We start from the raw sequence: 144,179 nt of genomic DNA, 5'->3' as shown, positions 1-144,179 counted from the left end.
TCACCCCCTTGGTAGCTTGGCACGAGCAGTCAGGCTTATCCCGGAGGCAATGTGTAAAGCGTTTGCGCGCGCACCCAGCAACAACAACCAAGGCCCACCACAAAGGAAACTCCACACAAGGTATTATATAAAAATAGCCTTTGTATTATACCAAAACACATTAGATACTATTCACACAATTTACACTGTGCCAACTGGCACTGGGCAGAATTTTACAAGGGATATGTACAAGACAGGGCCACCTGGACCACTGTCAGGAATAAGCACTTTTGGAACTAGAACGTTGTAAAAATATCACTTTAGAACATAGCACATATAATCACTGTAGCACCAATTAGAAGATGCAGCGCACAACCAGTAACCACTGGTAACAGGTAAGTACCACCTACGCAATCCTGACCACCTTAGGCCAATCTCGTGTCAGCACCTTTACAGCACACGCACAGCCATGTCTAGAAGTGGCACTTCCACACTAGACACATACATGCTGCATACATCATTGCGCAGCATTCAATCACACGAGTCCGCACATACCAGACTCGATCCTGCACACCCCACGCATCAGGAACTACCAGGGGCACATACATTCCCCATGCATTCCTATGGGAGGGCAGGCCTATCTCACCACATGCACTCAGAGTGCGCACGCACTTTACTCTGGGACACAGGGAAAGAGCGCAGAAACCAAAAATCACTGCCACCAGGTCACCAGTAAAAGCAAAAAGTTTAGGGGTGAACCTGCCAGAAGGGCCAAGTCCAACACAACCCCCTTCCAGCCAAAAACGCAGGGCAGACCAATCACCACCGTGATGGACTTCCTTGCTTTGGGCGATAGAACACGGACGCGGGCCCGCAACTTCAGGGACACCCTCCTGTTCTACGCCACGGTGAACCCATGGGATTCCTTCTAAAACCACTGTCCGGACCAACTGGGCTACCCCACTGGTACTCCCAAGTTGTCCGAGGCCAAGACCAGGCCCTAGGCCACCCAGGTGCCACCGGTCCTTGCCTAATCACAGAGTGGGGGGTAGTAACCCTTGGCACATAGCGGCCATTCTCCACTCTTCCTGTCTGCAAGACAGGACTAGACTGCCACTGGTTCTCCAGCCTAGGGTCTACAACCTCAGGCGTACCAGGAGTCTCAGGGAAGGCTCTCCTCCCCCTACCTCTTCTCCTAGGGTTCCTCCTCCTCTGGCAAGGGGTACACCTAGAACGCCATTCCAACCCAGGGTTTAACCCCTCAGGTTGCACTGGGGTCAGAGGTGGGCTCTCCCACCCTCTGAATCCCCTTCAAGAGCCCTGCTCCCTACCAACTGGGGCGGTACCTCTTGAAGAAGAACCGGTCGGGACGCTGGTTACAGATGTCCCACCATTCAGGTCAGGCTGATCCCGAACCTGGCCTTCCAACCTCCGGCCTAGAACCTTTGGTGGAATAATCGCCTGGCACTCCAGGACTTCTGTGGATTTACACACCATCCCCCCCGAGAGTAACATATGCCTCATATGTTGCATGACAGTCTGCCTGGCGCAGATCTCCCATCCCCTGTCCACCTGACAGTGCGCGAAGATCCCCCAGGACAGACGTGTGGTCACCAGGGTCACCTCTAGGAGACTCAGCCCTCCTGGCTGGTCCCTGACCCACTGGCTCCTCCACCGGGGAACACAGCCCCATGCCACCCCTCTCGCCGGACTTCTGCACCCTCCCTACTGGAGCGGTACTGCCTGACACCAGAACCACTGGAGCTCTACTTACAGACGCTCCAGGTCCTCCATACACTAGGTGATCCTCCTCAAATGGACTAACAGGACAGCTTATGTCCCCAACCTGGTGTTCCCTCAAGAAACCATCCAAGTCCTGAGGCAGGGCTTTTTGTGTCTGGGGACCCTCGGTCACCCACTTACTCCCGCTCCACTGAGCCAGGCAGTAAGCCCCTACACCCTCCTCGCTATCCTGGGATCTAGCTGGGCTACACTGAGCCTCTTCCACCACGCTGGGCTGGAAGATACCTGAACCACTACTTTTGGAAGTACTCTCCCTTGCCTCATCAGGACCTTGGGCCCTTTCCCATTGGTCTGCTTTTTCTGCAAGCTCCCAAGGATCACAGGCCTCCCACCCCAACAGGTGTTGGCGCAACTCCGGCCCACAACCACTACTGAACACTTGCTCTTTGAGAATCATATTGAGCAGTTCACCAAAGTCAGTTTCCGGATCAAGCTGTACCCAATCGTCCAGTGCATCATTACATTCCTCCACAAACTCCTCCCAAGACTGGTGAGACAGTTTCCTACTGCCCCTGAACTTCAACCTAGACTCCTCCTCTCGGGAACAAGGTACCATACTCGGGGAACTGGGAATGGGACATCCTGCACTGGACTCCGTATCGCTGCCACCACTGGACTCTACCCTCCCCGGGGAATCCAGACAACTACAACTGCGATCAGGGGACAATTTACCCTCCAGAGCTAATTTCTCCCTGGCGAAGGCCCTCTCAGCCTCAGCCACCTGCTTCTGAGCTAAGACCCTCTTGGTCTCCAGCTTGGCATGCTCTATCCTGAGCTTCTCCGTGGCCAGCTGATGCTCCCTCTCTTCCCTCCTATCTACCCACTCCTCTGGGGACAGGGAAAGGGATGGTGTGCTGCTCCTGACACTGGACCCAGCAAGGGACTCCCTATCTATGGGGTCTCCACTAGCTACTGGCGTCCCTGTCAGGTGACTTTCTTCCTCCTCTTCTGAATCTTCAGGGCTCCCCACAGACCCACCACCCTCCTGGTGTGAGGCCCGGGCCCTTATCCTACTGCGCTCAAGATCCCATTGACCCTTTTGCCATAGGATCAGGCTGCTTCTAAGTTCGGACTGAGTGTCTGACTCATCCACCCCTATGTCTCTCTCTTCACAGAACCTTACCAACTCCAACATACTGTACCCAAACAAATCACAGAAACCCAAAGCAGGCTCCATTTTGGCGGACGTTCTTTAGAAAAGATCACACAGGGAACCTAGGGGTCTGAGCTTAACACAGGAGTACACAATTCACAAAGGATTCAGCAAGCTCTCTATCCCAGAGAACTCACACTCACTTGTCTAGCGCCACACACCATTCATCCACACACAACCCTCCCCTTGGACTGGTAAGGCAGTTTCTACCACCCCTGATTCCTCAACCTGACCACAAGTGACACAGGTACCAAACTCTGGGCGCAGGGCGGGGGAACAAATGTACTGGACACTATTATGCTGCCACCACTGGATCCCACCCTTACTGGTGAATCCAGAAACACATTTCCACAGAAATGACACTTAAGAACAAACTTAGAACAATAATCCCTATACCATGTGACTATCTAAATGCAGAGTTTTGTGGTGCAGCCAGTTGCTGCTGCGGTACAGCGCAAACGCAAGTCCAAATTCCACCGCTGATCACCAATGTTAGAAATGGGATTTCTGGTTGGCTAGGGCTTGCGCCAAAGCCAGGCAGAAACCACCACTCTAGTCAGGGCTGGGGAGTTACACGCCAAAGATAACCCCTGCTCACCCCCTTGGTAGCTTGGCACGAGCAGTCAGGCTTATCCCGGAGGCAATGTGTAAAGCGTTTGCGCGCGCACCCAGCAACAACAACCAAGGCCCACCACAAAGGAAACTCCACACAAGGTATTATATAAAAATAGCCTTTGTATTATACCAAAACACATTAGATACTATTCACACAATTTACACTGTGCCAACTGGCACTGGGCAGAATTTTACAAGGGATATGTACAAGACAGGGCCACCTGGACCACTGTCAGGAATAAGCACTTTTGGAACTAGAACGTTGTAAAAATATCACTTTAGAACATAGCACATATAATCACTGTAGCACCAATTAGAAGATGCAGCGCACAACCAGTAACCACTGGTAACAGGTAAGTACCACCTACGCAATCCTGACCACCTTAGGCCAATCTCGTGTCAGCACCTTTACAGCACACGCACAGCCATGTCTAGAAGTGGCACTTCCACACTAGACACATACATGCTGCATACATCATTGCGCAGCATTCAATCACACGAGTCCGCACATACCAGACTCGATCCTGCACACCCCACGCATCAGGAACTACCAGGGGCACATACATTCCCCATGCATTCCTATGGGAGGGCAGGCCTATCTCACCACATGCACTCAGAGTGCGCACGCACTTTACTCTGGGACACAGGGAAAGAGCGCAGAAACCAAAAATCACTGCCACCAGGTCACCAGTAAAAGCAAAAAGTTTAGGGGTGAACCTGCCAGAAGGGCCAAGTCCAACACAACCCCCTTCCAGCCAAAAACGCAGGGCAGACCAATCACCACCGTGATGGACTTCCTTGCTTTGGGCGATAGAACACGGACGCGGGCCCGCAACTTCAGGGACACCCTCCTGTTCTACGCCACGGTGAACCCATGGGATTCCTTCTAAAACCACTGTCCGGACCAACTGGGCTACCCCACTGGTACTCCCAAGTTGTCCGAGGCCAAGACCAGGCCCTAGGCCACCCAGGTGCCACCGGTCCTTGCCTTATCACAGAGTGGGGGGTAGTAACCCTTGGCACATAGCGGCCATTCTCCACTCTTCCTGTCTGCAAGACAGGACTAGACTGCCACTGGTTCTCCAGCCTAGGGTCTACAACCTCAGGCGTACCAGGAGTCTCAGGGAAGGCTCTCCTCCCCCTACCTCTTCTCCTAGGGTTCCTCCTCCTCTGGCAAGGGGTACACCTAGAACGCCATTCCAACCCAGGGTTTAACCCCTCAGGTTGCACTGGGGTCAGAGGTGGGCTCTCCCACCCTCTGAATCCCCATCAAGAGCCCTGCTCCCTACCAACTGGGGCGGTACCTCTTGAAGAAGAACCGGTCGGGACGCTGGTTACAGATGTCCCACCATTCAGGTCAGGCTGATCCCGAACCTGGCCTTCCAACCTCCGGCCTAGAACCTTTGGTGGAATAATCGCCTGGCACTCCAGGACTTCTGTGGATTTACACACCATCCCCCCCGAGAGTAACATATGCCTCATATGTTGCATGACAGTCTGCCTGGCGCAGATCTCCCGTCCCCTGTCCACCTGACAGTGCGCGAAGATCCCCCAGGACAGACGTGTGGTCACCAGGGTCACCTCTAGGAGACTCAGCCCTCCTGGCTGGTCCCTGACCCACTGGCTCCTCCACCGGGGAACACAGCCCCATGCCACCCCTCTCGCCGGACTTCTGCACCCTCCCTACTGGAGCGGTACTGCCTGACACCAGAACCACTGGAGCTCTACTTACAGACGCTCCAGGTCCTCCATACACTAGGTGATCCTCCTCAAATGGACTAACAGGACAGCTTATGTCCCCAACCTGGTGTTCCCTCAAGAAACCATCCAAGTCCTGAGGCAGGGCTTTTTGTGTCTGGGGACCCTCGGTCACCCACTTACTCCCGCTCCACTGAGCCAGGCAGTAAGCCCCTACACCCTCCTCGCTATCCTGGGATCTAGCTGGGCTACACTGAGCCTCTTCCACCACGCTGGGCTGGAAGATACCTGAACCACTACTTTTGGAAGTACTCTCCCTTGCCTCATCAGGACCTTGGGCCCTTTCCCATTGGTCTGCTTTTTCTGCAAGCTCCCAAGGATCACAGGCCTCCCACCCCAACAGGTGTTGGCGCAACTCCGGCCCACAACCACTACTGAACACTTGCTCTTTGAGAATCATATTGAGCAGTTCACCAAAGTCAGTTTCCGGATCAAGCTGTACCCAATCGTCCAGTGCATCATTACATTCCTCCACAAACTCCTCCCAAGACTGGTGAGACAGTTTCCTACTGCCCCTGAACTTCAACCTAGACTCCTCCTCTCGGGAACAAGGTACCATACTCGGGGAACTGGGAATGGGACATCCTGCACTGGACTCCGTATCGCTGCCACCACTGGACTCTACCCTCCCCGGGGAATCCAGACAACTACAACTGCGATCAGGGGACAATTTACCCTCCAGAGCTAATTTCTCCCTGGCGAAGGCCCTCTCAGCCTCAGCCACCTGCTTCTGAGCTAAGACCCTCTTGGTCTCCAGCTTGGCATGCTCTATCCTGAGCTTCTCCGTGGCCAGCTGATGCTCCCTCTCTTCCCTCCTATCTACCCACTCCTCTGGGGACAGGGAAAGGGATGGTGTGCTGCTCCTGACACTGGACCCAGCAAGGGACTCCCTATCTATGGGGTCTCCACTAGCTACTGGCGTCCCTGTCAGGTGACTTTCTTCCTCCTCTTCTGAATCTTCAGGGCTCCCCACAGACCCACCACCCTCCTGGTGTGAGGCCCGGGCCCTTATCCTACTGCGCTCAAGATCCCATTGACCCTTTTGCCATAGGATCAGGCTGCTTCTAAGTTCGGACTGAGTGTCTGACTCATCCACCCCTATGTCTCTCTCTTCACAGAACCTTACCAACTCCAACATACTGTACCCAAACAAATCACAGAAACCCAAAGCAGGCTCCATTTTGGCGGACGTTCTTTAGAAAAGATCACACAGGGAACCTAGGGGTCTGAGCTTAACACAGGAGTACACAATTCACAAAGGATTCAGCAAGCTCTCTATCCCAGAGAACTCACACTCACTTGTCTAGCGCCACACACCATTCATCCACACACAACCCTCCCCTTGGACTGGTAAGGCAGTTTCTACCACCCCTGATTCCTCAACCTGACCACAAGTGACACAGGTACCAAACTCTGGGCGCAGGGCGGGGGAACAAATGTACTGGACACTATTATGCTGCCACCACTGGATCCCACCCTTACTGGTGAATCCAGAAACACATTTCCACAGAAATGACACTTAAGAACAAACTTAGAACAATAATCCCTATACCATGTGACTATCTAAATGCAGAGTTTTGTGGTGCAGCCAGTTGCTGCTGCGGTACAGCGCAAACGCAAGTCCAAATTCCACCGCTGATCACCAATGTTAGAAATGGGATTTCTGGTTGGCTAGGGCTTGCGCCAAAGCCAGGCAGAAACCACCACTCTAGTCAGGGCTGGGGAGTTACACGCCAAAGATAACCCCTGCTCACCCCCTTGGTAGCTTGGCACGAGCAGTCAGGCTTATCCCGGAGGCAATGTGTAAAGCGTTTGCGCGCGCACCCAGCAACAACAACCAAGGCCCACCACAAAGGAAACTCCACACAAGGTATTATATAAAAATAGCCTTTGTATTATACCAAAACACATTAGATACTATTCACACAATTTACACTGTGCCAACTGGCACTGGGCAGAATTTTACAAGGGATATGTACAAGACAGGGCCACCTGCACCACTGTCAGGAATAAGCACTTTTGGAACTAGAACGTTGTAAAAATATCACTTTAGAACATAGCACATATAATCACTGTAGCACCAATTAGAAGATGCAGCGCACAACCAGTAACCACTGGTAACAGGTAAGTACCACCTACGCAACCCTAACCACCTTAGGCCAATCACGTGTCAGCACCTTTACAGCACACGCACAGCCATGTCTAGAAGTGGCACTTCCACACTAGACACATACATGCTGCATACATCATTGCGCAGCATTTAATCACACGAGTCCGCATATACCAGACTCGACCCTGCACATCCCACGCATCAGGAACTACCAGGGGCACATACATTCCCCATGCATTCCTATGGGAGGGCAGGCCTATCTCACCACATGCACTCAGAGTGCGCACGCACTTTACTCTGGGACACAGGGAAAGTGCGCAGAAACCAAAAATCACTACCACCAGGTCACCAGTAAAAGCAATATGTTTAGGGGTGAACCGGCCAGAAGGGCCAAGTCCAACACCGCATGATTGCCCTAATCGATAATGAAGCAAAGTATTTCGCAGGCGTGCTACTGAACTCTTTAGGATCATGGGCTGAGACAAATCAAATCATACCACCAAACCAGACTGGATTCACAAGTCACACTAGGACAACAGTGAATCTCATCCAATATCAGTCCTGTATATATGGGGTTGATAGATTATAAATCTGCATTTGACAGGGTCGATAGAGGGAAGCTTTGGCAGAAACTTGCTCTGCTCAACATTCCCAACACCTTGCTCAGGGCCTTGCAGCTTTTGCACCATGACACATGGGTCATGATTAAAATCGGGGACGGATCGCGCCTGTCACGGCTTATAACTACCACACAAGGCGTCAAGCAAGGCTGCGTTCTTGCACACACGCTTATTGACTTAATGCTGTCCGACTTGTCTCCAGTCCTCAACTCAGTAAACTCGCACCCAGCTAAACTGGGCGACATCCGCATCTCTATCTTACTCAACGCAGACGATCTGGCTCGTCTCAGCCACACAAAGATTGGTCTACAATACCTTCTGGATGAGATCGCCACATATTCCAATAGGAACAGTCTGCAGATTAACAAAAAGAAAACCAAGATTCTTGCGGTTATAATAACCGGGACCAAAAAGCCAACATGGTCACTACACCAGGAAAAAATAGATGTCACCAGCTGCCACAAGTATCTAGCGTCCTCTTCAACAATAACAGCAGATATGCAAGCCAGTTGGCGGAACTAAAAAAGAAAGGTACCTGTTGGCAGCCGGAGTCCCAGTCATACACCACTGTCACAAATACGCAACCCGGGACTCCATACTCAATGATAGGTCAAGTAAGGACACTGTTTGAGATAGCCCTGCTCACCTCCTTAGTAGCTTGCCTCGAGCAGCCAGGCCTATCTCCAGGGCACGAGTATACAGTATGTGCAACCACGCCCACAGCAACCCACTGGTGACACCACAAATGGACTCCGCACGAGTTTGATAAAAAGGAGTATAAACTTTATATAAAAAGATATATGATCAGACCACACGATATAAAAGCCAACAAACAATAAAGGGTAATATTTGTTCCAGCTTGCTGGTAGGTTCAAATCCCAACCACCGCTTTCAAAACGCTATGCTGGTCGTAAAGCTAGAATCACACACGTTGCAATGGACAAACAATAATGCACTGCATAACAATACAATCCGGTGCTGAGCAAAGGAGAAATAATACAATGCGTAACGATACACACTGGTACCTGGCAATGTGAGAAATAAGGCAATGGGTACCGCTACAATCACGTACTGCGCAATGAAGGAATAATGCAATGCGTCACACCCCAACCACGTACTTTGCAATGAAGAAATAATGCAATGTGCCGCTACAATCATGTACTTTGCAATCAAGGAATAATGCAATGCATAGCGCTACAATCGTGTACTTCATTATGCAGAAATAATGTCAGGCGTCATAAGACAGTCCAGCCGTTCGTTAGCAGCAATATTGGCAATGTGTATTACGACAGTCAGCCTCTTCGATAACAGTTGCCCCCCACACGTATCAACGATGACATAAAGTACAGCTTCTCACTCGGGCCCCCAGTACTGCCACTCCTTTGGTCAGTACGGGCCCCATTCTGAGCCGAAGAAAAGGGTCACGTCGCCAGAGGGAATGAGAGGCCAAGAGAGTGTCCCTCCGAGCCCACGGCAGTGATCCACGTTACCTGGGGGCGTGACCCCACTCTCCTCTCCTCCCCTCCTTCAACGAACTGGGCCTTCCGTGCAGAACTTTCTCAATGGGCCTCAGCGGCTCGGCCTGGCAGCTCAGCTCCTCCGGGCTGCCGGTCCGGGCCGCGACTTTTAGGAAAGTCTCAGGCGGCCGCAGGGCACACGTACCCCACGCCTCTGAGATTACGTTACTCCAGGAGCACTTTCACCACAGCACCCTCCGGGTCTCCTCTGGCACGAAGCCACACACACAACGCTGATGGGACTTCATGTCGACTCCGAGTGCACGTTCACCAGGCACTCCTTCCTGTGGTCTCAGTTGGCACCAAGACACGCACATCGCGCTGCAGAGACTCACTTTCTTCCGGTGCACACGATGATCAGCCGGTCACCTCCACAGTCCCAGGTTGCACCAAAGCACACACACTGCTTCACTGAGACTTACTCCAACTCCGGTGCCCCGATATCCAGGCGCTCTTCACCAACGCCTTTGGCCGCACCCCGGCACGCTCACCGTGTCCGAGCCTCACTTCTCCTCCAGTGCACTCGATGACCCGGTGCTCTTCACCAGCGCCTCAGGTGCACCCCCACACGCACCCAGCGCGTCCGAGACTCACTTCACCTTCGATGCACGCGTGGACCAGGCGCTCCTCGCCAACGCCTCCTGTGCACCACGACACGCTCCCTGTGCGTCCGAGTCTCACTTGTCCAAGATCACAGGGCACACCTTCCGAGGGTCTCAAGCTGCCACAACACACGCCCACCGCGTCTCTCGAAACTTCTCCGGAAACTTTTGTGTTCCTGTGTTTCCAAACAGTGAGCCAGCTCACCTCGAGTCCTTGGGGTTACAAGACACAGCACAAAGCACAGTCTTCTTCAAGCAGGGGGACCCAGCGCACACAGCACAGTCCCAACAGCCTCTTCCTTGGTTAAAACAGCAAACTGCAGCCCAGCCCCAGATCACGAAGCAAGGGTTGGTCCTTCCCAGAAGTCTCTTCAGTTTTTCCTTCCTTAGCAGAGGTTCCTTTTGACCACGAAATGGGTCTAAGCCTTTTCAGTCTCAATCCATTTCTATTCCAACGTTCAGGGGTCTCAGCTCTCATAGTTATACCCCTATATGTCTTTGAAGTTCATTGTGCTCAGGGGTCCCTGAACCCTGCCTAAATTAGTTCTGGGTGTCTCCCTCCCAGTGTCACCTTTCTCCCTTTGATACTGGAGTTCAGGATCCTTAATCAGCAGGAGACGGGTCAATTGTTTTATAGCGGCAGCCCAGGTCTTTTCACCTCTCGGGCTTCTCTTCCCCCTACTCTCCAGATGCAGGGCAGCCTGGTGCCATCTCAACCCCTCCCTGGGTCAAGACCTCGCCCAGCTCCTCTCACCTCGCAGATCCAGACAGTCAATCCACATTCAGCAGAGACACACAGAAATGCTTAAAGCACAAAACTCAGCCACTTTCTAAAAGAGTGGTTTCTGAACACACAGTGTCCAAACCACCTTCATAGAAAGATGTGTTATGACACTGTGAGTTTAAACATACTAAACTTCACCTCTCCATTGTAAACATATAGGAAACTAGGCTAATAAACACAATACCCAGCCTCCCCCATTCTGTCCTATGGGCAGGATGGCCTTTCACCAGTGCAAAACGAAATGGAGTGTTTTTCACTGTCAGGACATAGCACACACCTCGGTATATGTCCTGCCTTTTACTTACACTGCACCCTGCCCAGGGGTTACCCGGGACCTACTACAGGGGTGCCCACTGTATACGCAAAAGGGAAAGTAAGGCCTGACAAGTGGTTGCACTTGTCAGGACAACATGCTAACTTAGCAAACTGCGCGCAGGCCCTACACTGCAGGCCTGAGTTCCCTTCTCCGCGTGCCTTTGCATTACTAGCCCTGGCACATACAGTGCACATCACTAGGGACTTTACTAGTAAGGCAAACATACCAATCATGGCTAACCAATTACCATTACATTTTACACAGGGAACACTTGTACTTTGACACTGATCAGCAGTGGCAAAGTACCCAAAGCATCTAAATTGGCAACTCTATGTCAGGAAAACGGTCTAGGGGGAAAGCAAAAAGTTTAGGGAACTTTAGCCAAAAAGGCCAAGTCCTACAGTACCGCACTGTTGGTCGCTCTTAGATCCGTATACACAAAAATTAAATGGACCCTCTTTGGCACCAATTCTCCAGGTGGCTCAGGCAAAGGCTTTCCCAACCCTAACATACGGGTGTGAGGCTTTCAAAGGGCGCGACATCGGGTCATGGGATAAAATACTTGTAAAATTCTCGAGAACGGTCTTCCAGCTCCCATCCCACACATCTCCAGCACAAATAAAACTGGAATTTGGAATCTGCAGACAGGCGCTGGGTCGCATGTCGGCCTTTGAGATAAGCTGCAACAAGTTTAGGGCCTCGAAAGAAGGCACTCTGGCCCATAACATGGATCAATTTGAAAACAAATCACATGTCGGCGGGACACCACTATCTGACCAGAGCACTCAGTATACTTGGCTTGACACCCTCTTAGGAGCTACATATCAACCAACAGGAATTCAAAAGGTTAGCAAAAATGTGTACGAAATAACTCACTTCAATAGAAGACAGGGCTAGCCTCTCCGCACGGATCCATGGTTGGATGAACCTATGCACTTACAAACAATTGAAACCCCAGTGCTATCTAAACAACACATACAACGAAAGAACTAAGCTACAGTTCATAAAGCTGAGAATGGGGGTCATCCCCATTTTCTGTCACCTCCCAATATGGAAAAGAAACAATGCTCAGGAAATGTGTTGGCTCTGCAATCAACACAAGGAGGACATAATACACATACTGTGCCTGTGCCCCACCCTCTTATAGGACAGAAGGGCTCTGCTATGAAGGGGTTGGATTGCAAAAGACATAAGATCTTGTAGAGGAGCGGTACTGGCCTGATTTCATTCCTTGAACACCAATCTGAACTGTGCTTTGGTCAGATTTAGGGACTGCTTCTCTAAGAAGATTGAAGAGGTGACACGTGTATGGGACAGACAGACTAATAACTTGACCGCTATTGGGCCCTCGCCATCTACCCCTCCCCCTCACTGATACTGCAGCTAACGGCTTCCCGATCAACAGACATGCATCTGGCCTCCAAATCGAGCCAAGCAATATAGGAGATTATTTGTTCAAATTATATTTTCCGCATTTCTATATCCTCTTTTCTTCAGGAAAGATGTCAAACCGTCTTTTGCTTTATAACTGAACCCTGTCAATTCAGCACTATGGTGCTAGAAGCATGTAATAGAGTATTTTACGATACAATGATTTTTTTTAATCTTAATGTTTTAAGCTTGTATTTGAATGAATTTATGAAATATGTATGATGTGATTTTTTGGCACTGCCACAGTTGCAAAAGTTTTTAACAAATCATGTAATGAAGGCTTAATTACTAATTACTGCTGGCAATGCTGTGGAAAACAAAGAGCTCCATGGGAGCTTGGGCGTCTGCCTCCGGCGTGCAGCGGTGCATAACGACCTCCCCGCTCTGGGTGTCACACCCCGGGTAATTCAACCCACCATCCCAAACCGACACATCACATCAGGCAGCAAGAGCAGAATTTGGGCTCAAAATGCTCCTTCTGCCTGCCAAAAAGCAGGAAACATATTGCTTATACTGACCCACAATAATACCATAACACTCAGCAGTGCGCAGTCAATTATCAATCATGCTGTCTGGTCATTAACTCTCTTTTCCTGCTTAATGCTCTTATCCTCTGTGAGATGTTGGCCTGGTATATGCTGTCCACTAATTAAAGTTGGGCACCTTGTATCAGTCCAAACAACCCTTATGGTGATTTAAGAGGTCAAAGATAACCTTAGAAAGCTATCCAAGTGGTAGCTGTGGAGAGCAGCCTTCAGGCTTAGTCTTGAAGGCATGTTAAGCCGCTTGTTTTACCAGAATGCAACCTTATTGTATTGGTTAAATGAAAGAAAAACCACACAGTAGTTATAAAAATATGTATTTATTATTATAACACACTCTAAATACTTCGAAAACACAAAGCATACAAAACTATAGCACATAAACAATCGTAAGTAGCACTAACACACAGTGGGCTCCAGGGGGAGACCAAACCATATTGTAAAATAGTGGTATAAGAACCAGGACTCGAGTCAAGACAGTGTCTAGAGGATGTAGAATCGCTGGGACCCAAAGGAACCACCCAAGGTGAGTCAGTAGGGACCCCATGGAGGAAGGGTGCAGTGTGGGAACACGACCGCGTGTTCCGTACAATTCTATGGGAGAGTTGCAGTTGCAGTTTTAAAGTTTAAGGACCCTTCTGAGTGGACTTCGAAGAAACCCGGGGGAACTTAGAAGGTTGGAGAGCCACCCCACTCGTGGATACTGTAGTACTAGAGTTACCTATCCCAGGGAAGCCGGGTGCATGGAGTCGAAGTGGTGTTGGAAACCGCTGTTGAACTCAATGGAGGACTCGAAGAAGAGCCACTGCAGGGAAGAAGGAAAGTGTCCGTTGGAATCCAAAGGTGGATTCTTGATGAAGAGTACCTGAAAGCAGCGGGGACAGAGCCTGGCTCACTCAGGAGTGACCAGGGGCTTGGTAGACGAATGCCCACTGATGTCAGGTGCTTCAGGTGCAAAGAGGGGGGTTCTTGACTCTGCAGCCACAGGGACCGGGAGACGTCGAGGACGACCAAGAGCCGGATATGAGCTGTCCCACAAAGTATGTCCAGTGCTGAGGGGTCGGTGTCTGGCTGGAACACCAATAAGCCTTGGCAGCGGCAACCCACGAAGAAGAGCAAGAAATGTTACGGTTCGAACCAGCAAGGTCGCGAGGGGACCTCGAGTAGTTTCACAATGCAGCAGTCCACGGAGTACTCGGTGCGAGGAAGCCGGAGTTCTTTGGTGGAAATGGTGCAAGAGGTCGGGGCTACTCAGAGCCCAGTGCTCTTGTTTAGGAAATGCCAACAAGCATATGTACTTGCAAAAGTACACAGTGCACAGGGGTACGGGTGTTGCAGCCCCCATGGGGGATTCTGACCTCAAACTTGGTGAGAGGGCAGCTTGGACCTCGAAGGACTTGAAAGCCCACCTCCTGTGTTGCTGGAACCTTTGGAGTCTGTAGGAGTTCAGGATCAGCAGACTGGTCAATTGCGATGTGGTGCCTGAAGTTGCAGGGGAGTGACTCCTTCTCTCCAAGGGAGATATCTTCAGTTCTCCTTGATGCTCCACAGGGCCTGCATGGAGCCTGTATGGTGCACGGGCACAGACGATGCTTCAGACTGAGAGGAAGACTAAGTCGGGCCCAAACGAAGTCCAGAGAGTTCAGACGGTCGAAGTTCAGTGGTTTCTGGTTCAGAATCTTGTCCACGTTGAATCTAGGGTCCTGCAGCAAGGTAAGCCATTTTGTACCCACGGGAGAGGGTTGGACAGATTCAGGGGACCCCCCCAGGGGAGGGTCAGGACAGTGGGGAGGTTTCTCCCATGTCCTTTGTACATTTACGCGCCAGAGCAGGAGCCAACAGCTCCCAGGACTGGTTTGAACTGGACTATGCACAGGGACACAAAATGTGCCCCTCATGCAGACTTTCGGTTGCTGGCAAGCGCAGCCACCCAGGCCTAATACACTAAATCCTGTCTGGGAGGTGGTCACACCTCCCTGTGACAGGATGCCTATTGTTCTGCCTTCCCCTGCTCGAGCTTGGCTCAGCAGCAGAAGGGCAGAAATGTGTCTCTGGTCGGCAGCAACCCTTTTGGGCTGCCTGGGACTAGAAGGCTGGTCCGGGAACATTAGAGACTTCACAAAGCTCGTTTCTGAGGGGTGGAATCATACTGATTCCACAATGTTTGATACCAAACATGATAGGGTTACTTGCAGCTGTTTTAGCGTTGGTCATTATGCGGTCGCATAATGCCACTCTATATGTCGTAAATGGCTGATACAGTGACAACCCGGGAGAATGGACTCCGTAGGCTGCAGGGATATCCTGCTCATGAAGGGGCACCCTCTCACTTAGAATGAAGCACCCTCCTTCAGGATTGATAAGGTCTTCTATAGGAGTGACTTATAGATTTTACGTGCAGTGCCCCTTAGATATAGAAAAACTATAACTAAAGTAAGAGGTGCATGCACCATCTTACACAGGCTGCAATTGCAGGCCTGTAGTTCCATTTTTGCATGACCCCTCATGGGTGGCATAATACATGCTTCTGCCCATGGGAGGCCTCTGTGGTACCTATGCCCTGGGCACATGGGTACCATATACTAGGGACTGACATGGGTACCCCAGTATCCAATCTGGAGTGTACCTAAGTACATGACATAACAGTTTAGGGAGAAAGCAGATAGACTGGGGTCCTGATTAGCAGGATCCTAGTTAGACTAGTCAAAAACAGTATCACATGAAGCAAAAAGTAGGGGTAACCATAAGAAGCAGATCATACTTCCTACACCCTCACACAAGACCTGTCTGCTGTGGGTCTTGTCCATCACTCAGTACTGTACCTGCCCCTAAACCAGTCATCACCAGCTGAACTGAAATGGAATGCTTGAAACGATCTGACATAGAAAGCTGGCCACTCATAGGACTGCACTCTAGTCCAGCACTGCAGGTCCCAATTAGCTACATCCTATGCGTGCTGCTTTACATCTCACAATGGCACTCAGATATGAGATGCTAGTAACAAAGTCTAGCTGAGCAGATCTTCCCAATCACTTCGCTCACCAAACATGCCTGTTCAGGACCATGAATTGTAAACAATATTTCAGACTGGACAACTCAGTGCAGTAACCATATAAATATATTATGATCATATGAAATGCCGCAAAAATACTTGCACAGTTTCTCAAAGCTGTACCCATACCGATAAACCGTGAAGTGAATGATTGTCTCAACTTAGTATAAACTTATTTTGACTTGTACTTGTGTGCAGGGCACAAGACAGGGCTACACACAGGTACACGGCGCCCACCCACTATTTTCACAGGGTGGACGCCGTTCCCCACTGCCAAGAAGTTGGGCCACACAGAAATATGCTGAACTGTTTCCCGTGTAAGACACCGGGACACGTTCAGCAGCACCTGTACCTTGTCTGCTTTCAATTCCCAGGAGCAACGTGCAAGCAGCGAGAAAGCTTTTTTTCCAACTCCAGCTGGGCTGAAGTTAAGGGGTCATCAGGCCTCCTTTTGTTTAAATATCCTGACTGGAGGTGGCCTGGAACCTCAAACTTAAATGTAATTGCCACAGAGGGGAAACAAAGGCACACAGCTTGTTATCTCTTCACAGGTACTTAAGAGAGGCATGCTTTTGCCTTTGTTTAGTCCCTGTATATAAGAGATGCATGCACTGTAAGAATGTCAGATGTGTTGGTCTGTCCCAGTATTTACACAAATAACTTCAGTAGCACTATTTTATTTCTTTTATAGCGCTACGCAACCCAGTGCAGGGTGTCAGAGCTCTTTACGTAACATTCACATTATACAATGACAATAAATCATGTACATGGGTAAATCAATGTACAAGATTTGTTACATAAGACAGGGTTACAAGGTGTAGGAGTCACATGTCCTTCATAGCTCATTGGGCTATATTACAAGGATTACAATTTATGAACTGCAGGAAACAAAAAGATCTCTTTGTTGAAAGCAGTTATCCACCTATATAAAATAAAAAATCTGTTATCTGCATGTTACGTGATGTGCTTTGCAGGAGACACATTAACCTTAGTCTACTTTGATTCAAATCTGGAACTTCACAAAACACAGATGGCTCCAACAAATGCGTTAAACTCCAAAGTTATCCCTGAGATTTACTGGGCGCCTTTACAGCAGATGCCTTAACCCAATCAAATATTTTAAAATGTAGACTTTGCAACCAATTAAGCATAACAAATCGACTGCCATGCTTCTTCTTGTTGCTAATTGCTTTGTGGAAGGGCTTAAACAAATAAATGTATTAGTTGAGGCCCAGATTTTGCGTCAGGATTGCGCCACTGTTTTTGACACAATCCCGATGCCATATCTCATTTGTTAAATCTCATAACGCGCTTAAATGTACTCATGATATACCTGACAATCACATGTGAGGTCTTAATATCTGATGTCACTTTTTGAGATTTCACTTACAGTGAGGTCACTTCTGGTGATGTCACATGCAATGTCACGCGTCGTGACATTTGCGCAGTGATGGCACGCGACATGATTTCACTTGAATACTGCCTAACCTGGATAGTCCCCCCAGTTCTTTTTTTTTAGGACTTGTGCCCTGCTTATGTGGTTATTTACCTACTTATATGCGATTGTGGGACCTCCTCTGTTGTGTTTGCAAAACTTACCTTTTGTCCCGAAGTTTTGTCCTGAATTTTGACCCTTCTGTCCTGAATTTTTGTACTGTATTTTGACCGTTTGTCCTGAATTTTTACACTCGCCATCCTGAATTTGCACCCATGCAGTTGGTCACGCTAGGCCAGGCTGGGCTCGACCTAAAATGAAAAACGGGTATTTTCATTTAGTCCCAGTAAATGAGAATAAACCAGGTTTATGCCTCTTTAGAGGCTGAGAGAAAAACATTCTCCCGTTTATTTCTTAAAAAATATCCCACTTTCCTCTTCTAAAATGATGGCATGTATGTATAGGTGCTGCCCTGCGAGGCTCACCCAGGTATGCGGAGACAACGACGCCAGGTCCCTCAATACCACGACTTCCCATTCACCTGGCCGAACCAAATTTGGCTGTCAAACTGAGCACAATTACTGAATAAAAAATTTCCCCTCTCGCGTGTTTGCTACCTTAAATACCTATTTTATTCTCAAACAAAATGGTAAAAATAACCAACATTTGTGAGGTAAATAGCACCATGTGGCAATACGTGCTGTCCCGAAGTACAGTCACGCATCATCGTGTCACGTGACGAACGTGATCCTACGTCATTGCAGCCGTGTTTTCTTCGGATTCCGGAAACTAATTGCAGTCGTCTAACGGAGTTTAAGTCTAATTGATTGTCTTACTTTGACATCCCTTTCAAATAACGTTAATTCATTATATGCTTTTGGCTTGGGTGTGGCAGGTGATATGAGCTGCGTCACTGCGTGCTCCTTAGCGCAGCCGCGGTGAAAGGTGTGCTTGCGGCTGACAGAGCTCAAGCCGTTCACGCGGCCTATTGATGAAGCATTTACACGAGGTACTTTTGTTGTATATGTAACAATCATTAGTCATCTTTGTTCTGCATTTCTAGGTATGTGCATTTTAACTTTGAGATTTTTGCAATTAGCAGTGCGTAATTTGGCTTGTATTTAAATGTGCCTCCCATGTGCGTTATGCTCCTGCTACAAATACTCTAAATTGCGATGGGTGTGCAAAATAGTAGATAAGCAGAAGAGCAACCTGTAAAATTAGATTGATGTAAAAGCTAAAACGGTCCACTTTGTGCCTCAAATTATGTTGTCACACTTCTGCTGGTCGAAAGCTACTTCCCAGTCTTAAGTTTTAAATTAAATGATGTGCCCCTAACTGCGGCCTATCAAAATAGTGAGGTTGTTCAATGCAATCCAACGAAAAATTGAAGCTTCCTTTTTATTTAGATGAAAACGAATGTTTGCTCATAACTCTTAACCTTTTGGGGGAGTTTGGAGGGGACAGGCAACCCTCGGTTTACTCGGTGACCTCACATTACAATTAAATTCATTAACAGCACAAAAAGTACCGTAAGTCTTCACATTTATATAGCATATAATGAATCAAGGTGCTGAAGCATATTCATAAATTCTCTAAGAAGTGTAAAAAAAAAAAAAGATTTTCACCATATTTGCAATGGTTTTGCGTTGATGTGCCCTGCTACGTGAAGCACCAGAAAAGACTTTCTTTAAAACCTGAAAGTGTCACAGGCCGTTGCAGTGGAAGGAAAATGACAACCTACATTATGCATCTAAAGTTAAATAAGAATAACATTACTTCATGCATACCATCAGGGCACCATATTCCAGCCAGAGCTTCCAATTTACCAATCTTTGTGTGAAGGTGTGTTTGTTAAATTGTTTCACATGTAATTAACCAATCTACAACCCACAGAATGCTTTAGGTTGTTGAAGGAGAGCCCAAAATGAAAAAAAAAACAGCGTGCCATTGGTTAATCTTCCAAAAATCAACTCCCAACCCAAAATAGAACATAGATGTCAGACCCCATTTGTTTGGGTGGGTGGGGAGGGAGGTGCTGGGCAGACGGGCTACTGGCACTCAACCGTGGTGATTGAGGTCATTTGCCAGCGGTTTATGGAGGGAAAATCTATTGAACAAATACCAAGAAAACAAGTTGACAAAGCAATATGGGTTAATTACAATACTGCAGTGAAGATCAGTCACTATAGGAGATCAGTTCACCTCAGAGGAGATGCAACTTGATGTCTGAAGTTTTAGCTCAGAAACAGCCGCATTTATTCCCGCAAACCACAAAAAAGAAGGTTAAAAGTTCATCACTAACGTAGCAATGTTCACACAGGACGGTCAAGATAGCATCAGTAGATGTAGTAATTTCTCAGAAACAGAAGTGCAGGTAGGTGGGCCTAGCCTCACATGATGAGCTTGGAAACCCCCAATGTGGTTTTAGGTACTCGGAATTTAAGCGGAGTAAAGATATATTTATCTAACTGCGCAGTGTGTAAGTATATCCTGCTCATCACCGATTGGTCAAGCTTATCTGACCTTTTGTATGTGGTATCTTCCATCAAGCCATCTAGCCTGTTAGGTGCGAAGCTGTAGTTTCTGCAGAAGCGAGTGACCAGCTCTCTGACTTTTAGGTGTGATCTCGGCAGAAGCGTGCAAATTTGCGTCAGTATATACTAAGACTGGATGTGCACCTGGTATTTCTTCCTATGTACACGTTCAAGCTACAGGTGTAAGAAACCGCAGCACTTCAGAGGAAGCAGGCTCTTATGTGATTGGTGCATCTTGGCTCGTTCGTCTACCAGATGGAGATTGTGGTAACCTATTTTAGTAGCCTCTGTGCTAAAGCACTCCTGGTTTCCTGAGTCTGGAGGGAGATATGATCGAAGTTTCCTGCAGTAGCTCAACTTACTAAGATGTTTCTTGACCTTCTAACGAACAGTGTGACCTATTTATCTCTGCTAGACATATTATTCTCTTAAGTTGCTACTTCTGTGCAGAGGCCTGTAATGTTACAGGGGCCTTAAAATTTCACTAACCTAAAAAGTTTGCATGGAAGCCTCAGATCTGTGTGGGTCTGTGTATAATGTATCCCATTTGTCCCTATATTACGGTGTCCTGGTGCTGCTTTACCATGGCTCTTTCAACTGGGCTAAGTATTCTCCTCTCCGCACTTGATTCTCAGGGTAGCAGGGTGAGCTGACACAGGTTTTCAGGAAGGTAGCATGGTGTCTCTGAGCCTAGAACTCAACAACCAACTAACAGACCCAATACCTTCAATGAATCAGCCCAGTGCTTGCCATTTATTTGTTTTTATAAAAGAAAGTATTTTTTAATCACATGGTTGTGGTAAATACTACACAATTCAACTTAGTATACAAGCCAGTGATCATGGTGACAATTCTCCTTTGTGGCCAACGCTTGCGCGAAATTCCCTTGTGCTGATCCCACCCCAGGTGACCATTGGATGATTGATGTTCCTTAGTATTTTAAGTGAAGGCAAGAATCGGGCTCAGGTGCAATCTCAATTATCCCGACAAGTCAAATGCACACTCGGGGGCTGTGTTGTAGGCCGGGTGTGGCCTGTATCTCCATATGCGTGACTGCCTGGCTTGCCTATTCAGTGCAGTGGCCCAGGTGCTTAAAGTGCAGATGCGGGCCTGGCTGTAGCATCTCTGACAGTGCAGCAGGATGTTATGTGAAGGCCGGTGATGAGGAACATGGCGGCAGGCTGAACGCCGGTCGTACTGGCTCCGGGAGACTGTCTGATGGTTGGAAAATGCCAATGAACGAACGAAGCGGGACAACAAGCGGCTGGAGTAGGCACTTTGAAGCGGTAAGATTCGGATGGAGACGGCGCAGTGACAGAGAAGGTTTTATTTATTAATTACCGCCTTCTATTTCCTTTTCCCCCTCGAGGTATATCTATGAACTACGCGACCTAGCTACTGCAGAGGTGGTGGTACTAGGACCTGCCATTTCTACAACAAAGTCTTTAAGCATAGGTCTAGCACAGTGCTGACCTTGCCGAGTTATAACATGACAAAAGCCATTTACCACTCCAGGCACAGTATTACAGCTTTGAATTGGTAAAAAAACAACCAAGCCAACCTGAAATGAGTAAAAACAACCCCTGACACAGTGTTTCACTCTAATTAGAGCTCTTCAGAGAGGTATAGCTTTGTCCAGACACAAGGGAGCACCCGGTATAAGTAAAAAAATATACTCTTTCAGGCATAGAATGACGAATAAATTATGCAAAAAAGAAGCAGAGAACTCTGGGTAGTTCTCAACTTTAGGTGGAAAGGAGCTCCTGTATAGGGCATTCTCAATACCAGCGACACTCTAGATCTGCTCACCTCAAATGACTGCTTTTCTATCAAAGTCTTTAAGCATTGGATTAGCACAATGCTATTCACGCTGAGATAGAAATGGACAAAATCTTTTGCCATTTCTACAGCAAAGTCTTTAAGCGTAGGATTAGCACAGTGCTGTTCTAGCTGAGCTATAGTGCGCAAAAACCATTTACTATTCCAGGCATGGTATTATAGCTTTGAATTGATAATATACCAACCAAGTCAACCTTAAATGAGCAAAAGCAACCCCTGATACAGAATTTTGTTCTAATTGGAGCTCTTCAGAGAGATATAGCTTTGTCCAAACACAAGGGAGCACCCAGTAGAAGTCAAAAAAATACCCTTTCAGGCATAGAGTGATGAATAAATTATGCAAAAAAGAATCAGAGAACTCTGGGGATTTATCAAGTTTAGGTGGAAAGCGGCTCCTGTATAAAGCACTCTCAACACCAGCTACGCTTTAGATCTGCTCACCTCAAATGTCTGCTTTTCTATCAAAGTGTTTAAGCATAGGATTAGCACAGTGCTATCCACGCCGAGATAAAATATGAACAAAAATGTTTGCCATTTCTACAACAAAGTCGTTAAGCATAGGTCTAGCACAGTGCTGTCCTTGCCGAGTTATAACATAACAAAAGCCATTTACCACTCCAGGCACAGTATTACAGCTTTGAATTGGTAAAAAACCAACCAAGCCAACCTGAAATGAGTAAGAACAACCCCTGACACAGTGTTTCGCTCTATTTAGAGCTCTTCAGAGAGATATAGCTTTGTCCAGTCACAAGGGAGCACACAGTAGAAGTAAAAGAAATACTCTTTCTGGCATAGAGTGATGAATAAATTATGCAAAAAAGAAGCAGAGAACTCTGGGTAGTTCTCAAGTTTAGGTGGAAAGCAGCTCCTGTATAGAGCACTCTCAACACCAGCAACACTCTAGATCTGCTCACCTCAAATGACTGCTTTTCTATCAAAGTCTTTAAGCATAGGATTAGCACAGTGCTATTCACGCTGAGATAGAAATGGACACAATCTTTTGCCATTTCTACAGCAAAGTCTTTAAGCGTAGGATTTGCACAGTGTTGTCCTTGCAGAGCTATTGCACGCAAAAGCCATTTACCACTCCAGGCACGGTATTACAGCTTTGAATTGGTAATACACCAACCAAGCCAACCTGAAATGAGTAAAAGCAACCCCTGACACAGTGTTTTGCACTAATTGGAGCTTTTCAGAGAAATATAGTTCTGTCCAGACACAAGGGAGCACCCAGTATAAGTAAACAAAAATACCCTTTCAGGCATAGAGTGATGAATAAATTATGTAAAAAAGAATCAGAGAACTCTGGGGAGTTATCAAGTTTAGGTGGAAAGCAGCTCCTGTATAAAGCACTCTCAACACCAGCTGCACTCTAGTTCTGCTCTCTTCAAATGTCTGCTTTTCTATCAAAGTCTTTAAGCATAGGATTAGCACAGTGCTATCCACGCCGAAATAGAAATGGACAAAATCTTTCGCCATTTCTACAGCAAAGTCTTTAGGCATAGGACTAGCACAGTGCTGTTCTTGCCGAGCTGGAACATGGTAAAATCCATTTACCACTCCAGGCAAAGTATTACACCTTTGAATTGGTAAAATACCAACCAAGCCAACCTGAAATGAGTAAAAGAACCCTCTGACACAAAGTTTTAGTCTAATTAGAGCTCTTCAGAGAGGTATAGCTTTGTCCATACACAAGGGAGCACCCAGTATAAGTCAAAAAATACCCTTTCAGGCATAGAATGATGAATAAATTATGCAAAAAAAGCAGAAAACTCTGGGTAGTTCTCAAGTTTAGGTGGAAAGCAGCTCCTGTATAGAGCACTCTCAACACTAGCGACACTAGATCTGCTCACCTCAAATGTCTGCTTTTCTATCAAAGTCTTTAAGCATAGGATTAGCTCAGTGCTATCCACGCCGAGATAGAAATGGACAAAATCTTTTGCCATTTCTACAGCAAAGGCTTTAAGCATAGGACTAGCACAGTGCTGTTCTTGCCGAGCTGGAACATGACAAAATCCATGTACCACTCCAGTCACAGTATTACAGCTTTGAATTGATAAAATATCAACCAAGCCAACCTAAAACGAATAAAGGCACCCCCTGACACAGTGTTTCACTCTAATTAAAGCTCTTCAGAGAGGTATAGCTTTGTCCAGACACAAGAGAGCACCCGGTATAAGTAAAAAAAATACCCTTTCAGGCACAAAATGATGAATAAATTATGCAAAAAAGAAGCAGAGAACTCTGGGTAGTTTTCATCTTTAGGTGGAAAGGAGCTCCTGTATAGAGCATTCTCAACACCAGCAACACTAGATCTGCTCACCTCAAATGACAGTTTTTCTATCAAAGTCTTTAAGCATAGGATTAGCACAATGCTATTCACGCTGAGATAGAAATGGACACAATCTTTTGCCATTTCTACAGCAAAGGCTTTAAGCGTAGGATTAGCACAGTGCTGTCCTTGCAGAGCTATAGCATGCAAAAGCCATTTATCACTCCAGGCACGGTATTACAGCTTTAAATTGGTAATATACCAACCAAGTCAACCTGACATGAGTAAAAGCAACCCCTAACACAGTGTTTTGCACTGATTGGAGCGTTTCAGAGAAATGTAGCTTTGTCCAGACACAAGGGAGCACCCAGTATAAGTAAAAAAAAAAAACCCTTTCAGGCATAGAGTGATGAATAAATTATGTAAAAAAGAATCAGAGAACTCTGGGGAGTTCTCAAGTTTAGGTGGAAAGCAGCTCCTGTATAAAGCACTCTCAACACCAGCTACACTCTAGATCTGCTTACCTCAAATGACAGCTTTTCTATCAAAGTCTTTAAGTATAGGATTAGCACAATGCTATTCACGCTGAGATAGAAATGGACACAATCTTTTGCCATTTCTACAGCAAAGTCTTTAGGCATAGGACTAGCACAGTGCTGTTCTTGCCGAGCTGGAACATGGTAAAATCCATTTACCACTCCAGGCAAAGTATTACACCGTTGAATTGGTAAAATACCAACCAAGCCAACCTGAAATGAGTAAAAGAACCCTCTGACACAAAGTTTTAGTCTAATTAGAGCTCTTCAGAGAGGTATAGCTTTGTCCAGACACAAGGGAGTACCCAGTATAAGTCAAAAAATACCCTTTCAGGCATAGAATGATGAATACATTATGCAAAAAAAAAGCAGAGAACTCTGGGTATTTCTCAAGCTTAGGTGGAAAGCAGCTCCTGTATAGAGCATTCTCAACACCAGCAACACTAGATCTGCTCACCTCAAATGACAGTTTTTCTATCAAAGTCTTTAAGCATAGGATTAGCACAGTGCTATTCACGCTGAGATAGAAATGGACACAATCTTTTGCCATTTCTACAGCAAAGTCTTTAAGTGTAGGATTTGCACAGTGTTGTCCTTGCAGAGCTATAGCACGCAAAAGCCATTTACCACTCCAGGCACGGTATTACAGCTTTGAATTGGTAATACACCAACCAAGCCAACCTGAAATGAGTAAAAGCAACCCCTGACACAGTGTTTTGCACTAATTGGAGCTTTTCAGAGAAATATAGTTCTGTCCAGACACAAGGGAGCACCCAGTATAAGTAAACAAAAATACCCTTTCAGGCATAGAGTGATGAATAAATTATGTAAAAAAGAATCAGAGAACTCTGGGGAGTTATCAAGTTTAGGTGGAAAGCAGCTCCTGTATAAAGCACTCTCAACACCAGCTGCACTCTAGTTCTGCTCTCTTCAAATGTCTGCTTTTCTATCAAAGTCTTTAAGCATAGGATTAGCACAGTGCTATCCACGCCGAAATAGAAAGGGACAAAATCTTTCGCCATTTCTACAGCAAAGTCTTTAGGCATAGGACTAGCACAGTGCTGTTCTTGCCGAGCTGGAACATGGTAAAATCCATTTACCACTCCAGGCAAAGTATTACACCTTTGAATTGGTAAAATACCAACCAAGCCAATCTGAAATGAGTAAAAGAACCCTCTGACACAAAGTTTTAGTCTAATTAGAGTTCTTCAGAGAGGTATAGCTTTGTCCAGACACAAGGGAGCACCCAGTATAAATCAAAAAATACCCTTTCAGGCATAGAATGATGAATAAATTATGCAAAAAAAGCAGAAAACTCTGGGTAGTTCTCAAGTTTAGGTGGAAAGCAGCACCTGTATAGAGCACTCTCAACACCAGCAACACTCTAGATCTGCTCACCTCAAATGTCTGCTTTTCTATCAAAGTCTTTAAGCATAGGATTAGCTCAGTGCTATCCACGCCGAGATAGAAATGGACAAAATTTTTTGCCATTTCTACAGCAAAGACTTTAAGCATAGGACTAGCACAGTGCTGTTCTTGCCGAGCTGGAACATGACAAAATCCATGTACCACTCCAGCCACAGTATTACAGCTTTGAATTGATAAAATATCAACCAAGCCAACCTAAAACGAATAAAGGCACCCCCTGACACAGTGTTTCACTCTAATTAAAGCTCTTCAGAGAGCTATAGCTTTGTCCAGACACAAGAGAGCACCCGGTATAAGTAAAAAAAATACCCTTTCAGGCACAAAATGATGAATAAATTATGCAAAAAAGAAGCAGAGAACTCTGGGTAGTTTTCATCTTTAGGTGGAAAGGAGCTCCTGTATAGAGCATTCTCAACACCAGCAACACTAGATCTGCTCACCTCAAATGACAGTTTTTCTATCAAAGTCTTTAAGCATAGGATTAGCACAATGCTATTCACGCTGAGATAGAAATGGACACAATCTTTTGCCATTTCTACAGCAAAGGCTTTAAGCGTAGGATTAGCACAGTGCTGTCCTTGGAGAGCTATAGCATGCAAAAGCCATTTATCACTCCAGGCACGGTATTACAGCTTTAAATTGGTAATATACCAACCAAGTCAACCTGACATGAGTAAAAGCAACCCCTAACACAGTGTTTTGCACTGATTGGAGCTTTTCAGAGAGATGTAGCTGTGTCCAGACACAAGGGAGCACCAAGTATAAGTAAAAAAAAATACCCTTTCAGGCATAGAGTGATGAATAAATTATGTAAAAAAGAATCAGAGAACTCTGGGGAGTTATCAAGTTTAGGTGGAAAGCAGCTCCTGTATAAAGCACTCTCAACACCAGCTACACTCTAGATCTGCTTACCTCAAATGACAGCTTTTCTATCAAAGTCTTTAAGCATAGGATTAGCACAATGCTATTCACGCTGAGATAGAAATGGACACAATCTTTTGCCATTTCTACAGCAAAGTCTTTAAGCGTAGGATTTGCACAGTGCTGTCCTTGCAGAGCTATAGCACGCAAAAGCCATTTACCACTCCAGGCACGGTATTACAGCTTTGAATTGGTAATACACCAACCAAGCCAACCTGAAATGAGTAAAAGCAACCCCTGACACAGTGTTTTGCACTAATTGGAGCTTTTCAGAGAAATATAGTTTTGTCCAGACACAAGGGAGCACCCAGTATAAGTAAACAAAAATACCCTTTCAGGCATAGAGTGATGAATAAATTATGTAAAAAAGAATCAGAGAACTCTGGGGAGTTATCAAGTTTAGGTGGAAAGCAGCTCCTGTATAAAGCACTCTCAACACCAGCTGCACTCTAGTTCTGCTCTCTTCAAATGTCTGCTTTTCTATCAAAGTCTTTAAGCATAGGATTAGCACAGTGCTATCCACGCCGAAATAGAAATGGACAAAATCTTTCGCCATTTCTACAGCAAAGTCTTTAGGCATAGGACTAGCACAGTGCTGTTCTTGCCGAGCTGGAACATGGTAAAATCCATTTACCACTCCAGGCAAAGTATTACACCGTTGAATTGGTAAAATACCAACCAACCAAGCCAACCTGAAATGAGTAAAAGAACCCTCTGACACAAAGTTTTAGTCTAATTAGAGCTCTTCAGAGAGGTATAGCTTTGTCCAGACACAAGGGAGTACCCAGTATAAGTCAAAAAATACCCTTTCAGGCATAGAATGATGAATAAATTATGCACAAAAAAAAGCAGAGAACTCTGGGTATTTCTCAAGTTTAGGTGGAAAGCAGCTCCTGTATAGAGCATTCTCAACACCAGCAACACTAGATCTGCTCACCTCAAATGACAGTTTTTCTATCAAAGTCTTTAAGCATAGGATTAGCACAATGCTATTCACGCTGAGATAGAAATGGACACAATCTTTTGCCATTTCTACAGCAAAGTCTTTAAGCGTAGGATTTGCACAGTGCTGTCCTTGCAGAGCTATAGCATGCAAAAGCCATTTACCACTCCAGGCACGGTATTACAGCTTTAAATTGGTAATATATCAACCAAGTCAACCTGAAATGAGTAAAAGCAACCCCTGATACAGTGTTTTGCACTAATTGGAGCTTTTCAGAGAGATATAGCTTTGTCCAGACACAAGGGAGCAACCAGTATAAGTAAAAAAAAATACCCTTTCAGACATAGAGTGATGAATAAATTATGCAAAGAAGAATCAGAGAACTCTGGGGAGTTATCAAGTTTAGGTGGAAAGCAGCTCCTGTATAAAGCACTCTCAACACCAGCTACGCTCTAGATCTGCTTACCTCAAATGTCTGCTTTTCTATCAAAGTCTTTAAGCATAGGATTAGCACAGTGCCATCCACGCCGAGATAAAATATGAACAAAAATGTTTGCCATTTCTACAACAAAGTCTTTAAGCATAGGACTAGCACAGTGCTGTCCTTGTCGAGTTATAACATGACAAAAGCCATTTACCACTCCAGGCACAGTATTACAGCTTTGAATTGGTAAAAAACCAACCAAGCCAACCTGAAATGAGTGAAAACAACCCCTGACACAGTGTTTCGCTCTATTGAGAGCTCTTCAGAGAGGTATAGCTTTGTCGAGACACAAGGGAGCACCCAGTATACGTCAAAAAAATACCCTTTAAGTCATAGAATGACGAATAAATTATGCAAAAAAGAAGCAGAGAACTCTGGGTAGTTCTCAAGTTTAGGTGGAAAGCAGCTCCTGTATAGAGCACTCTCAACACCAGCGACACTAGATCTGCTCACCTCAAATGTCTGCTTTTCTATCAAAGTCTTTAAGCATAGGATTAGCATAGTGCTATCCACGCCGAGATAGAAATGGACAAAATCTTTTGCCATTTCTACAGCAAAGTCTTTAAGTATAGGACTAGCACTGTGCTGTTCTTGCTAAACTGCAAGATGATAAAAGCCATTTATTATTTCAGGTACAATATTACAGATTTGAATTAGGAAAATACCAACCAAGCCAACCTGAAATGAATAAAAACACCTCTTGACACAATGTTTCAGTCTAGTTAGAGTTCTTCAGAGAGATATAGCTTTGTCCAGCCACAAGGGAGCACACAGTAGAAGTAAAAGAAATACTCTTTCTGGCATAGAGTGATGAATAAATTATGCAAAAAAGAAGCAGAGAACTCTGGGTAGTTCTCAAGTTTAGGTGGAAAGCAGCTCCTGTATAGAACACTCTGAACACCAGCAACACTCTAGATCTGCTCACCTCAAATGACTGCTTTTCTATCAAAGTCTTTAAGCATAGGATTAGCACAGTGCTATTCACGCTGAGATAGAAATGGACAAAATCTTTTGCCATTTCTACAGCAAAGTCTTTAAGTATAGGACTAGCACAGTGCTGTTCTTGCTGAACTGCAAGATGATAAAAGCCATCTATTATTACAGGTACAATATTACAGATTTGAGTTGGTAAAATACCAACCAAGCCAACCTGAAATGAATAAAAACACCCCCTGACACAATGTTTCAGTCTAATTAGAGCTCTTCAGAGAGGTATAGCTTTGTCCAGACACAAGGGAGCGCCCAGTATAAGTCAAAAAAATACCCTTTCAGGCATAGAATGATGAATAAATTATGCAAAAAAGAAGCAGAGAACTCTGGGTAGTTCTCAACTTTAGGTGGAAAGGAGCTCCTGTATAGAGCATTCTCAACACCAGCGACACTCTAGCTCTGCTCACCTCAAATGACTGCTTTTCTATCAAAGTCTTTAAGCATAGGATTAGCACAATGCTATTCACACTGAGATAGAAATGGACACAATCTTTTGCCATTTCTATAGCAAAGTCTTTAAGTGTAGGATTAGCACAGTGCTGTCCTTGCAGAGTTAGAGCACGCACAAGCCATTTACCACGCCAGGCACGGTATTACAGCTTTGAATTGGTAATATACCAACCAAGCCAACCTGAAATCAGTAAAAGCAACCCCTGACACAATGTTTTGCACTAATTGGAGATTTTCAGAGAAATATAGCTTTGTCCAGACACAAGGGAGCACCCAGTATGAGTCAAAAAAATACCCTTTCAGGCATAGAGGGATGAATAAATTATGCAAAGAAGAATCAGAGAACTCTGGGTAGTTCTCAAGTTTAGGTGGAAAGCAGCTCCTGTATAGAGCAGTCTCAACACCAGCTACACTCTAGATCTGCTCACCTCAAATGTCTGCTTTTCTATCAAAGTCTTTAAGCATAGGATTAGCACAGTGCCATCCACGCCGAGATAGAAATGGACAAAATCTTTTGCCATTTTTACAGCAAACTCTTTAAGCATAGGATTAGCACAGTGCTGCTCTTGCTGAGCTGGAACATGACAAAATCCATTTACCACTCCAGGCACAGTATTACAGCTTTGAATTGGTAAAAAACCAACCACGCCAACCTGAAATGAGTAAAAACAACCCCTGACACAGTGTTTCGCTCTATTTAGAGCTCTTCAGAGTGGTATTGCTTTGTTCAGACACAAGGGAGCACCCAGTATAAGTCAAAAAAATACCCTTTCAGGCATAGAATGACGAATAAATTATGCAAAAAAGAAGCAGAGAACTCTGGGTAGTTCTCAAATGTAGGTAGAAAGCAGCTCCTGTATAGAGCACTCTCAACAGCAGCAACACTCTAGACCTGCTCACCTCAAATGTCTGCTTTTCTATTAAAGTCTTTAAGCATAGGATTAGCACAGTGCTATGCACGCTGAGATGGAAATGGACAAAATCTTTTGCCATTTCTACAACAAAGTCTTTAAGCCTAGGAGTAGCACAGTGCTGTCTTTGCTGAGCTGTAACGTGACAAAAGCCAATTATCTTTCCAGGAGCATTATTACAATTTTGAACTGGTAAAATACCAACCAAGCCATACTGAAATGAGGAAAAACAATCCCTAACAGAGTGGTTCACTCTAATTAGAGTTCTTCAAAGAGTTCTAGTTTTGTCCAGACACAAGGGAGCACCCAGTATAAGTCAAGAAAATACTCTTTCAGGCATAGAGCGACGAATAAATTATGCAAAAAAGAAGCAGAGAACTCTGGGTAGTTCTCAAGTTTTGGTGGAAAGCAGCTCCTGTATAGAACACTCTCAACACCAGCGACACTCTGATCTGCTCACGTCAAAGGTCTGCTTTTCTATCAAAGTCTTTAAGCATAGGATTAGCACAGTGCTATCCATGCTGAGATAGAAATGAACAAAATATTTTGCCATTTCTACAGCAACTTTTTTAAGCATAGGACTAGCACAGTGCTGTCCTTGTTGAGCTGTAACATGACAAAAGCCATTTACCACTCCAGGCACAGTATTACAGCTTTCAATTGGTAAAATACCAACCAAGCCAACCTAACATGAATAAAAACAATCCCTAACACAGTGTTTTTCTCTAATTAGAGCTCTTCAGAGAGATATAGCTTTGTCCAGACACAAGGGAGCACCCAGTATAAGTAAAAGAAATACCGTTTCAGGCATAGAGTGATGAATAAATTATGTATATATATGCGTTTTAAAGGTTTCATTGGTCCAGTGAGTCATGTGATCAAGACCGTGGAAACGCAGTCGAAACGCGTCAGGCTGGACACTAGTCTGTGAATTTTGATGATGCTGAACTGATTTTATCACGCAAATAAAACACTGCAACTGATTTCAGAGCACGCTGTGGTCCGTACCTGTTTGTCCTGCGGTACGCGAGAAACCGGGAGTGTGGTTGTTATATATATATATATATATATATATATATATATATATATATATATATATATCCACGAACTCCTCGTAAGCTTTTTCAATCCTTCCAACAAAAAGGAGCGTAGACCACATCAAATAAGCGATAAAGTGCGTTTATTTTCCCCTCAGTACAGCGATGTAGAAGCCAATACGCGTTTCAGCCCCGGAGGGCCTTGATCACATGATGCGCTCGTCATCAGTCACATGATTTTTAAACCATTTTTTCTTATTGCTTTTTTGTAATTTAAAGTGCAAGTGTGTTTCAAAAGTGACAGTGCTTTAAACCACGTTATTACATTATCAACAATGCGCTAGCTTTCTGACACTCCCCCAGAAATCAGTATTTATAAGACTCACATGATGATATCAAGGGTTTAAATGTCTTTTCAGGGACAAAAAATGCCAATTAAGTGCAAAGATTGCAAATCAGTGTAAACAGAATGAAAACATAGTGCAAATAACATTCGGTTGAACTGTGCAAAACAATGCAAATTAAAAACAAATTGCCAAAAAATAGTTTCTTCACTTACAGTCATATATATATATATGTATGCATTGTAAAGGTTTCACTTACCTTGTGCTATAAATGCATGTGTGGTAAAGGTATATTCATGGTAAAGACAAGAGTGATAAAGGCATTGCATGGTAAAAGCATGCATTGTAAACACATACGTTGTAATGCCATACAACCGGATGAGAACAAGAGATCTTAAAGATACATAATTTCACACTCCCATCTGTAAAACTCAGAGGTAAAAATTGAGGTTTGTTGTGGTAAATGACATTTGCAGTTTTCAATGGTGCCTTTTGATCTAAAATAATCTCCTTGTACCTTTTTAAGATGCATGGCAGTCATCGCATCCCTTTTACATCATCAAGGATTATTTGTCGATCTAAATGACTAATTAAAGCACACTTCCCCAACAAAATAAAGCGATATTTCAACAGCACAAATGCTCTGCTTCTTCATCTAAGTTTACAGATGAATCTGTATAAGTTTACAACAACACTGGTTCAAGAAATATCGCATCTGGGGGCAACATTAGACAGAACTCCAGGAGAAAATGGCACCATCTTCTGATGACTCCCAATCCAACAGCATGCCATATGTCCTCTTCATTGGGTTCCACGACTTCCTACATTTCCATTGTCCAGAATTTAACATTTCATATGAGGCTGCTTCAATAGTGCCAGGAGGACGCATGGTTCCAGTGACTATGCGTCTCACGACATTGACAAGACAAATGATCACTCTTCTAGTATTCTTTCCAGACCATCAATGCCAGTAGAGTATACACTGCATTCTGTAGATGTTTGAAAGGTTCTTTGTTTTTATTCAGAATGAACTGAGACACTATACAAATTCAACCAACTTTTCATCATTTAAGGTCACAACCATGAAGGTCCAGCTACGCCAAAGCAATCCATCTCCTGCTTGAAAACAGCCTGCATAGCCCCAGGCTACCAACTAGGAAATAAGCCTCTACCAGGCAAAACAAAAGCAAACTCTACCCACTGAAAAGCAGCCACCACAGCTTGGTTGAAAAATATTCCTTTATCAGACATTTGGAAAGCAACTACTTGGAAAACACTGCATACCTTCACAAGTTATCACTGTCTTGAAATGGATACAACAGTTGTTTCTATACTTTAACAAGTTGCTCTGAAGAACCCTTTTTGGCCTATATATTAATACATTTGGTCATAATTGGATCTATGGTTTTTCATTTAGATATCACTCTATTTGCTCAGGTGTTGCTGACCTATATATCATGAACTTGCTACTCCAGTCTAACATTAATGACTATCAAAGAAGACAATACAGAAGAAATGGTTACTTACAGGTAGTCTTGTTCTGCATCTTCACATAAGTAATAAAGGACCCTGCCTCCTTCCTGGCTTTATATGCTTGGATATCAGAAACAACTTAAAATTAATTTATCATAAATATCACCAAAAATAAGAGACACGGGGGAGGAGCCTAGCGCTTGACCAAGATGGCCGCGTGAGCTTAGAGCTCCCGAGACCCTCGCGCCCTCCGTCGACTATCCTGTCTCTAATCCTGATGGTATGCATGGCACCGTGTTGCTGAGTTGTCAGGGAGGCGATTGATGCTACCCACGGTCGGATCGCCCTTCGGGAACCGGACTTACGACTGGCGGAAGATTGCGGCCTAACTCCCGGGGATGCCAGGGGCTAGAGTTGGCAGGATGCCCGACTCCTAGTTGATCAACAACGGCCTGGCGAGGTGTGAACTGTCGGACGGAGGTCCTCGCTCTTTCACTTTCGGTTTCGTTCCCTTTGTCTGCCCGGACACTGTAGAGCTCTGGGTGGCTTTATTACCCCAAGGACGCTCGGCGGGCTACTCTGGCAGCACAAGGCAGACCTGCTCACTCCTTATTCCTCTCTCTGAGAGGCAACAGTCTTAACTGCATTGGACTGCCTGGAGTCCATTATGTCGGGCAAAGCAGAAGGGGATCGGCTGAAGACTAAGTCCACCAGGCGGGGAACGTATTCCCAAGTCAACAGTATGGACCGCTACGCCCTCCTGAAAACATCGCCGAGTGGATCGAGCCAGGCGCCGGATGCCCAGAAGGAGGACTCGCCTGGGACACCGGAGCTCTCCCTACAGGATGTCATGGGCGCGCTCGACGGGATGCAGTCCTCGATGGGGAGACAGTTCGAGGCCCTGGCGCATAAGGTGGATGCCATCCTGGTAGATGTCAATCTGATCCGCTCGGACCTGGGCAAGACGAACGAACGCGTTAAGAACCTGGACCACAAGACCACGGGCCTCACTGATGATGTAGCGGATCTGCAGACCGAGGTTCGGAAGTTGAGGGCCGAGAGTGACCTCGCCGCCCGCCGGCTGGAGGACTTCGAGAGCCGGGCCAGGCGCAACAACGTGCGCGTCATCGGGGTCCCGGAGTCCTCGGATGAGGCTTCGGCGGACCTGCTGGTGGAGGATTTGGTCCTCAATCATCTGAAGCCTAGGGGCCTTGGAAAGTTTTTTGCGGTGGAAAGGGCCCATATGGTGCCGGGCGGGCGGCCCAAGGCGGGTGCCCCGCCGCGGCCGATTGTCGCCCGGCTCTTTCATTTTCGAGATCGGGACGCTATCCTGCAAGCTTCGAGGGTGACGGGCCCAGTCCCCTTCCAGAATGCGTCGGTGAATTTTTATCCGGATTTCACCCAGCAGGTGCAGAGACAGAGACAGAGACAGAGCTTCCTGGGGGTGAAGCGGAGACTTCGGGAACTGGATCTGAAGTATGCCATGCTTTTCCCTGCCAGACTACGGGTGGTGCATGAAGATCGGACATTCTTTTTTGACTCTCCTGTTATGGCCGACGAATGGCTGGACGCTTTGCCCCGGCGACGGATGGGGGACGACACAGCCGAGCATGGAGACAGTGGCCGGGATGGACAGGGCTGATATCCCAGAGCCGGCCTGACTTGATTTGACCATCCTTGAAGATTTGAACAGAGTGCAGTAACTGTGGAGGGTTGCGGGAGGGCGAGGGGTGCTCTTTTCCTCCCTTAGGGTACTTTTTGTAAATTTTTTGTTTTTGTAGGGCGACAGGCACACTGCAAGTTGGGGGGGCTTTGTAAGCTGCAGCAGGGGTGCAGGGTGGGGGGAGTTTTTGGGATTTTGAGTTTGTTGTTGGGGGGTTTATTTTTGCAAGGCATGATGATTATCCTCAGGGCTGTTCCATGGTGGCTCCTCGGGTGTGGGGTGGGCCTCTTTCCGTTTGAGGATGGGGGGTAGAGGCTTAAGTGTAATAAGCTGGAATGTTAATGGTTTGGGGGATCGCATCAAGAGGGGGATTGTTTTGCAATTTTTGAAACGCTCAATGCCAGATGTGGTCCTGCTGCAGGAAACGCATCTCATAGGTAATACGTGCTATGCCCTGAATAGGAAGGGGTATAAATTCATTGCACACTCGGGATTCTCTTCTGGGTCCAGGGGTGTGGGCATCCTCGTTAGAGCATCGTTGCCCTTTGAGGTGGACTCCACCATTGTTGACGATAGGGGGAGGTTTGTGGCGGTGGCGGGGCGGTGGGAAGGAAGGACTTTGGTTTTGGTCTCGGTTTATGTCCCGCCGGCCCTGCAGGCCTCCACATTTGCTGAATTGGGCAGGGCTTTGCTGACTCTCCCGGGGGGAATGCTGGTAGTGGGAGGGGATTTCAACGCTGTGGGCTCCGGACTGTTGGATAGATACCCGCCCAGGGACACAGGGGGGGCTCAGAAATGGCTTCCAGACTTCCTGGATACGTTTGGTCTGATAGACTGCTGGAGGCTCCGGCACCCCACACAGAGTCAATACACGTTTCACTCCGGGGCGCATGGTAGCCTCTCCAGGATTGATTACCTGCTCACTCTGGCCGCACATGCCTCGTTGATATCCGAGGCGAGGCACATGGCACGCGGTATCTCTGACCATTCGCCAGTGTGGATCCGGCTGGATCTAGGTCGGGAGGGAGGAGGGAGGGTGGCCCCCATCAACCCATGGTATTTCCGAGACCCCAAGATGCGCAGCGCCCTGGTAAAGAAGGTAGATAATTACTTTAAGGACAATCTGGGAACTGTGGACTCGGCGGTGTCGCTGTGGGAAGCCTTTAAGACCGTCCTTCGGGGGGAAGCCCTCTCCCTGGTGGTGGCTGCCAAGAATCGGAGGGATGGCGAGGTGCGGCAAGTGGAGGAGGAGATCGCGGCCCTTGAGGGGGCTATGGAGGTGGAGGTTACAGAGTCCTCACTGCATGAGCTTTGCTTGAAGCAGGCGGAGTATAGGGACCTGGTGACGAACGCCGCTAAGACCCTCAGTGGGGAACAACAGGGCCGCCTGTATGACGTTGGTGATAAGGCAGGGAAACTCCTGGCGTGGTTGGACAGGAAAGAACGGGTCAATAGAGTGGTGCCAGAGTTGACGGGAGAGTGGGGAGAGGCGATTGTGGAACCTGAGGGGATTGTGAAGTGTTTCGCGGAGTATTTTCGTAGGGTTTATTCCTCGGTGTCGGACAGGCCGCCCGAGGACTCGTCTGATCTCCTCCGTGATATCGAGTTCCCCTGCCTCTCTGACATAGATAGGGACGATTTGGATGGTGACATAACGGTTGACGAGGTGGCGGGGGCGATTCGCGCTTTAAACTCGGGTAAGGCCTCTGGACCGAATGGACTGCCGATCGACCTGTACAAACTGTTCCCGGATAGGGTCGCCCCTCACCTGCGCGCCATGTTTTTGGAGGCGCGGGGGGATGGGATCCTTCCGTTGGATCAGCGGCTGGCGTCGATCGTGGTCATACATAAAGAGGGTAAACCCCGAGATAGGTGCGCCTCCTATCGGCCCATTTCACTCCTCAACGCTGAGCCGAAAATTCTGGCCAAACTCCTGGCTACCCGTTTGATTAGGGTACTTGGCGATTTGGTCCACCCGGATCAATCTGGCTTCATCCCGCACCGAAACACAGCATTAAACCTTAGGCGTCTTCATGGCGTCATCGCCAGGGCGGGCACGCTGCGTGAACCGGCTATTGTGGCATCTCTTGATGCCACGATGGCCTTTGACACGGTGGAGTGGGCATACTTATGGGCCGTGCTGGCCAAGTTTGGTTTCGGTCGCGGTTTTGTGAGTTGGGTTCGGTTGCTGTACGAGGGGCCACTAGCGAATGTTGTGGTGAATGGTCGGGCATCTACTCCGTTTCAGCTTGGTAGGGGTACTCGGCAGGGTTGCCCCCTGTCGCCTCTGTTGTTCGCCCTCGCCCTTGAACCGTTGGCTGCGTGGATACGTTGGCACCCGGATATACGGGGCCTTCGGTGGTCGCCTGATCACGAGGACCGTATTTCGCTTTATGCCGATGATATCCTGCTGTATCTTGCCTCACCTAAGAAGTCACTTATAGTGGTCTGTGACGTACTCGCATCGTTCGGTAGGAACTCGGGGCTTGTGATTAATTGGGGCAAATCGTACTTGTACGTTCTTAGTGGCGAGGTCCCACCGATCCCTAGAACATGTTCGATACAGGTTGCCCAGCAGGGCTTCGTGTATTTGGGGATTTTTATATCCATGGATCCTGCTGTGCGCTATGAGAGGAATCTGCTCCCCCCCTTGGCACGCTTGAGGCGAGATGTGGAAGGTTGGCGGAGGCTGCCGCTCTCCCTTGTTGGGCGTGCGGCCCTGTTCAAAATGATGTCTCTTCCCCGCTTCCTCTACGCCCTCCAGAACACCTTGGACTGGGTACCGGCCAAATACTTTCGGGAGGTCGAAGGCCTCCAACGGACGTTGCTGTGGGATGGGCGGCCGCGAATAGCTATTTCAAAGTTGACGCTCCCATGGTACGATGGGGGCATTGCGCTCCCAGACATCCGACGGTACTATTGGGCCACGCAGCTGAGCGCGATCAACCATGGGTTTTATGGCCCTGCCCTCAGCCCTGGGTATGCCATGGATAGGTGGCTGCTGCGTGGCGGCAACTACTACAGGGCGTTGTATTCGCGGTCCTTAGACTCGTCCCTCACGGGGCCCACAGGTGTGGCGGTGCGTGTATGGAAGATGGCGACTGACTCGTTGGGCTGGAAGGATAGGCTCACCCTCGCTACCCCATTGTTTGAATCGGAAAGATTGGGAAGACTCTGGCATACGAAGGGCTTTGATAAGTGGGACCTGATAGGTATATCCAAGGTGGGAGATGTGCTGCATAAGGGGAGGGTGAAGTCCTTCGAGGAGTTGCAGACTGAGTATGAGCTAGGGCCCTCAGAGTACTTCAGGTATATCCAGCTGCGTCACGCCCTCCGATCAGTCCTCGTGGAGGGTGAGAAGGTGCCGGAGTCCTCTCCCCTTGAGGACCGAGTCCTTGATGGTCATATGCCCGAGAGCACGATCTCGCTCATATATAAGAAGTTGATTAATGTCCGGGCAGACATGCTTTTGGGGCTGAGAGAACAGTGGACTAGGGATGGCCTTGAGTTGGATAATGAGGACTGGCAGTCAGCGGTTTCTTCTCCTAAGGAGGTTGCGATCCCGTCGCGTCTGAGGCTGGTGCAGCTTAAAATACTGCACCGGGTGTATGTGACGGGGCCACGGCTGGTCCACATGGGATTCTCGGAGGACGGCCTGTGCAGAAGGGGATGTGGTATGGTGGGTACTTTCCTGCACATCATTTGGGAATGTGGTGTCATTGTGGAGTTCTGGAGGAGAGTCCATGCAGTTATGGGGGAGATGACGGGCACTGTGGTACAGCCGGAGGCGCGGTGTTGCCTCCTGAACGTCTGGGGGCCCACTGACCTCGATGAGGCGCAGACCCAATGGGTGACTCTGGGTAACATGGTTGCTAAAAGGGACATCGCGCGATTGTGGGGCTCCTCGGGACCCCCTACCCTGACCGCGTGGAAGGAGAACATGGACTGGAGCATGTTTAGGGAGAAGACGGTCTACTGCTCTAGAGGTCGCCCCCGGAAGTGGCATGCCATCTGGGGGCGGTGGAACCAATACAGGGGGGGAATATGTCTTGCCCCGGATCTGGAACCTCCCGAGGAACAGCTTTCCCCCTGACCTACTTTCCAGCACAGTTGGGTTCTAGGAACCGTTTTGGGCCTCTGCTGTCCCCCTTCTTCCTCCGTACACAGTCTTGTAACTAGTAGATGAGTGGGGTCCGGCCTCCCCTGGGGGCTTTCGCCATGGGCTTTCAATGTCCTTGCCTTGCTGGGGTTTGTTGTGAGTTTTTTCTGTATTTACTTAAAATTGGACCTTTGCATTACTCTTTGAACTGTATTGGGGACACATCACTGTATCCAACTCTCAATGCTGCCGAACCTCCGGGCTGTCGGCTGAATAGCTGTGTCCTGAATTTTGAAATAAAGGTATTCAAAAAAAAAAAAAAAAAAAATAAGAGACACTGTAAGGCAACTTCCAGTACAAGGCATAATGAATGGGTAGTAGAAGCTCGTCAAGACTTTGAGGAGCAGGAAACAAATTTGACTTTTTAAAACTAAACCTCACAGGCTGAGCTCTTTTCTTCATTTCCTATATATCAAACAGCAGCCTTGCGCTGCAATATTGGTCTGCGAAAACAGGCTTTTCTCATGTTTTAAAAGTCTGAAATTCAGAAGCCCCTGCCTATGATCAGCAGCGGCTCCTTCGATATGGCGGAGAAGCGTCGCGCCACCTGCCAGCACCCTCAAAAACGTGAAAAATAAGACGATAATAAAACTGGTTTAAAACTCGATGTATTATTGTTTTATCTTTTTTTCTACGTAACTGTGTGCCAGGTCTGGGGGGGCGGGGCCAGGGGGGTGACAATACTGGAGAGGGAGTGGTGGGCACTGTTATCAGTGCACATGACTGTTTGGCCGGCCGTCTCAGGATGGCCAAACCGTAATGTGCACTGAAACTCTCTCCAACCCGAGCTGCGTTGCCGGGTTGGAAAGAGCAGGCACAGGCTCCCTGTCTGTCTGGGAGTGCAAATTCATTTTGCCCAGGCCAATCCTAAAGCTGCTATCATGCTAGAGGGCAGCTTCAGGATTGTCCGCAGGGCAGTCTGGGAGACTGTGCCTGCCTGCAGTGAAGGAGCAGAAGAGCACGATGCTGGAGGGCATCAGGTATGTTCTTTTTTATTTTTCTCCGTCGTCCCCCATCCACCCCTCCAACCCCGGTCTCTTTTCACTGGCACGAACCACACCTCCCTATGATAGGTATCAGAACGTGCTCAGCAACATACGGTTATTTTGGATGCTTTAGCCTTTCTGCTGAGTTATGGACAAATATAAGCCATATTATTGAAGAAGTATTCTGAGGTCACCAAACGCAAAGGGTAATTATTCTATTTTTGACCACAATGAACATTCCCATGAAGCAGAACTAGAACTACAAGCCAGTAACATTTTTTCTGTGGTAAAGATCAGGAATAACCAACAGTAACTTGATTGCGTCTGGTATATTTAACCTCTTCAATGGTGTGTTCAGCAGCAGCCTTTGCCTGTCAGATTTCATTGCCAATAATTATCACAAGTTCTCAGTCAATAAAAATGACTGGTATCCACATTACTGAACATGTATGCCATTCTATTACATTCTAAATGACTGTCAAAGAAGTCACTCATATTACATACACACATTTGGGTTGCAAGAGTGCAACATAATAAAGACAAGAATGGAAAGGACATCATAATTACCATTACTCTCTGCTAAAGCCCCTAAAGTGAAGAGCGCGGCTTCTTTCACTATGCTGTGTGCACTTGACTTAGCAAGGTTACTGATCAACATCAAACCACCAATTTCTCTAAAATAATCACTGGCATCACCTGTTCCAAAGGAGAACAAAAATCACAAAATTTAGTTTTGTATCTGTTAGTATGGCAGTACATCGGTAGTACAATAAAACTACAAAAAAAACCACAATTAATGATCATTGGAAAAAAAAGTTACTTACTTGTACCAAATCTCCTTCTTTAAATGAAATAACAGAAAGAAAAATGTTCTCATCATCATGCAGTCTATCACAAAAGTACTCAGATGCGGTTTAAGGCTGCCCTGGAGTCTCCGCAATTCTAGCATCCAGCATACCAATAAATAGTCGTTTAGTTCTTTCTGATGGTATTAGTTCATCCTGATGGACTGAAGGATATATATTCTTTCATCTAGATGTCAGCTTCCATTCATGTGGTGCTCCTGGCAGGGAAGAGGCTTATTCACTCCCTTCTCCCTAAACCCGCCAAAGTCCTGGAAAAAGCCGTGCAGCTGCAACTCACGGAATATTTGGAAAACCACTCTCTACTGCACGAATCACGACCTGTCCGCAGCTTTCGATACGGTCTCCCACCCCATCCTCCTTGACCGACTTAAACAGATAGGCATTGGCGGCACTGCCTTCAGCTGGATCGAGTCCTTCCTCTCGACAAGAAGTCAGAGGGTTTTGCTGCGGCCCTTCAAGTCAGAGAAAAAACCCCTGTCATGCGGGGTGCCACAAGGTTCCGCCCTCAGCCCCCTGTTCTTCAACGTCTATCTTGCCCCACTGGCCGACGTTGTGGAGTCCTACGGAGTCAGGGTGGTCTCTTATGCTGACGACATTCAGCTGATGTTTTCTTTCAGGGACCACTCGGACTCCGCATTCGCCAACTTCCGCCAGTGCCTCAACAACATCAGTGTCTGGATGACCGCTAACCACCTCAGACTGAATGCAGACAAAACGGAGGTTCTGTTTTTCAATCAGAAAGCTTCCATCCCCTCTTCTTGGTGGTGGCCCACGGCGCTTGATCCCGCCCCCTCTCCCGTTCACTCGGCTCGGAATCTGAGTTTCCAGTTTGATGACTCCCTTTCATGCAAAACTCAGGTTAATAAAGTGACCTCTGCCTGTTTCATGAAGTTGCGCATGATCAGAAAAATTCTTCCCTATCTCCCCCTGGATTCCCGCCGTACAGTTACCCAAGCCCTCATCACGTCCCACCTGGACTATGCTAACAGCCTCTATGCTGGTGCCCCCCAGTATCTGGTAGGCCGGCTGCAGATTGTCCAGAATGCTGCGGCCAGACTGATTGGTAATATCCCCTACCGCCAATCTGTTTCTGCGTATCGTAAGGAACTCCACTGGCTCCCAGTGGCTAGACGCATCCAGTTCAAGGTCCTTACCCTCACCTATCGAGCCGTCAACGACCGCGGACCCAACTACCTGAAAAAACGTGTCTCGATATCCCGCTCCACCAGATCCTTGAGATCCAATGACCTCCGCCTCCTGATCTCGCCCCGTTTTAGATTATCTAGAATGGGTGGCAGAGGGTTCAGTGTCATTGCTGCTAAACTGTGGAACTCTTTACCAATCGAGTTGAGATTCTGTCCCTCCGAACCCATCTTCCGAGCCAAACTCAAAACCTGGCTCTTCTCCGAACTCTGAGTCACCCTACTGTTTCTCCTTGCTCTATGCTCCCTCTTCTCCCTTGGAGGCTCAGGTTTTTAGCGCCGGGACACCCCTTCGGGGGTAGCTGTGCGCTCTATAAACTACATAAAATAAAATAAAATAAAATAATTCATGAATGTACGACCTTGATGCAAAATTGGTCTTACAGATAAGCAACTTTGTCTTCTCTATCAAAGGATCTTCATTAAATTGTTGAGACGCAGAACAGAATGACAAGCTCATCCTTTCCCAGAGGCATAGGGACAGCTTTTAGTCATTGAAGTAAGGGAATTTAAGACAATAAGGACATCTGCGATGTACATAAACTCAGACAGCTGAAGACTACCTTTAATCAAAGAAAATCTACATTTCCAATGTGTTCCTATCACATTAATGGAAACGGAAAAAACTTTTTAAGGGATTTTTCTGAAAATATTGGCTTTTAACATTTGAGAACTTATTTATAATGTGCAACAATGCCAGAAAAACTTTGTTTCAGAGCACCAAAAAATACAAAACAAAATAACAACAAATCATACAAACATAATTTAAAACAGCCTTTAAATGGAACATATCTCGGAAGCAAAGATAAGTAAGTCAATCACATCACAATCTCTTATTAGGGATCATGCAGGCAAAAAAAGTTTAAGCTCTATTCTGAGGTTGAATTGCCCCTGAATGCATTCAAATTAATTAAACTACTTGATCTTTAAACACCCCCTAAAAATAAAGAACTAAGGAAAAGGCTTTTGTTACTGTCAGGGTCAGATATTTTTACAAAAATGCTAATTCTAATCAACAGCAGAACAACTAAATGTCCAACATAAGCCTTTTATTGTGGCTACTGGCAGCCTTTTATTGGGGTTTTAACCACCAGTCCCGTCATCCTTACACCACTTAATGCTGACTAGGCTGGTGGGCCCTCTTCTATAAAAAATAAATTGAAACTGGATTCCCACATTTCAATCACAGGTTATCTTACATTTGCGGATTCCTTGTTTGAAGTGACTGGGTCATTTAATTTGTTTAACAACTGCAGGACAAGTGCACATTGCAAGCTAATTTAATATTGTCACAGGACTCCCCACTCAGAGCTACCAGTATTTAGATATCCCCGCATATAGTTCACACATCAGCACAATCATATGATTGCTTCACATCAAGATTGGGGGAGAATTGTAATAGAAAATCCAATTAGAGCTTTTTATGAATAGGTAGGCATGATGGTGGGAGTAGCACCGAGAAACTGACCACACCCTCTGGAGGTGTTTCTCCCACATCTGCAATTCAGCATAACAATTTGCATTTTCTCCATAACTCTTACATTTTCTCCATGTTTCAGGGTAATAGCTTTGATAGGTGCTGCAATGTTGCTACAATATGCTCAGTATAAGTAACTTTTCAGTTTGCCTCTCCACAATGTCTTTAATCCACTTAAATGCCTTCCGCTGTTCATCCAACCACTTTGCTGTACCATTCAGCGTTGCAGTTCCAATTTGCTCCTTAACACGACCTAAGCATGCTTCTAAATATAGGAGTTGGTTTGAATTGAACATCTCAGCTTTAAATGAACAATTTCTGAGCACTAGGCCTGTTTTAAAACAAGTGACTGATGTGGATCAGGATTTGATTCACAATTGGCTCGTGGAGGCTGTGGAGAAAATTCTACCTGCCAAAGTAAATCGTCCTGGGCGGTCCTATCCACTGGCTCCCTCGCTTATTGAAACACTAAGAAATGAGAAAAGGCATTATAAGATCTTAGAAAGACTCTGGAGAATGTCCTACACAGAGGAGGCTAAATCCAACTACAGAGTAGCGCTAAAAGAAGTATCATGGACTTTGTAAAGCTTCTTGATCAAAGTTTTATTCTGAAAAAAGCTCAAGCGCTCAAAATTGCCCTAAAACACTTTTCAAAGAGGTTAAGGAACTTTCGGACTCCAGTAACTTGCCTCCTACGCCTCCTATGTCTCAGATTCAATGTGAGGAGTTAGCTCTCTTTTTTCCCTCAAAAAGTGGAAAACATTAATTCCCTATTAGCAAAAGACTGCATGAATGGAAACCCTTTTAGTGCCCTGCTGTAGATACTGATACTTGAAATCTCATTCAAGCAGGTGACACTGGTACATCGACCAATTGCGCTTCTACATCTAAAATAAGGACATGGTCCCTTTTAGATATTGTAACTTAAGACCATGCTATAATCAATTAAATCCGGATCCCCACTGGATCCCCTACCGCTTAGCATGCTCGGGTGATTGGAGCCAAGCCTGTTATTAACGGTAATGGATGTTCTCAATTCCTCTCTATGTGAGGGGTTTGTACCTTAAGAGGTGGAAGCATGCGATGGTTATCCTATTTGAAAAAAATTAATCTGGATCCGTCCGATTTGGCGAACGTTCGTCCAATTTCTCTGATATCCACTTTCTCCAAAATTCTAGAGAAACATATCAATCCTCAGCTTACCTTGTTTTTGGAATCTAAACGTTCTCTTCACTCCTAGCAAACAGGCTTCAGAACTGGACACTACTCTGAGTTATCCCTTTTGGGGGTAACTGAGCAATTGAAGCAGCCCTTTGATGAGGGCCGTGTGGCTGCACTTATTTTGTTAGACCTTAGTGTGGCCTTTGATACTGTGTCTCATTCAATCCTGGTGGAAAGATTGATGTCACTCTGCCTTGAAGTCTCAGCTCTGGCTTGGATTATATATTTTTTTAAAGATCGCTCATTTCAAGTCTTTAATTCCAGCACTAGTTCCAGACAACATGTGCTAACTTAAGGAGTCCTTGGGGGCGTGGCTTAACAACATGGCAGGTTAGACGTGCTTTCACGCTGCTCCGGCCCCAACGGACAAAATCCTAGGACTATCCTGGCGGGATGGTGACCCCCGCTAGCCTGAAATGAAATCGCAACCCCCCTGAGTTTATAGATCCCGACGGGGGCGAAAATAGCAGCCTGTGACGACGTGACGGGCGGCTGGAGACTTGCTGCAATCCGGGCTCCCAGCGCGCAGCGGCCGCCAGGTTGTGATCTCGGCGGAGGACGGCCCCCGAACCTGCTAGCGGGTGCTGGAGATGCCCGTGACCCCAGACGAGGCCCATAAACTGTGAGTGAGTGGTCGGAGGGGCAGCCTCGCGAGGAAGAGCCGGTGCTGAGGGACGGGCGCTGCACCGAGAGCGGGCTGCCGTGGCCAGACAGGGGGCGTGACGGGAGCGGTGAGGCCTGCTTGCCTCTGCCCACAAGGTGCCGGTACTTCTGAAATACTGGTGCGGCGGCCCCAGGCGACAGAGGGGTACCGCCGCGAACTGCCTCGGGCATCCTGGTGAGCTGGGAGGAGGCCCGTGATCCTGAGGGCGCCCTGCTGCCTGGTGTGAGGTGACTGCTGCCTCCGTGACAGAAGTGCCTAAAGGAAACCGAATGGGGCCCGGGGCCTGCAAGACGGGTCTGGGCATAGAGCTGCTGGCCTGTGACGGAGGCCCCAGCACTGAAGGTGCGGTGCCCCCCTTCCTCCCCCCTCCCGGGGTAAGGCCTGAAACGCCCGCTCCTCTGGCCCACGTTGAAGACTTGAGCAGGGGTGGTGAGGAGACACCCACCCCCATAGTGCAAGAGATCTCTTAGTGCCTGAAGGACCACAAGGCGCACAGACAGGGCCTGGGTTATCCGCCCCGGCCGGTTTGGGACAGAAGCTCCTAGAAGACGTCATAAGCAGGCTCCCCCAGTGCCGGAGGGGCTGGGGAGCCCAAGAAAAGGCCCTACGCACTTGCCTCGCGCATTGGTGGACCCTGGAGTTGCACGGAGTGGCGGTCCACGTGGAGAGGCCCGGTGGGGGCATACAACAATCCTAGCTGGAACAGAGCGCCACCGGGGACATAGCGTCACCACTGGAGACCAGGGCTCTGGTTTGACGGCGGTGACCTGCGCCTGAGGGGGGATCCCGTGGAAATCCACACGAAGTAACTGACCTACCAGGAGCCCAAGAAACGGCATACCGAGGTCGCGCTGGATATGGGCAAGGACAGGCCCCTTCGAGGCGCCCAAACAAATAAAATAATGCAATACACGGTTCCGGGCCCGGCGGTGGCGGATCGTCACAGAACAGTCCCAGACCACGAAACTCCGCAGGATGCAGCGGCCCGAGACAAGGCCGACATACTGGAAGCAATTCGTGACTCCAGAACGGCGCTGGAATCCAAAATGGACGGAATGACCGTGGACATTAACCACCTGCGCCTAGATCTCAGGAAGGTGGCGGATAGGGTTACCACAACCGAGGGTGACCTGAATGCTTTGCAAACGGAGGTCCGTCAGCTACGGGAAATGGTGACGGTCCTTCGGGACCACACGGTTCGGCTGGAATATAGGGCAGACGATGCAGAAGGCCGGTCGCGGAGAAATAACCTCAGTTTTTTGGGATTTCCGGAAAAAGTGGAAGGGCCGGCGGCGGACCTATTCCTTGAAGACTGGATCTGCACAACATTTCCAAACCTCCGCCTCTCCAAAATGTTTGCTGTCAAGAGGGCCCATAGGTAGCTTGGGCCGCCACCACAACCTGGAGCCCCACCCAGAGCTATGATTGCTCGATTGTTCAACTTTCGAGACAGGGACGTGATCCTGCAACATATCCGCACTACTGGGCCACCCAGATTTGAAAACCAGGATATCCATATCTTTCCGGAACACACGAAAAAAGGTACAGGACATGCGTAATGGCTTCCTGGGTGTCAAACGTCGGATGCAAAATCTCAACGTGAAATATAGCTTACTGTTCCCGGCTCGGCTTCGAGTTCAGTATGACGGCAAGGTGCATTTCTTTGACAACCCCGCGGAGGTAACGGACTGGATGGACTCACTGGGCATGGCCGGCCAAGACCAAAACCACGGTTGGCAGGAACGAAGGAAGCGAAGTGGGCGACAGCGGAACCGACACCGACGCGAGGTCGAACAACGGTCGGGAACCCAGGAGCGGACGGATGGAGGACGTATCATGGTGGGACCAGATGGCACACTCCTCACGGAACGGGAGACGATTCCCACGCAGAACCAGTTCTCTCCGCTATGCCTGGTACAAGAAACACAATCGGACCTGGGGGGCGCCACTGGCCAGGTGGGGGAGGACTCTGACGCTGGCTGATTGGCAGACTGGGAGCTGTGATCGAAGGGGTCTGGGTCACGGACACTGTGAGTACATGCTCTGCACCAAAGGGCACTGGACTTAATTGAGGTACTTGAGTGGGGGGGCCAAGGGCCCGGGGACTCGATGGGGGGGAACGGGAGAAAAGTTTTTGAGGGGGGTCACGCTATCCCGCTACTGTACTTGTTTGGAAGGGCCGGCTGTAGTGTGCTGCGGTGACCCGGCTAGACCATTGGTCGGGCGGGGTCACGCGGTGCCAGGCAGCCGGTTACATGTTGGTGGTTGGGAACGGGGTTTCTTCTCTCGTGAAAGTAGGTACTTTGAGAATAGTTACTTCAAGTTGAGTGGGGTGAATTAGGGGGTGGGTGGTGTTTTTGGGGCGGGGTTCTGAGTCCTCAGACCAGGAGTGGGTTATGAGAATGAAGTGCTACTGCCTGTGGGTCTACATTTTGGTTCTGTTGGGCATGTTGTTGGGGATGTTGCCGGGTCTGGGCATTGTTGTACAGGTAGATGTCCGAGACGATCATACTATGGGCGGTTATGCTACAAAGCGATAGGGGGTGCCCTACAATATTATGGGGCGCGACGCCACGCACATCTGCGGACCCATGCCAAGTGACATACAGGGATATAAACTACTGACGTCGAATGTTCGGGGGCTCAATAACAGGGTCAAGCGGATCCGGCTGGCCACCTATCTGAGGCGCTATGGGATAAGTATAGCGCTGCTTCAGGAGACGCGCTTATGGGGAGACTGTCTTAAATACGTTCAGTTTTTTGCTACCTCCTACTCGGGGTTTGCCAGGGGTGCGCTTATATGGGTGGCACCGGGGGTTCCCTTTAAGGCCTTGCATACCAAACAGGACCCTGAGGGGAGGTTTGTGATAGTGGAAGGGACGCTGGATGGGCGCAGAGTAAGTGTAGTAAATATCTATGCCCCGAATAGTGATGATGGGGGTTTTTTAAGTCGAGTCTTGGGGCAGTTAGATCTGGATCCAGACACCAAATTGATTATGGCGGGAGATTTTAATTGTGCCCTTGATGGGGAATTAGACAGACACCCTCCAAACTTAGGTGCCAAACCCAAAACCAGAGAAGCGATGGGCCAGATGCTTCATAACTATGGCTTATTGGATATATGGCGACACCGCAATCCCAATAGTCGGGTGTACTCGTACCACACACCTGCTGTCAACACCTATAGTAGACTAGATTACTTCTTTGTCCAGAGGACGGCAGCGCACCGGATAGCAGAAACGCACTATCTGGCCCGCTACTTGTCTGACCACTCCCCACTACTAATAACGTATTCGCTAGGCCGACCGCGTTCCAAGATACTGCTGTGGAGGCTCAACACTGAAGCTTTCGCGGACCCGACCTATAAGGACGCTATATCGACCGGGTTGGACACCTATTTTGAGACTAACTGGGGCTCAGCAGGTACCAGGGTGATCGAATGGGATGCAATGAAGGTGGTGGTATGCCTGTCTACTGAGGTGGGGGTTAAGAAAGTGCTTGAACAAGACCTACGCCGGCATGAGGAGCACTTGGTGGTTCTGGAGAAGGAGCTTCCCATGAATAAGGAGAGGTCGGCTCAATGGGACGATACGCGACGGAAAATTGGGGACATTTGGGACTCACTGGGCAAATACAATAAAAATCTGAGCAGGCGTCGTTGGTATACAGAGGGGGATAAGGCGGGGCGGTTGCTGGCGCGCCTGATTCGGGCGGAGACGCAACCCCTCCCGATTTTGGCACTAATAAAAGACCGTGGCTGAGTGGTCAAAACGCAGCACGAAATTAACAATGCATTCTGGACCCACTTATGTAGAATATACTCTGAGCCTGACGGCCCTGTGGCCCCCGGGTTGCTGGAGACTTTTCTGGCAGGGCTGGAACTGCCCTGTGTGGACCCGGAGAGTCAAGAGGCTCTAGGAGCCCCCTTTAGGGGGGAGGAGATACGGGCGGCGATCGCCCATCTGAAGACTGCTAAGTCCCCTGGGATGGATGGTATGGCGGCGAAACTGTATAAGGAATACGGGGGGATCCTGATTCCTAAATTATTGGAAATCACGGAAGAGGCCGGTGAGTGCGGACAGCTCCCAAATTCCATGAGGGAGGCATTGGTAGTAATGATCCCCAAACCAGGGAAGGATCCCCTGCTACCCAGTTCCTATAGGCCAATTTCAATGTTGAATGTAGACCTTAAAATTATAAGCCAGGTATTGGCCAATAGGCTCCTTCCATATCTGCGGCGACTGGTTCATGAGGACCAGTCCGGTTTCTTAGCGAGCAGGAACACGCTACGGAACATTTGTCGCCTCGCCCATGTTATGCAAACATTGGAGGGACGGGCCCATCAGAGCACCTTAGTGTTCCTAGATATCGAACAAGCGTTCGACTCGATCAGATGGGACTATCTCTGGCAGGTACTTCTAAAAATGGGCCTGGGCGAGGGTTTCGTCAGCTGGGTAAAATTGCTTTATACTTATCCGGTGGCGAGGGTTCGCACGGGACGGTATGTGTCGGACATAATACCCATAGCATGGGGGACGCGGCAAGGGTGCCCGCTCTCCCCCTTGCTGTTCGCCCTGGCCATGGAGCCATTGGCCTGCCACCTCCGCGGGGTACTTGAGGGACAGGGCATACGGATTGGGGGTTCGGAGCACGTTGTGTCCCTGTATGCCGATGATGCGCTCATCTACCTGACTCGACCGACCTAGTCCTTACCGACCATGATCGCTGCACTAGCGCGGTTTGATGCCACCTCTGGGCTTTCCGTCAACAAGATGAAGTCGCGACTCTATGCGATTGGATCAGAGAGTGACTGGGAGGTGACCCAGCATCCGGTGATGGAACTCCCTTGGGCGACGGACACGCTCCGATATTTGGGGATATGGATCGGCAGGACTGAGGCAGTATTTTATCAACACAATATGGGAAGAATTATTAATGGGCTGCGGGGTAGTATTGCCTTTTGGAACACGCTTAATCTCTCCTTAATGGGGAAGATCGCCTTGATCAAGATGGTGGTCCTGCCTCGCTGCCTCTATACGATGCAGGGGTCCTTTTATGAGCTCCCGCACAGAGTATTCAAGGAATTGGATGCACTCCTGGTCCTCTTATTGTGGAATGGGAGGAGATGCCGGGTCAGCCTTGAGATCATGAAGCGCAGGTGGGGAAAAGGGGGTCTAGAGGTCCCGGATTTAGAGCTTTACTACTTCGCAGCACAATTACAACATGCTATAGCCTGGCTAGACACGGATCACTCCTGGGAGCGGTCGCTACTAGAGGGTACTTATGGGAATCGACAGCTAGGAGCGCTCCTCTGGGGACCGGGGGGACAGCTGGATCAGGGTCCTCCATTGGTGAGACTCGTAGCAGCACTGTGGCATCGAGTGACACGACGCCTGATTAAGGGTCGGCCGTTTGCCCCGGAGGCGGACTTCTGGCTCATGCCACCCTTTGCTCACATAGATCAGGTGATGTCCACGGATAAATGGAAAGACGGGGGTTGTCTGACCTTTACCCGGATAATAAATTCATTACTTACCAGGAGGCGGTGAGTAACTTTGAGCTGGGTTCTGGGCAGTTTCTGCAGTATGCTAAGATAGCGGCAACGGCGCGGCACCTGTGGCCCTCATTCCCGGAAGCCCCAGAGCACACTCACACCCTGGTCACTCTGCTCGCCATGGCTGGGGAGCGAGAATTTGTCACTCACCTCTATAGGGCATTACGAGAGGTTAAGAAAAATAGGCCCCTAAAAATAGAGGATTCTTGGCAGCGGGTGTGTCCGCAAGAGATTACGACTCGAGACTGGGAAAAGATACACAAAGGGGTCCAGAAGGTGTCAGTATGCAATCGCTTTAAACAAATTCAATATAATATAATACATATGACTTATCTCTCACCCAAACGGCTCCAGGCCATTGATAATTCCAGAGACCCACATTGCCCCAGGTGTCGTGGTGCTCCGGCGGATTTCCCGCACATGGTGTGGTCATGCCCAACGATCCAGACATATTGGCGAATGGTCCTAGAGGATGACCAGGATAACGGGTTCGGTACTTGATCTGGACACACGCGCTTGCCTATTGGGCCTGAGTCCACGAGATCCGAAGGGCAAGACGAGTAGGCGGTTCCTGGTTCTGGGCCTCGTGATCGCCAAAAGGCGTATCGCGATCCATTGGCTAACCCAGCAGGGGCCACTAGTGGTGAAGTGGAGGACTGATTTAAGGGAGTGGGCACTAGCAGAGGAAGTGCATATGCGTAACACCAGGAGAGATAACAAACTACCAGAAGTGCTGCTGGCGTGGGGAGTTATGATTCACGAGATAGCCACACACACCGCACAATCCACACAGGCAGGTTCAGAGCTGCCGCATTGTGCGGGGGGGACGGCCCAAGATTCTAGGGAACAGACGCAAGGGGACCCAGTATAGGCGATACGACACATGGACCTCGAGTTACCCAGACCCGGCAGGATGGGGGGGGGGGGGGGAGAGGGGAGGGGGGAGGGAAGGGATGGGAAGCGACAGGAAGGGGTTCAGGGAGGGTTAGTTGGGGACGGGGAGATAAGTTGCAGTTAAGTTTTGATGATGTTTACAACACTGAATAAGAACAATGACGAAAAGTGACTGGGAGGACTCCTCCACTAATAAGACTGGTGGTCTAATTCCTGATTTGTATTATCACAAAAACGGCAGCGGCGGAAACGATTGCTGTTGATTGATGTACACTGTTTGCTGTGCTGGAGGAACACCTAATAAAGACATTTAAAAAAACAAAAAAAACAAAAAAACTTATGGAGTCCCTCAGGACTCAGTGTTAAGCCCCATGCTGTTCAACATTTACGTCCGCCCTTTGGCTGAAGTAGTAGAGAGTTGCAGCCTGACTCTCATCTTTTATGCATATGATACACAGATCATCTTTACCTTGTCATCTGCACACACTCATGGACCTTCGGATCTTAACTTGGGCTTGAGCTGTATCTCCTCAATGGTGGTAAAATTGAATTCATTGTTCTTGGCAACAACTCTTTCCTCTTGGGCCCACAACAGTGGCCTGATTCCCTAGAGACTCTACCTACTCGATCTCAGAAGATTAAAAATCTGGCCTTTCTTCTGGATGATAAGTTATCTATGAAGCCTCAGGTGGCCAAGGTAACGGCTACCTGTTTTGCAGTGCTCAAGTGGCTGAAAAAGATCATCTGGATGATCCCTGTTTCAGTCAGAAAATGGTGATTCAGGTCCTTATTTTATCTAGGTTGTATTATGGCAATGAGCTGTATTTGGGAACCAATAAGACAACTATCCGCCAGCTGCAAATGTTGTGGAACGCGGGCGCTAGGCTTTTATACCGGCTGCCAAAATCTGCCTCAACCTCTCATCTCCTTCATAAGTTGCATTGGCTTGCGATTTCCAAACGTATTAAATTCAAAGCTTTATGTTACATGTTCAAGGCTAAAGCTGGTCTAGGACCGCGTTACATTCAGGATTTGGTGGTGACTGAAAAACCCACTGGACCTCTGCGATCCTTGCACCAAGCTTTGTTTACTGTGCCTAGGTTCCGTTTGGCTCTTACTAAGGCGCTTTCCTTTGCCTACTTAGTCCCAAAATTACAGAACTCCCTTCCAGAGACATTAAGAAACTGTGCGTCACTACTTGCTTTCTGCAAGGGCTTGAAGACCTGACTTTATTAGAGGTGATGCTTCCACCTACCATTCCCACCTGTACAGCGCCAGGACACCCCTGGGGGTAGCTGTGCACATTATACATTTTTATAATAATAATATACTGTGTCTTTTGTCATACCGGTAATAATAATGTTTCTCTCGTCTTCAAAAACTGTAGAAATCCTTCTTTTTTTATTTCAGTCAGTTGCATTCTGCACTCCACGTACTATTGAGATATGATTCGTCAATTTCCCCTTCTCTTACCACTGGACCTGAGAGTAATTCCTTTCATGTAAACTGATTAAAATATTAATAAGATCACTAGAGGCGCCCATGTTCGTTAATACTCTCTTTAGATTACCGCGGGGGATCAGGTTGAATGCTGCTCAAAGATCAACAAAAGCTATGTATAGTTTCTGTTTATTTAATAAGACAAGCTTCCAATAAAGGAAGGAGAACTCAAACACCCGATCTAGAGTACTATATTTTGCCCAGAACCCCGCCTGCAGGGCCAACAGGATCTGCTCTCTGTCGATCCAAGCTTGTAACTTAACAAGCATTTGCCTGGAAAAAACATTTTGAAGATTATCTATTAGGCTAATAGGCCTATAGTTAACAGGGCAGCCTGCATCCCCCTTTTTAAAGACAAGAATTATTTCTGCCCCTCTCCAGGTGTCAGGAATTCCTCCCCCAGCTACAATTGCTTTCGACAAAATATTCACATAAGCTCAGAGCTGGGGTTCAAACTTGTATAGATCCCCAGGGATTCGGTCAGGAACTGGTGCCTTTAGGGACTTTAAGCTGTTGACAGCAGAAAGGGTCGCCTCCAAACTAAAGAAGCCCTCTCTACATGTCCTGGAGGCTTGTTTTGCGTCAGCATCAATAAGGTCCCCCTGTCCCTCAGATACGAAATACTCATTAGAACTATCTTTAGCATATAACATAGAAAAGTGATCCTCCCACTTAGTAGGTGAGATATGATAGCGCCTAGGGCTAAGTTACTCACTGCACCCATGCGTAATTATTGACCAGAAGGTACGACTATCATTTACTTTGAGAGCCTGCAGCAAATCTTGCCAATTGCTGTCCTTCCATTTGCGCTTGGATATGTTAAGTGCTGTCTTATCACTAAGGCGCGCAGCCCCAATTTCCTCCCAATTGCACTCCCTAACTGATCTTCTCAACAATTGTTCGACCTGCTCACATTCTTGAGAGAACCAAATGGGATCTTTCCTATAAGTTCTTGGTTTACACTGAGACGCCTTATAGAAAATGACCTTCATTTTGCTAAAAAACACATTTGCGGATACCTAAGATGGAAAGGGTATTCATGGAAGTGTTTTCAAATCCAGACATGAATTATGCAAACTGTTGATAAATCTCTGCATTTAATTTTTGATTTGCCATAACACTAGGCCATGTAACTCATCGACATTTGTTAGTAGCAACAGGTTCAGGAGCCTTTGCAAAAAAAGTTGAAGATGATCTATGAGCTCCTCCCTCATTATAGTGATAATCAAAGGGTTACGCTCGCTATCAGAACGATATACAACCTTCATATACCTGAGCTGTGACCATAGCTTAACGTCAAGTAGAACATAATCAATTACGCTGCTCTGACAGTCTCTTTTCAATGTAGTTGCCATGTTTGGATCAGAGGTGGTCCTCCGGTTACATGCTCTCAAACTCTGACCCGCCTGTATGGAAGCAACTTGCAAAGCAGTATTAGTAGAAAAGTGATGTGGGTTGCCCCAAAAAAATAGAAATTCCCCACTACTCATCCTCTTTCTCTGTTACCATGCTCATAGATGGCAAGGGCTCAAATGATGTATTAAAATCGCCTGCTAAAATAACTTTTGCTTTCTGCTGGTGTATTCAACTAGGCAATCTAACATAGTTAAAACAGGTGGATCATTATTGGAAGGCATTGATCGTGCATTAGCATTCAATGTTACCAAATGCATACCCCTTGGGAACCTAAGTTGGATACCCATTAGGGCCAAAGAGTCTACAATTAGGGGCTTATGTAAGCAAGCAATATCATTATTTAACAAAATCATCACCCCGCCCATTGCCCGCAAGAGGGGTTGCTTTCACACTGTAGGTGGCAAACCGTTTTAAGAAAACCTTACTTTCAGCCCAGGTTTCCTGTAAGAGCCAGACATCATGATTCCCTTTAAAGGATAGTCAATCATGGCCCTCCAATTTAGCTTTAATCCCTGCCAGATTCCAAGATATCATGGAAAGACAAGTCTAGTGCACAATTATCAGCAGAGATGGTGAATAGATTATTTGTTCGTCACAGGAGCGATTAAGAAGCCTAGGTGTTAGCAAATTTGTGTTTGCCGGGTTAGCCACTCATACAGGTACAAAAATGACAATGGAGCCATCACAGATGTAGCTGATAAAGGTGATAGTTCCAGATCTTCCCTGCTATGTTGTTCTTGAGCCAGTCAGTCTATCAGGTCGAGATTAGAGGCCTCATCATTGCCTCTGTAAATTTGAGGATTCAAGTTTGATGCACTATGAGCATTAGCAGAATTATGCAGAAAATTTGGGTTGGAGTTAGTAGATATTTGTTGAGGGGAGGGATAGCTTGATTTTAACTCCATGAGTGTTAACAGCTGCTGTTTGACAGGTATGGAGTTCAAAATTAATGAGTTCCTCAGCCAGAGTTTAGTCAGAAAGTTTCACCCTGATATAGTCTAAGGAAGTTGATGGATCCCCAATATTCCTCTCTGCATGCTAAATGTACCACCTGATAATGGATAGGCAACCCCTCTTGTTCCTAAGCCAGGGTATGATCGTATTAATGAATCAGTATCCTCAAAGGCTTCGCCTTCTAGCTTTAGAACCAAAGTCAAAAATACAATCCTTCTTTGACTAGATGATACTTTGTGCTGTCGGTGCCAATCCTGATGATCAATTAAGTTAAAATCCTTAGGTGCAGGAAAACAAGAATCCGATAGTCCTCTCATAGCATGTAATTGAGTTGGTGCGGGTCTCAAGGGTTTAGAGCGCCCAACTGTACTCGCGTTGGCAGGGACCTATGTAGAGCTCTCTCTAGGCAATCTTAGCGGTCTGCCATACATCCCTAAATGTAAATCCGGCGCAGATATTACATCCCCTCTGTACCAGGAGGTCGAATCGGGCCCTTGTGGTTGGGAGTTAGAGGGCTGGGGTTTACTAACGCCGCGGGTTCCTTGCTGCTGTGTTTAGCCTCAGCGAGACTTGCCTACTGCAATTAACCCATTCTAGAGTGACATTTACAGCAACAGTCTTTCCCCTGTACGTTCTCCTCTATTAGTTGGTTAGTAAGACCTGTTACTATCTCTGTAAGATCATTTAGTTTGTGATGGATCATAGAGAGTTCCTAAATTAGCATAGTCCCCGGCGGTAAAGTGTCAGTGGATGTACTCTGGTCAATACATTCACGACCATCAAGGCCTCCTGCTTCTAAGTCCGGGGTTTGATCAATAACAGCAGTAGATCGATTAAGTGGCACTTCATCTACTAATGCAGAGTATGTGTTTGAGCAAAAAATGTCTGGAAGTATAATTACATTTGGGGGGACAATAGTAGTTTGCGTTCTAGCGGCTGTGTCTCACTCACAGTCAAAGAGCTTTTATTCGTGGAGCTTGTCGGCTCCAGGCATGGTTTTCCGGGCACTCCTCCAAAAAACAGCAGGCGCACTGGGTCTGAACTCAACAGTTTTAGATGAAGCTGTATAGTATAGTCTCCACCTCTTTGATAAGATGATCAATATAATCCAGGGTGCAGGTATTTCCAGCTGTGGGAATGGGGGTGGGGGGTAACCTCATTAACTGGCTTTGTTTTTTTGTTGTTGACCTTAGGCAATTCAGAGCTCTTACGCTTTCCCATTGTCCACCCCTCCAGCAAGAAAGGAGACACACAATGGGAGACTGGGAATAGTACTGTGTATATCCAGTAACAGTATTCCCCCAAATAACGGAGCTGTCACTTCTTTTTACTTACCATTTGTGGCAGTGATGAATAGCTCTATTCCAGATAAACGAATTGTGGCCTAGCCCAGCCTCTTCCGGGCAAAGACGGGCCCGTCTTGGCCCATCTTGTCCCAGGTGCGATCTGCGCTGCAGGATAGGAGCGAGCCTTATGCAGCGCCAAACTGACACTTTCCGCCTCCTCCAGCAGCACCCTGGGACTTGTAGTGCTGTGAGCCCACACAGGCTCCACAAGCAAGGTCCAACATGTCCTGAGTTGCGGGAGAGGGGCGGGCCTTATGTAGTGCCCGACTGACGCTCCCCACCTCATTCAGCAGCACCATGAGGCTTGTCATGCTGTTTGCCCTATGCAGGCTCCATAAGCAAGGTCCAACACATGCCACACTGCGGGATAGGAGCGGGCCTTATGTAGCACCCGACTGATGTCACAAAATCACAATTCTGAAGTGAACAAAAAGTACTTCAACGCCAATGGCTTCGACTATCAATGTCTCAACAATGAGTGTTTCAACGTCTAATGCTTCAACACCACAATGCTTAAGTGGTTCTTAACGTTAACTTTATTAAAGGTGGAGGATCTCTTCTACAAAGACTGATTTAGCAAAAGGCATATGATGATAATATCCTAAAATATTAATGGATTTAAGTATTTCATTCATTTTTTATTAGTGGGAGGATCACAATCTATCTTCTCGCCCTTGTCTGTGCCAATACGTGTTTTATGAATTTAATTTGCCTAATCAAGGAAATAAGCCATTCTACACAACACGTTCACTGATATCCTGTCTCTGGTCTCCAGTGTAAGCGGCATACAATTATTGGATATGGAGATTAATTCCAGGACACAGTTACTCAATAAAGTCCGGCAGTAACCATATTTAGATACATCCACTATTTGAGTATTTTGCATTAAAAAGATAGCTACCACATGTGAATGTCTCCCATAGACTGATTCTATGGTCATACTTTGTAAACATTTAAAAAAACAGGTGTGGAGATTTGCAACTCCTCATGTCACAATATGAGAATAATTGACAGGCTCATAGGTCTCAACTAATGGGCTTCATTTTTTATGTCATTCCAGCAGTCTTCTCAGTCTTGGACAGTGAGCACGTTGCCATCATACCTCTCCTCCACCAGGATCAGCAGTAATTGTTTAGTTTAGAACATCTACTTGAACAGTTAAAGAAATCAGCGTCCTCTTGTGCTGCGCATGGTGCCGTACACGCTGAGCAAGTGCCTGTCCTAAAACTGTTATGTTCGACTTGTTAATCCCAAATTGGCAAAAGCTTTATCCCCTTCTAAGTCCCTTGTATATGGTACCAGGGGTACCCAGGGCATTAGTGGTAAAGGGGTCCCTAGGGCTGCAGCACGAGTTTGTGCCAACCTTGGCAACCCGTGTAACCTAATAACTGCAGGAGCAATGCAAACTGCTCAAACTGAACTGTGCCGTCACCATATGTGGCACAGTCACCTACACTACCTTTAGTGTAAGACACCCGTAGGGAAGGCCTCTTCAGCCCAGAAGGCAGGGTGCACTATATTAGAGGTTTGAACATATAAGTGCAAGCCTATATGTCCCTATAGTGACATTCCCTATTAGAAACCACTATATGTGCTAGTGGTCCATAGGATAACATGCGCTGCCAACCGGGCACCCTCAAGACTGGCAGCTCTACTATGGTACCACTAAAATAAGTCATGTTTGGAATCAAACAACATGCCTTCTCACCCCTGACACAATTCCCGTGCCCTAGGTGAAACGGCTTGCACCCAGAGGGTACCTTAGAGGTTATCCCCCCAGCTTTACTGTGCTCTGGCTGACCAGCCTGCGCTTTCCTGCACCTGCTGCGCCAAGACAGGATTCTGACCAGGCAGTGTGAGCACTCCTAGGAGTCAGAGACAAATGCTGGGCAGGAAGATGGTCACATCTATCTCCTCCCTAGATGGCTGGTAAATTGGCACATCAAAGTGGTGAGCTTCAAAGGCTACCTCGCCTCTGATATGCAAGTAGGAGCGCAAAGCCTGGAACGAACTCCCAGTCAACATCAGATGCTCCCCCACTCTGCATACCTTCAGGAAGAGCGTCAAAACCTGGCTCTTCGGCTGAACCGGAGCTGCACCCACCCCGTCCCCCGCCCCTCGCGCCTTGAGACCGTCACAGGTGAGTAGCGCGCATTTAGCCCCCTGATTGATTGATTGATTAAAATGGGCTGTCTTCCTTAGGAGGAAACAGCCCTCTCCTTGTCCCAGGCACGCTTGCACCCAGGCAAGGTGGGAAATTATCTATGCATGAGGTGTACAGCCACAGGAAGGTTGGCCACACCTCTAGGGTGGGCAGCCTGGTCTGTACACCTAAAATTGAGTTCTGCCATCTTTAGGAGGGCAGAAATAGAAGGTTCTGGGTAGGAAAGGTGACCTATACCACCGGATGTGATCACCTCCGGGACAGACTAGCTGCCATTGGCTAATAGCTCCCATACCCCTACCTCCCTTAAATCTAGGATGTAAGTGACCCTTACACCAGAACCTCAGATCTGAACAATTTACTTCAAAGAAGAACTGAGAGGAGACCTGTGTTGCAAACAACAGGACTTTGCCCACCAGAACAAAGTAAAAGAAAGATACTTTATCCCTGAGGCAACAGACTAGGAACTGAGTGAATGATCCTCGTCCTTGGCCAAAACTTGTCACTCCCTAAGCGAGGGACCCTTCACAAGCACCCTCAGTCTCCCCTGGGGTAGAGGCACTAAGCCCCTGCAAACTGTAGGTAAAAGCACTCAATGGATCTAAAGAATTGCTGGCCATCTGGAACTTTCGAGGGATCGCCCAAATCCAGGTGTTCCAGTGCATTCTGGGAGTTGTAGTCTCTCTTGTCCCAAAGTTTCAGGCCGCTACCTTACTCCCCAGGACCCAGTGAAGTTCCAGAAGCTTTTCTTGTGCTTACCACTGCCAAGGCTTGTTGGTCACCAATCTGATAACCGACCCCCACACTCGAAGCTTCAAATACAGAGAACACATGCAATCATCATCCAATGCCAGCAGCTGTGTACCTGTTGTGCTTTTGCTTCTTGCAGCAACGTGTAAGCTGTAAAAACAGCACCACCTGAGGCTCCCGTTCATCACCAAGGGGAGCCAGAACAACTCTGCACCTGGACTCCACAGGCTAGGTAAAATTGATCTTACTGTTGTGTCCTGGTCCTGGGGCCCGCATCACCTTAACCCTAGAAGGCTTCCAAGTAACACAACCTGCAAGTGATAGATTGCCACTAGTGGATTTTGCTACCGACCACAATGTTATTTTGTCTATGTATTTTATTGCACTGATTTAATATTGCTTCAAAAATCTATAACTCCGGTTATATGTATGCTATTCTATTCATTTTGGTGTCTAAATTAAGATAAAAATACACAATTTTTATAAATTGGTGTCGGATTTCTCTTGAGTTGTGTTAATTAGTTATCATACTTGTTGGTACCCTGAAATTCTGATCATGTTCCTCTAGTAAAGCCTGATTGCTCTTTGCCACTCTATCAGGACTGAGCTAAAGATTTATTAGTGTGAATCCAAGGACCATCTATGTGGTATTGCCATAATATTACATGGCAAGGCTGCTCAGCCATACCACATAATATTCCACTTTCCTATATCCACATCAACTGATCCCCCCCAAAACCCTCACAAAGATCCCCATCCACCACCCTCAACCACTTACAGTAATAAACTTCGGCATGACTCATTCTCCCTGGTTTATCGGTTTACTAAATTGGGGTACAACATTTTAATCAACAAGGCCCAGATCTCTCAGGAACTGTGGGCAGGTAAGGCTTCTATAGTATTTATGCAAATATGACACAACTGGGTTCAAGGCTCTGTTAACTTTCTGAAACTTGTCTGCCTGGTCATGCCTAACTTTTTCATGCCCCAGTAGACCCCAGAGCATGTATGGCCAGTTTGTATGTGAGCGTGGCGGTCTTCCCTCAAAGTTATAAAATGGTAAGCTACGCCGAGAACAGGAGATGGGATATCTGCCTGCCTGTTGTGGAGGGAAGTGGGTATGTTCCCTCCGCAGGTCTGCATAGCAGCATCAACTTGGGTAGTTTGTCTATGGTCTGGCCATGGATTTGCAAGATGACTAGTAAGAACCTGTCCCAGAAGTCTACCAGTCTGGGGTAGATCCACAGGATGTGTAATAAGGAGCCTACATCACCACAGGCCTCCAGCGAGCCTTAGGATGAGCAAAGTTAATAGAATGGAGATGTGCAGGTGTAACAGGCCATCAAAATAAATTGTTTTAAAGGATCCTTCAACTCCAGGCATGTGTTGCGGGGTACAGAAAATATAAGACCGAGTATTGTCTTTGCTTTTACTGCATGATTTTTATTGGTGGTCATACAAGAAAATAAACGTAAATGTCCTTCCTCTGTTCTTCAAGGGATATGTACTCTTCCTGGAACCTCCTCTCAGCCAGACGCCTGATGTCCAGGGCATTGAACAAAAAAAGAAAAGAGACAGGGGTATCAAAGTCAAGCGTGACTATACCTGTCTGTATAGGGAAGGGTGTGGGGGAATCACAGCCGACATGCAGGCAATCAGAGTGGCGGTAACAGAAAAAACCTTCCCCCACGTGTGCATAGATCAAAATTTTGGGAGTCCTTAACGGTGCACAGAGGAAAGCGGCGGTGTGTTCCCCGCTTTTAAAGATCGGGTCTGCTCCTCCACCTCCCTCCCACTCCCTAGGAACCGAGCACACACCTTTGCGAGCCACGCTCCTCCTGGAACGCGGCGGGGCGGCTCATGGGATCGTTGGCTTTCTGGCGTCGGGGTCGTTATCTCGGGGCAGGACTCCGGCTTCCCTGGAACATGTTCGATGTTCCTTCATGCTTGAGGCTGCCCGCACCACTTTCTCCACGAAGGGCACCGTACGCCGTCTTCCACGCCGACGTGGGGCTCCTTGTCAGTTCCCTGTGAACGCTGTCTTCCTCTTCCAGATCCGGTCTTGAATGGGCCAAGGGGAGTGGTTTATCCACACGTCAGCGTCAGACATCGGCAAGTTAAAGGGCCCATAGCCTGTAATAACGGGGTCATCGTCTGCCGCAAAAAACACTTCTTTGCTCAGGCATGAGGGCTGGAAATAAAGCAGAGGTTTGGGCATATAAGGAATTATTTATTCCTCTTCCTTCTTGTCAGGGTCAGCCGGGCGCAGAGCCTGACAGCATGTCTAGCAAATTATTGGTATGAAGGAATATTTCATGCCACTGCTTGGTGTCAAGAACTATGTTGAGGTGGGGCGTGGCTAAGCTGGCTACCATGGCGGACGCGATCTGCTGAGGCTCCGTGAACGGGCTTCTACCTCAGCTATCCACGCTGAATCCAGCTGGTCCTTATGCACACCCAACGGCACCGGAATGTAAGGGGCACCCAGAGCTGCCCTCCAAAACGGGATCGACGGCTCACAGCGGAAGAAAACAGACTTTTATTCCGGAGGAGCGGCACCGAGAGTAAGATGGCGCCTATCCCTCCTGCGGACCCCCGCCTAACAAATTGATCCCGTCGAAAACCCTGAGGACCCCTGAAGCATACCCTCGAGACACCCCGTAGACCCTCCAGGCGGGGTGTAGTGGAGGGAGACAATGGGAGCAGGGTCACAGACCCAGAAGTGAAGCGCCACGACGCCAGGGACCGAGGGTGCGAACTTATGTGATCGATCCCCACCGCCTGCAACATAAGATACCGGCAACGCACCGACAGCTGAAGCTCCCTACCTGTATCCTGCAGGAGCCAAAGGCGGGCCCGGAGACGCTGGTGGCGGCCCGGCAGGCGGGGGTCACCGAGGCGCACCAGCGGAGTTGGCCTCGTGGGTCGCCCCGGAGGCCAGATCTGGCAGGGCGCTTCTGCGTACCGCGTGCTGCGACATCTCAAACGAAGCACATGGGCAGGTGAGGCCTAGTGGGTTCCTCGCTTCAGTTAAAGGGGCGGAGGGGGCCTTGCCCATGCCTGGGTTCCCTCCGAAAGCAACGCCCAGCCTGACCCTAAGATGGCGCCTCTACACTGCTGCTGATCCCGTGCAGCGAAGCGATATACTGTTCCCCGGCGTTAGTGGAATGGACTATTCCCACATACTTGCCGCCTGGAAGAACCGGTTACATACTTGTGGCAGGGGGCCAGAGGGGCCCACATCACCGTACAGATTCCACCAGATGCTGCTGAAGGAACCTGCCTGACCCCAACATGGCGTCCACCGGCTTGTGCGATCTCTGAACACGGCCGATGCACACACCAAGTGATGCTCCATAAAGAGACAACCTGAGCGCAGCGGCGCCCCCGCAAGACTACGCTGGGCCAGATTGAGGCCCCCCCCTACTTCAACATAAGGTGCTCACCGGCAGCGTGGGGCAGCGATAGCACAGCGGCATAGCAAGTGCAGGGAGCATGGCTGCTGCTGGGGGTGGGCGCCTAGAGTGAGCGCGACGGACCTGCAGGGGCGGCCCAGCTGGGCTGGATGCGACTTGACCAACGTGCCTCTCAGGCCCTACGGATCCTGCGGAACTGAGAATCCCCCCTTCCGGGACTCCGATACTGGGTCCCATTCACCTCATTCCACCTATATGGGACACAAGAGACATTGACCGTACCAGAGCATACTTGGCCAAGCCGTGTGGAGACGCGTCACCCACAGAGAGAGCAGCACTAGCCTAGCACCACCACCTGCAACACGTGCAGCACTGCGGCTGACATCATGGGGAAGACCAAGGCATCTGCGGCGACGCAGGGGCCACCTCGGACGCTTCCACCAGCAGTCAGCCTGCCTCCTCCAAAGACACTACAGCAGCGATCCGCAGAGGAGGCACACGACTGGGCAAACCAGAACTGTAACACAGGCCACAACGCAGTGGGCACCCGAGATAAACACATGAGGACATCAGGCACCAGAAGACGCCGCTCGCAATGCCGCAACCGGCAAGAAGGCACCAATACGCTCTTGCGTTCTCTGGGATCGCCAGATTTGGAACAAATTGTTCAGGAGCGACACAGAGCTTTGAAAGCGGCAGCGAGCCTCCGGCCTCCCTCCCCCGCAACGGACATTGAGCGATCTGCACACCTCTTTTCTTTTGAGGGGAGTAGACACAATCCGGAGTGGGCTTGGTGGCCCTTCCATTGGTCACCACGCAGACTGCTGATGATCTTATTTAACTGAGCCTATGGCATACTTAGAGGTAAGGGGGGGGCTGCTTCCTCCGGCTAGTGGAACACAAAGCTGCTATCAGACGAGAGACCGCACAAATTACTGATACCATTTAACCCTCACAGATCAACATAAGCCAGCTGGCGACAATCGGTAGCATAATTAGCCCACACGATGAGTTACCTTGCGGGCATGCAATGCCACCCTCACAGAATGTTCATGCTCTCAAACCACGTAAGAGCTAGTTTGGACGTATCGCCGTTGACGATAGGTCCTCAGAGTTGGGGCTGTTTCACCACCCTAGTTATCCCCTTCCACCGCACCCACCTACACTACACTGTGTTGCTACCTCCGCGCTGCCGAAAGGTAGCACTGACGTCCAGGAAGCGCAGCCACCCGGGGGAGCGCAGAGACTCGAGGCTTACTGGATAGTCCGTACACCATTTCCTTCCCCTTTGCCCCACACGCATAACAATGGCACATAAATGCACCACCACTATCCTCACACTGAACATGTGAGGCATGCACACTGCCAGCAAGCGATACTCAGTGTACGCTTACATCAAGCGCCACCACGCACAGATCGCGTTCCTTCAGGAGACGCACCTCACCACAGGGCAAGTAACTAAACTGCGCAAGCAATGGCGGGGAATCTTCAGTGCCACTACATATTCAGCCTATGCCCGTGGTGCCCTTATATGGGTGCGGCCTGGCGTCCCATTTCAAGAGCAGTCCAGAACCATAGACCCAGATGGATGCTATGCCCTACTGCAGGGTCTACTAGACGGCCAACCCGTGCTGTTGGGAGTATATATGCGCCCAACGAGGACCAAAGCAAATTCAGGGACATGCTCTCCCTGCCATTGAGCTCACATACACAAATCCCCTGGATACTGAAAGGGGATTCCAACTGCGTACAAAACACAACACTGGATAGATCCTATCCCCCCCACCTAGCATCCCCCATTATAGCGCAGGCAAAACGATTTGCAGCATGGGCAGCACACTGGTCCCTAATGGATGCTTGGTGCTCAAGAAACACCACCACTAGGCTCTACTCATTTCACTCGGTGCCACATGATCTAAGGGTACGCTTGGACAGTTTTCTCTGCTCTCCTTCTGTCTTGCCTACCATTTCTGACTCTGACTACCTAGGCAGGGTCCTATCGGACCACGACGCCCACACAATCACACTTCAGTGGCGCCCACCCCGACCCCCTGTCCCCACGTGGCGCCTCCCCAGGGACTGTCTGGACGACCCAGTTTTCAAGCAGGCTCAGACGGAGCACATACAAAACTACTTCCACGCTGGTATGCCCACCACACACGCAGGGGAATGGAATGACTTTAATGTTGTCATACGGGGCACATTAATTCAACACATCACAGGGGTCCGTCAAGTCCTTGAACGCGACATCCAAACTACAAAGCAAACACTGGCCGTACTCACGCGGGAAACAAACCCAGACAAGGCCACGCCGGCTCAAATCGCTGACGCCAAGACCGCATATGTGGAGGCGCTAGCGAGCCTACGCCAATATCATTTTGTGGCATACGCTGCCCAGGTGCACAAAGATGGAGACAGAGCGGGCGCACTGCTGGCTTGGCTAGTAAAACAAGACTCGACCCTCCCGCCAATCACGACCATCCGCAGTGGCCCAGACACTTTCCTCCACTCGCAGGTCTCCATTCTGGAAGCCTTCCGGAAGCATTATACACAATTATACACAAGCCCCGCTCCAGTACATGCGGAAGTCCTTACCCAATTCCTGGGTCAACACCGGCTGCCTAGTATAGATCGCAGCCACAGTCCATGTGTGAGTCAGTTATAGTATTTCTCCTCAAACCGGATAGGGATCCCCACCAACTGGGCTCATATCGGCCCATAGCCCTATTGCCCGCGGACTATAAAATCTACGGGAAGATTCTGGTATATAGATATGCCACGGTCCTCCCAAAATTGATCCACCCGGATCAGAATGGGTTCGTGCCAGGCAGGAACATCTCCTATAATATACGGCGACTGTTCCATGTCCAGGATCAGATACGAGATCATTTTCCCCGAGCGGCATGTTTGGTCTTGGACCTGGAGAAACCATTTGACACCCTCTCATGGCCGTATTTATTTCAGGTCCTGCGGTGCATGGAAGTGGGGTCTCGCCTTCGGGCATACACCAAGCATACTCCACGCCCACCTCCAGAGCGCGGTTGGAGCCCCTCATATCAGCCCCATTTCCGGTACGTCAAGGCAATCCGCGGGGATACCCACTCTCCCCACTACTCTTCGCCATGGCGATGGAACCTTTGGCGATCCACCTTCGCAATGCGGGCGAGAGCTGGGGCATCCCAATTGCTGACTACACTCATGTGGTATCGATGTACGCGGATGACATGCTCATCTATGTCCGGGATATTGCGGCGGACCTCTCCCCTATATTACGCATACTGCATGACTTTGAGGAGGTAGCGGGGCTCAAAGTAAATTGGTCCAAATCAACTATATATCCCCTAGTGCAAGCCGTACCCCAATGCCCAATAAGACTGGGTAACGTCAACATCTCCTGGACATCTACGAGGGCAATTACCGCAGAGCAATGGCTGGCATCAGACCCTCCATACACTTTTGGAAAGATCTCCCATTGGCTGTCACGGGAAAAATAGCAGTTGCTAAGATGATCCTTGTTCCGCGGCTATTATATTACTTCTCCAATCTTCCGGTGGTCCCCCCACGTTCCTTTTTTAGAGAGCTTGACACCCATCTCAGGACCCTTATATGGGGATCCGGACGCAGGCGTATTGCCCTTGCCAAGCTGAAGCTGCCCCTCGATCAGGGGGAACTAGCTGCACCATCCTTTGAGGCATACTTTCTAGCCGCACAGCTGCAATGGGTGTCGCGTTGGACGGCGGGCCGGGCACAGGGGGAACTGGTCACAACAGCCGGGCATATCCAGACCCCAATCATCAACCCACTGCTACTGCCAGGGTCAACACCACCCAGACCAAGCCACTCCAAGTGATGACTTCACACGCCTGTCTGAGGCACGTCCACAGAATGGACCGCGCGGCACCCATGTACTCCCCTCTCCTGCCGCTGGTGGGGTTTCCCAAGGGTCGGGCGCACTACACGGAGCGGATACTCCACACATGGACAGAACATTCACTGACGGACGCTGGGCACACTCTACCTCAATGGACAACTACAGATCTTCGAGACGCTCATGGAAGAATTCGTCCTCCCTAGAGGACAATTCCTTTTATATAGACAGCTAATGGAAGACTGCCGTAAAATGTGGCAAACAATAGATACCCAACCTCCCACGCACCCGGTAATTCATGTGTTACTGCAGATTGGCCCAGGGCGCCATTTAGTCACTTAGAAATATAATGCCATACAGACCCTTAAACAGCCCATCCTTGCACCCCTCCGGGAGAAATGGGAAACGGACTTCCGCAGGCCGCTTCACAATAAGGAATAGGCTCGTGCCTAGGAATTTCCCCAAAAAGTGTCCCGTAACTATCGTTTTAAAAACATACAGCTGCACATTCTGCACCGGGCATACCTTACTCCCGAAAAGCTACAGAAGTACTTCCCCGATAGCTCCTTCACCTGTCCCAGATGCCCAGAGCCCAATGCCTCATTCCAGCACATGCTTTGGGATTGTCCAACGCTTCACAGCTACTGGGACACAGTTCATACCACTCTCAGGACAGTCACAGGAATCCCAGACCTACACACATGGGAGGCTAGTGCTCCTGGAATCTGCAAACGCCGCAAAAACATGAAAGTGGAAACGTGCTTTGCGTCCTTGGTGCTCCTACTAGCTAAGCGATGCATAACTATGCATTGGAAAGCACCGGGGGGTACCCCCCTAGCGGGATGGGTGGGAGCAGTCAAGAAATGGTACACAGCAGAGGAGGGAGTGCTCCGTACAGAGGAGGTTAAGGGAACCCGTAAGCATCCAATTTCTATGCCATGGGCCATGATAATCCATTCCTTTATACAGGAAACACTGACGACGCCGGGGTCTCAAACTACCAGTTCTCCTATGGCACACACGACCCCTGCGGCAACTCAAGGTGACTCAAAGAGGGGCCAGATGCCCAACGGGTCACAACTGGCAACCACGAGTGGGTCATAGATACACTACCGTGTGTGCGACCCCGAAACTCCCCCCCCTCACCTGCGCATGCCTAAATAGCCACCATACCATACTGCAACACTCAGGCGGCTACCACCGTATGGAGCAATATACGACACAGTGTATCTTAGTTCTACTTCCCGGGTTCGTTTAAGTTCATATTACTAATGGCACGAAACAACCCCTATGATATAGTGCTAATAGCGAAAGTACGCCTCACATCCCAACACACAACAAAGACTGCCCAACATGAATGCTGTTACTGCCTCACTACTCGCTCCTTAGATATACCACCAATTCTGGGACTGTACGGGTGTGTTACATTGCCATATGTATACATATATTTTCATGTATCTGGACCTTTTAATTTCATGTATATGTTGATTGTTGCACATGCCACGCTGCCTGTACATTCTTTTAGAACTGTTAATAGTGACTGTTACCAGGGCATTCTACCTGGAGATCTGGATGTGGAAGTACTGTGTCTCTGTGCATTAAACATCACTTCAGCATTTCACCCTGCGTGGACTTCATCTGTATATGGAATCTTACACTGGCGACGAGGATGGGATGGTTTTGCCATTGATTTTATTGGATACGTTACGTCTCAAATTGAGTTTAAAGGAAGATCAGCACTCATCAAACTGTATGTTGCAAAAAAGGGAGTTAATGTCCTTGGGTGGAGAGACCAGTGGAAATTAGGTATCATTCTGAATCCTCGTAGTAAGGAACCGGTAATGGTGATTGAAGAAAACACAGTGATGTATGATATGGAAAAGGAATTTCCAGATGTTTTTTCAGAGAAGTTAGGGATACTCAAAGGTTTCACTCATGTCATAAAGCTCAAACAAGGTGCGTCTCCAGTTAAGCAAAAGTTGAGAATTGTACCTATCAATGTCAGACAAGAATTGGGAGATACTTTGAAGGAAATGTTGGATGGTGGTGTAATTGAAGAGATAGAATCTTCAGAATGGATTTCTCCGGTAGTTTTAGCACGGAAACCGGATAAATCTTTGAGGATGTGCATTGACCTTAGAGCTCTTAATGCGAATATCATTATTGATTGTCATCCGTTACCTAACATTAATGAAGTAGTGAGTATGTTAGGAGGAGCCACTGTGTTCTCTACTCTGGATCTAAGGTCAGCGTATCATCAAATAGAGTTAGCAAAGGAATCAAGGCATTTGGCTGCATTCATTACACCTCAAGGTCTTTTCCAATTTAAGAGGATGCCTTTTGGGCTAGCCTCAGCTGCCTCCATTTTTCAGAGGTCTATGTGCCATTTGTTTAAAAACATGGAGCATTATGTTAAATGCTTCCAGGATGATATTTTGATTTTCTCCCCAAGCAAAGTAGTTCATACACAGCACCTTAAGAGTGTGTGCAAGATCCTTAGTGATTATGGTCCTACTTTAAAAAGTAAAAAATGTAAGTTATACCAAGATTCTGTTGAGTATTTGGGACATACAGGGCCATATGTAGGTAAATTACATTTACCGATTCTTAAATACCGAATTTTACCGATTCGGTATTTATGAATCGGTAAATGTAATGTAGGTAAAAAAATACCGATTCGGTAAGTGTCGGTATTTTAGAATCGGTATTTACCGATTCGGTAATGGTAACCTGTATCATATTGATTCCTATGGGCCAGGAGGCCCATAGGAATCAATGGGAAGCCAGTTACCATTACCGAATCGGTAAATACCGAATCGGTAATGGGGGGAGCTCAATCAAGGGTGGCAGGGTGTCACATTGACACCCTGTTGCACCCCTGATTCCTGCATGTGTGCACATGTGGCACACATACATGCCCTGAGGGCATGTGTGTCTGCCACATTGCACACATCTAAGGGCCAAATAATGCATTAACTGAGACATTCGTCATTTACCACCAACTTTCAGTTGGTGGTAAATAACGAATCCCCACACCCACCACACACTCCCCCTACATCTCATTTCTGTATTCGGTATTTACCGAATCTGTAAAATTACCGATTCGGTAATTTTACCGATTCGGTAAATTACCGAATACATAAATGATCCCCCTACATATCAAAAGCCTAAATACCGGTCGGTAACGGTATATTTACCGAAAATCGGCCGTTACCGACCGGTATTGGGCTACCTACATATGGCCCACAGTGTCTAAAGATGGCGTTTTTCCTAAGAGATCTCTGGTTGACGCTATTTTAAAAGCACCTGCCCCAGATTGTAAAGACAAACTCCTTTCATTTTCTGGATTGTGTGAATACTACAGCAAGTTCATCTAGGACTTCGCTACAAAAATGGAACCGATAAGAGAACTGTCTAGAAAGAATGTGGAATTCATTAGGAGTAAAAGACAACAAGATTCTTTCGACAACATAAAAGCAGAGATGATTGCTGCTCCAACGCTTAGACCGTTCTGCATGAACAAATTGTTTGTACTCACAGTTGATGCAAGTCTTTATGGGTTGGGGTGAGTTTTGTCACAATGTTCTGGAAAAGAGGAGTGGAATGTTGCTTTCGCCTCCTGCACTCTTAGTACTACTGAGAGGAGGTATGCAGTCATTGAAAGGGAATTGTTGGCGTGTGTCTGGGGAATAGAGCATTTTCGTAATTACATTTGGGGTGCTAGATTTGTTTTGAGAACGGATCACAAACCTTTGGTCTCTATTTTATCTCCTGGTGGTGGTTTAAGAGCTACTGCTCGTATTGCCAGGCTCATGTCACGTTTACAGGAGTACAGTTTTAATGTTGAATATGTCCCAGGAAAGATCAACGTGACTGCGGATTGCCTGTCAAGACTTCCATGTGTAGCGGAGGATGAGTGTGAGGATGATGAAGTGGTTGCTGATATCACTGAAATAACTTCGAGTAAGTTTGGTTTTATTTCTGAAGATGTGTGGAAAAAGAGTATGGATGAGGATGCTCTTTTGGGTAAGATTATCGACTACATTAGGATTGAATGGCCCTCAAAAAAGGAAATTCTAGCAGAAATGGTTCCCTTCTGGAAAGTTTCTGGAGAGCTGGTTGTGGAGGGTGGCATGATCTTCAGACAAGGAAAGTGCATTCCCCCTTCGTCACTTCGTGATCACATTTTATCTGTGAGCCATGAAAGCCATTTGGGGATGTCTTCCATGAAGAGGTTGATCAGATCTGTGTTCTGGTGGCCTGGTCTGGATAGGTTCGTAGATAAAGTTGTAAGAGAATGCCCGGAGTGTGTCAGTAGTGATAAGATGTGTAAATGTGATCCTGCTCCCTTGATTCCATCCTTGGCAAAAACTGGGATTGGATGTCTCAGGCCCTTTCAACTTCCTACCTCAGGATTGTAGGTTTGCCTTGGTTTTGGTTGATTATCATTCAAAATGGCCAGAGATCAAGCTTGTGTCACATCCCACTACTGCTAGTGTAATTTTGTTTCTCAAAGAAATTTTCGCTTGAGAAGGCTATCCAGAAGTTCTCATTTCTGACAATGGAGTACAATTTAAATCCCACGAAATGTTAGAGTTTCTTAAGTTTTACAATATCAAGCACATGACCACAGCGTTATATGAACCTCAAGGTAATGGTTTGGTGGAGAGGTACAATAGAGTCCTTAAACAAGATATCTTGTGGTCCCGTAGCTTTGGTGCATTGTGGAAGGACAAGTTAAGAGAGAAACTCTGGTTGTATCGCATAACTACTCATGCCATGACTGAAGTTTCACCTTTCCGTTTGTTGAAGGGTAGCGATCCTGTCTCAAAATTATGCCCTTGGTGGTTTAAAAAGAACATGAAACATTGTGACTCTGAAATTCATTTGGATGATGTACCTAGAAATGTGGAAGCAAAACAACAGAAGAGTAAATGTTACTATGATTTCCGTATGAAGGTTAAAGAGCCATCTTTCACTGTTGGAGATTGGGTTAGAGTGCGAAAACCCGGTCTAGTGCGTAAAGGTGAATCTAAATTTGGAAAACCTATTAAAATTGTTAAAGTTAATCACAATAGTGTTGTAACACAGGATGGTAAGGTATGGAATGTCAGACGTGTAACAAAATGCGTTCAAGGCAGTTCATAGCTTTCCTTAGGGAGGAGATGTGTTACATTGCCATTTGTATACATATATTTTCGTGTATCTGGACCTTTTAATTTCATGTATATGTTTGATTGTTGCACCTGCCACGCTGCCTGTACATTCTTTTAGAACTGTTAATAGTGACTGTTACCAGGGCATTCTACCTGGAGATCTGGATGTGGAAGTACTGTGTCTCTGTGCATTAAACATCACTTCAGCATTTCACTCTGCGTGGACTTCATCTGTATATTTAATCTTACAGGGAGGCTATAGACCACGATGTTATTCGGCCTCATATCAAGGTGTAAAATGTATGTGATATATCTTTTTATGTCAATGCCACCAATACTGATGTGATGTACTTAATTAAAGAAAATGCCAATAAAAATGATTTAATAATTAAAAAAAGAACTATGTTGAGGTATTTTTCCCTTTATGCTTGAAAGAGGGACTCGCCTGTGGACACCAAGGAGGTGAGGATGGTATAGGTTTTAGAGACTATGGGGCCGAATTATAATTAGTGGGTTGGGCCAGCAGGCATTTCAAGCATTAACAGAAACTGCTTTCAAGGAACCACTGCCAATGCACTGTAACTTTGCTGAACGACTCTTTCAAGGCAGGATTTTCTTTATGAAAATAAGAAAATAATGTCCCCGTCTCCATGGGAGTATCCTGGCAAGTGGGTGGGGGGAATGGGGGGGGCATCGAACACTTTTCAGTACCTCTTACCTGCAGGTTTTTCCAGGCGGAGAAGGGCATTAAAAAACGGCTATATGCCCACCCATCTAAATTAGGTAGGCAGACATATAGCCAAATCTCCGACAGCCCTTGCTCAGTTGTAGAACTTTGACCATGGCTGGGACAAGTAGTCTCCGCCATCGTCCTACTATGGTCTGCCCGAATCAAAATCGGGCAGGAGGACCATAATGTTGGCAGAGAGGGAGCTTTTTACCGATGTGACGGAGTTCCATCTAAGCAAACTTTTAAATCTGGTCAGAAGCATTCAGTAGATGAGAGATTTGGAGAAATGGTTAGAAGGGAGTAAGCTCCTTAATGGAATTCCTCTCAATGCCACTCTTGGCCACCCAATGCCAGAGTGGTAAATAGTGGAAGAGTTCCATCTCGGGGGCTGCAGAATCATATCTGATTTCCTATAATGATCTCAGAGTGCCTCTGGAGTAGAAGGCCCGGAGCCAAAAGCTTTCACTTCTGCCTCCAAATCTGGAGGTCACGTATCATCATCTATGATGAGAAGTGTGGCTTACCAATCATTGGTGTTAGGGGGAAAGGGAACGCACTAAGGCCCCCTCTATGTGCGATGGAGTCCCAGACTCATAGTGTGACCCTAGTTTACTGGACATACATGAAGGAGACGGCCATCGTGTTTTTAGGAACCCACAGTCTGTCGTCCAGTGGTCTAGTTTGCAAGTTCTGACCTACAAACACCATTGTCTGTTTCACCCTTCAACGATGCAATCATGTTGAGTAATTTTGAGGCTTGGTAGTAGCACAGCAAGTGGGGAACCCCCAGCTCTCCATTCCTCAGCTGCAGATCTTCACTGAGAGTCTCGATCGCTCACCCTCCCACATATAGATCATGCAAGCTGCCTGTAGTCACAACATGTCTTCCCTCAAGGTGATGGTGCATGACCTGAAAGATATATAAGATTCACAGCATTAGTGCAGCTATTTGTCCCACCCAAGAGTGTGCATGATGTTTCCTAGTTGCCAGGGTGTACTTGGTCTCTGGCAACGGTGGTACAAAGTAATTTTTAGCATAGTCCAAAAAATGCTTGTCAACTAGATTTCCAGGTATTTGGTGGTGTTCAAAGACCAGTGGAATGGTGTTTCGCTTTTCAGGGACTCTGCCAGGGTGATCCCTCCAACCAGTAAGTGCCCTACTGATCTGAAGCCCGCCACTGTATGGAATTTCTCAAGTAGGGAATTGATGGCATAATTTGATCACTGGGGTTCAATAAGAGTGAAAAGAATGGCAGGCAGCTTAATGGTGTCTTGGCAGAATGAGCTGCCACTGATACTAGGGTGGTCTCTGATTTTCTGCAAGACGGGCTCTAAGAAGAGATCGAAGAGAAGGGGGAGAGAGAACACCCTAGGGGCTCCTGTTTATATGTAGGTAGGCCAAGGACTGACTACTGAACCTAAACCAGGGGGTTCTGTAGAGGACATTAATCCAGCCAAGGAATCTTGAGCTGAACCAAGTCTCTTCAGGTCATCGAACAGCCTTCTCCAGTCCAACCAATATAACACTTTTATCAGCAAGACTTCTTCTTCTTACAGGCAATATCTATAAGATGTAGTGTACAGCTTTCTTAGTTTTATCGCTTGCTGCACAGTTAGATGAAGCCTCACTGGTCAGGGTGGACCAGGTCAAACATTAGTTTGTCTTAATCAATTTGCTAAGACCTTAGCAAAGATTTTAAACAGTGAGACGGCCTGTAGGAGTGGCAAAGCACTGTTCTTTCCTAGGCTTGGGTATTCATGTGATATAAGCATCGGTCATTCCCAGGGAGGCTCCTTTATTTACATTTAAGCCATTGAACAGGGTAGTAAGGATAGGGGGGAAGCCAAGGAGCAAAGCGCTTTTAGAAGAGCATGGTAACCCCGTTCAGGCCTCGTGCTTTAGAGGGCTTTAGTTACCCAATGGCCCTCAGAATCGCACTACTGCAGTGGGTTTGTCTAATTGTGTAGAGTACTCTAGTGACAGATTGAAGTGTGAAACTGAGTCCAGACATACAGTATTTTCTACCTGAGAGGAATTTGCACAACCTGAAAAATGTAGTCAGTGGTATACAAAGATTGATAAAAAAAGCCCGAAGTTTACCCTCATTAGTGCTGTGTGTTATGCCAGTCTAGTGCTTAACCTCACCAATACATCTGCATGAATAACAAACTTTTAACTTCTGTTCCAGTATAGAGCCTGTTTTTTTCCTTCCTTCGTTGAAGCCGGCCCCCAGTCTGGTGAGCATATAGATGGCTGTGTCTAGCTCTAAAGTGTGAAGTTGGTTCTAATAGTTAGGACCCTCCGTTAAGCCTTGTTAAAGGGTGTGTTTTGAGTTGCTGCTCGACTTTAGTCAGCTCTATGACAAGGCATGCCCTAGTCAACTTGTGCATTCTTTTGAGCCATGAAGCTTCTTGGATAAGAATTCTCCTAATAACTAAATTAAGAGCATCACGGACAACTCTTTTCTCCTTTTCGCCTGTGGCATTAAGGACCAAGGATTCTGTGAGCTTCCCAATAAGCTCGACTAGAAGCACTAGGGGTCCCAGAAGAGGCAGTAATTTAGACGTCAGGATCTCGGACAGTGGCTCCCAATTCCTTTTTCACAACATAGTGTAAAAGCTAAAGTGGTGTGGCCTAACAGTCTAAGATGGCGACCGCAATTTGAGACTGCTGTGCATCAGCCCTGAACATCCTACAATATCCAGGCCCATTAAGGCAGGATCAGCCCATAAAGACGGCTAGCCACCTGCCCCTTTCTAATTTCCGCTTGATGGGCCCCTGTGAGACTAGCAGTGTTCAAGGAAACCGGGAAAAGACCCTTAGGCAGGCCATGAGGGAGAGCAGTCGGCCTGTGGTAATTCCCGCTACAGCCATGGTAGCCACAGCAAAGTGGCAACAAGAGGTGGGTCTTTTCCCATATCTCTCTGGCCCCATCGAGGCAGGAACAGGTCATGAAGGCGACTGGCTGCCTATCTCCTCCTTCCCCCCCATTTGCCAGCTCCCCGCAAGACAAGGTGGCCCGAGGACACAGCATAATTGTCCGCAGCAGCCAGAGTCGAGTGGACACAGTAGGCAGCTCTCTCTCAGAATTTCTCTGGACCCGCTAGGAGCCCCCTGGAGGAGCACGCCATGTCGGAGAAAACCAAGCCACAACCCATGGAGGACAGTCGCTCCCCCACTGTGCGACCCGCAGCTGGAAACCTGACACTGCCGGCTGCGAGAAGCCAGCCGGAGGGGCACAGTAGACAGGTCTGCATCGGGTTGTTCTCAAGGGAGGGAGCTCCCAACTGGGGCTGGACCAAGCAACAGGGTGACAGAGAGGTGAGGAGTGAGCAGGCTGAAGACCTCATGGGCACCCTGGCAAGCCATGGGTAGGCAAGGGAGGTGCCAAGACTCTGTTACACTAAAGAGAGGAGGGAGCTGGGGTGGAGGTGCCCCCCCTTTCACCGCTCATCGGGTAATTTGGGATAAGTGAAGAGGATTGCTGCGTGCCATGCCCCATGAGACAGGCAACACCATGATCTACGGTCTGGGGGATAGCGCACAAAACTATGGGGCGCTTGACACATGGTGTTGACCTGGTCCTGCATCACAATGGTGCTATTTGACTGCTTTGAGCAGTGGTGGAGGAAGGGATAGTCCCTGTGGAAGTAGCATATAGGACTGGACTCAGGCTGAGACTACTTATACTGGGAGAATAGTGAAGTAGAAGGTGGCTGCGGGCCGGGGGTGGATAAATATATCAAACAGGTGGCACACGCTGGGCTAGCAGAGAGAGGGTCACAGGGCCTCCCTCCCCAACTGCCATTTGAAACGGTCTCACTAGCTCTATTAAGCGGATATTGACGCCATACTGTAGCAGGCACACCATCTCCAAGACATTCGCTGTGCAGAAACAAAAGTGATGATATTCCTCGGTTATACAGTGCTGTTCCTTCGCAAATCCATATTTGAGGTAAAAAAGAAACTCCGGGACATGAACATTCACTAAGCTCTCATTTACCAGGCCCAGCTTAAAGTGCTGTATCCAGAGAAATCTATAATCTTGGAAAACCTGGAGGAGGCTTGGGACTGGGCGGTGAAGAGGAAGAAGCTGCCAAAATCAACAGCTTATCCGATGACATCTGGGGGGCAGATGGACCACCCCTAAAGAGACAGAGCTAGGGACGGCACAGAGGGAGGAAATACAGTCGGCAGCAGCTGACAAGCAAGGGTGGAGAGCATCCTCACTGGACGGATCCAAAGACAGAGGGGAGACCCTTACGGTGGCCAAAGTTCAAGCTGTTCGCCAAGAGGGACCTGATTCTTCCCTTCCCCTCCCACTGTCCAATTTCCTCTGAGGATGCCGGCTTCACATGCTGCGGTCTGGGGCTTAACTGCTACTGCAACGAGAGGCCAGTGCTGGGACATTTACCCCAACTACTGTAGACTCCTTTTTAGGTCGAGCCTGAGCCAGCGCGCAAGTGCTGCTCTGGCGATCTGTTGTAGGTAGAGTATGGAGGAGAAGCCCCACCCATATTTTTCAATGGCTTTTGTCTTTGTCCTTTATAAATTCTGGTGTTTGATTCCTTAATAGGCTTGTTAGTCCCTCCTTAGTACAGCCATGTCGTCATTTGAATCCTCCCATCGCTACTGGCCCCTTTACTTGGTTGTTACACGGTACGTGTACTTTTTCTTTTTCCCCCACTTCGACCACTGGTTTAGCACGGCGCCGGCTTTCAAAGAACGATAACATGGGGGCAAACAAACAATGGCAGCGGGGGCTTTTTTCCTTCACAGCAGGCGCCCCCTTTTTCCAAAGCACTGTGGCACGCTGCTCCTAATTAGCATCAATAGTGGGCACATTGTGTTCTTTTTTTTAACATACTAAATAATGTGGCAGCGCGTCTCGTTACGCGCAGCTTGCATGTAGTTTTTTTTTAATTAACATATTAAATAATGGCAACCGCGCATCTTGTTTCCTCTGCTACCCGGTCTCAACTTTGCAAACGAGTGAGACCGATTGGCGTTGGCAAGCTTTTATTTAAGTCGAAGTTGAACACAAGGCAAGATGTGTTTGGGTTTCCTCGACGAGTGATGGAAGGTTAGTCTCGCTTTTTTTGGGGAAGCCTCAGTTGAGCATTGTGCTATTTCCGGTGGTGCCTCGGTCTGTCCATCTGTGCCTTCTCAGTGGTGTGTGTGTGTCTTAAGTCGAACTAACTCTGTGGCCGATCTTCTAGGAGGAAGGCTTGGGACCCTCTGGGTGTCAGACATTAAGTTGGAAGCAAACTCTTTTTCACAGGAAGTCTGAGAGTTGCAAGAGTCCATCTGGGTTCAAATGGTCGACAGAACAAAAGTGCAAAAAAGGGGAGGTAACAACAGGGCGGGGGTACGTTGAGTTTTAATTTCAATCACAAATGGTAATTTGTGTGGTTGACAGAAAGAAAGAGAAGCAGACGTGAAATGTACATATTAGCATTTTCTCTGCAGCAGACCGACCTAAGAGGACAATGTGCGTCATGTCTGCTCACATTTGGGAGCATTGAAAGGGGCATTTAGGAAAAGATCATGGGGAAATTAAGTTTTGGATTGACTTGCGTTGAAGTGGAAGTTTTCTTAGAAAATAAATGTCGGAACAGAGCCATTTTGCATAAAAAGTATTAACGTTATCGGCCAAACTGGAAATGTTTGTATGTATGATATATAGTCTTGCAGAAACTATCTTTTTGTCCTTAGTACTGTAGTGTACCGCGTTTGATGTTGTGTTGTTCACCAATATACACACACACACACATATATATATATCTCTCTCAAAACTGCAGCACAGTGCTATGCACCGTAGTCGCCATTACCCTTCCTCTTGCGACGGCGGTCCGCGGCGAGCCTCTGAACACCAACACACGCTGTTATTACCTCCTAACTTCATTTTTTTTTAAAATATATTTTTATTCATCATCGCCAAGGAAAAACATTCAATAATACATTTCGTTATACAAATTCCATCAAACCATTTATACAACAGAGTCAGCCAGGGGTAAAAGAAAAGAATATACAAAACAAAAAAAAAAAACAAGATTGAGACATAAATTAGGCCCCGAAATGATAGCCTTCGACCAAGTTAAACAATTGCCCCCATACAACAGAAAAAAAAAGAAGGCTTCGTTATTTCAGTCATTTTCGAGTCTATCTTTCCAATAAGTAATTGGGGCCCATATCCGTTTCCCCATTTGCTTTGTCTTCCATCCTTTTTTATCATACAGCGCTTTTTCTAATACATATACAGCTAATAATCGTGCCAGCCATTGTTGGAATGTTGGCGGATTAGGATCTTTCCACATTGCTGCGACACATAATCGGCATAAGGTCATTGCTATATATATAAACTCATATTGAGGTATTTCTACACCGTCCCTGGTTACCCCAAAATCATAACTTCGTTAGTTATACTAATTTTGATCCCAAGTGCGTTATCTAAAAATTGCTCTATTGTATTCTTAAATAAATCCAAGGCGGGGCATGCAGAAAACATATGTCTGGTATCCGCCTGTGCTGCCTGGCATCTAGGACAAACCACTCCCGTTGTTCCACCCCATTGAGCAATTCTATGTGGCGTATAATAAAGCTCATACATGGTCTTATATTGCTGAGTTTGTAAGGTAGCTACTCTTAACACTGAGTTTGATAATTTGCTCGCTTTTTCAACCTCATTACCAGATAAATTCAATTTATTATTCCATTTATAAATAACTTTTCCACAATCATCCTCCCTATACCTGATCAATTCTCCATATACCTGGGAGATTGAACAGCCTTTCTTGTCCCTTAAAACTTCCATAGTTTCCACTCTTTTATAATTAGTATCCCCTCCCTGTTTTTTTGACAAGACTGATCTTATTTGCAGGTATTTGAAAAAATCCCTGCGTTCTAAGTTATATAACTGTTGTGCTTGATCAAATGTTATAAGACCCGTTATACCCACTACATCTCCTATTATTTTTACCTCCTAACTTCAAAAGCAGCCGCGGACATGTTAAGGCTTTTCAAAGCAGGTGTTTATTTAGCGAACATGGACCAACTCAACGCATTTCGGGACAAACTCCCTTGATCACGAGTACTGTGGCAAAGCCTCATTTCCATTTAAATAAACATGTGACAACATTTGTAATAGAACGTGAAAACAGACTTCAGTGAATAAAAGAGTTAACTCACTCTTAAAGAAACATAATGCGTTTGCATGTCACTTAAATAAGCGGAAATGCCAAAAACACAGTAGGTGAAAATGAGACAATGAGTGAATTTCTGCACTTTGTGCATGATTACATATCCTCATGAAACGTGAAAACAGAGTTTACACAGATTGAACTCACTCTACATTTACCTAGCGTTTATATTTCGCTAGTACTATTTAATCATGAAGAATTGCAAGTCAAAACGTTATAAGAGAAACACTATGACTGAGCAGATTTCAGGGAGACTCCCTATCACACGACGTGTGGTTAGGCTCTGCTGGGGTTGAGGGCTTCTGGGTCTGAGCTTTGACTGGTTGAAGTTTGGAAGCTTTAAAACAGGCTAACAATATGTATTGGTTTTACAATGGAGAATAAAGGTAAGCATTTAGCACTGCTCCTAATACTGTTACCATGGGACTCCCACCATGACAACGGGGAAGATTCAAGCCAGTGAATCTATAAAAGATATAGTCCTGGAGAAGTGGTACTCGTGGAAAATAACAGCATACATAGCTGGCAGTAAGAAAGACAAAGAGAAGTAGATTAAGGCACATGAGCAGCAAATTGGGTAAATGGTAAGACTCCTGGCTCAGACAGGGATGGAAGATGACCTCCATCATCTGGAAGGGGCCTGAGAAGCCCTTAAATGGAAGCTGTTGGGGGAGCTAAGGCTGCCCTGACAGAGATGCATAATAGAATATAGAAATATGATTAAAATGGCTTCATGCCGACCAAGGGTACCCAATACTGCATCAGAAGGCTCCATAAGGCATAAGGCGATAGTTGATCTGGACTCTATATCTGATCCAATGGCCCTAATGCTTTGAGAGGCCTTTGATTCAGTTGAATGGCACTTCTTGCAAGCTATTCTGGAGGATGAATTTGGACCCTATATTTTGCGCCTATGGGAAGTTGTTGTACACAACCTTGGGCAAGAGTTTACATCAATAGCGTCCTCTGCTGACGATTACGATCTACATAGGGGGACCCGGCAGGGCTCTCTCCTCTCCTATTTGCCTTTATCATTGAGCCCCTACCCGAGTAGATCAGAAGGGATGTGCAATCTGGAGCCTGAGGTGGGAGAGGGACCTGGGAGGACCAAATTTCTATGTACGCAGGCGATGCTAACCTAAATATTCAACGTTAATCGATCCCACGGCTGATCCACATGCTGAGGATCTATGGCAAGGCCGTTGGCCTGAGAGTAAAATGGAGTGAGGCAGCTATAATCCCATTAGTGTGCGCCCACCTAGAATTGCCTACAGGATTCCAGGCAGTTTGTTCTGTAACCAGGGCATTCCAATACCTGGAGATGTATATAACCAGGGACGCTGAGGCCTGCTGGGAACACACTATCTCCCCCTTGCATCAGAAAATGAAGGACTTTTGTAGTAGGATGGAGCAGCCTCTCCTTGAACATGATGGGGCTATAGCCCTCTTTAAAATGGGGGACTTCCACAACTGCTCTATATACTGCAAAATTACCCCTTCAGGGTTGCCACATGCTGGTTTATCGTTTTGCAGGTCAGCATCAATACCTACGTTGAGAAGGGGGTGTTGGATTTTGGCCTTGAAAGTCTCCCACAAGAATTATATACAATCACCTTATGATGGAGGCTGGGGTCAGTACACATGAAATTGTACTACTAGGCGGCTCAGATCCTCCTGATTAATGAGTGGATATTCGGGGACGACCAGGCCATGAGACTTGAACAAACTGCCCCTACTGGCAAAGCTCAAGGGTCCCGGTTGTCTGGGGAGGCCCTTCCACCCGACCCTCCAGCACTCATGGCCATACCCATTATTAGTTGGAGAGAGGCACTACAGGGGTTGGGTTGACAAAAGGAGCTCACCAAGGAGACGCTGCTGTGGATGGGCACTTGGCTAGCCGAAACAGGGGGCTTCAAGGCTTCCAAAATTTGGATAGACTAGGAATTTCCACACAGGGAGATGTCTGGCGGACAGATCACTTGATATCATATGAACAATTGGCAGCTGACCTCTGTAGGAAAGTGCCCCTTTTTGCATGGTTACCCCCCACCTTTTTGCCTGACATCTGATGCAACCTGACTTAATGTGCCCTGGTTCCCGGCAAATCAGGTTCCCAGGGCCTGTTTTTTCCCCTAAGACTGTACCTTTGTACCCAAAACTGGCACATCTCCGGCCACAAGAAAGCCCCTTGTAAAAGGTACCATGGGTACCAAGGGAACTGTGACCAGGAAAGGCCTCCAAGGGCTGCAGCACCTATAGTGTTGCGGGATTCTGCTCAAGCACAGAACTATGCACAGGAAACCAGGACCTCAGTGAATTGTGGTGTACCAAAAAACTCACCTCAATACCTAGAACCCCTATAGGACTAGCATCAGTGTCTCATTCGTTCTCCGTACCATATCGAAGCTACCAATGATTAGACTTAGAATAATCTCAGGAATGGTGGGAATCAAGAACACCTTTTCGTTATTGTTCTCATATCAGTCCACAACGTAAGTAATCAGAGACACGGAAAAGTTTAAAATGTTTATTTTTAACTACGTGCTCTAAGATGTAGTACTTTGGCTAACATAAGCAAACATATGATTAGAAATAAAACCATCAGCATTGTTATAATTCCATAAAAAACAAAGGAAGAAATCATATTATGATAGTGGAAACAGGTCCTATAATACCTTGTGTACCACCCTCCCCTGGCTAATAAGCTAGTTTTATATTATAATAGAAGGTCTCTAGGTTTGAATGGGGAACCCCATACCTCCAAGATCAGCTTAGGTGAATCACATCACAGGATCAGCACTGCTCTCTGTGTCTGGAAAGGTTTTCTCCAAGAGTGCCAGAATCATGCATGCAATGCTATATTAAAGGCACCCGAGTTTCAGATATTTGCAGCTGTGTGCTTGTTGTGTCTAGAGAGTGGGCCGATCAACCTGAATTCAACAGCATAAATTGTTATTTGACCTTGACGGTTTCTGCACACAGTGTTCAGACTAAGGTCGTGGTGCAAGTCTAGGGATGTGAAAAACAGACCGTTCTCATGTGAAGAAAAAGCAAGCAAGCCGTTTTACTTATAATATCAGCTACCTGTAGTGTCATGTGCAAAAGCAGCAAAGTGTCAAGATGGTGTTAACATCTAAAACACTTATGCTAACATAGCAATGTGTGCAGGCAAAAGCCTGTCTCCACTACACCCTCCCTTGATCGGACCACGAACAAAATAGGGAAGTAATGTAGGAACGCAGAGTTCAAGTTCGAGTGAGACAGAACCAAGTTCATATATTGCCAATCCGTATAATTGGTAGTGAAAAGTTCAAAAAGTTTGTTGGGAAAAAGTTAAAAATAAAAAATCAATCAGGGGCGTTATATAGCCCATTCTGGAGCAAAAAAATAAAAATTGAAAATTCCAGTTTGTACGTGCGGAAGATGGACAACTGCCAATTTAATCCATCAACGTATAGGCACAGTATGTTGCAACAGCCTCCAAGAGGAAGTCATTGTAATCTTCAGTAAAGGAGTCAGCCATCCAATCTAATAAAGTAAAGGAACATACATGTTCTACGATTACCGGAGCCTCTAGCAACATCAGGGGACAACTTGCGTGTTCTTCGAGATAACTTCGCGCCAGGAAGTCATGAGCTGCTGCATGAGAACCGGAAGGATAATCCATAAGCTATGCTCAAAAGGCCAGAGGTAGTGTTCCATAGTATTCAAGCATCCGGTTGCGCAGTTGGAACAGCCGGGACAGACTGTCATGTGACACAGATCGTGCAGCCATTGCGGAGCAAACAAACCAACAGCAGCACACCAGAAGTCAAGGCGAGGATTAATGGAAGCCCGCCGAAGACGCTGGAAAAAATAGAATGAAAAAATGCCGGTATCACACCAAATATTGTTTGGAATGAGGTCGCAAGGCCAGAGCCCACAACTTTGAAAAAATGCGCCAAGCCAGTTGTTGACGAGGCATTGAATATAGTGTGAATCAGAGCACCAAAATGAAGGGGGAGATCAGTATTTAAAAGAGCATGCACCTCAGTGTGGTGTTAGCTACATGAAGGACAAATGCTTCACGAGAGGAAGTTAGGACGACTTCTTTTTGAGACAAAAGAGCCCTTATTCTGCTCATCTTGTTGAACTCTGCTTTTAAGGTTGGTTTGGAAGACCAGATGGATACATCGAGTCTCCCATGCGGGGGTGGGAAAAGCACATTCTTACAACAGACTACTCATTGGGAGACAGTCACAATGTAAGGAATCCCTTCTAGCATCCCGCAACACGCCTCATTATTTAAAAACAAATAGCTATCGTTAGCTAATAACGTGAAAGTGGGTGTAATTGCTGGCACAGGATTTCCCTTCAAAATGCAAGCTAAATTTGGTGCGTGAACGTTGCAAGTGCCATGCAATTGGATGTTCCTAAAACTACTGAGTGATCAGGTGTCGAAGTGCACTCCCCTCCTTTTAAATAAACCTCTTTACCTTCTCTCATGCACCTGTATGTAAATGGGAGTGACCAAACCTCATGTAGGAAAGCGGTACCTAGTGGTTCATATCTACTTAAGGCATACTGTTCAGGGCTCGAAAAATCTGAAAAATGGTACTAGTCCTGCAGGACTAGTACCTTGAAAAATCTCCTTGCCCTAACAGTGACCTACTTGACCTCCGTCTCTGAAAGCGGAGCAAAAGTGACAAGATAACAAGATTTAAAGGCATTTTTATTGCTCATTTGCTTTGTGAGCAATAAAAAGGCCTTTAAATCTTGTTATCTTGTCACATTTGCTCCGTTTTCAAAGACGGAGGACAAAAGTTAGTATGTTTTCCTACTCGCCAGAAAGGGCGAGTAGGACCTAAAAATAGCTCGACCTCATAAAATTTACCTCGCAAATGCGAGCGGTCGAGTGGATTTGTCGAGCCCTGGTGTTTCATACATGAACTGAACTTAAACAGTGGAAAAGGCAGTGTGATTAACCCATGGATAAGCCACACAGCTGAGTTCGATTCCGCCACAGAGAATGGTGAAGGTTCCAACTTTTCAATATGCAATAGTGAATATGTCGCATCCTTCATGGACATGAACTGTTGTTTATCAGTCAGATTAAACGGCAGGAATAGTGATGATGTATTCATATAATCCCAGGGATCCTTCCCAGCCTTCAATGTTTATAAAGTCCATGCAAACTGCATAATAGAACGCAATTGATTTTGACCATGTTATAAGACAGACATGTCATCCTGTACAATATCCACAACAGATGAAACAATATTATCTAATGTGTAAATCCTGGAAGGAAGAGTGTTAATGCTATTATCAATGACAGCAAGCACTTTTTCCAAATCTGCTTGATCAATAGCTCGCCATCTAGAAGCAGCTTCAATTTGAGACAATTTCTAAACTTCGTTGTAAATAGAATATACCCATCTTTTGGACCTGCCACCCACAGGGCCCTTAACAAAATCATTCAAATCTACATTGTCAGTTAATTTGAACAAATGAAGTTTAACTGACGTCAAGTTGGAATGTGTAAGCCAGTTTTGACATAATTTTTAAGGTTTAATCTGCTGGGAAATGTCACAAGTAAGGACATAATCACGAGTCTGTTTATACAATCCGTGCCACCAGTAACGTTGTTGTAAGATAGTAACAGTCGCAGAGACGCCTGCATGGGCTGAAGCCATACCTTCGTGACCGGCTGTTATCAAAGAGAGCCTGCGGTCCGCGTTGGGAATCAATCTGTCACCAACATCGTTAATTCTCACATAGGGAACTTTATCAGGACTTAAATGATAAGAGTATTTAGAAGGGAAACCTCGAGGGTAATTATCACCCTTCTCTGTTGCAGCAATAGCTGCCAAGATGTCATCATCAATTTTACTTTTAGATCTTGTAACTGCTGCTACTAGATAAGCTGCCACTGCTGTTTTCGCTGCTTCATCAGCTAAACTATTGCCAACAGCGTGTACCCAGATGCGCTGGTGACCAAGAGTATGAATTACATTTACGAGCGGCAGACGTTGTTTAAGTTCTGCGACTCAAACCCAGTGCATTTTATGTTTGATCGTGCTACCTTTGGAATCATGATATTCATTCTGAGACCAAAATAATAAATTGTCGTTAAAAGACTGTATACAGTAGTATGAGTCACTCACAATAAGAGTAGTCACTCGAGGATCAGTAAACTCCAGTGCAAGCACTAGAGCCCGTAGCTCTGCCAACTGGGCCGTACAATCACCCAATGTCTGCGTATGCAAGACATCAGTCTTGAATTCTCCATTCACAAAAGTACCAGCCACTATCGCAGATTCCAGAACTTTCCACCACAGAAATGTGAGGAAAATGTGTTATTTTGGACACATTTTTAGGTTTGCAATGGATTCTGGGTAACAGAACCTGGTGGGAGCCAGTGAAGTCACCCCATCCAGGATTCCCCTCGGTGTCTAGTTTTAAAAAATGTACAGGTTTGCTAGGTTTGCCTATGTGCCAACTGCGCTAGGGCCCAAAATCCACAGGTATGCACATTGCTAAAACAAATTCGGAGCCCAGTGGGCTTTCTGCCGCCCTGGGGGGGAATCGGGGAAGGGGGTTTCATCCTGATATGCACCTAAAGGGGCAGAAAGACTGTGGCTATTTTTTGCGGGGGTGGGGGAATTGGTATAACCATTTTGGGCAGCCCCCACCCCATGCCTAAAAAAAGCCTGCGTACTCGCTGGCGCCTAGTGGGTTTTCTGCCCCCCCAGGGGGCAGATCAGGGGCCACTGCCACCATCTGCCCTCCCGGGGGGGGGGCAGAAAGACTGGAATTTCTCTGGGGGTGGGGTGGGGTATTGTCATGCCCATTTTGGGGAGCCCCTACCCCTACACTAATTAAACAAAAAAATCCATGGTTTCTAGTGGGCATTCTGCGCCCCCAGGGGGGGCCAGATTGGGGGCTACAGTTCCCATCTGCCTCCTGGGGGGCAGAAAGACTGTCATTTTGTGGGGGGGGCATTGGCGTGCCCGTTTCGGGCAGCCCACACCCTAAAAACAATTGCGCAAAAAGAATCCCTGGTGTTTAGTGGGCTTTCTGCCCCCCCGAAGGGGCAGATTAGGGGCCAATGCCCCATCTGCCCCCTGGGGGGCAGAAAGACTTAATAATTGGGGGGTGGGGTGGGGGCATGGGCCTGCCCGTTTTGGGCAGCCCCCACCCCTATTTTTATTTTTTTTTACAATTCCCTGGTGTCTAGTGGTCTTTTTCCCCCCCCGGGGGGGCAGATTGGGGGCCAATGCCCCATCTGCCCCCCAGGGGGGGCAGAAAGGCTGTAATGGTGGTGGATGGGTGGGGGCATTGGCGTGTCCGTTTCGGGCAGCCCCCACCCTAAAAAAAACCTGAAAAGAAATCCCTGGTTTCTAGTGGGCATTCTGCGCCCCCAGGGGGGGCCAGATTGGGGGCTACAGCTCCCATCTGCCTCCTGGGGGGCAGAAAGACTGTCATTTTGTGGGGGGGGCATTGGCGTGCCCGTTTCGGGCAGCCCACACCCTAAAAACAATTGCGCAAAAAAAATCCCTGGTGTTTAGTGGGCTTTCTGCCCCCCCGAAGGGGCAGATTAGGGGCCAATGCCCCATCTGCCCCCCGGGGGGCAGAAAGACTGTAATATTTGGGGGGTGGGGTGGGGGCATGGGCCTGCCCGTTTTGGGCAGCCCCCACCCCTATTTTTAATTTTTTTACAATTCCCTGGTGTCTAGTGGTCTTTTTCCACCCCGGGGGGGGCAGATTGGGGGCCAATGCCCCATCTGCCCCCCAGGGGGGGCAGAAAGGCTGTAATGGTGGTGGATGGGTGGGGGCATTGGCGTGTCCGTTTCGGGCAGCCCCCACCCTAAAAAAAACCTGAAAAGAAATCCCTGGTGCATAGTGGGCTTTCTGCCCCCCGAAGGAGCAGATTAGGGGCTAATGCCCCATCTGCCCCCCGGGGGGGGGGAGAAAGACTGTGATAATTGGGGGGTGGGGTGGGGGCATGGGCCTGCCCGTTTTGGGCAGGCCCCACCCCTATTTTTTTTGTTTTTAATTCCCTGGTGTCTAGTGGGCTTTTTGCCCCCCCGGGGGGGGGCAGATTGGGGGCTACTGCCCCCATCTGCCCCCGGGGGGGCAAAAAGTCTAAATTATGCCAACATTATTTGGGGGGAGCAAAGGCCCTTGCCCAAGGGGCCGCTCCCCCCTCCCTGGTGTCTAGTGGGTGGATCCCTGCTTGGGGATCGCCCTCCTGTGGCGATCCCCAAGCAGGGATCCACTGGGGAGGGGTACCATTGGAAAGGGGAGATTCTCCCCTTTCCAACGATACCTCTCTCGTCTTTCTACGTGCTCAGGGGGCTGAGATAGCCCCCTGAGCACGTACAAAGTGAAACTGAAATGAGCATCTTGGCTCATTTCAGTTTCAGTGTAATGACGTCGGCGTGACGTGCACGCCGATCGTCATTACACTGAAAGCAGGGGGGGGGGCCTCGGGAGCTGGGGAAGCTCTTCCCCAGCTCCCGAGGCTATTTTCAGTAAAAGGGAATCCCTCTGGTGCCCGCACCAGAGGGATTCCCCAGGGAATGCCTCATGACGAGCTGGACTCGTCATGGGCACAGCGCGACTGTGCTCCATGACGAGTCCAGCTCGTCATGGGCACAGAAGGGGTTAAGAGAGGCTCGAATACATCTGAAGGAGGCTAAACGTGAACACCGAAGGAATATCTGGAACTCACTCTGGGCTAAATTATTGTATGATATAAGGACCAACAACTCAGCAAAATATTGGCGCACCATAAATGGTCAAGGGGGCACGCTTCCCATGGTGGCCTCCTCCAACATCCCGGAGTCGGAGTGGTACGACTTTCTATATTATCATTTTAACGACCAACCATCGTTAGATTGTAATCTTGAGCAGGCCAAAGACTCTGTGGGCAGCACTGTCCGGGAAGTTCACACCACTATCCACGACCAGTTAACCCTCAGGCTCTTCTTCACAGAGGCCTCAATCCAAAAACAAGTCGCAAAGGAATGAAGGGACGGAGCTCCCGGCCCAAGCGGAATACCACCTGCCTTATATAAGGAGGACCCAGCCTTCTGGGCTTCCCAACTAGCCCCACTCTAGCTATCTATACTAGAAAAGAACTCCATCCTGGCCTCATGGCGTGGCTCGACTCTCGCTCCGACTTTTAAAGGTGGTGACAAAAAATCTCCTGGGAATTACCGCATGTTAGAAATGGGATTTCTGGTTGGCTAGGGCTTGCGCCAAAACCAGGCAGAAACCACCACTCTAGTCAGGGCTGGGGAGTTACACGCCAAAGATAACCCCTGCTCACCCCCTTGGTAGCTTGGCACGAGCAGTCAGGCTTATCCCGGAGGCAATGTGTAAAGCGTTTGCGCGCGCACCCAGCAACAACACCCAAGGCCCACCACAAAGGAAACTCCACACAAGGTATTATATAAAAATAGCCTTTGTATTATACCAAAACACATTAGATACTATTCACACAATTTACACTGTGCCAACTGGCACTGGGCAGAATTTTACAAGGGATATGTACAAGACAGGGCCACCTGGACCACTGTCAGGAATAAGCACTTTTGGAACTAGAACGTTGTAAAAATATCACTTTAGAACATAGCACATATAATCACTGTAGCACCAATTAGAAGATGCAGCGCACAACCAGTAACCACTGGTAACAGGTAAGTACCACCTACGCAATCCTGACCACCTTAGGCCAATCTCGTGTCAGCACCTTTACAGCACACGCACAGCCATGTCTAGAAGTGGCACTTCCACACTAGACACATACATGCTGCATACATCATTGCGCAGCATTCAATCACACGAGTCCGCACATACCAGACTCGATCCTGCACACCCCACGCATCAGGAACTACCAGGGGCACATACATTCCCCATGCATTCCTATGGGAGGGCAGGCCTATCTCACCACATGCACTCAGAGTGCGCACGCACTTTACTCTGGGACACAGGGAAAGAGCGCAGAAACCAAAAATCACTGCCACCAGGTCACCAGTAAAAGCAAAAAGTTTAGGGGTGAACCTGCCAGAAGGGCCAAGTCCAACACAACCCCCTTCCAGCCAAAAACGCAGGGCAGACCAATCACCACCGTGATGGACTTCCTTGCTTTGGGCGATAGAACACGGACGCGGGCCCGCAACTTCAGGGACACCCTCCTGTTCTACGCCACGGTGAACCCATGGGATTCCTTCTAAAACCACTGTCCGGACCAACTGGGCTACCCCACTGGTACTCCCAAGTTGTCCGCGGCCAAGACCAGGCCCTAGGCCACCCAGGTGCCACCGGTCCTTGCCTAATCACAGAGTGGGGGGTAGTAACCCTTGGCACATAGCGGCCATTCTCCACTCTTCCTGTCTGCAAGACAGGACTAGACTGCCACTGGTTCTCCAGCCTAGGGTCTACAACCTCAGGCGTACCAGGAGTCTCAGGGAAGGCTCTCCTCCCCCTACCTCTTCTCCTAGGGTTCCTCCTCCTCTGGCGAGGGGTACGCCTAGAACGCCATTCCAACCCAGGGTTTAACCCCTCAGGTTGCACTGGGGTCAGAGGTGGGCTCTCCCACCCTCTGAATCCCCTTCAAGAGCCCTGCTCCCTACCAACTGGGGCGGTACCTCTTGAAGAAGAACCGGTCGGGACGCTGGTTACAGATGTCCCACCATTCAGGTCAGGCTGATCCCGAACCTGGCCTTCCAACCTCCGGCCTAGAACTTTTGGTGGAATAATCGCCTGGCACTCCAGGACTTCTGGGGATTTACACACCATCCCTCCGAGAGTAACATATGCCTCATATGTTGCATGACAGTCTGCCTGGCGCAGATCTCCCGTCCCCTGTCCACCTGACAGTGCGCGAAGATCCCCCAGGACAGACGTGTGGTCACCAGGGTCACCTCTAGGAGACTCAGCCCTCCTGGCTGGTCCCTGACCCACTGGCTCCTCCACCGGGGAACACAGCCCCATGCCACCCCTCTCGCCGGACTTCTGCACCCTCCCTACTGGAGCGGTACTGCCTGACACCAGAACCACTGGAGCTCTACTTACAGACGCTCCAGGTCCTCCATACACTAGGTGATCCTCCTCAAATGGACTAACAGGACAGCTTATGTCCCCAACCTGGTGTTCCCTCAAGAAACCATCCAAGTCCTGAGGCAGGGCTTTTTGTGTCTGGGGCCCTCGGTCACCCACTTACTCCCGCTCCACTGAGCCAGGCAGTAAGCGCCTACACCCTCCTCTCTATCCTGGGATCTAGCTGGGCTACACTGAGCCTCTTCCACCACGCTGGGCTGGAAGATACCTGAACCACTACTTTTGGAAGTACTCTCCCTTGCCTCATCAGGACCTTGGGCCCTTTCCCATTGGTCTGCTTTTTCTGCAAGCTCCCAAGGATCACAGGCCTCCCGCCCCAACAGGTGTTGGCGCAACTCCGGCCCACAACCACTACTGAACACTTGCTCTTTGAGAATCATATTGAGCAGTTCACCAAAGTCAGTTTCCGGATCAAGCTGTACCCAATCGTCCAGTGCATCATTACATTCCTCCACAAACTCCTCCCAAGACTGGTGAGACAGTTTCCTACTGCCCCTGAACTTCAACCTAGACTCCTCCTCTCGGGAATAAGGTACCATACTCGGGGAACTGGGAATGGGACATCCTGCACTGGACTCCGTATCGCTGCCACCACTGGACTCTACCCTCCCCGGGGAATCCAGACAACTACAACTGCGATCAGGGGACAATTTACCCTCCAGAGCTAATTTCTCCCTGGCGAAGGCCCTCTCAGCCTCAGCCACCTGCTTCTGAGCTAAGACCCTCTTGGTCTCCAGCTTGGCATGCTCTATCCTGAGCTTCTCCATGGCCAGCTGATGCTCCCTCTCTTCCCTCCTATCTACCCACTCCTCTGGGGACAGGGAAAGGGATGATGTGCTGCTCCTGACACTGGACCCAGCAAGGGACTCCCTATCTATGGGGTCTCCACTAGCTACTGGCGTCCCTGTCAGGTGACTTTCTTCCTCCTCTTCTGAATCTTCAGGGCTCCCCACAGACCCACCACCCTCCTGGTGTGAGGCCCGGGCCCTTATCCTACTGCGCTCAAGATCCCATTGACCCTTTTGCCATAGGATCAGGCTGCTTCTAAGTTCGGACTGAGTGTCTGACTCATCCACCCCTATGTCTCTCTCTTCACAGAACCTTACCAACTCCAACATACTGTACCCAAACAGATCACAGAAACCCAAAGCAGGCTCCATTTTGGCGGACGTTCTTGAGAAAAGATCACACAGGGAACCTAGGGGTCTGAGCTTAACACAGGAGTACACAATTCACAAAGGATTCAGCAAGCTCTCTATCTCAGAGAACTCACACTCACTTGTCTAGCGCCACACACCATTCATCCACACACAACCCTCCCCTTGGACTGGTAAGGCAGTTTCTACCACCCCTGATTCCTCAACCTGACCACAAGTGACACAGGTACCAAACTCTGGGCGCAGGGCGGGGGAACAAATGTACTGGACACTATTATGCTGCCACCACTGGATCCCACCCTTACTGGTGAATCCAGAAACACATTTCCACAGAAATGACACTTAAGAACAAACTTAGAACAATAATCCCTATACCATGTGACTATCTAAATGCAGAGTTTTGTGGTGCAGCCAGTTGCTGCTGCGGTACAGCGCAAACGCAAGTCCAAATCCCACCGCTGATCACCAATGTTAGAAATGGGATTTCTGGTTGGCTAGGGCTTGCGCCAAAGCCAGGCAGAAACCACCACTCTAGTCAGGGCTGGGGAGTTACACGCCAAAGATAACCCCTGCTCACCCCCTTGGTAGCTTGGCACGAGCAGTCAGGCTTATCCCGGAGGCAATGTGTAAAGCGTTTGCGCGCGCACCCAGCAACAACAACCAAGGCCCACCACAAAGGAAACTCCACACAAGGTATTATATAAAAATAGCCTTTGTATTATACCAAAACACCTTAGATACTATTCACACAATTTACACTGTGCCAACTGGCACTGGGCAGAATTTTACAAGGGATATGTACAAGACAGGGCCACCTGGACCACTGTCAGGAATAAGCACTTTTGGAACTAGAACGTTGTAAAAATATCACTTTAGAACATAGCACATATAATCACTGTAGCACCAATTAGAAGATGCAGCGCACAACCAGTAACCACTGGTAACAGGTAAGTACCACCTACGCAATCCTGACCACCTTAGGCCAATCTCGTGTCAGCACCTTTACAGCACACGCACAGCCATGTCTAGAAGTGGCACTTCCACACTAGACACATACATGCTGCATACATCATTGCGCAGCATTCAATCACACGAGTCCGCACATACCAGACTCGATCCTGCACACCCCACGCATCAGGAACTACCAGGGGCACATACATTCCCCATGCATTCCTATGGGAGGGCAGGCCTATCTCACCACATGCACTCAGAGTGCGCACGCACTTTACTCTGGGACACAGGGAAAGAGCGCAGAAACCAAAAATCACTGCCACCAGGTCACCAGTAAAAGCAAAAAGTTTAGGGGTGAACCTGCCAGAAGGGCCAAGTCCAACACAACCCCCTTCCAGCCAAAAACGCAGGGCAGACCAATCACCACCGTGATGGACTTCCTTGCTTTGGGCGATAGAACACGGACGCGGGCCCGCAACTTCAGGGACACCCTCCTGTTCTACGCCACGGTGAACCCATGGGATTCCTTCTAAAACCACTGTCCGGACCAACTGGGCTACCCCACTGGTACTCCCAAGTTGTCCGAGGCCAAGACCAGGCCCTAGGCCACCCAGGTGTCACCGGTCCTTGCCTAATCACAGAGTGGGGGGTAGTAACCCTTGGCACATAGCGGCCATTCTCCACTCTTCCTGTCTGCAAGACAGGACTAGACTGCCACTGGTTCTCCAGCCTAGGGTCTACAACCTCAGGCGTACCAGGAGTCTCAGGGAAGGCTCTCCTCCCCCTACCTCTTCTCCTAGGGTTCCTCCTCCTCTGGCAAGGGGTACACCTAGAACGCCATTCCAACCCAGGGTTTAACCCCTCAGGTTGCACTGGGGTCAGAGGTGGGCTCTCCCACCCTCTGAATCCCCTTCAAGAGCCCTGCTCCCTACCAACTGGGGCGGTACCTCTTGAAGAAGAACCGGTCGGGACGCTGGTTACAGATGTCCCACCATTCAGGTCAGGCTGATCCCGAACCTGGCCTTCCAACCTCCGGCCTAGAACCTTTGGTGGAATAATCGCCTGGCACTCCAGGACTTCTGTGGATTTACACACCATCCCCCCCGATAGTAACATATGCCTCATATGTTGCATGACAGTCTGCCTGGCGCAGATCTCCCGTCCCCTGTCCACCTGACAGTGCGCGAAGATCCCCCAGGACAGACGTGTGGTCACCAGGGTCACCTCTAGGAGACTCAGCCCTCCTGGCTGGTCCCTGACCCACTGGCTCCTCCACCGGGGAACACAGCCCCATGCCACCCCTCTCGCCGGACTTCTGCACCCTCCCTACTGGAGCGGTACTGCCTGACACCAGAACCACTGGAGCTCTACTTACAGACGCTCCAGGTCCTCCATACACTAGGTGATCCTCCTCAAATGGACTAACAGGACAGCTTATGTCCCCAACCTGGTGTTCCCTCAAGAAACCATCCAAGTCCTGAGGCAGGGCTTTTTGTGTCTGGGGACCCTCGGTCACCCACTTACTCCCGCTCCACTGAGCCAGGCAGTAAGCCCCTACACCCTCCTCGCTATCCTGGGATCTAGCTGGGCTACACTGAGCCTCTTCCACCACGCTGGGCTGGAAGATACCTGAACCACTACTTTTGGAAGTACTCTCCCTTGCCTCATCAGGACCTTGGGCCCTTTCCCATTGGTCTGCTTTTTCTGCAAGCTCCCAAGGATCACAGGCCTCCCACCCCAACAGGTGTTGGCGCAACTCCGGCCCACAACCACTACTGAACACTTGCTCTTTGAGAATCATATTGAGCAGTTCACCAAAGTCAGTTTCCGGATCAAGCTGTACCCAATCGTCCAGTGCATCATTACATTCCTCCACAAACTCCTCCCAAGACTGGTGAGACAGTTTCCTACTGCCCCTGAACTTCAACCTAGACTCCTCCTCTCGGGAACAAGGTACCATACTCGGGGAACTGGGAATGGGACATCCTGCACTGGACTCCGTATCGCTGCCACCACTGGACTCTACCCTCCCCGGGGAATCCAGACAACTACAACTGCGATCAGGGGACAATTTACCCTCCAGAGCTAATTTCTCCCTGGCGAAGGCCCTCTCAGCCTCAGCCACCTGCTTCTGAGCTAAGACCCTCTTGGTCTCCAGCTTGGCATGCTCTATCCTGAGCTTCTCCGTGGCCAGCTGATGCTCCCTCTCTTCCCTCCTATCTACCCACTCCTCTGGGGACAGGGAAAGGGATGGTGTGCTGCTCCTGACACTGGACCCAGCAAGGGACTCCCTATCTATGGGGTCTCCACTAGCTACTGGCGTCCCTGTCAGGTGACTTTCTTCCTCCTCTTCTGAATCTTCAGGGCTCCCCACAGACCCACCACCCTCCTGGTGTGAGGCCCGGGCCCTTATCCTACTGCGCTCAAGATCCCATTGACCCTTTTGCCATAGGATCAGGCTGCTTCTAAGTTCGGACTGAGTGTCTGACTCATCCACCCCTATGTCTCTCTCTTCACAGAACCTTACCAACTCCAACATACTGTACCCAAACAAATCACAGAAACCCAAAGCAGGCTCCATTTTGGCGGACGTTCTTGAGAAAAGATCACACAGGGAACCTAGGGGTCTGAGCTTAACACAGGAGTACACAATTCACAAAGGATTCAGCAAGCTCTCTATCCCAGAGAACTCACACTCACTTGTCTAGCGCCACACACCATTCATCCACACACAACCCTCCCCTTGGACTGGTAAGGCAGTTTCTACCACCCCTGATTCCTCAACCTGACCACAAGTGACACAGGTACCAAACTCTGGGCGCAGGGCGGGGGAACAAATGTACTGGACACTATTATGCTGCCACCACTGGATCCCACCCTTACTGGTGAATCCAGAAACACATTTCCACAGAAATGACACTTAAGAACAAACTTAGAACAATAATCCCTATACCATGTGACTATCTAAATGCAGAGTTTTGTGGTGCAGCCAGTTGCTGCTGCGGTACAGCGCAAACGCAAGTCCAAATTCCACCGCTGATCACCAATGTTAGAAATGGGATTTCTGGTTGGCTAGGGCTTGCGCCAAAGCCAGGCAGAAACCACCACTCTAGTCAGGGCTGGGGAGTTACACGCCAAAGATAACCCCTGCTCACCCCCTTGGTAGCTTGGCACGAGCAGTCAGGCTTATCCCGGAGGCAATGTGTAAAGCGTTTGCGCGCGCACCCAGCAACAACAACCAAGGCCCACCACAAAGGAAACTCCACACAAGGTATTATATAAAAATAGCCTTTGTATTATACCAAAACACATTAGATACTATTCACACAATTTACACTGTGCCAACTGGCACTGGGCAGAATTTTACAAGGGATATGTACAAGACAGGGCCACCTGGACCACTGTCAGGAATAAGCACTTTTGGAACTAGAACGTTGTAAAAATATCACTTTAGAACATAGCACATATAATCACTGTAGCACCAATTAGAAGATGCAGCGCACAACCAGTAACCACTGGTAACAGGTAAGTACCACCTACGCAATCCTGACCACCTTAGGCCAATCTCGTGTCAGCACCTTTACAGCACACGCACAGCCATGTCTAGAAGTGGCACTTCCACACTAGACACATACATGCTGCATACATCATTGCGCAGCATTCAATCACACGAGTCCGCACATACCAGACTCGATCCTGCACACCCCACGCATCAGGAACTACCAGGGGCACATACATTCCCCATGCATTCCTATGGGAGGGCAGGCCTATCTCACCACATGCACTCAGAGTGCGCACGCACTTTACTCTGGGACAGAGGGAAAGAGTGCAGAAACCAAAAATCACTGCCACCAGGTCACCAGTAAAAGCAAAAAGTTTAGGGTTGAACCTGCCAGAAGGGCCAAGTCCAACACAACCCCCTTCCAGCCAAAAACGCAGGGCAGACCAATCACCACCGTGATGGACTTCCTTGCTTTGGGCGATAGAAGACGGACGCGGGCCCGCAACTTCAGGGACACCCTCCTGTTCTACGCCACGGTGAACCCATGGGATTCCTTCTAAAACCACTGTCCGGACCAACTGGGCTACCCCACTGGTACTCCCAAGTTGTCCGAGGCCAAGACCAGGCCCTAGGCCACCCAGGTGCCACCGGTCCTTGCCTAATCACAGAGTGGGGGGTAGTAACCCTTGGCACATAGCGGCCATTCTCCACTCTTCCTGTCTGCAAGACAGGACTAGACTGCCACTGGTTCTCCAGCCTAGGGTCTACAACCTCAGGCGTACCAGGAGTCTCAGGGAAGGCTCTCCTCCCCCTACCTCTTCTCCTAGGGTTCCTCCTCCTCTGGCAAGGGGTACACCTAGAACGCCATTCCAACCCAGGGTTTAACCCCTCAGGTTGCACTGGGGTCAGAGGTGGGCTCTCCCACCCTCTGAATCCCCTTCAAGAGCCCTGCTCCCTACCAACTGGGGCGGTACCTCTTGAAGAAGAACCGGTCGGGACGCTGGTTACAGATGTCCCACCATTCAGGTCAGGCTGATCCCGAACCTGGCCTTCCAACCTCCGGCCTAGAACCTTTGGTGGAATAATCGCCTGGCACTCCAGGACTTCTGTGGATTTACACACCATCCCCCCCGAGAGTAACATATGCCTCATATGTTGCATGACAGTCTGCCTGGCGCAGATCTCCCGTCCCCTGTCCACCTGACAGTGCGCGAAGATCCCCCAGGACAGACGTGTGGTCACCAGGGTCACCTCTAGGAGACTCAGCCCTCCTGGCTGGTCCCTGACCCACTGGCTCCTCCACCGGGGAACACAGCCCCATGCCACCCCTCTCGCCGGACTTCTGCACCCTCCCTACTGGAGCGGTACTGCCTGACACCAGAACCACTGGAGCTCTACTTACAGACGCTCCAGGTCCTCCATACACTAGGTGATCCTCCTCAAATGGACTAACAGGACAGCTTATGTCCCCAACCTGGTGTTCCCTCAAGAAACCATCCAAGTCCTGAGGCAGGGCTTTTTGTGTCTGGGGACCCTCGGTCACCCACTTACTCCCGCTCCACTGAGCCAGGCAGTAAGCCCCTACACCCTCCTCGCTATCCTGGGATCTAGCTGGGCTACACTGAGCCTCTTCCACCACGCTGGGCTGGAAGATACCTGAACCACTACTTTTGGAAGTACTCTCCCTTGCCTCATCAGGACCTTGGGCCCTTTCCCATTGGTCTGCTTTTTCTGCAAGCTCCCAAGGATCACAGGCCTCCCACCCCAACAGGTGTTGGCGCAACTCCGGCCCACAACCACTACTGAACACTTGCTCTTTGAGAATCATATTGAGCAGTTCACCAAAGTCAGTTTCCGGATCAAGCTGTACCCAATCGTCCAGTGCATCATTACATTCCTCCACAAACTCCTCCCAAGACTGGTGAGACAGTTTCCTACTGCCCCTGAACTTCAACCTAGACTCCTCCTCTCGGGAACAAGGTACCATACTCGGGGAACTGGGAATGGGACATCCTGCACTGGACTCCGTATCGCTGCCACCACTGGACTCTACCCTCCCCGGGGAATCCAGACAACTACAACTGCGATCAGGGGACAATTTACCCTCCAGAGCTAATTTCTCCCTGGCGAAGGCCCTCTCAGCCTCAGCCACCTGCTTCTGAGCTAAGACCCTCTTGGTCTCCAGCTTGGCATGCTCTATCCTGAGCTTCTCCGTGGCCAGCTGATGCTCCCTCTCTTCCCTCCTATCTACCCACTCCTCTGGGGACAGGGAAAGGGATGGTGTGCTGCTCCTGACACTGGACCCAGCAAGGGACTCCCTATCTATGGGGTCTCCACTAGCTACTGGCGTCCCTGTCAGGTGACTTTCTTCCTCCTCTTCTGAATCTTCAGGGCTCCCCACAGACCCACCACCCTCCTGGTGTGAGGCCCGGGCCCTTATCCTACTGCGCTCAAGATCCCATTGACCCTTTTGCCATAGGATCAGGCTGCTTCTAAGTTCGGACTGAGTGTCTGACTCATCCACCCCTATGTCTCTCTCTTCACAGAACCTTACCAACTCCAACATACTGTACCCAAACAAATCACAGAAACCCAAAGCAGGCTCCATTTTGGCGGACGTTCTTGAGAAAAGATCACACAGGGAACCTAGGGGTCTGAGCTTAACACAGGAGTACACAATTCACAAAGGATTCAGCAAGCTCTCTATCCCAGAGAACTCACACTCACTTGTCTAGCGCCACACACCATTCATCCACACACAACCCTCCCCTTGGACTGGTAAGGCAGTTTCTACCACCCCTGATTCCTCAACCTGACCACAAGTGACACAGGTACCAAACTCTGGGCGCAGGGCGGGGGAACAAATGTACTGGACACTATTATGCTGCCACCACTGGATCCCACCCTTACTGGTGAATCCAGAAACACATTTCCACAGAAATGACACTTAAGAACAAACTTAGAACAATAATCCCTATACCATGTGACTATCTAAATGCAGAGTTTTGTGGTGCAGCCAGTTGCTGCTGCGGTACAGCGCAAACGCAAGTCCAAATTCCACCGCTGATCACCAATGTTAGAAATGGGATTTCTGGTTGGCTAGGGCTTGCGCCAAAGCCAGGCAGAAACCACCACTCTAGTCAGGGCTGGGGAGTTACACGCCAAAGATAACCCCTGCTCACCCCCTTGGTAGCTTGGCACGAGCAGTCAGGCTTATCCCGGAGGCAATGTGTAAAGCGTTTGCGCGCGCACCCAGCAACAACAACCAAGGCCCACCACAAAGGAAACTCCACACAAGGTATTATATAAAAATAGCCTTTGTATTATACCAAAACACATTAGATACTATTCACACAATTTACACTGTGCCAACTGGCACTGGGCAGAATTTTACAAGGGATATGTACAAGACAGGGCCACCTGGACCACTGTCAGGAATAAGCACTTTTGGAACTAGAACGTTGTAGAAATATCACTTTAGAACATAGCACATATAATCACTGTAGCACCAATTAGAAGATGCAGAGCACAACCAGTAACCACTGGTAACAGGTAAGTACCACCTACGCAACCCTAACCACCTTAGGCCAATCACGTGTCAGCACCTTTACAGCACACGCACAGCCATGTCTAGAAGTGGCACTTCCACACTAGACACATACATGCTGCATACATCATTGCGCAGCATTTAATCACACGAGTCCGCATATACCAGACTCGACCCTGCACACCCCACGCATCAGGAACTACCAGGGGCACATACATTCCCCATGCATTCCTATGGGAGGGCAGGCCTATCTCACCACATGCACTCAGAGTGCGCACGCACTTTACTCTGGGACACAGGGAAAGTGCGCAGAAACCAAAAATCACTACCACCAGGTCACCAGTAAAAGCAATATGTTTAGGGGTGAACCGGCCAGAAGGGCCAAGTCCAACACCGCATGATTGCCCTAATCGATAATGAAGCAAAGTATTTCGCAGGCGTGCTACTGAACTCTTTAGGATCATGGGCTGAGACAAATCAAATCATACCACCAAACCAGACTGGATTCACAAGTCACACTAGGACAACAGTGAATCTCATCCAATATCAGTCCTGTATATATGGGGTTGATAGATTATAAATCTGCATTTGACAGGGTCGATAGAGGGAAGCTTTGGCAGAAACTTGCTCTGCTCAACATTCCCAACACCTTGCTCAGGGCCTTGCAGCTTTTGCACCATGACACATGGGTCATGATTAAAATCGGGGACGGATCGTGCCTGTCACGGCTTATAACTACCACACAAGGCGTCAAGCAAGGCTGCGTTCTTGCACACACGCTTATTGACTTAATGCTGTCCGACTTGTCTCCAGTCCTCAACTCAGTAAACTCGCACCCAGCTAAACTGGGCGACATCCGCATCTCTATCTTACTCAACGCAGACGATCTGGCTCGTCTCAGCCACACAAAGATTGGTCTACAATACCTTCTGGATGAGATCGCCACATATTCCAATAGGAACAGTCTGCAGATTAACAAAAAGAAAACCAAGATTCTTGCGGCTATAATAACCGGGACCAAAAAGCCAACATGGTCACTACACCAGGAAAAAATAGATGTCACCAGCTGCCACAAGTATCTAGCGTCCTCTTCAACAATAACAGCAGATATGCAAGCCAGTTGGCGGAACTAAAAAAGAAAGGTACCTGTTGGCAGCCGGAGTCCCAGTCATACACCACTGTCACAAATACGCAACCCGGGACTCCATACTCAATGATAGGTCAAGTAAGGACACTGTTTGAGATAGCCCTGCTCACCTCCTTAGTAGCTTGCCTCGAGCAGCCAGGCCTATCTCCAGGGCACGAGTGTACAGTATGTGCAACCACGCCCACAGCAACCCACTGGTGACACCACAAATGGACTCCGCACGAGTTTGATAAAAAGGAGTATAAACTTTATATAAAAAGATGTATGATCAGACCACACGATATAAAAGCCAACAAACAATAAAGGGTAATATTTGTTCCAGCTTGCTGGTAGGTTCAAATCCCAACCACCGCTTTCAAAACGCTATGCTGGTCGTAAAGCTAGAATCACACACGTTGCAATGGACAAACAATAATGCACTGCATAACAATACAATCCGGTGCTGAGCAAAGGAGAAATAATACAATGCGTAACGATACACACTGGTACCTGGCAATGTGAGAAATAAGGCAATGGGTACCGCTACAATCACGTACTGCGCAATGAAGGAATAATGCAATGCGTCACACCCCAACCACGTACTTTGCAATGAAGAAATAATGCAATGTGCCGCTACAATCATGTACTTTGCAATCAAGGAATAATGCAATGCATAGCGCTACAATCGTGTACTTCATTATGCAGAAATAATGTCAGGCGTCATAAGACAGTCCAGCCGTTCGTTAGCAGCAATATTGGCAATGTGTATTACGACAGTCAGCCTCTTCGATAACAGTTGCCCCCCACACGTATCAACGATGACATAAAGTACAGCTTCTCACTCGGGCCCCCAGTACTGCCACTCCTTTGGTCAGTACGGGCCCCATTCTGAGCCGAAGAAAAGGGTCACGTCGCCAGAGGGAATGAGAGGCCAAGAGAGTGTCCCTCCGAGCCCACGGCAGTGATCCACGTTACCTGGGGGCGTGACCCCACTCTCCTCTCCTCCCCTCCTTCAACGAACTGGGCCTTCCGTGCAGAACTTTCTCAATGGGCCTCAGCGGCTCGGCCTGGCAGCTCAGCTCCTCCGGGCTGCCGGTCCGGGCCGCGACTTTTAGGAAAGTCTCAGGCGGCCGCAGGGCACACGTACCCCACGCCTCTGAGATTACGTTACTCCAGGAGCACTTTCACCACAGCACCCTCCGGGTCTCCTCTGGCACGAAGCCACACACACAACGCTGATGGGACTTCATGTCGACTCCGAGTGCACGTTCACCAGGCACTCCTTCCTGTGGTCTCAGTTGGCACCAAGACACGCACATCGCGCTGCAGAGACTCACTTTCTTCCGGTGCACACGATGATCAGCCGGTCACCTCCACAGTCCCAGGTTGCACCAAAGCACACACACTGCTTCACTGAGACTTACTCCAACTCCGGTGCCCCGATATCCAGGCGCTCTTCACCAACGCCTTTGGCCGCACCCCGGCACGCTCACCGTGTCCGAGCCTCACTTCTCCTCCAGTGCACTCGATGACCCGGTGCTCTTCACCAGCGCCTCAGGTGCACCCCCACACGCACCCAGCGCGTCCGAGACTCACTTCACCTTCGATGCACGCGTGGACCAGGCGCTCCTCGCCAACGCCTCCTGTGCACCACGACACGCTCCCTGTGCGTCCGAGTCTCACTTGTCCAAGATCACAGGGCACACCTTCCGAGGGTCTCAAGCTGCCACAACACACGCCCACCGCGTCTCTCGAAACTTCTCCGGAAACTTTTGTGTTCCTGTGTTTCCAAACAGTGAGCCAGCTCACCTCGAGTCCTTGGGGTTACAAGACACAGCACAAAGCACAGTCTTCTTCAAGCAGGGGGACCCAGCGCACACAGCACAGTCCCAACAGCCTCTTCCTTGGTTAAAACAGCAAACTGCAGCCCAGCCCCAGATCACGAAGCAAGGGTTGGTCCTTCCCAGAAGTCTCTTCAGTTTTTCCTTCCTTAGCAGAGGTTCCTTTTGACCACGAAATGGGTCTAAGCCTTTTCAGTCTCAATCCATTTCTATTCCAACGTTCAGGGGTCTCAGCTCTCATAGTTATACCCCTATATGTCTTTGAAGTTCGTTGTGCTCAGGGGTCCCTGAACCCTGCCTAAATTAGTTCTGGGTGTCTCCCTCCCAGTGTCACCTTTCTCCCTTTGATACTGGAGTTCAGGATCCTTAATCAGCAGGAGACGGGTCAATTGTTTTATAGCGGCAGCCCAGGTCTTTTCACCTCTCGGGCTTCTCTTCCCCCTACTCTCCAGATGCAGGGCAGCCTGGTGCCATCTCAACCCCTCCCTGGGTCAAGACCTCGCCCAGCTCCTCTCACCTCGCAGATCCAGACAGTCAATCCACATTCAGCAGAGACACACAGAAATGCTTAAAGCACAAAACTCAGCCACTTTCTAAAAGAGTGGTTTCTGAACACACAGTGTCCAAACCACCTTCATAGAAAGATGTGTTATGACACTGTGAGTTTAAACATACTAAACTTCACCTCTCCATTGTAAACATATAGGAAACTAGGCTAATAAACACAATACCCAGCCTCCCCCATTCTGTCCTATGGGCAGGATGGCCTTTCACCAGTGCAAAACGAAATGGAGTGTTTTTCACTGTCAGGACATAGCACACACCTCGGTATATGTCCTGCCTTTTACTTACACTGCACCCTGCCCAGGGGTTACCCGGGACCTACTACAGGGGTGCCCACTGTATACGCAAAAGGGAAAGTAAGGCCTGACAAGTGGTTGCACTTGTCAGGACAACATGCTAACTTAGCAAACTGCGCGCAGGCCCTACACTGCAGGCCTGAGTTCCCTTCTCCGCGTGCCTTTGCATTACTAGCCCTGGCACATACAGTGCACATCACTAGGGACTTTACTAGTAAGGCAAACATACCAATCATGGCTAACCAATTACCATTACATTTTACACAGGGAACACTTGTACTTTGACACTGATCAGCAGTGGCAAAGTACCCAAAGCATCTAAATTGGCAACTCTATGTCAGGAAAACGGTCTAGGGGGAAAGCAAAAAGTTTAGGGAACTTTAGCCAAAAAGGCCAAGTCCTACAGTACCGCACTGTTGGTCGCTCTTAGATCCGTATACACAAAAATTAAATGGACCCTCTTTGGCACCAATTCTCCAGGTGGCTCAGGCAAAGGCTTTCCCAACCCTAACATACGGGTGTGAGGCTTTCAAAGGGCGCGACATCGGGTCATGGGATAAAATACTTGTAAAATTCTCGAGAACGGTCTTCCAGCTCCCATCCCACACATCTCCAGCACAAATAAAACTGGAATTTGGAATCTGCAGACAGGCGCTGGGTCGCATGTCGGCCTTTGAGATAAGCTGCAACAAGTTTAGGGCCTCGAAAGAAGGCACTCTGGCCCATAACATGGATCAATTTGAAAACAAATCACATGTCGGCGGGACACCACTATCTGACCAGAGCACTCAGTATACTTGGCTTGACACCCTCTTAGGAGCTACATATCAACCAACAGGAATTCAAAAGGTTAGCAAAAATGTGTACGAAATAACTCACTTCAATAGAAGACAGGGCTAGCCTCTCCGCACGGATCCATGGTTGGATGAACCTATGCACTTACAAACAATTGAAACCCCAGTGCTATCTAAACAACACATACAACGAAAGAACTAAGCTACAGTTCATAAAGCTGAGAATGGGGGTCATCCCCATTTTCTGTCACCTCCCAATATGGAAAAGAAACAATGCTCAGGAAATGTGTTGGCTCTGCAATCAACACAAGGAGGACATAATACACATACTGTGCCTGTGCCCCACCCTCTTATAGGACAGAAGGGCTCTGCTATGAAGGGGTTGGATTGCAAAAGACATAAGATCTTGTAGAGGAGCGGTACTGGCCTGATTTGATTCCTTGAACACCAATCTGAACTGTGCTTTGGTCAGATTTAGGGACTGCTTCTCTAAGAAGATTGAAGAGGTGACACATGTATGGGACAGACAGACTAATAACTTGACCGCTATTGGGCCCTCGCCATCTACCCCTCCCCCTCACTGATACTGCAGCTAACGGCTTCCCGATCAACAGACATGCATCTGGCCTCCAAATCGAGCCAAGCAATATAGGAGATTATTTGTTCAAATTATATTTTCCGCATTTCTATATCCTCTTTTCTTCAGGAAAGATGTCAAACCGTCTTTTGCTTTATAACTGAACCCTGTCAATTCAGCACTATGGTGCTAGAAGCATGTAATAGAGTATTTTACGATACAATGATTTTTTTTAATCTTAATGTTTTAAGCTTGTATTTGAATGAATTTATGAAATATGTATGATGTGACTTTTTGGCACTGCCACAGTTGCAAAAGTTTTTAACAAATCATGTAATGAAGGCTTAATTACTAATTACTGCTGGCAATGCTGTGGAAAACAAAGAGCTCCATGGGAGCTTGGGCGTCTGCCTCCGGCGTGCAGCGGTGCATAACGACCTCCCCGCTCTGGGTGTCACACCCCGGGTAATTCAACCCACCATCCCAAACCGACACATCACATCAGGCAGCAAGAGCAGAATTTGGGCTCAAAATGCTCCTTCTGCCTGCCAAAAAGCAGGAAACATATTGCTTATACTGACCCACAATAATACCATAACACTCAGCAGTGCGCAGTCAATTATCAATCATGCTGTCTGGTCATTAACTCTCTTTTCCTGCTTAATGCTCTTATCCTCTGTGAGATGTTGGCCTGGTATATGCTGTCCACTAATTAAAGTTGGGCACCTTGTACCAGTCCAAACAACCCTTATGGTGATTTAAGAGGTCAAAGATAACCTTAGAAAGCTATCCAAGTGGTAGCTGTGGAGAGCAGCCTTCAGGCTTAGTCTTGAAGGCATGTTAAGCCGCTTGTTTTACCAGAATGCAACCTTATTGTATTGGTTAAATGAAAGAAAAACCACACAGTAGTTATAAAAATATGTATTTATTATTATAACACACTCTAAATACTTCGAAAACACAAAGCATACAAAACTATAGCACATAAACAATCGTAAGTAGCACTAACACACAGTGGGCTCCAGGGGGAGACCAAACCATATTGTAAAATAGTGGTATAAGAACCAGGACTCGAGTCAAGACAGTGTCTAGAGGATGTAGAATCGCTGGGACCCAAAGGAACCACCCAAGGTGAGTTAGTAGGGACCCCATGGAGGAAGGGTGCAGTGTGGGAACACGACCGCGTGTTCCGTACAATTCTATGGGAGAGTTGCAGTTGCAGTTTTAAAGTTTAAGGACCCTTCTGAGTGGACTTCGAAGAAACCCGGGGGAACTTAGAAGGTTGGAGAGCCACCCCACTCGTGGATACTGTAGTACTAGAGTTACCTATCCCAGGGAAGCCGGGTGCATGGAGTCGAAGTGGTGTTGGAAACCGCTGTTGAACTCAATGGAGGACTCGAAGAAGAGCCACTGCAGGGAAGAAGGAAAGTGTCCGTTGGAATCCAAAGGTGGATTCTTGATGAAGAGTACCTGAAAGCAGCGGGGACAGAGCCTGGCTCACTCAGGAGTGACCAGGGGCTTGGTAGACGAATGCCCACTGATGTCAGGTGCTTCAGGTGCAAAGAGGGGGGTTCTTGACTCTGCAGCCACAGGGACCGGGAGACGTCGAGGACGACCAAGAGCCGGATATGAGCTGTCCCACAAAGTATGTCCAGTGCTGAGGGGTCGGTGTCTGGCTGGAACACCAATAAGCCTTGGCAGCGGCAACCCACGAAGAAGAGCAAGAAATGTTACGGTTCGAACCAGCAAGGTCGCGAGGGGACCTCGAGTAGTTTCACAATGCAGCAGTCCACGGAGTACTCGGTGCGAGGAAGCCGGAGTTCTTTGGTGGAAATGGTGCAAGAGGTCGGGGCTACTCAGAGCCCAGTGCTCTTGTTTAGGAAATGCCAACAAGCATATGTACTTGCAAAAGTACACAGTGCACAGGGGTACGGGTGTTGCAGCCCCCATGGGGGATTCTGACCTCAAACTTGGTGAGAGGGCAGCTTGGACCTCGAAGGACTTGAAAGCCCACCTCCTGTGTTGCTGGAACCTTTGGAGTCTGTAGGAGTTCAGGATCAGCAGACTGGTCAATTGCGATGTGGTGCCTGAAGTTGCAGGGGAGTGACTCCTTCACTCCAAGGGAGATATCTTCAGTTCTCCTTGATGCTCCACAGGGCCTGCATGGAGCCTGTATGGTGCACGGGCACAGACGATGCTTCAGACTGAGAGGAAGACTAAGTCGGGCCCAAACGAAGTCCAGAGAGTTCAGACGGTCGAAGTTCAGTGGTTTCTGGTTCAGAATCTTGTCCACGTTGAATCTAGGGTCCTGCAGCAAGGTAAGCCATTTTGTACCCACGGGAGAGGGTTGGACAGATTCAGGGGACCCCCCCAGGGGAGGGTCAGGACAGTGGGGAGGTTTCTCCCATGTCCTTTGTACATTTACGCGCCAGAGCAGGAGCCAACAGCTCCCAGGACTGGTTTGAACTGGACTTTCTCCAGTATTAGGGTGTCTTTCATAGATTCACATGCTTGAATATTCCCCGTCGTCGGAGTGGGAGTCCCACGGTAAATAAAATAGCAATATATACATATATATATAGTAAAATATATACATAAGTAATCATATAACTAGTGCATATAGGTGTAAAACACACATAGTGTACCTATAAGAGAAAAACTCCATAGGAATACAATGGAGAGAGACAAAAGACCTTTGTAGTCTATCTCTGTCATTATGTAAGTCCGAACTCCAGCCAATCAGGCGTCAGCCCCTCTCTAGAACCTTCTCCTCAGAGCTTCTCACCTCAGATTTTCTACCGCACGTCGTGTGACAGGGAGTCTCCCTGAGCTCTGCTCAGTTTTTGTCAGTGAGGATGTCTTCTAGTAAGAAATCTTTGTTTAGACCATGCTCTTCATGTGGAAAACTGTGTTTGTTCTCTGAGGACCCACACAGTAAGTGTATTTACTGTTTATATCCTGACCATGAGGTGGCAAAATGTAAGTTTTGTAGAACTTTTTCTACAAAAACTCTAAAGGACAGAGAAGGCCGCCTGCTTTTATGGCTACAGAGACTGAAGGACAAGGATAACTCTCCCTCTGATGTGGAAAGTCTCTTTTCTGGTCGTTCTCAACCAGCCTCTAAGCGCAGTAGTGTGCAGGAGTTACCATCTCCTTTCCTGAAGAAAAAGAAGCTGGCTTTGCCTCTGACAACTGCCACCTTTGTGGTTTCACCTACTGCTTTGTCGCCTATGGGACACTGTTCTCAGGCTGCTGAGGCGTCTACTTCCCATTCCTCGGGGAAAACTTTGTCAGCCTCGTCGACGATGCTCCCGACGACGAGATCTGCTGTTTCTACCTCGTCGACGGTGACCCCGACGACGACGTCAGCTGCTTCGTCGTCGACGAGCGTTATGTCGACGTTATCCTCGTCGACGATTACCATCACTTCTTCAAGGGCGGTGACTTCTGTTGTGCCCATTACTTCGACGTCGACGAAGAAGGTAAAGGTTCCGTCGACGAAGACTGTGTCGTCGACGAAGACGTCGTCGAGCTCGTCGACGCCCATTCCGTCGGCGAAGAAAAAGAAGATCCCGACGACGACACTGTCGACGGTGGTTCCGTCGACGAAAGCCTTGTCTACGAAGACCTCGACGACGGCTCCGTCGGCAGCGGCTCCGTCGACGGTGGCTCCGTCGACGGCGGCTCCGTCGACGGCGACCCCGTCGACGGCGAATCCGACGACGGCAATCTTGTTGCCACAGACGTCGTCGACGATAATTCCGTCGACCATCATTCCTTCGACGACGGCTCCGTCGACGAGTACATCCCCACAGACATTCGTAAGGGTACGAATACGCGGTGTGGCGACTACCCAGAAAACAAGAAGGGAAGGAGTTTCTTGGACACCATTACCTCCTACTGTGGGCTTGGAGAGCCAGGAACATAATATTCCTTTGGGAGTTGCACAGCCTCCCTCACCATTATTTGCTACAGATTCGGATCAGGAATCCGAGGGGTTACCGGAGTCTTTCGGAACGGCACAAAGTCCATCCGACTTGGTTATTAAGTGCCAGGATGTCAGTAGTGAAGAAGGGGGTCCGGTATTTATACACCAGGCCCATCCGAAGCATAAAACGGCGACTCTTCCTCTGTCGCTCATTACTAATCTCCAACGCATGTTGGACGACTACAACCAACGGTTCCCTCTATCCCCTCAACGTTCAGAGGTTCCGTCAACCCCGGTGATTCCAGCAATTATTCCACCGGTACCTATTGTAAATCCTGCTCCACAGATGCCGCCTGTACCTCCACGACAGGTTCCGGAAAGGGTGTTGCCTCATTATGAGCCTGTAGAGGAAGGCCCTCAGGACCCAGAAGAGGGTGAAATCCCTGATGATGATGGGGATGTAGATGACAATGATGATGATATGGCGGAGTGGGACAATTACCAGGCACAAACACCATCCCCCTCACAAATAGTAACAGGGGATTCACCTCCAGTGGACATAGCCAATTTTCACCAACTGATGGAAAGGGCATCACACCGTTTTAAGTTAACAACGGAGCGCAGGGAGGAAGATTGCTTCCTTTATGATTTCAAGAATCAACCCTACAAACAGACTCATGCTATTCCCATAGTTGAGTTTATTTGGGAAGAAGGCAAGAAATTAATGCAGACACCGAATACCTTGCCAGCTCAGGTGCCTCGATTGGAAAAGAAATATAAGGCACCGATAGGAACCCCAGCATGCCTCACGGGTCAGGCTAAACCTGAGTCGGTCGTTACGCAGGCAGCGCAACGTAAGGCGAAAAATCCGGCATCTTCCATCACCTCGCCTCCGGATCGTGACGGACGTCGGATGGATGCCATAGGGCGTAAATTCTCTTCTATGGCCTCTACGGTGGTTAGAGCAGCTAATGCCTTGGCCATCCTGGGACGATATGACAGACAAGTTTGGGCTGATATCTCGGATGTGGTTCAGGAGTTACCAGAGCCATCTAAAGTGGAGGCAATGAAGTTGCTCCAAGAGGGAGAAGCGGCATCGGCGGAAATAATCGATTGTGCAGTGGACATCGCCTGCATGGGTTTCCGTCAGCTTGCCGGAGCGGCTGTTCTGCGTAGGCAAGGATGGTTAAAATCTACATCCTTTCGTCAGGAGGTTCAGTCTATGATCTTAAACATGGCATATGACGGCGAGTCTTTATTTGGGAGCCACGTCGATGAAGCTCTACAGTCCATAAAGAAAGACACTGAAACAGCTAGATCACTAGGAAACCTTCAATTTCAGCGGAGTAATTTTCGTGGTGCACGCGGACGCGGCACCTCCTCAAGTTTTCGAAGAGACAATAAACAATACAAACCTTACAATCAAGGGTCCAACCGTTACTCTTATGGACAGCAACAGCAAACATCACGGCAGCAAACCTCCAAGTCATATAGAGGAAAATCCTCATACAGAGGATCCGCATCAAAGAGACAGTGACTCTTACCGGACAGACAAGGTTGGAGGTCGAATCTCTCTGTTCTTTTCCCAATGGTCCTCCATCTCAAAGGACCGTTGGGTTTTGGACATTGTGAAGAAGGGACACGCCTTAGAATTCACCAAATTCCCTCCTCCCACTCCACCCTCCGGACCGCCACCAGCTCACATGAAAGAACTGTTGCATCAAGTCCGACTTTTAAGGCAAAAAGGAGCTATAGAACTGGTACCAGTGTCTCAGAAGGGAAAAGGTTTTTATTCCCGGTTCTTTTTGATCACAAAGAAAAACGGAGAGTGGAGGCCCATCCTCGATCTAAGAGCACTAAACAAATATATAAAGAGCCAATCCTTCCGTATGATGACGCTGGTAGACATCTTGCGCTTACTCTTGCAGGAAGATTTTCTGGCGACTATAGATCTCCAGGATGCCTATTTTCATATCCCTATTTTACAGCGGCATCGAAAGTTCCTGCGTTTTCGAGTGGGTCAACACGATTACCAATTCAAAGTGTTACCATTTGGCCTGCGCTCAGCCCCTCGAGTGTTCACGAAGGTACTGGCTCCAGTAATAGCGTATTTGCGCCTCCAGGGAGTGCAAATATTTCCATACCTGGACGATTTTCTCCTGAAATCTCAGTCAAGCACTCACCTGCGACAACACACTCTTCTGTGCCAGAACGTGTTTCGCTCTTTAGGCCTGTCCGTAAATGTGGAAAAATCCCAACTTCATCCGTACCAACAAAGAGATTTCCTGGGCGCAACTCTGGAGACTGTGTCAGCGAAGGCATTCCTCTCCCAGGAGCGTCTCAAAAAGATGCTGCGACTGGTGGCTCTGATCAGATCAAGAGAGTCAGTTTCTGTGAGACTATTAAAATCATTTCTGGGGATGGCGTCATCATCCATTGCCTTGATCCCTCATTGCCGGCTGAGGACACGTCCTATCCAGGAAGCTCTGGATGCTCAGTGGCGTCAGGTAACGGGATCTTTCCACGACATGATATGTGTCACAGATCAGATAAAGTCAGCACTCGCATGGTGGGCAATTCCAGCCAACTTGACGGAAGGCATGTCCTTTCTGTCGCTGCCACCGGACAGAACACTCACAACAGACGCCTCATTGGAAGGATGGGGCGCTCATTTGGAGGATCTCTCTGTGAAGGGAAGATGGTCCACACATCAAAGATCTTGGCACATCAACAGGTTGGAGCTCATGGCGATTTTTCTGGCTCTAAAATCGTTTCTGCCTTTGCTCCAAGGAGAGTCAGTGCTAATACAGACAGACAACACAACCTGTATGCACTATGTCAACAAACAGGGCGGAACAAGATCCCCAAGTCTCTCCAGGCTAGCTCAAAGAATTTGGGACTGGTCTCTCAGTCATCAGATCTTGCTTACGGCAGTCCACCTGCCAGGAGTATCCAATGTCCTAGCGGATTCCCTGAGCAGGTCCTCCTCGTCGACCCACGAGTGGGAGTTACACCAACCCACTCTAGAGAGGATATTCCAACTATGGGGCCGTCCGCAACTCGATCTCTTTGCCACGCCGGAGAACCGGAAATGCCGAAATTACGCAAGCTGGCATCCCCACAAGCAATCACAAGGGAATGCCCTTTTGATAAACTGGTGCAATCTATTTGCGTACGCCTTTCCTCCAATACCCCTCATACCTCGGGTTCTTTGGAAGATGAGGAGACAGCCTTGCCACCTGATCCTAATAGCCCCGCGCTGGCCACGGCAAGCGTGGTTCTCAGAACTGCTCCTCCTGTCCCAATGCCAGCCAATCCTCCTGCAACATCGGACGGATCTGCTTACCATGAGCGAAGGGAGAATTTGTCATCCAAATCCCTCCTCACTGAGCTTATCAGCATGGAACCTGAACACCATGAGTTCGCCCACCTAGACATCCCCCAGGATTGTAGGGATATTTTGGCCCAGGCAAGAGCACCTTCTACAATCAGGACGTACAAGTTTAAATGGAAACGATTCTGCCATTGGTGTGCTGCTAACGGAGTTCATCCGATACATTCCACGGCAGAGCAATTGCTACCATTCTTCTTGCACCTAGCCAGTTCTGGACTGTCGCATGCAACCCTAAGGGTTTTTCTAGCAGCCATTTCCCGTTTCCGGCAAGATGGATCAAGTTCCCTTTGTTCCTCAAGAATAATCCGCCAATTCTTTAAGGGCCTATTCCGGAAATTTCCGCCAGTTCGGCGTCCTCCTCCGTTGTGGCACCTCAACGTTGTGTTGGCACAATTGATGAGACCTCCGTTTGAGCCCATTCACAAGGCCGACCTAAAATATCTCACTTGGAAAGTAGCTCTACTTCTGGCACTAACGTCTTCTCGTCGTGTCAGTGACATCCATGCTTTTACCATCAAACCTCCGTTCCTGCAGTTCAAACCGGATGCTGCAGTGTTACGCACCAATCCATCATTTCTACCCAAGGTGCCTACTGACTTTCACATTAATGAGCCAGTAATATTAAAGACCTTTTTTGCCAATCCTCAGACACCTGCAGAACAAAGATTACATTCTTTGGACGTCAAGCGGTGTCTTAAGTTCTACATCAGTAAGACAGCTTCTTTCAGGAAATCCGATCAACTTTTTATAGCTTATGGACGCTGTCATAAAGGACGTCAGGTTACTAAACCAACGATTGCACGCTGGATCTCGGCAGCTATTGTCTTCTGCCACCAAAGGGCAAATAAACCTCTGCAGTCTCCAGTGAGGGCACACTCCACTAGGGCAGTGTCATCATCTACTGCCTTATTTGCTGGAGTATCTTTGCAACACATCTGCAGAGCAGCTACGTGGTCGACCAGACACACGTTTACTAAGCACTACTGCTTAGCAACTTTAAGCGAGGAGGATGCTGCGGTGGGACAGGCAGTGCTGCGCAATCTTTTTAAGTAAGGTGAGCCTCTTCCTCCCGCCTCCATATTGTTTCCATATATATTATGCATTTACAATGTTACAGTTGTTCAATACTGTTTTTATGCATAAGAAGATTGATTATCTATATATGTTGAATCTATTTGGCATGGAAACAATGGTGATTGTTACTGCTAGCTATTCTATATTCAAGCATGTGAATCTATGAAAGACACCCTAATACTGGAGAAGAACAATTGTTACTTACCTGTAAACAGGTGGTTCTCCAGTATTGGTGTCTTTCATAGATTCACATGCGACCCTCCCTCCTCCCTTCAGAGGCTCTCTTCTCCTCATGCACTTTACAGTCACTCTTGTGCTACGAAAATCTGAGGTGAGAAGCTCTGAGGAGAAGGTTCTAGAGAGGGGCTGACGCCTGATTGGCTGGAGTTCGGACTTACATAATGACAGAGATAGACTACAAAGGTCTTTTGTCTCTCTCCATTGTATTCCTATGGAGTTTTTCTCTTATAGGTACACTATGTGTGTTTTACACCTATATGCACTAATTATATGATTACTTATGTATATATTTTACTATATATATATGTATATATTGCTATTTTATTTACCGTGGGACTCCCACTCCGACGACGGGGAATATTCAAGCATGTGAATCTATGAAAGACACCAATACTGGAGAACCACCTGTTTACAGGTAAGTAACAATTGTTCATGCACAGGGACACAAAATGTGCCCCTCATGCAGACTTTCGGTTGCTGGCAAGCGCAGCCGCCCAGGCCTAATACACTAAATCCTGTCTGGGAGGTGGTCACACCTCCCTGTGACAGGATGCCTATTGTTCTGCCTTCCCCTGCTCGAGCTTGGCTCAGCAGCAGAAGGGCAGAAATGTGTCTCTGGTCGGCAGCAACCCTTTTGGGCTGCCTGGGACTAGAAGGCTGGTCCGGGAACATTAGAGACTTCACAAAGCTCGTTTCTGAGGGGTGGAATCATACTGATTCCACAATGTTTGATACCAAACATGATAGGGTTACTTGCAGCTGTTTTAGCGTTGGTCATTATGCGGTTGCATAATGCCACTCTATATGTCGTAAATGGCTGATACAGTGACAACCCGGGAGAATGGACTCCGTAGGCTGCAGGGATATCCTGCTCATGAAGGGGCACCCTCTCACTTAGAATGAAGCACCCTCCTTCAGGATTGATAAGGTCTTCTATAGGAGTGACTTATAGATTTTACGTGCAGTGCCCCTTAGATATAGAAAAACTATAACTAAAGTAAGAGGTGCATGCACCATCTTACACAGGCTGCAATTGCAGGCCTGTAGTTCCATTTTTGCATGACCCCTCATGGGTGGCATAATACATGCTTCTGCCCATGGGAGGCCTCTGTGGTACCTATGCCCTGGGCACATGGGTACCATATACTAGGGACTGACATGGGTACCCCAGTATCCAATCTGGAGTGTACCTAAGTACATGACATAACAGTTTAGGGAGAAAGCAGATAGACTGGGGTCCTGATTAGCAGGATCCTAGTTAGACTAGTCAAAAACAGTATCACATGAAGCAAAAAGTAGGGGTAACCATAAGAAGCAGATCATACTTCCTACACCCTCACACAAGACCTGTCTGCTGTGGGTCTTGTCCATCACTCAGTACTGTACCTGCCCCTAAACCAGTCATCACCAGCTGAACTGAAATGGAATGCTTGAAACGATCTGACATAGAAAGCTGGCCACTCAGAGGACTGCACTCTAGTCCAGCACTGCAGGTCCCAATTAGCTACATCCTATGCGTGCTGCTTTACATCTCACAATGGCACTCAGATATGAGATGCTAGTAACAAAGTCTAGCTGAGCAGATCTTCCCAATCACTTCGCTCACCAAACATGCCTGTTCAGGACCATGAATTGTAAACAATATTTCAGACTGGACAACTCAGTGCAGTAACCATATAAATATATTATGATCATATGAAATGCCGCAAAAATACTTGCACAGTTTCTCAAAGCTGTACCCATACCGATAAACCGTGAAGTGAATGATTGTCTCAACTTAGTATAAACTTATTTTGACTTGTACTTGTGTGCAGGGCACAAGACAGGGCTACACACAGGTACACGGCGCCCACCCACTATTTTCACAGGGTGGACGCCGTTCCCCACTGCCAAGAAGTTGGGGCACACGGAAATATGCTGAACTGTTTCCCGTGTAAGACACCGGGACACGTTCAGCAGCACCTGTACCTTGTCTGCTTTCAATTCCCAGGAGCAACGTGCAAGCAGCGAGAAAGCTTTTTTTCCAACTCCAGCTGGGCTGAAGTTAAGGGGTCATCAGGCCTCCTTTTGTTTAAATATCCTGACTGGAGGTGGCCTGGAACCTCAAACTTAAATGTAATTGCCACAGAGGGGAAACAAAGGCACACAGCTTGTTATCTCTTCACAGGTACTTAAGAGAGGCATGCTTTTGCCTTTGTTTAGTCCCTGTATATAAGAGATGCATGCACTGTAAGAATGTCAGATGTGTTGGTCTGTCCCAGTATTTACACAAATAACTTCAGTAGCACTATTTTATTTCTTTTATAGGGCTACGCAACCCAGTGCAGGGTGTCAGAGCTCTTTACGTAACATTCACATTATACAATGACAATAAATCATGTACATGGGTAAATCAATGTACAAGATTAGTTACATAAGACAGGGTTACAAGGTGTAGGAGTCACATGTCCTTCATAGCTCATTGGGCTATATTACAAGGATTACAATTTATGAACTGCAGGAAACAAAAAGATCTCTTTGTTGAAAGCAGTTATCCACCTATATAAAATAAAAAATCTGTTATCTGCATGTTACGTGATGTGCTTTGCAGGAGACACATTAACCTTAGTCTACTTTGATTCAAATCTGGAACTTCACAAAACACAGATGGCTCCAACAAATGCGTTAAACTCCAAAGTTATCCCTGAGATTTACTGGGCGCCTTTACAGCAGATGCCTTAACCCAATCAAATATTTTAAAATGTAGACTTTGCAACCAATTAAGCATAACAAATCGACTGCCATGCTTCTTCTTGTTGCTAATTGCTTTGTGGAAGGGCTTAAACAAATAAATGTATTAGTTGAGGCCCAGATTTTGCGTCAGGATTGCGCCACTGTTTTTGACACAATCCCGATGCCATATCTCATTTGTTAAATCTCATAACGCGCTTAAATGTACTCATGATATACCTGACAATCACATGTGAGGTCTTAATATCTGATGTCACTTTTTGAGATTTCACTTACAGTGAGGTCACTTCTGGTGATGTCACATGCAATGTCACGCGTCGTGACATTTGTGCAGTGATGGCACGCGACATGATTTCACTTGAATACTGCCTAACCTGGATAGTCCCCCCAGTTCTTTTTTTTTAGGACTTGTGCCCTGCTTATGTGGTTATTTACCTACTTATATGCGATTGTGGGACCTCCTCTGTTGTGTTTGCAAAACTTACCTTTTGTCCCGAAGTTTTGTCCTGAATTTTGACCCTTCTGTCCTGAATTTTTGTACTGTATTTTGACCGTTTGTCCTGAATTTTTACACTCGCCATCCTGAATTTGCACCCATGCAGTTGGTCACGCTAGGCCAGGCTGGGCTCGACCTAAAATGAAAAACGGGTATTTTCATTTAGTCCCAGTAAATGAGAATAAACCAGGTTTATGCCTCTTTAGAGGCTGAGAGAAAAACATTCTCCCGTTTATTTCTTAAAAAATATCCCACTTTCCTCTTCTAAAATGATGGCATGTATGTATAGGTGCTGCCCTGCGAGGCTCACCCAGGTATGCGGAGACAACGACGCCAGGTCCCTCAATACCACGACTTCCCATTCACCTGGCCGAACCAAATTTGGCTGTCAAACTGAGCATAATTACTGAATTAAAAATTTCCCCTCTCGCGTGTTTGCTACCTTAAATACCTATTTTATTCTCAAACAAAATGGGAAAAATAACCAACATTTGTGAGGTAAATAGCACCATGTGGCAATACGTGCTGTCCCGAAGTACGCATCATCGTGTCACGTGACGAACGTGATCCTACGTCATTGCAGCCGTGTTTTCTTCGGATTCCGGAAACTAATTGCAGTCGTCTAACGGAGTTTAAGTCTAATTGATTGTCTTACTTTGACATCCCTTTCAAATAACGTTAATTCATTATATGCTTTTGGCTTGGGTGTGGCAGGTGATATGAGCTGCGTCACTGCGTGCTCCTTAGCGCAGCCGCGGTGAAAGGTGTGCTTGCGGCTGACAGAGCTCAAGCCGTTCACGCGGCCTATTGAGGAAGCATTTACACGAGGTACTTTTGTTGTATATGTAACAATCATTAGTCATCTTTGTTCTGCATTTCTAGGTATGTGCATTTTAACTTTGAGATTTTTGCAATTAGCAGTGCGTAATTTGGCTTGTATTTAAATGTGCCTCCCATGTGCGTTATGCTCCTGCTACAAATACTCTAAATTGCGATGGGTGTGCAAAATAGTAGATAAGCAGAAGAGCAACCTGTAAAATTAGATTGATGTAAATGCTAAAACGGTCCACTTTGTGCCTCAAATTATGTTGTCACACTTCTGGTGGTCGAAAGCTACTTCCCAGTCTTAAGTTTTAAATCAAATGATGTGCCCCTAACTGCGGCCTATCAAAATAGTGAGGTTGTTCAATGCAATCCAACGAAAAATTGAAGCTTCCTTTTTATTTAGATGAAAACGAATGTTTGCTCATAACTCTTAACCTTTTGGGGGAGTTTGGAGGGGACAGGCAACCCTCGGTTTACTCGGTGACCTCACATTACAATTAAATTCATTAACAGCACAAAAAGTACCGTAAGTCTTCACATTTATATAGCATATAATGAATCAAGGTGCTGAAGCATATTCATAAATTCTCTAAGAAGTGTAAAAAAAAAAAAAAAAAAGATTTTCACCATATTTGCAATGGTATTGCGTTGATGTGCCCTGCTACGTGAAGCACCAGAAAATACTTTCTTTAAAACCTGAAAGTGTCACAGGCCGTTGCAGTGGAAGGAAAATGACAACCTACATTGCTGGAGCAGGGTTTTCTATTTAAACCCAAACATCAGTTTATATTTTTGTATGTCATAATTAAAATTACTAATGATTAATTATTAAGTACTAAGTTTTGTTGAGTTTTTTATTAACCAACCTCACTAATGAAGGAATTACACGTGGGAATGCAATTGCATGGCTAAATTAATAAGTGAACTAAGTTGGTGAGCAAATTAATTAAATAAGTGTTGCTTATGTGATATTTGTTATGTGATTGCGCTTTAAAATAATATGCTTTAATGTTTTCTTATGTTGCAAATGGCTAGATAAATACATACACATAAGGGTATTAGTGGGAATTAACACTGTATAATCAATACAATGTAGTAACGTTGTTTTGTGTTTCTTTTTAATTAAGTTGTCCATTGTGGCCTGTTAAGAAAATGGCCGACATCTACAGCCTGCATTTGAGTAGATGAAATATGGAGAGAGGCTTCGCTGATTGTGACCTCGGCCTCTGCCTGAACTAAAAGTTATGAAAAAGATGACAACTCTGGGATGTCCGCCAGTTATCCTTGGAAGAGAACAGTTGTCACAAATGAACATTTGATAAACTTGTGGTGGCTTCACTGCGAGTGATACAATTCCGGAGAAGGGCATCCGTGAATGTTACGAATTAGTTTTGGACTTCCTATTTCCTTGTTTTGAATTTTGAGATATACAAGAGCGGAGATTTTTCTAATGTTGCAAGCTGACATCCTTTCCTGCTCAACGGACGTTTTAGAGCTTTGTTTGTAACTTTTAGTATGTACATTTCAGTATAAATATTACTAGACTAGAGAGGGTCTGCGCGTCACTTCTTCCTGAACTTATGCTCAAGAGGATCGATGCTGACTGAGAGGACGGTGACTCTACATGACAGCCTGAGAGACTTTAATTCTTTGCTGAGAGACCTGACCTGACTTAGAGAACGACATTTAGCCAGAATAGGTAAATATGAGAATAATGATTTTGCAAATTGAATGGCTTTTTCCATATGAATTAATTTAGATAAATCATTCATGTTTGAATTACAGTGTCGGGTGGTTATTTCTTTGTCATATTATTGAGATCTCAAATGTGTTTAACTGTTTTTATCAAGACTCAAGACAATTCAATTTTGGTTGCATTGACCTCAAATTAGGTGCAGATTGAAAAAAGAGTTCTCTCTTATATTCAGTACGGATAGGGTAATAGAATGAATGTTGGTGTAATGGGCCCCACCAGTGTATGATGAGTGTATGTGCGCGTGACTGTGAAATTACTTTGTCCGTGGAAGTAGGGAGAATTTATAAGCTTTGATCTGCAGCAGTTTCCTGGTAGCAGTGTGATGGTTTCGATTATTGTCTTGATCAGATAGATTGCTTGTACATAGGCTTTTGGATTTATTGATTGATGTTGATACATGTACTAACACTAAATGTTGAAGTCATATTGAGTTATATGTAGTGTGTACGGCTTCTGGGACATAGGGAGTCGGTGATAGTTTCGTAGTAGGGCAGAGGGAAGTGAGTGCTGCTCTCGGGAAAGGCGGAATTGTTGGCCCTGTACGAATGCAGGGAAAAGCGTTTGACAATTGAAGTTGCGCGTCGCATTGTCTGGGTTAGATTCAGTGACATCGTCGTATGTTACTACTAGAGACATATTTTCTGTGTAAGAGATGTGTGCATGGTTGCGAAGGTTATCTGTGATGTTCTGGTCTTAGGTATCAGGGATCCTTTTGGGATTGCCGTTAACGCTTATCACTGGGAAGGTAATAGGTTTTCTCTGAGCTTGTTTGAAGGACAGAGCAGAGGTAAGCGCTGCTTGGTTAACGTATGTTATAATTCTGTAGTAGGACAGATTGTTCGCTGTTCTCGGGAAAGACAGGATTCTGTGTGAATGTGCTACATTTTCTGGTGTGAAAGTGCGTGAATGTATGGGCATTTAGTTAATTGTGAAACTCTTAGGAACATTCCGTGAGGAAACAGTTAATGGATGCATGCTAGAAGGGCAGAGTAGAGAGATGTGCTACTGTGTCAACGAAAGTAACAATTCCGTAGCAGAGCAGAGGTAAACACTGTTCTAGAGAGAAGCGGGATTCTCGTGGGAAAGGTCTTTACTATTCTGTGGTTAGCGGAGCAGACAATGAAGATGTTTATATGTTGTAACTAATAGATTTGTAGAATTTGAAACAGAGTCTACCAAGGAGGTTTTGTAAAGGAGGGGTAGACGAGTGACAGGAGACAGGAGTAGAAGCGACTGCAGCAACTACTGATGTCAGAAAAGACCGCGCTGTGATTGGACAGTGAGTTAGAACAGCGAAAGCACTGTGATTGGTGCGTTGGTGTGAGCCGCGCAGGGATTGGAAGAAGTACAAGGTGACGTAGACGCTCCGGGATTGGTGCGTTAGTGTGAGTCGTGCTGTTATTGGACAAAAGATCGTACAGTTGTAGAAAGGACTAGAGGGTTGTGGTAAACGCAAAAATGTATTACCAAACAGAGGAAAAGAAAAAGAAATCCTTGTTCAGTAAAGTTAAAAAATGGTTTGACAAGGATAAGGATATAATAACTAGAGAAGGTGAGTTACTACCTCCGACAAGAACCCCTGCATCCTTCATGGTTGCGAAATATGGGTATCATACCTGTATTTGGTTAGACAATTGGGCTAAGTATACTAGAGAAGATGGTGTTTTAGCATTCCCGGAACATGGTTCATTTAATCTGGCCGTGTTGAGAAATTTACGGGAGAAAATTATGAGTCTAGAGCCCAGACCAAGGCCGACACAGTTCGAGGCATTGGTAGAATGGGAAGATGAGGTGCATGCGCGAGAAAAACAGAGGAGTGGAGGTAATTATAGGTATATTTTTGGGAGGAAATATGATCGTGAAACTTATCATGATCGAATGAGGAGATGGCGAGATGTTAGTATGACTGAGGGACTATATCCTGTGAGAACTGTTGAGGAAACAGAAGGGAGGAAAGGTACGGAAAAGGTACCTAATGCAGAATTGAGAAGGTATGGGGCTAATGAATATGAGGATGAAGTCTTGGATGACATGATCTACAAGAGACCACCTCCATATAGACAAGAACCAGAAGTGAGAACACCAGTTGTTACCCCAATGAGAGATACTTTGAAAATCATAAAAACAGAAGTTGTGACACCTGATCTGAAAAGTAGTAGCTCTTTCGCGGAAAGGGAAAGAGAGAGAGAGCGAGAGAGAGAAAGAAAGAATGAACTCGAGGATGAAAAAACAAGAGAATTAGCCAGAACCACATTTGAGTTGACAGAAAAAATAAGGGAACTGACTAAGAATCTAGAAGCTGTTACAGTGCCTGTAACCATAGGTCCGGTTATGCCTATTTTTGATAAGCAAAGAATGGGTGAAAGTGGTTTAACAGTTCCATATGTGGGAAATGGATTAGTTAATTCTCCAGAACAGTCAGGAATGAGGACGGGAGAGAATCAGTTGAGACATACCACATGTGGTGGAGAGTTAAATGTACAGCCTAATTCAGGATTGAATACTGGTTGTGTGGAAAGAAATGTTATGATGGGGGGATCAATTTTGGAACCACAGAGGATGGCAGAACAAGTGAGTACAGAAAAATCTACAGGAATAACGGCTGAGGATTTGAATGATTGGTTGAAAGCTCTTCAAAGGAAGGACAAAGATTCTCAGGCAATTGATGTAGCTAGGTTGCGTATGGAATTGGAGGAGCTTATAGTGGGAACAATTCCTACAGAAACGTTAAAAAATCATCATGATGGAGAGTTGTTATTCATGTGCAAGAGCATCACATGGAGGGATAAGAATATACATGACAGGTTAAAAGGAATAGCGAGTGAAATGGGAATTGACATGGACAAGGTGAAAGCTTTACAGAAACCTTACCGAGTGGATTTTACAGATAAGGATATTGAGAATCTAAATGATGTTGGCCGAACAGGGCAGATTAAGGAAATGATTGGATTATTGCGAAAATGGGGTGATGTGGAAAAGTGGAAAGATAGATGGTATAAGAAAAGAGAAGATACAGTGGACAGGACTTACTCAGCATTCCCCATGAGAGAAAAGGAAAAAACAGTGGATGCTTATCCTATGAGAGAGATTCCCGGAGGAGGATATGTACATGTCCCATGGACGAGGCAGGATATTTTGTCATTTACAAATGATTTCCCTCGACTGAGAGAGAAGCCTGTCCAGTGGTATAGGCAGGTTGATAGGTTTGTGAAATTGTCAAAAGTGCTGTGGATTGACCTGAATAGTCTGTTGGATATAATTGTTCCAGCAGACTTGTGGGCAGAGTGTAAAATAGTTCTAGATTGGCCCACTAAAGAATACCCAAGAGACCAAAGAACAGGAGCTCCGGATCAGGAGGTTATGAAGAAATACGAACAGGTCATAGTATTCTTGAAAAATAAGGTACCCCCTAAAGAGACAGATTGGGTTAAGATAGATCGAACACATCAGGAAGTAAAAGAATCAGCTCATGCTTTTTATGAAAGGTTAATACTGGCTTTTAAACAGTTCAGTGGAGATGAACATCTGGGTGATAAGGATTTGAGTCATTTTGTATACAGATTTGTATATGGCTTGAGACCCGAAATCAGTGAAATGATACGTGAGCACACAGTTGATTGGCAGAGTAAGAAGATTGATGAGATCTTGAGACATGCAAAGTACTTCAGTGATGAAATTGAGGCGAAACAAAGAAAGCTGAAGGAAAAAGCGATGTGGGCACAGGTGAAGGTTTCAGAAAGACAAGAAGCACAGCTGGTTGAACAAGCAAATAATCCAGGAAATAGGCCCAGATATGGTACAGGAAAAGGAAAGGGGAACATTGAAGAGGGGAAGAAAACATTTCTGTGCCACAACTGCGGAAAATTAGGGCACTGGAGATCCGAGTGTACGAATCCACCATTAGTGAATAATGACAATAAATCCTTGAATCAACAGGTGCAGAACGAGGGGTGTAATCATCCGCAGCAACAGCAGAAGGTTGTCAAGCAGCAGAATCAAGAGCCAAAACCGCCTTTGCCACAGAACAGAGGATCCCAGAAATACAATCAAGACTCAGGATTCTACAATGAGGAACAGGTAAACAAACCGAGACGTACAAATCCAGTACAACAATATTGGTTAAAGAATGAGGGAAGTGATTCTGAAGTGGTCTTCTGACGGTGCCGAAGAGAGGAGGAAGAGTGCATACTTGGAGCAACTCTAGAAATAGACCAGGCAGGACCATTTGTAGATGGGAAAATAAATGGAGAAAGTGTTACTTTTTTAGTAGACACAGGAGAGACGAGATCAACTGTCAGGTCAGCAGATATAAGAAATCTTCCTCTCTCGGACGAAGCAATCCAAGTGGTTGGTGTATCTAATACACAGATTAAGACTCGTTTTACTGAACCAGTAAGGGTATGGATAGTGACATTTTCAGATATGCACAGGTTCGTAGTGTGTGACATTAGTCCAGTGAACTTGTTAGGTAGGGACTTGTGTAAAATGAATTGCACAATTTTTTGTACTCCGGATGGAATAGCCTTTGAGACACCGGATGAGGATGTCTTATACAGAGTAACTCTAGATAATAGAGAAAATGAGATTGTTGGAACACATGCAGTATTTAATCCAGATGACTTGCCTCAAGAGTTGAGACACACAGTAAAAGCAGCAGTTTGGGATTTTACTGGAGAGGATGTGGGATTGATGAATAATGTAGATCCAGTAAAAATTACAGTGAAAGAGGGAATCTCTTATCCTAATATCCCAAAATATAGATTGACACCAGAGATAATTGAAGGAATAACACCTATAATTGACAAAATGATTCAGCAAGGAGTCTTGAGAGAGTTATTGAGTAGCCCATGTAATTCACCTATAATGGGACTGAAGAAACCTAATGGGAAGTTCAGAATAGTACAAGATTTGAGTAAAGTTAACAAAATTGTGGTATCATGCTGTCCTATTGTGCCAAATCCATCAGTGATTTTGTATCAGATTCCACATGACGCCGAATGGTACACAGTAATTGATTTGTGCCATGCTTTCTTTTCAATTCCATTGCATCATGACAGCCAGCCGATTTTTGCATTTCGGTTTGGACAGCGTATTTTGGCATGGTGCCGAATCCCACAGGGGTATACAGAGAGTCCTTCAATATTCAATCAGTTGCTGAAGAAATCTTTGGAAAGTCTGATCATGCCTGAAAGCTCAGTACTAGTACAATATATCGATGACCTACTTGTGGCATCGAAGACACGTGAAGCCTGTGAAGTAGATACCATAGCTTTATTGAATCATCTGGCTGATGGAGGATTAAAGGTATCTCCAGCCAAGTTGCAATTTTGCAAGAAAGAAGTACATTATCTTGGACACAATATTGAAAAAGGTCTAAGAAAAGTGACCATTGACAGGATCAAAATTATCAGAGGAATGAGAGCCCCAATGACCCAGAGAGAAGTGAGAATGTTTCTGGGAATGGTAGGTTATTGTCGTCAGTGGATAAGTAACTTTTCCCTGATAGCAAAGCCACTGATTAAATTGACTACAAGTGAAGTAAAAGACCCATTGGAATTGAATGCAGAACAAATGGCAGCATTTGAAGAATTAAAGAACAGATTATGTGAAGCTCCTGCTCTAGGAATGCCAGACTATGAGAAGGAGTTTGAGCTGTACTGTAGTGAGAGGAATGGATGTGCACTTTCAGTGTTAATCCAGAAACATGGACGTCTGAGGAGGCCAATTGCGTACTTCTCATCAACACTTGACCCAGTAGCTGTGGGTTTACCAGGTTGCCTGAAAGCAGTAGCTGCTACATGCAGAAGCTTGGAACAGAGTGAGGGTATAATAATGGGATATCCTGTACGGGTGTTCGTACCTCATGATGTGGCAATTCTTTTGACAAGAAGCAGAACTCAATATATGTCACATAGTCGGCTGACTAAATATGAGAAAATCATTCTGGGAGCATCAAATGTGACTCTTGAGAGATGTGTGAATGTGAATCCAGCAACACTGTTGCCAGATGCTGAAAATGTGAGTGTGAGAGATGATGTTGATCATGATTGCTTGGATGTGCTTGATTACTGTACAAAACCGAGACCAGACATAAGAGATCTGCCACTGCCTGAGAGTGATCATGTGTTGTTTGTGGATGGATCATGTCTGAGAACAGAAGAAGGTGTGCTGAGTGCTGCATATGCAGTGTGTAAAGTTTCAGAAGTTATGGAAGCTTCACCTTTGAAAGGAGTTAAATCTGCTCAAGTAGCGGAATTGGTGGCACTGACAAAAGCTTGCAAGATTGGAAGAAATGTGAGAGTGACTGTAATGACTGATAGTCAGTACGGATTTGGAGTTGTTCATGATTTTGGCCAACTTTGGCTACAGAGAGGTTTTCTGACCTCAAGTGGAACTCCTATAAAGAATGCTGAAGTGATTGGGAAATTGCTTGAGGCGATACAGCTGCCTAAAGAGCTGGCAGTTGTAAAATGTGCTGCTCATGGACAGGGTGATGATTTTGTTACTCTCGGAAACAGGTTTGCTAATGACATAGCACAGTATTGTGCAAGGAACAATCATTCCATTAACAGGGGAAAAGAGAAAGAAATGTATTTTTGTTCCTTGATGTTTACTAATGTAATGGAAACATGGGAGGAGGTGAGGCAGTTGCAGGATGAAGCAGGAGATGAGGAAATGAAAGATTGGATCAAGGCAGGTTGTGCACCAAGAGAAAAGGATCATGTATGGATCTATAGAGATGGAAGACCAGTCATGCCAAATGCTATGTTGTCAACAATGGCAAGAATGTATCATGGCCAGGGACACCTGGGGAGGGATGCTATGATTAGATCCTTCAAGCAGACCTGGTACAATGCAAAGTTCAGGCTGATAGCAGAGAGCATCTGTCAAAGATGTTTGATTTGTCAGCAATTTAATCCCGGAAAGAAAACAGTGGTGAGCCTAGGAACAATAGGCAGAGAAGGAGGTCCTTTTACCAGAATGCAGATAGATTTCATTGAAATGCCCCAAGTCAATAGATTGAGGTATGTTCTAGTGGTAGTCTGTTTGTTCTCAAGGTGGGTGCAAGCATATCCAACTAGGAGAAATGATGAAATAACAGTGGCCAAGTTGCTGTTAAGAGAGTTGATTCCTAGGTACGGGTTCCCAGTGACAATTGAGTCAGACAGAGGAGGACACTTCTATAATGAACTCATGAGTTTAATTTGTGAAGCATTGAGTATAAAGCAAAAGCTACATTGTGCATACCGACCAGAGGCTTCTGGCATCGTTGAGCAGATGAATGGTACAATCAAAAACAGAATTGGCAAAATGTGCTTAGCCACTGGAATGAAATGGCCTGATGTCTTGCCTCTAGTGCTGATGACTATTAGGTCTACTCCAGACAGAACTACGGGGTTGAGTCCACATGAAATAATAATGGGACGTGCAATGAGACATGCATTCGTGCCTGTCAACAAGCTGATGACTATAACTGATGACATGATTTTGGATTACTGTAAAGGCCTGGCTGACGCAGTTCATTCTGTGTTTCACCAGGTTGGAGAAGACGCCACCACACTTGAAAAGAAGGCAGCCCATGATCTGAGCCCAGGGGACTGGGTGAGAATAAAAGTGCACAGAAGAAGAAATTGCTTGGTTCCAAGGTGGGGAAGGCCAAGACAAGTCATTCTGACTACGACGACTGCTGTAAAGTGTGCTGGAGTGAAGAACTGGATTCATGCAAGTCATACTCTGAGAGTTCCAAATCCAAAGGATGGGACTGGGAAAGAGTACTTTGAAGAGTCAGACTCCAGTGATGATGCAGACACTGAAACAGTGAGAAGAAAAAAGAATCCTGAAAGGGGGGAAAGAGAGTCAGGTGATTCTTTTTTCTTACCAGAAGAAGCTTCAAGAGGAACATTGCGAACCTCAGAAGAGAGTTCAGATTCTGGAAAAGTGCCTGAAGTTCTAACTAGCAGTGGAGAAGGAAAAGAGAAAGAAAGAAAAGAAAAGGGTGATTCCACAGAGACTATATCTGAGTCAAATGAAGAAGTTGAGAGGAATCCATCTGAGATAATTCTTGAAGAAGTAGGGTCAGAAGAAGATAGAGAGGGACAGATTGCGGAAGAACCCCGAGGAGGAGTAGGGAACATTCATGATAAGCTAGGTGAAGGGACAAGTAGACAGCAAGAAGATTGCGTGTCGGAGACCCGAGGAGGGACAGTAGTAGGGAAATCTCAATCGGTGGAAAAGAAGATTGTGGAAAAAGAGAGAATTGTTGATGAACAAGAGGCAAATGAGACAGAATCGGATGAGAGTGAGAATGAGATACCAGAGGGTCGAGTTCTGAGAAAGAGAACTTGGATTGGAGAAAGGAACAATAAAGAAATAACACAGAAAAGAAATGTAAAAGGAGATCTTTGGCCTAACAAGATAAAGAGGCTGAGATATCGGCTAACACGAGTGAATTCATCGAAAGCTGAACAGGTGAACGAGGTGTCGAGCCAAAATCAAGCGAAAGAAGAAGAACCAAAAGAACCAGAGGAGATCAAGAGAATCAGAAAGCCCAACCAGAAGTATAGGTCCCCAGAATGGACGTATGTGGCACTGTCTGAAGAAGAAGAAGAGGCAGAGAGTCAAGGAAATCCAGAGGGGACCTTACTGAAAGTGGTTGAGGAGGAGAAAACTGTTGGAATCCTGAAAGTTATCTTGTCTGACATTGGAGAAGAGACAGATGTTCAGGATCTGATACAATTTGATGTTGATGAAGAAGAAGTGAAAAGTGATGAAAATCCAAATTGAGTGAACTAAAGGAGTCACTTGGAGAAGAGTGAAGAAGAAGAGCTCTAAAAAATTAACAGATTGTAATGATCTAGTGTCCTAGAGATTCAGTAGTGGAGTAGTAGAGGCTAAGTCAAAAGACACAGTCAAAGTAATAAGATGGCTAACACAGAAAATAATCAAAGCAGATGTACCTTCTTGAAAAGACGGTGCAGAATGTGTTGTTGCTGTACAGTACTATTAATGCTACTATGGAGTGTGCTTGCTTTATTAGTTACTTTTAGAATTACAGTAGACACTTTGGGAATACATACTGAGAATATGACTAACATAGGGAAGAGTTCACAGAAAGTAGTACCAACTAGAGTTAGTAATATATACACACACAAGGATAGGTCAATTAATGATTTTTCTAGCAATGTTTTTTCAAAATTATTGTATGAATATGTGAAGACAATGGAGGTAAGGGATTGCTACGTCTGTATGCAATTACCTGATCTGTTTCAGAGGGAGTTACTTATCATCATCTCCCAGCTACGTATGGGATTTCATGTAGTGTGTTGATTAGTATTTTTTATTTATTAGGGAAAATAGATTATGAGATGTCTAATAAGGATAACATTTTTGGGCAATTGCCTATGAATAAAAAACTGAATCCTGCTAAAGAAGCTAACATTTTAGGTGAGATTTTTATTGAAACAGTAGAATTAACATTAGATTACATTTTTAGAAATAATTTAACTTGTAGTTTGAAGGAAGAAGAAGAAGCTTTCCTAGACATGGTAGAGAAAAGGAGAATGGGTATGCATGAAAAGGCAGGAGGATATAAAATGAGTGAGACAATGTGGGACATTGAGATGGGAAAAGAGTTGAAGAATGGGGCCAGTCCAACTTTGGCTTTAGATGCACCACAGAAGGGTAAACTATGCATTACCAGAAGGAAATCCCAATATGATTATTATTTTGTTGGGACTAGTGAGTGCCATGATACATACTTTATTGCAACAGGATGGGGATGCAAAGGAGGAGAAGATCCAGTTTTCCCGGGAGTGTATTATATTTGTGGGAATAAAGCTTATTATAGGTTGCCTGACCATTGGTATGGCACATGTTATGTTGGCCTGGTCTTTCCAAAGATTTTTCATATGGATAGAATAGAAGATGCAGAACAAATTAATCTACTAACACGCTTTAAAAGAGAAACTTGGACAGAAATTGTGGGAGATATTTTTGGAGCTTTGATACCAGCAGTGGGAATTTCATTAAATGCATATGGAATTCGGAAGCTGTCAACAGTGGTGGATCGCTTATCGACAAGCACCGCTGGAGGGTTTCTATTGGTAAATACAGAGATGGTTGCCTTACGCGCTATGTCTATGCAAAATCGACTTGCCCTTGATATTCTATTGGCAAAAGAGGGTGGAGTCTGTGGAATGCTGAAAGTTCAACATTGTTGCACTTACATTCCTGATGAAAGCAAAGATCTAAAAGTCTATATCAAAAATATTACTGATTTGCATGAAGAATTAGTACCACTGGAAGCTGAAAGTATCTGGACTAAAATGGCTAATAAGATGATTGCTGTTAAGAATTTTATAGCTAAGATAGGTAGTACCATTTTTGGTAAGATATTATTTCCATTGACATGTGTGATTGTCACTTTATTGATTTTTAGATTAGGGTGTTTATGTTGTAGATTTAGGAGGAGTAAAAAGAAAATAATGAAAGAAAATGTTGAAAAGAGACAAAAGAGGTCAAAAAGAGACCCACAAGAAATAGAATTGGAAGAATTTAGGGAGAGTATGTACCTAGAATCAAAAAGAGATGATGAAAGAGAAACTGGAGTTTAATGAATGAACAAAAAGACATTTGAATTTTTCCTAAAAGGGGGACAACATTTTTTGGGTTGGATTTTTGTGGTGATGATATATCACCAAAGGGGGGATTGCTGGAGCAGGGTTTTCTATTTAAACCCAAACATCAGTTTATATTTTTGTATGTCATAATTAAAATTACAAGGTTATTTGACGCGTGCACTGCTTTTTCTAAAAAGGTTTAAGATGTGGATGTTATTTTTGAGCGTTTTTTTCCCGTGCTCCTAGGGCGTCACTCCTCTGATGTGAGTGCATTGAATTGAATCCTGATATAGCAAACCCTAAACGAAGGGTGTGTCCCCTGGGCACTGGTTGAATGGGTAAAACTTCCCACTGTTAAATCAAATAGCAATAATTTTCTGTGATTTTCAATAAAGTTACACTGTTTTCAATGAATTTGAACGTTCGTTTATTTCATCACGACGTTTTAAAGTTCATCTTTTAAAGCGAAGATGCGGTGATTAACAAGTTCTACGTGTCTCACATATCCCAATGCATTTCGGCTTCAAATACAGCCTTCGTCAGGGGTTTATCTAGAAAAGAATAAACAAAATGTGTTCCTGATGCGATATGTACTGTTGATCTAAAAAACGTGGCAAACTAAATTAACAATCTATATACGCTTTCTCCTTGTCTAAATAACGTGTGAAATACATGTGATGTTTAGTTACTTATCATGATGCTAGATGTGTCTATATCTCCTCGTTTTTGTTATCGATTTCTTACGTGTTCCGGTGTTTTGAGATAATTAAAATTACTAATGATTAATTATTAAGTACTAAGTTTTGTTGAGTTTTTTATTAACCAACCTCACTAATGAAGGAATTACACGTGGGAATGCAATTGCATGGCTAAATTAATAAGTGAACTAAGTTGGTGAGCAAATTAATTAAATAAGTGTTGCTTATGTGATATTTGTTATGTGATTGCGCTTTAAAATAATATGCTTTAATGCTTTCTTATGTTGCAAATGGCTAGATAAATACATACACATAAGGGTATTAGTGGGAATTAACACTGTATAATCAATACAATGTAGTAACGTTGTTTTGTGTTTCTTTTTAATTAAGTTGTCCATTGTGGCCTGTTAAGAAAATGGCCGACATCTACAGCCTGCATTTGAGTAGATGAAATATGGAGAGAGGCTTCACTGATTGTGACCTCGGCCTCTGCCTGAACTAAAAGTTATGAAAAAGATGACAACTCTGGGATGTCCGCCAGTTATCCTTGGAAGAGAACAGTTGTCACAAATGAACATTTGATAAACTTGTGGTGGCTTCACTGCGAGTGATACAATTCCGGAGAAGGGCATCCGTGAATGTTACGAATTCGTTTTGGACTTCCTATTTCCTTGTTTTGAATTTTGAGATATACAAGAACGGAGATTTTTCTAATGTTGCAAGCTGACATCCTTTCCTGCTCAACGGACGTTTTAGAGCTTTGTTTGTAACTTTTAGTATGTAAATTTCTGTATAAATATTACTAGACTAGAGAGGGTCTGCGCGTCACTTCTTCCTGAACTTATGCTCAAGAGGATCGATGCTGACTGAGAGGACGGTGACTCTACATGACAGCCTGAGAGACTTTAATTCTTTGCTGAGAGACCTGACCTGAATTAGAGAACGACATTTAGCCAGAATAGGTAAATATGAGAATAATGATTTTGCAAATTGAATGGCTTTTTCCATATGAATTAATTTAGATAAATCATTCATGTTTGAATTACAGTGTCGGTGGTTATTTCTGTGTCATATTATTGAGATCTCAAATGTGTTTAACTGTTTTTATCAAGACTCAAGACAATTCAATTTTGGTTGCATTGACCTCAAATTAGGTGCAGATTGATTAAAGAGTTCTCTCTTATATTCAGTACGGATAGGGTAATAGAATGAATGTTGGTGTAATGGGCCCCACCAGTGTATGATGAGTGTATGTGCGCATGACTGTGAAATTACTTTGTCCGTGGAAGTAGGGAGAATTTATAAGCTTTGATCTGCAGCAACATTATGCATCTAAAGTTAAATAAGAATAACATTACTTCATGCATACCATCAGGGCACCATATTCCAACCCGAGCTTCCAATTTACCAATCTTTGTGTGAAGGTGTGTTTGTTAAATTGTTTCACGTGTAATTAACCAATCTACAACCCACAGAATGCTTTAGGTTGTTGAAGGAGAGCCCAAAATGAAAAAAAAAACAGCGTGTCATTGGTTAATCTTCCAAAAATCAACTCCCAACCCAAAATAGAACATAGATGTCAGACCCCATTTGTTTGGGTGGGTGGGGAGGGAGGTGCAGGGCAGACGGGCTACTGGCACTCAACCGTGGTGATTGAGGTCATTTGCCAGCGGTTTATGGAGGGAAAATCTATTGAACAAATACCAAGAAAACAAGTTGACAAAGCAATATGGGTTAATTACAATACTGCAGTGAATATCAGTCACTATAGGAGATCAGTTCACCTCAGAGGAGATGCAACTTGATGTCTGGAGTTTTAGCTCAGAAACAGCTGCATTTATTCCCGCAAACCACAAAAAAGAAGGTTAAAAGTTCATCACTAACGTAGCAATGTTCACACAGGACGGTCAAGATAGCATCAGTAGATGTAGTAATTTCTCAGAAACAGAAGGGCAGGTAGGTGGGCCTAGCCTCACATGATGAGCTTGGAAACCCCCAATGTGGTTTTAGGTACTTGGAATTTAAGCGGAGCAAAGATATATTTATCTAACTGCGCAGTGTGTAAGTATATCTTGCTCATCACCGATTGGTCAAGCTTATCTGACCTTTTGTATGTGGTTTCTTCCATCAAGCCATCTAGCCTGTTAGGTGTGAAGCTGTAGTTTCTGCAGAAGCGAGTGACCAGCTCTCTGACTTTTAGGTGTGATCTCGGCAGAAGCGTGCAAATTTGCGTCAGTATATACTAAGACTGGATGTGCACCTGGTATTTCTTCCTATGTACACGTTCAAGCTAAAGGTGTAAGAAACCGCAGCACTTCAGAGGAAGCAGGCTCCTATGTGATTGGTGCATCTTGGCTCGTTCGTCTACCAGATGGAGATTGTGGTAACCTATTTTAGTAGCCTCTGTGCTAAAGCACTCCTGGTTTCCTGAGTCTGGAGGGAGATATGATCGAAGTTTCCTGCAGTAGCTCAACTTACTAAGATGTTTCTTGACCTTCTAACGAACAGTCTGACCTATTTATCTCTGCTAAACATATTATTCTCTTAAGTTGCTACTTCTGTGCAGAGGCATGTACTGTTACAGGGTCCTTAAAATTTCACTAACCTAAAAAGTTTGCATGGAAGCCTCAGATCTGTGTGGGTCTGTGTATAATGTATCCCATTTGTCCCTATATTACGGTGTCCTGGTGCTGCTTTACCATGGCTCTTTAAACTGGGCTAAGTATCCTCCTCTCCGCACTTGATTCTCAGGGTAGCAGGGTGAGCTGACACAGGTTTTCAGGAAGGTAGCATGGTGTCTCTGAGCCTAGAACTCAACAACCAACTAACAGACCCAATACCTTTAATGAATTAGCCCAGTGCTTGCCATTTTTTTGTTGTTATAAAAGAAAGTATTTTTTAATCACATGGTTGTGGTAAATACTACACAATTCAACTTAGTATACAAGCCAGTGATCATGGTGACAATTCTCCTTTGTGGCCAACGCTTGCGCGAAATTCCCTTGTGCTGATCCCACCCCAGGTGACCATTGGATGATTGATGTTCCTTAGTATTTTTAGTGAAGGCAAGAATCGGGCTCAGGTGCAATCTCAAATTATCCCGACAAGTCAAATGCACACTCGGGGGCTGTGTTGTAGGCCGGGTGTGGCCTGTATCTCCATATGCGTGACTGCCTGGCTTGCCTATTCAGTGCAGTGGCCCAGGTGCTTAAAGTACAGATGCGGGCCTGGCTGTAGCATCTCTGACAGTGCAGCAGGATGTTATGTGAAGGCCGGTGATGAGGAACATGGCGGCAGGCTGAACGCCGGTCGTAGCGGCTCCGGGAGACTGTTTGATGGTTGGAAAATGCCGATGAACGAAGCGGGACAACAAGCGGCTGGAGTAGGCACTTTGAAGCGGTAAGATTCGGATGGAGACGGCGCAGTGACAGAGAAGGTTTTATTTATTAATTACCGCCTTCTATTTTCTTTTCCCCTTCGAGGTATATCTATGAACTACGCGGCCTAGGTACGGCAGAGGTGGCGGCACTAGGACCTGCTCTTTGGCACGTATGATTGGGAAAGAAGGGCCGGAGAAGGAAAACCCGGATGTATGCCGGAGGAACTGCTGGTTTCGCTCACGTCTAGCCCTCGTCTTACTGCAGCTCCGTGGGCCAGTCTGTGAGAGAGTCTCTCGTCTCCCTTGGGGTAATGCGGCACCAGTGCAAGTTCAGGCGGTAAGCTGCCGTGGTGGAGGGATAGCGCCGAAGCGGGAGTTTATGGAGCAGGATATAGGTGTTCCTACCCCGGCTAACCCCACAGATGGTCAATACCGCGAGTTACATCAAGAACGTGTTACGAAGCAGAGGCAGAGGCCAATTGTGGGGCCAATTGAGAGACCCCCCCCTCCCAGATAGCTCACGTTCTATTTCGACCCCTACACCAGCTATTGCACCGGCAGTAAAAGTATTAAGCCGGAAACAAGGGCAACAACTGGTTACATCACTTTTTCCACTAGGGAGATAAAGGAATAGATACCAACTTCGGTCACAGGAGCTGAAAGCTGGTGGAGAGTTAGATCCTGTTGAAAGAGAACGGCCTATGCCAATAACCCCCTGTAAGGGGAGGAAAAAAGCAGGAAATATAAAAAAAGCTAAGGTGCCTAAAACCGTGCAATTGCCCCTCAAGAAAAATTCGCCCTCACTCAAAACTTATTTCAGAATAATGGAGCAGGCTGAGCAGGAGGCTGCCGGTCACGACATACAGGCAGAGTCCAATCTTATTACACAAAGAATACAGAGTATGGAGACCTCCGCACTCCCCTTGGAGAATCAATTTGCCCCTCTGGCAGGTCTGTCTGATACCGGGAGGGGGATACTATCAGTACTGACTGAGGAGACCGAGGGGGTGGTTAAAGGTTCAAGTTCAGATCCCCAGGCTAGCCAGTCCCACGTACCCCTAACAAAGGTAGTCTCCTTACTGGTTGTTACTGAGGAAAAGCACTCAGTGCAAGGCGAAGGTCTGGGCCCGGCTCGGGATCAGGGTCAGAGGAGCCCAAGGGAATTAGAGAGTTTGGACGTGGACAGGCTGGGTTCCCTCTTTCTGTCCTTAAGGCAGGGGTCTTCAAAGTGTGGGGCGCGACCCCCAGGGGGGCCGTGAAGTGATGGAAAGGGGGTCGCGCATTCCTGGTCACACTTCTGCCCAGGCACAACAAGGGATTCAGCCCCCCTCCTCCCCCGTAGTGTGTCTCAGCTCGAGCTGCTGTGGACTCCGCTGGGCTGTCTGCAGTCTTTTCTCCTGAGTTTTTCACAGGTCATTAAGGACCATTTGCAGATTTACATACCTTTTGTAAAGTGGTTACTGAGGCTTAGTTTTTTTTCTAGCTCCAGTACCCCCTGGGCCCCAACTCTGCCTTTTCCTTACATTTTTATTTTACAGTTACTGCAGTAGTGCGAGAATGCATTTCATGAAAATAAATATAAAGTAGGGTTGCAAGAAGAGAAATACCAGCCATTTGATGTTTAAAGAGCCTGCAAAGGCCTCCTCTTGACACTAAATGGGATTGTAAATAAAATCATATGCATTCATTCGTAATGTGACTTTTCTGTCTTTGTTCCCTTTATTTATCAGTCATGGGTCATTGAGGCAGCCCTAGAACACAAAAGTGCTTTCTATTTATATTTGCTGTTCTAAGTACGCACAGATGAGTGCTGAAATATACAGCTTTAGGTGACTGCTTATTTTTGTACCGTTTGGGACATCAAAATAATGAGCAGGCAACCCTAACCATAGGACAGGAAGTGTGTTGCAGGATCAGCATATTGTTTATTTCCTCCACCCTTGATCCCTGATTAATGCCATAATAGCAATAGTTTAACTTATATCTTAAACCCTACGCTGCCGTCAATAATATGCTGAGTTACTTCAAGTGTTTGGGAATGCACCCTGCATTCAGAGAACTCACTTCTCATTCTCACACTTCACTTTCACGCTGCACTCACAGCGATCACAATGCACTCACACTGATCACCATGCACTCACATCATTCACCCTCTCACACTGCACTCACAGTGCTCACTCTGCAATCACAATGCACTTGCGTTGTTCACCCTGTACCTCAGCCTGCAGTCACACCACTCATCTGCACTCATGTGACACCTCATTCACCTGTCCCCTCACTGCTCAATTTGCAACTTGCTCAAACAAGCCCATCATTAACCATGCATTCATTCATCCCACTCTGCACTTACATCCGCACCCAAATTCATGGTCACCTCACTCACCCTCCAGACACTCCTCTTTTCCTACTCTCACACTGTTGCATCACTCACGGTGCACTCACATGGGCACACTTCTCATCCACAGAGTGCAGAGGGTTAATGTGCCTGCTACAAAGAACATGTACTATGCAGATCTCAGAACTGTGAGTAAACTGAGAGGCAATATAAAAAAAAAAAATGTTTGTCAGAAAGGTGCTACAGAGAGATGAGGTGCTTTGTTGGTGAATGGTAGTGAGGGAATTTATAGAGAAGGAGGAAACGGGGATAGGGCACCAAAAAAGACTGTTGCGCCATGTGTGGCCAGTGCTATGGCCAGCCCTGCCTGGGAGTGTAGGCCCCCTCGCGAAGTTTGGGTCTAGTCGCTCCCATGCTTCTGCCTACTACTATTATTATTTACATCATAGAGTCTTGGTGGAGCGAAGCAAAGGATGGTGGACATTCCATAACTGTGTGGCCTGCACCAAAACAGCAAGACAGACAATTCGTGCCTTCCTGAATTAGGGAACAATAAGCAGAGTGGCACAGGCCAAGAGGAGCATACGGGTCCAACCCGTGTGCTCAGTGAGGAGAGATGAGAGGATGAGAAAGGACAGCAAGGGAGTGAGGGAATTTGATTGAAGAGGTCACGGATGAGGAGAAATGTGAAGTGCCGAAGGGAAGTGCGGACACGCAAGAAGTGAGTGTGAGGGAAAGTTGAGGGCACAGAGGAGGGCTACTGTCAAACTGTGAGAGAAGATAGCTGAGAGATGATCTGTGACCTAAAAAGTAATTTGAAGCAACATTGGTGAGGGACAGCAGCGATAGGGGAAGAGAGGGAGTACTGCGGTGGGTGCTGAGCAGTGATTAATTTGTAATTAAACATGTGCCAGGAACCTCACCAGTAGGCCACTGCAACTTTAACCACCCACCCATTGCCTTGCATGTGCGGCCAATGTCAATACCTATGCAACTACCAACCATAACTCTGTACAAGTGTGACTATTTCAAGCCCTCAAAGCTATAAGAATGGCATGGATGTCAGGAGTTTATCGTTTTTAATGTATATTGAATTAATAAACAGCTGTTCTGCTCATCTCTAAATTACACAGACAGAGCCATCAAGTGGCATGTGGCAGACTGTCATATTGCCAGTGTGCACAATTAGGTGCCAGTGCGGAGCAACGGAAACCACCTGCTCAAATTAAACACTGGTGCTGAGGTAACAGGGGAGAGGGACATTGGTTCAAGAAGGTGTGAAAAAACAAAGGGTAGATGTGAAAGATGAATGGGGAACTGGAGAGGTGTAAGATACAAATAGACAACAATTTGAACGGAGAGACTTGAGATGAATGAGAAGTGCAGATGGGCACGGTAGGTGACAGGGTCAGAGAGGCCATGAGATAAATGCGAGAAACTGTTAGAGATGAGGGCAGTGAAAAGGCAGAATGGCAAGAGGTGATTAAGGGTGAAGTGAGAAGTTGAATGGGGAGAGTTTAGAAGTTGTAAGAAGGGGTGAAAGAAAATGGCCTGCAAAGTGAGAGAGGGATCCAGGATTGGGAGAGGAGAGGAGAGAGGGATGGAAGGGAGGGGTGAGAGGAAAGTGGCATGGGTAAATTGCTCAACTCTGCACAAGACTGCCAGGGTTTTAAGGGACCCCTGCTGCTCCCGGACAGGGCCAGGTGAGCTTCTAATGTGGCACACGTATTCCTGCGGAGTGGAAGGCCCATCACAAAGGTTGACTAGACATCTTTCTGATGTTAATTGCTGTATTTTGGTTATAAACTGGTACTGAAGGGGTGAAATCTTTCCTCAGTGTTACTATGTGCAAAAAAAATCAAAATAATGAAGCAATTCTATCACAAAATAACGCTGCATCACATAACATTATTTACATTTTCTTCCCACATAATTTAGTCAAGCCTGTCGTGTAATTTGGTCCTCACCTGCCTCGTAATTCCAGAAGCCGTGCCTACAGGTTTAGAAATGTTTATCAGGAGGGGGTCCTTACGACTGAAAATGTTGACAGGGGGGTCTCGGCACCCAAAAGTTTGAAGACCTCTGCCTTAAGGGGAGATCTGATGACTAAATTTGAGATCTCTGAGGGTAACCAAAGGGCAATTCATGACAGGTTCGACCTATTGGAATCTAAATTAGATGATGTTATCACCCGGACCAGTAAACTGGAACTGGAAGTGGTAGCCTTAACTGAATCTGTCCAGGGGAACTCAAAAGATATTGAAACTCTGAAAATACAGAATAGATCTTTGGCTTCGGACGTGGAGAGGCTGGAAACCCAAGCTCGAAGAAACAACTTGAGAATTTTAAAAATACCAGAGGGAGCGGAGCTGGAGGACATTAAGGGGTTTGTCTGTAATCTGTTAAGAGACGGTGTTTTAAAAGACCGTCCAGATATTGACTTGGAGGCCGAAATTCAACGGGTACATAGAGACCCCTTCAAGTTACACACAGACAGAAAGGCGCCAAGGAAAATTTGGGTGAATTTTCAGACTTTTAATATCAAAGAATTAATCTTGGGGAGAAGTCTCTCTAAATCGGACCTTCACCATCGGGCAATCCCATATCTCATTAGATCTGATATAGGACGAAGAACAGCCCAGAGGCAGTGGGAGCTGGGTACCAGAATGCCAGAATTAAGATCATTTGGAGCCCAAGTACAAATGAAATTCCCAGCTCTTCTAAAGATCATGTGGAACAATAAAATGTACAACTGTATCCAGACCACGGATGTGGATGATCTTTTAATTTTGATGAGACAGAAGTGACAGGGTAGGGGGAAATTAAATCCGGTAAACAAGGAATTAGAGGGGGGTGAGGCATGGATTAAAGAAGGTATTAAATATTGGAGGTAATATAGGCCATACTGGGACACATAGGGGTACGTGGGACATGGAGCCTATGTAACTAATAGGAAAAGGGGGAAAAGAAAGGAACAGTAAAAGCAAAAATATATATATATATATATATATATATATATATATATATATATATATATATATATATATATATATATATATATATATATAAATAAAATAACTATAAAATAAAAACTTAAACCCTAATTTGTCACGTAGCACTTTTACACTTATTCACTAAATTTTCTTATAGTTGGAGCAATAATAAAATATCCCGCTGATGTATGTAGACTCAAAGGCAGCTCTCCCGGAGTCCTAAAGGCGGTTTTCATCGTCAGGTATGTCGGGGGGGGTTCCTTAGGGGAGGGATAGGGGTGGGGTGTTGGGTAGTGGGTGAAAAAGCAAAAAAAATAGTCCTCATATATAGGAAAAATCACAAGCCCAGGATGAGAGAAAACGCAGAGTATGGTCATGAGTAGGTCAATAAGTATTAAAACCCTCTCCTGGAATGTGAATGGAATGGGTGAAAAGAGGAAACAATCTAGGGCAGAGGTCTTCAATCTGTGGGGCGCGACCCACAGGGGGGCCATGGAGTCCTGGGAAGGGGGTCGCGCATTTCCAGGCCTAACTTCTGCCTGGTATACAAAACAGGTGCTCTTCCTATGGACAAAAACACTGCGATCGTTAAAACACTTCAGCTGAAGTAACTGGAGTCTCATGTGCTGTAAAAGGAAGAGGCCCAGCAGACAAGTAAAACAATCCCTCTAACAAGCCTTCTTTCCAGGGTGCCTGCTTGCCTGAATGAAAAGCAAATGTGTGCTAGAAGTTAATCTGCATATGTAAAAGAAGCTTGGGAGAGGTTCTGGCTGTAGTTGCTCGAATCACTCCAAGCATTGTGAGGGCAAAGATGTGTGTTTGTTTTTTTGCATGGTGTTTAACAACTGAGATGTGAAGTGGGTACTTTTAATCATAACTGTATTTACAGAGCGCTTAATACCCAGAGGAGGAGTTGAGAGACTGTTATGCAAAAAAAAAAAAACATTACTAATGGTCTGATATTACTTTGGAGTTGATTTATGAGAGGCTTGTGCTGCCGGAGTGTCATTTAAAAAAAAACTTCGGTGGCACAAGCATCTCAATCATATCTATGAGGCGAGGCAAAGTCACCCTGCGTGGCTTTGCATGGCCTTATAGATATGGAGTAAGACAAAGCAGTGCAAGTCACTGCGTTGCCTTACTCTATGTCAAGTAGGCATTCCATGGGCATTGCAGTGGGTGTTCCCGCGCAACACCCATGGATTTTGACGCTGCCCCAGATTTGAAAACCATGTAAACCTGAGGCAGTGCCAAAACCTTATGCCTCCCCACAGCCGGCGTAACGAGGAGAAATGTTTTTCATTTCTCCTCGTTTTTTACTCTTTCCATGTATGCTGCATTCTGCAGCACACATTGAGAGAGGAAACCACCCCCATGATTGACCTTTGGTTTGCTAAACATAGTTTAATTTATTTCCCCAATGTAAAAATTATTTGCTGTGGGAACAGGGGGCATTTATGGTTGTCGATAGTTGCAGCGGCGGCCAGCTCAGGTAAGCGAGGTGGGGTGGGCCGGGAAGTTGACAGACAACCGAATAGGTATAATTAAATAAAGAAATAATACATATTTATTCCGTCATCTGTCTGCTTCCATCCCTGCCGCCCCTACTTCGCTCCACCACGCTTACCTGACCGGCCGCCGCTGGATAGTTGGCAAAGATGAGGAGGGGGTCCTTACGCCTAAAACGTTTTGACAGGGGGGTCCCGGCATCAAAAGGTTTGAAGACCTCTGATCTAGGGTCTGTGAATTTTTAAGAAACACCGATGCCCACCTTATGTTAATACAAGAGACACACCTTGAGTTGAATGTATGTAAGCCACTCTTTGAGAAACTGGGGTGGGTGCAGGAGATAGTGTGTTCCAGACAGAAGGGGGCGACTAGGGGGGTTGCGATAATTGTTAGGGCAAATAGGGGGATAAGGCTGATAAAGACTGAAACAGATCAAACTGGTAGATGGATTGTGGCAGCCCTTTCCATTTATAGCATCCACTATATATGTGCAGTATATTACGGCCCAAATGACGACAATCCTGGTCCTCTATTGAAATTGATAGCAGGTCTACTAGTGACCCCAGGTCCCGTGATCTTGGGGGGGGATTTTAATCTTATTTTTGATTTTAATTTGGATAGGACCTCAAAGGCTAAATACCATGCCCCTACTAAATCACTTTCTGTCCTGGGATCTATGATGAAAGACTTTAATTTGTTGGATGTTTGGAGGGCTAAATTTGGTCCTACTAGAGGGTTCACATTTTATAGTAAGAAATATAAACATTACTCGAGAGTAGATTACTTCCTGGTAGACCAACATTTGCTCACAGACATAACCTCTCTTTCCCATATCCCAGTAGGGATATCAGATCATGCGGTTGTTGAAATGTTTTTTTCATTAAGTTCTAGACTTCCGGTTACTAGATGGACACTAGAGAGCACACTGCTTTTAGAGGATCGAGTAAAGGTAGAAGTGAGGGAAAAAACAATCGAATTCCTAAATATCAACATTGGCTCCTCCACCATTCAGACTGTGTGGGAATCGCATAAGGCTTTTTTACGAGGCGTGTTGAGTTCTTTAATGGCTCACAATAGAAAGTGAATAAAAAGGGTATCCTTTGGACCAAGTAATAGGCTTTCAAGAAGATCTAATATAAAGGATCCTCGCTGAGCCCCACCCTCTTCAACGTCTACATGAGCCCCCTCGCGGCCATCGCACGCCAACACAACCTCAACATAATCTCCTACGCCGACGACACCCAGCTGATCCTCTCCCTGACCAACGACCCCGCCGCCGCCAGAGCCAACCTGCACGATGGGATGAAAGATGTAGCCGAGTGGATGACGACCAGCCGCCTGAAACTGAACTCAGACAAGACGGAGGTCCTCATCCTGGGCTCCTCGCCCTCCGCATGGGACGTCTCCTGGTGGCCCCCCGCCCTGGGCACCGCACCCAAACCGACGGACCACGCACGCAATCTGGGCTTCATCCTGGACTCCTCCCTCTCCATGACCAGACAAGTCAACGCCGTCTCCTCGTCGTGCTTCAACATCCTGCGCATGCTACGGAAGATCTTCTGGTGGAACCCCACGGAGACCAGGAAGATGGTCACCCAGGCCCTCGTCACCAGCCGACTGGACTACGGCAACGCCCTCTACGCCGGAACCACCGCCAAGCTCCAGCAGAGACTC

This window comes from Triturus cristatus, chromosome 12 (genome assembly GCF_964204655.1).
Source record: "Triturus cristatus chromosome 12, aTriCri1.1, whole genome shotgun sequence".
In the NCBI taxonomy this organism is placed as follows: Eukaryota; Metazoa; Chordata; class Amphibia; order Caudata; family Salamandridae; genus Triturus; species Triturus cristatus.
This window is presented reverse-complemented; position numbering follows the sequence as displayed.